Raw genomic sequence first — 127,422 nt, 5'->3', positions numbered from 1 at the left:
TGGTCAAATTGAATTTTGCTGAGGAGGAACACTGAGGTACGTCTTTTTTTATGTCGTCTTACGTTTGAATAACTAAATTAGAATCTCACCAGAATCTCACCAAGGTAAATTTCACCCAAAAATGAAGATTAATTGAACCGAAATGTATAGCCATTGTGTTGAATGCACCCAGCATTATATTCATTGAATTACGTCCAGTTGTGTTCCACAGAAAGACTGAAATTTCATTTTTGGGTGAACTATACCTTTAACTGGGATAAGAGAGACTATTTTAATATTGGCTTTCAAACACACACATAATCTTTACGTATCCTGGACAGAGGAATATGATCAGACTTTACCTTTGATGGTGTCCCCTATGAGCGTCCTAGTAAGGTCTGTAACGGGGCTCCAGGTGTCCCCTTGGTCACTGCTAGACACATAGCAAAGACGTGTCACGTTCTTCCCTGTAATTAACTGGTAAGACTCAGAGGTGTGACCCAGAACAGCGATGAAAAACAAGAAGACGGTGCCCGTAAACTCATCATAAACAGGGCAAGGGTTCATCGAGCGGTAGCCCTCCAGTCGAGCGCTACTCAACACCTCCATGTCTTTCCACTGAGGAGAGAAATAAGATGCTTTTTTTGATTATGAAAAAACATATTCTATACATTAAATAGTTATAACAGTGTTGATATATGTTAGAGCGCATCTTACTTCCACATAGTTTTTATAAAAAGTGCCTTTGCGCATGACCAGCAGATGTGCTTGAGCGTCTGCCGGAGTCAGTCTCTCCTCACAGAAGGCCAAGAAACAGCTGGATCGAGGAATGTAGATCAAAGCAGGCACACGGTACGTAACTCCACTCGGCTCCTTTTGGAAAAGCACGGATCGTGCTGGGAAGTACTGAGACCCCATAGCCTCACATAACTAAAAAGAAAAAATGGTTCAAGTCAGTACCCTTTTTCATTCACCAATTCAAACTCGAATGCAATATGACTAAAAACAAACAGTGAAGTGTCACATGAATAATCACATCACCAATATGCAGAAGCGTTCAGGAGAAGATGTTCAGTGCATGATGGCTTACACTTGCTTTTTTGTGCTTGACAGCTCCTGCTTGCCATCGGATTTTCATAATATGGAAAAGAGCAGCTAGGACATTCTGCTGAATATCTCCTACTGTTTCACTAATGACCTGAAGTTGAACATTCATTCATTTAAACAAAGAAAAACATTCCAACTTTTAAGGAAGTAAAGTTACTTGGTGATAAAGAAAAGTGCAGATGCACACAGAATACATGCAGAAAGTGTAACAGTCAGTGAGGACTATTGTGTTAAAAGAAAGACAGTTGGACAGTGCAACAGAAAGCCTGGTTCACGTCAGCATTTTTACAAAAGGCTTATTCTGGCTTTTAACTCAACTCACAGCTGAAAAGCGAAGCCTGCCAAGCTTTGTAATGGTTCTTTCTTCACAACAGTTTGTTCATCACAAGCCATAGTTATTATGAAATACACAAACACAACATTGCATAGGAACGAGCTGTGATAATTCTTAATATTGCTGTAATAATTCCAGTAAATAAACAGAAAATGACTGTCTCCTATTATGAGGACAAAAACACACTCGTGTCTACAAAATCCACTTTCTGGTGTGGATGAGCACAGACTTTTGAGTAATTGTGTTAAACATTCAATTTCTCAAAAACAAAAACCATTTAGCTAAAAGAAATCAATAAATACTGGAGGACAAAAAGGGTACTTACAGCAAACAGGCAGGATACGCAAGAGCAGTGTCGTGAGATGATGAGGGTTAGATAAGAGGATGTGTGAGATCAAGAGGGTGCAAGTGTGTGAAAATGAGCGTGTTGGCCTGTGACAAGTGCACTATATAGCACAGACTTGTCTATTAGATGGTGATCCATTCAGTGCCATGTTCGCTGTTTGTGCATTGACCTAGAAGTGGGCTTGACTTGTCAGCAGAGTGAAGCAGACAGATTGAAAAATAAAAGCCAATCCAAGATTGCATCTGTACATTTATTCAGCATGGGATGTTTTGTTTTATTTGGGGAGATGGGTTTGTTGGCTATAGGGCCACATTCACAACGCTGCAAAATATGGTTGTCAGTTTCTTGTCACTTTGTCACTTCATTTATATTTATAAGATTGTTCAAAGGTGCTTTACAATAATACAATGAAACGAATTACAAACATAATAACAATAATGTTAAAGTCCCCCTGTGGTGAAAATCAAGTTTTTAATGTTGTTTATATGTCTATGTGGTGTTTTTAATATGCTTTAAGACAAACCATGTGCAAATTCAAGTTAACACCATTGCTGAGTATTTTCTCCTTAAAGGAACACTCCACTTTGTCTGAAAATAGGCTCATTTTCCAACTCCCCTAGAGTTAAACAGTTGAGTTTTACAGTTTCTGAATCCATTCAGCCGATCTCTGGGTCTGGCGGTATCACTCTTAGCATAGCTTAGCATAGTTCATTGAATCTGATTAGATGGTTAGCATCTCGCTCAAAAATGACCAAAGAGTTTCGATATTTTCCTATTTAAAACTTGACTCTTCTGTAGTTATATCGTGTACTTCTTTAGTGCACAATGGACATTTCTTAAAGGTGCCCTATAATGAAAAATTTAATTTATCTTGGCATAGTCAAATAACAAGAGTTCAGTACATGGAAATGACATACAGTGAGTCTCAAACTCCATTGTTTCCTCCTTCTTGTGTAAATCTCATTTGTTTAAAAGACCTCAGAAGAACAGGCGAATCTCAACATAACACCGACTGTTACGTAACAGTCGGGGTGTACACCCCCAATATTTGCATATGCCAGCCCATGTTCCCAACATTATGAAAGGCATTACACAAGGGCAGGCAGTAACGTCTGGATCTGCACAGCTGAATCATCAGACTAGGTAAGCAAGCAAGAACAATAGCAAAAAATGGCAGATGGAGCAATAATAACTGACATGATCCATGATAACATGATATTTTTAGTGATATTTGTAAATTGTCTTTCTAAATGTTTCGTTAGCATGTTGCTAATGTACTGTTAAATGTGGTTAAAGTTACCATCGTTTCTTACTGTATTCACGGAGACAAGAGCCGTCGCTATTTTCATTATTAAACGCTTGCAGTCTGTATAATTCATAAACACAACTTCATTCTTTATAAATCTCTCCAACAGTGTAGCATTAGCCGTTAGCCACGGAGCACTATCAAACTCATTCAGAATCAAATGTAAACAATATAACAGTATACAATACTCACATAATCCGACGCATACATGCCGCATGCATGACGAACACTTTGTAAAGATCCATTTGAGGGTTATATTAGCTGTGTGAACTTTGTTTATGCACTGTTCAAGGCAAGCGCGAGCTCTGTGGGCGTGGAGCACGAGAATTAAAGGGCCAGTAGCCCTGAATCGGCTCATTTATAATGATGCTAAAATGTGTTTTAATATCCCTAAATAGTATACTAAATGCAGTTAAAAAAATGAATTAAAAAAAATCTATGGGATTACAAACAATATCTCTAATGTTTTCAACTATTTTGAGAAATTCCCATTCTAAACTGACGGGGCAACCTTACACCCTTTGACACATAGAAACCACATCAGGGGACACGAAAGTAGTGTCTTAGCAAACCACTACTTAGTTCCTTATTACTTCTTGCATGTTTTATGGTGGATTGTGTTCTTATTTATTTTTACTGTTTACCGTCTGCCGCTGGTTCTGTCGAAAAGCTCCCGTTCTAGGGCAGCGGCGCCGGCCTTTAAGTCCCGCTGCTCGTAGGCGTGTGTTTATTGCTCCAGCTCCTCGCCTCCCGCAAACTCGGTCCTGCTCTGCTTCAATGTGTTAATAATCGCATTGAACATGAGTTCTTCCCGATATCCCTACTGCACCATCCGTTAGTGAAGACCAAGAATAATATGATCTAAAACTGTATACTTTGTTTTGAAAGGCCTCTGCAACCTGCGGAAAACAATATTACAAATATTTAAAGTGTATCTAAACTATTCTTGAGATAGTTCCACTTTAGCACAATCAAATATACTCAAGTATATCTTCAGTATAGCTTTAGTTGGACCTCAGCACTATATCTGGATAACTCAAGTGCATTGAGTCAGAAAATTAGTAGTTTCAGAGCCTAAGTATATCAGTTTAGTATACCAAAAGTACAATTGCAGGTTATTTATATTAAGTACATAAATATGTAAATGTATTTGTAGTATACTTAGCATAAAATAAATGTACATTTTGGTATATTTATTTTTCACTGGTAGTGGTAGTTTTAATACAATTCAATGTTAATGCAATTTATGGTAGTTTGAATACAATTCACCAAAAACAACACTATAAAAAACAGTAAATAGTAAGTAACCATTGCAAAGAGCAAACATATCAAAACAGTATTAGCCTATTTTATAACTACAAAAACACTTTACTCTCTATAACACGCTCTCTCAGCACATCCAGATTTTTGCTGATATCGCTAAACTGTTCAACAGGCAGATCATCACTGGATTCGCCACCGAACACCATGACTGGATTGAGTTGAGTGAAAATATAAAATTTAGTAGTGTCCTCATCAAGACAAGCTATTCTCTTCGGCCTATCACATATTAAATTAGGAACTTTTGTGGCATCAAGTCCACTTCAGGCCTCACACATTGAAGCGAGTCTTCAGAAGGGCTAACTAATTCATATACAAGATAACATTCAAAACAAGAATATTAGGGAGAAATTATACACATATTAAAGCTGCAGTCCGTAACTTTTTTAGGTTAAAAATTATCCAAAATCCATTTTTGAGCAAGTACATAACCAGCCAGTGTTCAAAACTATCTCCTTACCTTAGCCCGATTCACAACAGTGAGCTTGTAATAATGTTTTATAATAAGAGCGGGGTTTCTGCTGGAAATTTGAGCATGCAGCCATTCGTCTTTGTGTCATTACAGCACATCTGTTTACATGAAGAAGGAGTCCCAGGTAGTAGGCTATATCACAAGTGAGGGTGCTGCAGGTGATGGACCATTTGTAGCCTTTTCTCACAGCAGCTTCAATAATTAAACTTATCATTTTGATGGTGGATTTTAATCCAGAAAGGTCCAAATGACAATCATCAGTGACAACTGGAGATTCACCCGTAGTCAAAAGCAAAAGACTTTGGACTGCGGAGTGGCTACAGAAATTGAAATCCACAGGTATGTGGATGACATTTTCTGGTGAAAATTTTTGCTCATACTTCCAAGACTACAATCTATGATTCAGAAGTACAGTATCCACACCATTGTGGTGACTGGCAGCAAACATTAGATTCATCCGCGCTGTGGAGTCATGCCGATGTACAGCTCACGTAAAGATGATGATTCCACATATAACTGCAATTGCTGGTTTTGAACAGAGATGGCGACAAAGAGGGAAAACTTATGGACTTATGAAGAAGAGAAAAAAAGAGAAAGAAAAAAATAAAACAAAAAGGAGGGTTTAAACGCATAGTCTAAATTTAGTTCTGATCGCTTTACGACTTGAAAGTCCTTGTAGTTTCAAAATAAATCATTATGTCAGTCTTGAAATGGCTGATATCGGGTTTCCTTTCAGACCTTTACATTTGTGTATGTAAAACTTACTAAGTAATATAATAAGATTTCACTTAAAAATATGACTCGTGTATATCTTTTTTGCCATAATAAAAAATAACATCTCTATTCTCTGTTAATTTTAATTCCATCAAATAAACATTCAACATCACTCCAAAAGAATTTAACATATACATTAAAAAAGATACAGAAAGATCAGATTTATATTTTTTTAGGAATTGGTGTGTTGGATAAATTCTATGTATTAACTTTGTTGTTAACAGAATCCATTTTCTAATTAATAACCTTAAAATGGTTATTCCAGTAGTTTATTATGGAACATTGCAGGGCAATGAATCAAACATCTACAAAAATATATTACTGCATCTTTAATATCAACAGCAGCAATTGTTACAAGGCGCATGACAGAATGCCCTCGGGAGCTGCCGGTGCAGTGATCTCTGGCTTTTCCATTCTTTGCTCCCTGATCTTCCAGAAGTCTTCCTTTTTCTTTTAACAACCTAACTGTCATCTCAACCTAACTGTCACCTGGTGTTCTGGATCCTCCAGGTCTGATCCCAGATCTGATGTTGACCCGGTGAGAAGGTCTAGGCTGTTCATCATCTCTGGATGTTTCTCCAAGTGATGCTGGAGGGAAAAACGTTGAGCTGAGGGAATCACTTGAAGAATCAGAATCAGAGTTGTGGTCTGATTTTTTTCTTTTCCGTTCTCTGCTTTCTGATCTGCCAGAAGGCTTTCTTTTTCTTTTAATTCCCTGTCTCATCTCATTAGGCAAGGGATAAATATTCATGGAATGAGGGACAAAAGAATAATTTGAAGAATCAGAAAGGTGGTCTGATCTCCTCCTTTTCTGTTCTCTGCTTTCTGATCTGCCAGAAGTGTTTCTTTTTCTTTTTCTTTTAACACCCTGTCTCATGTCCTGACTACCTGAGCTTTGGTCAGCAGGTGTTCTGGATCCTCCAGATCTGATTTCAGATCTGTTGTGGACCCAGTGAGAAGGTCCAGGCTGGTCTTCATCTCATTTTCTAAAAAAATAAAAATGTATATACTTTTTAATCACAAATGCTCGTCTTGCACTGCTCTGAGATGCTCCATGCATTACGTAATCACGTTAGAAAGGTCACGCGTGATGTAGGTGGAAGTACCGCGGTAGGGTTAAAAGCTTTCCATCTCAACTTCAAAATAATCTGACATCGTTGTTTTACCATTTTTTTTGTAAAGGCCATTTGAATTAGTCTTTGCACGTTCACATATAAACACTGGATCGGTACTTCCGCCTACGTCACGCATGACCCTTCGAACGCTGGCACATCGCAGAGCAAGACGAGCATTTGTGGTTAAAAAGTATATAATTTTAATTTTTTTTAGAAAATGTCCGATGGTTTCTCTAGATAAGACTCTTATTCCTCGTCTGGGATCATGTAGAGCTCTTTGAAGCTGCACTGAAACTGACATTTGGACCTTCAACCCGTTGAACCCCAGTGAAGTCCACTATATGGAGAAAAATCCTGGAATGTTTTCCTCAGAAACCTTCATTTCTTTTCCACTGAAGAAAGAAAGACAAGAACATCTTGGATGACATGGAGGAGAGTAAATTATCAGGAAATTTGAATTCTGAAGTGATCTAGTCCTTTAAACTACTTCTCAGGGAAGTAGTAGTGTGATTTGTCAGGAATGTCAGATTTCGTTAAAACACCTGTTAACATCAGTCATCAGAAATGATCTTTATAGGCGGAGGTGTTTTCTTCACCTGGACGAGGAGAAGCACTTCAGTTTTACTCTCTTTTGAATTTGACCTCATTTATGATTGACTTCTGAGGGACAGTCGTGAGTAGTCAGTCTTTCAGAACATACAGAATCAGACATGTCTCTTCAGTGATGTCGAGGTTCCTGTCCCGTTCCTCATACTTCTGTCTTGCCAAATAAAGGCGAAAAAGAATGATGCAATCACTTAAAAAGATTAGTTCAAAAGCATATTCCTTTGCAATCAAAACACGACTGCAGACAATCTAAGCTTCAGTGTGAGACTTGAGTTGATGAACGATTTGTTCTAATTAGAAAGTCTCGCTGAAATCATTGTTGAGTAATTGTTGTTTTACTAGTCATCATCATCGTCATCATCATCAGAATATTTGAGTGTGCAAACTAGAGGTCGACCACTAGTGGATTTTACAGATAAGTTAGGTTGGCCCACGCTGGCTGATAACCGATTAATAAACTAATTGTTTTCATTCAGTATATATTTTAAAAACATAACATGTAAAATAGTGCTGAACTTTAATATAAAAATTTAAAAACAGTACTGAACCAGTGAAAATGTACTGTACTTTTTAAATCTAAATGTTAATATATTAAATAAACATCTACACAAATGCCATAACATTGAAATCAGACACATTATGTATATTGTATGTTTACATGCACAATTTATGAGGTTGTATTTTAGAACACTTGATTATCTCATCAAAATATTTAATACAGCGATGAAAAAAAGACCTGAAATGTAATGCATTTTTTTATGTTTCTGTCAGCTGTATGAGAATATAGTTTGCTTTCTCACGTTACTAGCTTTAAAGGGTCCTTGATTATGATTTCCTGTTAGTATGCAGTGTTGCTCGGGCTCTAGACTTATTCTTTCTACTGGTCACTCTGGTGCAACTAACTTTCTCAGCTGGTTGCACTGACTTACAATTTGGTCGCACTCTTTTTTTGAATCATTGAATCGTTCACTTAATTTTTGAATCAATGAATTGTTCACTTAATTTGTATATGCTGGTTTTGCATTGATGTACAAATTGACAGTGACTAAAAGCTTGATATTTGCAAAATCTGAACATTGTTTCCAACAAGCATAAATTTAAAAGAAAACATTACTAAAATATTTTCATATATAACAAAAATATTATTGCCATGGATGTTATTATTTAAACAAGTATTAAAGTATTATTTCCATGGCGACGTGTCTTGCTTGTCACGTGACACACCGCAGCCACTATAGCGCTGTATTGTAGATATATCGCATTTATTTATTTTTTTACTTTTTTATTCTTCATATATTTACAAACTTGTTGACTATGTCATTAACTGCTGATTCTCCGATTCTCAAATACAAGTTAAAGTGTTTTGTTGTTGAAAAAAACTTTATAATGATCATGATCTATAATGCGTTTTGCGCCGCAGTTCAGAGAATCAGATCTGTCAGATTTACAACATGTCAATTCGTGCACTTCTCCTGAAATACATGAGAGTGAGTGAGCTGGTGATGTGGGAGAAGAATAGAGTAAACTTTATAGTTAACCTACACAATGTATATCTGATATGAATAAAACACCTCGTCAATTGATATTTGAATGGATTGTTTTTGCTGCTTCCACAGACATCAGTGTGTATTTACAAACTATAAATGTATTGTGTTGCTGGTACTTATGTGTATTTAAATGTCTGAAACCTAAAATAAACCTTATGTAACTTGAAAACACTGAATAGTTATGATATATGATATGACAAGTGCTGAGCGCGTCCATCTGGCTCAGCGCCAGCCAAAGCGTGAAAGCACATTTGAATTCAGCAGTTGATCATGTGATGCACTGATCGTTCTAATCACACCGGTGTGATCGTACGCGTCAAAGGGTCAACGGAGGACATGTGCCTTCCAGGTGCCAAAAAAACCCTGAACCAATGCAACCATGTGAAATTTTAACTCGCACATTTTAAAAAAATGATCGCATTTGCAAACATTTTGGCCGCAGTCTTGCTGTTTGATCATAAACAACATCTGCAAAGTTACGAAGCTCAAAGTTCAATGCAAAGGAGATATTTTCTTTTATAGAAATTATGTTTTAAGGACTACAACAAACAGCTGGTAGGGACTACAACGAGCTTCTTCCTGGGTTGGTGACATCACTAACCCCAAAATTTACATAAACCCCGCCCCCGAGAACACACAACAAAGGGGGCGGGGCCATGTTGGGCTGCTTTAGAGAAGAGGAAGAGTTGTTGTAGTAGAGTGTTGTTGACATGCCGTCATTTTACGCCGGACTGCTTCACAAACGAGGGTCAATTCAACACAAAAGATGAACATGACGGCACATGCTAGTGGATGAGTTGAATCAACTCCACAGCAACTACATCAATTTATAACTTTCTATTTACCAAATAATCCTGAAAAAAAAAAAAAAATTGTACACAACTGTTTTCAACATTGAAAATAATTATAAATGTTTCTTGAGCATCAAATCATCATATTCAAATGATTTCTGAAGGATCATGTGACACTGAAGGCTGGAGTAACGATGCTGAAAATTCAGCTTTGATCACAGGAATAAATTATATTTTAAAGTATATTAAAATAGAAAACAGTTATTTTAAATTGTAAAAATATTTCACAATATTGCTGTTTTTGCTGCATTTTGGATCAAATAAATGAAGAATTGGTGAGCAAAAGAGACTTATTTTAAAACATAAAAAAAAAATCTTACTGTTCTAATAATTTTGGCCACCACTGTATACACATATGCAGTGCAATATATATATATATATATATATAAAATCTTTAATATCAACAGCAGCAAATGTTACAAGGCGCGTGACATAACGACCTCGCGACGTCATCAGCAGGCGACAGACACGTGAAAACAGCTCAGGAGCGACGGCAAAACATAACAGGTCTAATAATCGATGTTTGTATGGAGCAAAAGAAAGCAATCTAATGACGACAAACAACAATATAAGAGCAGAACTGATTTAATTCGCTATTTGGGATTCAGGTAATGGTCAAAAGACGATTCGATCAATAGGTAAGCCACCAAAATACAGAGCGAAATCTGACTCCAGTGTACAGGAATATATGTGCTGAACGCTATATAAAGACTACCTTCATGTAAAAAGATTAAATAGTAAGAAATATGATTAATATTAAATATTATTTTAATGGCATCCATGTGCAAGTGCAATGGTGATTAATGTAAATTTGTTGATTAGTGTAATTTAGTAAGAAATGGATCTTCATGCAGGATGATATTCATTTCAGTGTGAAATAAACAGTTCTGCTTTGACAGCTGTTTCTTTCCCTGTCGAAGCCAAGGCAGTTTACAGTTATTTGAATCGATCTGTCATGTTTTTCTCATCCTTCATCCACACTAGTTCAGTTCTGCTTATTTATTTAATTGTGGATATTTTAGATTCCTTTAGTTGTTTTCGGAGAGCATTACATGACTGGTTTCACTTTCACCTTACAAAATATTATGTATGGTTGTTGTGTTTTTTATTTGATTTGATTAATAACATTATATTTGTGTGTGTAGGTCAGGATGTCCCGTGTGTGGGCCGGCGGTCACTCCTCAGCGGTGCTGTGTGCTGCAGTCTCCTGTCAATCCCAGCACATGGTGGCGACCGGAGCAGAAGCGGGAGAACTGACCCTGTGGAACCACGACGGCTCGCCGCTCTCCACGCTGCACCTGAGCGCGGACGATGACGTCACGAGCCTGGCCTTCTCGCCGTCGGCTCCCTGCGTGCTGTACGCCTCTCACGGACGCGCTGTTAGTGTGCTGGACTGCAGGAACCTGAAGACGCCGGTGGCTGAGCTGACAGACGTGGCCGAGGAGGAGATCAACTGTCTGTCCGTGAACGAGACCGGCCGTGATCTCGCTGCGGCCGACGACTCCGGAGCCGTGACGCTCATTGATCTACAGCTGGAGAAAGTCGTCAGGACGCTGCGCAAACACGACAATATCTGCTCGTCCGTGACCTTCCGACCTCACAGGCCTCAGAGTCTGGTGTCTGCAGGACTCGACATGCAGGTACGACACTGAAGGCTTTCGCATCATGTGATGAGTAGTGATGTGTGTTTCTGAATGTCAACAGAAAAACTTGTCTAGTTCCAAACCTTTGACACAGGTCGGGACCCCTGATCTGTATAAATGACTGGAGTATAGTGATTATAGTCTATAAAGTTAAAAATCAGAATATTTTTCTTACAAAAACCCATCGTTTCGCTTAAGAAGGCCTTTATTAACCTCTGGAGCTATATGGATTACTTTTATGATGCATGGATGTGCTTTTTTGGGCTTCAAAATCTCAACCCCCTTTCACTGCCATTATAAAGCTGGGAAGAGCCAGAATATTTTTTAAATATAATATAAACTCTGATTTTTTGAGTCAGTTTGATTTGCATCTCTCATGCTGCAGGTTTTGCTGTGGAACCTGCCGAAGCCGCGTCCGCTCTGGAGCTGCAGTCTGCAGGACACGCAGGAGGAAGATGCTCGTCAGATGTTCAACCCTCCTCTCGCACACTGCGTGGGTGTGGCGTCCTGCGGGAACGTGTTAGCCTGCGCGGCCGAGGACGGCTGCGTCCATCTGCTGCGGGTGTCTGACGACGGCAGGCTTCGGGAGCGAGAGACGCTCCAGGCTCACAATCAGGGAGCATCACAGGCTCACTTCATCAATTTCCTCTCACACCCGTACTGGCTGGCCACCGGAGGGAATGACGGCCTCGTGGCTCTCTGGGACCTCAGTCAACATCCACTGGTGGAAAATGGCAGGAAGGCTAAAGGCCACAAGAAGAGAACTAAAGCCAGAGCCAAGACAAGTGACAAAAACCAGAAACGACAGGAAGAGGAGGCCGGCAGTGCTTCCTCTAGTTCAGAGACACATGGAAACATCGGGCCCAGACAGTGTTTTCAGCACGGAGAGAAGGTGAACTGGGTGTGTCCGGCTGTGCTGGAGGGAAAGCCCAGTCTGCTGGTGACGGACCAGAGTTCCTGCCCATCTGTGTATTCACTGGATCAACTATAATATACGTCTGAATCGGCCTGTAAAATCCTTTACATATATTAAAGTTATGTAAACTTAAGCAAGATCTGCAGCTTAAATGATGCTTTTCTCAGGCATTTATTGTTCCACTTTTGATCTGATTTGGGAATTTTTCAGGGATTCACATTGTGATCAAGTGGCTGCTTTTCTCCTGCTTGTGTGACACAGTTTTGTTTGAACTGGTGACACTTCAAATTTGGTCAGCTCTGTTAGAGGTTATTCTTACTCAGTTAAAATATGCATGGCCTTATGAAAGTAAGACTTCACAACAACTAACGTTTGTAATTCCTTAACAAGAGACCCACCTCTGTTAACCATTATAAAAGTTATGGTCATTGATAAATAATTAACACTTGCCTTGCATAGCTCCAGGTGTGAACACACAGTTGCATGTGCGGCTCGCGCTCGAGTCTGAAACAGGCACAAGATCTCAGACGTCAGCAGGTATTTATAGGCTGCTGTCACTTTAAAGATGCCATAGAACGTTTTTTTACAAGATGTAATATAAGTCTAAGGTGTCCCCTGAATGTGTCTGTGAAGTTTCAGCTCAAAATACCCCATAGATTTTTTTTTAATTCATTTTTAACTGCCTATTTTGGGGCATCATTAAATATGAGCCGATTTATGCTGCTGACCCTTTAATTCTCGTGCTCTCCGCCCACGGAGCTCGTGCTTGCCTTAAACAGTGCATAAACAAAGTTTACACAGCTAATATAACCCTCAAATGGATCTTTACAAAGTGTTCGTCATGCATGCGTGCATGCGTCGGATTATGTGAGTATTGTATACTGTTATATTGTTTACATTTGATTCTGGATGAGTTTGATAGTGCTCTGTGGCTAAAGCTAACATTACACACTGTTGGAGAGATTTATAAAGAATGAAGTTGTGTTTATGAATTATACAGACTGCAAGTGTTTAAAAATGAAAATAGCGACGGCTCTTGTCTCCGTGAATACAGTAAGAAACGATGGTAACTTTAACCACATTTAACAGTACATTAGCAACATGCTAACGAAACATTTAGAAAGACAATTTACAAATATCACTAAAAATATCATGATATTGTGGATCATGTCAGTTATTATTATTGCTCCATCTGCCATTTTTCGCTATTGTTCTTCTTGCTTGCTTACCTAGTCTGATGATTCAGCTGTGCACAGATCCAGACGTTAATACTGGCTGCCCTTGCCCTTGTCTAATGCCTTGATCATGGGCTGGCATATGCAAATATTGGGGGCATCTTCAACATGTTTGCCATTAATTTTGAGATTGATCAATTGAGTTAGGAGAAAAATGCTTTTCTTTTATAAGACAAGTCAATTTTGCCACAGTTTATGGCGCGTTTAATTAATTTCTTTGGTATTTGCAAACGGTGGCAGTAATGCTGCAGTCCAGGGGCTGAGGAGACCAGAGGCTGTTTTTAATGTTTGGAGCAGAGGCTTAATGGTTTACTATGAAAATAAATCACTGTGTTAAGAGAAGTCACAGCAGAGACTTATTGTTTACACCTGGTATCTTTAAAAGTTTACTGTTGTAGATTATGATTGCTGTAATTGGTTTATGAGGAAATGTGATCAGAGTTGACATTATGTTTTATGTATCTTCCCAAACTAAGAGTTTATGCACAGAATATGCATATTTCCCTAATATATAGTCAGGGAAAACAACAGTATGACCACATTCACGGTATTCATAAAAGAGTAGGCAAAAAGTACCCGGATGACCTGCTTCCGGCAAGATTCTGAAGTGTGCATGTGATGGACACATTACTATCCAATCGCTGTGTCCGAAATCACATACTGTATGGTAGGTACTACATTTGAGTATGTTCTGTAAGGTATGAATGTAATCTGGATGTACTGCATTTGCCATGTTGTCATTGTCATGTGACCTACCAGCATCAGTCTTTTTTTTTTTCCACATTCATTCATAAATCCTCTCCCGTAGCCTCATGGGATATTAAAGTGTCTGTCGTATGCTCACTTTAAGTAGGTCATCCAGGTACTTTTTTCCTACTCTTATATTATTGCTGAGAATTGGACATACTACTCTTTTGGTGTACTTTTTCCACAAACTATATAGTATTAAAGTATCTGATTTGTGATGCACAGCATGAGAATGACAGTCAAGTGATGCAACTGATGCCATAGGACACGTGATGATGATAACAGGATAACATGATAAATATAGTATATCTGGATTACAGTTAGATCTAAACGATCTCTACATCAGATATATCAGATCTGACGACATTGACAGAAGACATTTGTTTTGTCTGGTGTCCAAAACTGAGAGTTTGCCTGAGAAAGCCAGAGAAGAGCAGAAGCAGGAGACAGAGTGCTGATAATAAAAGAGTTTATTGCATTATCTTAGCATCTTTACATATGTCTGTCTAGATGTTAGACTTCATCTGACCTCTACAAATCCAGTACTGTGTTGTTATACCAAGGGAAAAACGATGGAAAATTACTGCTTCACAACCTCGTCCTGTGACATTAAAAACATTACCTCTTACTCAAGAAGACAAACAACCCTTCAAACCCACAATCATATGATTAAACAACAATAGCAAGGAAAATAAGTAATATAAAATATGAAAATATAAAGTGACAAATTAATAAATGATGTAAATCAAATGATAATGACTAAATTATTAAACAAGTCAAATGACAACTACACGAATGACTAATGATTATAAATGATTGTAAAAATTAAAATGTACAAAAAAAAGAAATTAAAGCACAACACAGATGTATAGTTGCTCTCTTAAAGTAACACACATGTCGGTATTGAGAATCCTTAGATTCTTCTGCCTGCACTGTAAAGGTTTACTCAATGTGTTCAATGAAGACATGCGTATTATTATTATTTGTGTGTAATTCATGCACACTGTTTGTATATTACAGTGACTTAGATGATTTTTAACTGTATATTTACATTTTTAATGTCTTTTTGTGTGCATGTTGGAGGACCTTTTGCCCCAAATCCTATCAAATTTGTACATTTCTAAAAGATAAAATATTATCTTTGAAAGTTTTTTATTTTACATTTTTTTAAACTACAGAATATGTCTTTATTTCAGTGCTGAAACACACACGCATGCATTTAATCAGTTTTTTTGAAAAGGTTTTAAAACAGGTTTAACCATTTTTTACGGCATAACATAACATTTAGGAATTTCCCATTTATGAACAGATAGTTACTGCCAAAATGAAAATTCTGTCATCAACTCACATTCATGTTGCTCTAAATACATTTTTAGGCAGAACTAGTTTGTCATCAACATCTCTTTTGCCTGAGGAAACTGATCACGCCCTCACAGTATCTCTCTCCCCAGCATCTCACCAGTCTTTTGACTGTTTCATCCTCAGCATTTCATCCAGTTTCATCCATCAGTATTTTTATTTTCCTTGTGTGTATCCTCTTCTGTTTTTCTGATAAAATCCTGGACTTGGGAAGATTTTTCAGAATGCAAGATTTTCAAATAACTTTAACTTACTGTTCCTTGTGCATAATGCACTGTATAAGAACATGTAAAGTAAGTGATGTATGAGAAGAGTGTGCAGGTGCTGTATAGCCTGGCACAAGTAAAGAGTTGAGTTCAATCAAGCAATCCTTGTCTGGCTTTTCACAAATACTAGAACAAAGCTGTTGCATGGCGTTAGAAGATTTGAAATATAGCATATGAATACATTTACGTTACTTTTTTCAACTGCAGACAGCATCCACTTTCATTGTACAGAAAAGAGCAACTAGTAGGTACATTCTGCTAGAGAGGTCCTTTTGCATTTTGAAGAAAACAATCATGTGTTTTCCTAGAGACACTGGGGTTGGTAGCTGATGTCAGAATTTTCATTTTTAGCTGAACTATTCCTTTAAGAATGGGGCCAAAAACAAACAAACAAAGTAAATATGACTATTTACCATAAAATGAAGCACAAAGTACAGTAAAAAAAAAAAGTTATAGGTATACATTTGTGCCAATGCATTATTCTTACAGTAACAAAAGAGAAAAAACATAAGGAAACTTAAAGGAATCAAGGAAACATCAATAGAAGATCACAATAATCATATATATCATAAGCATGATTCTAGATAAACACAAACCTAGAATCAATTAAAGATGCTGTAGTGAAGATTCTTCCACATCAGGTCCTTCAGTGGGTGTCTAAATTAAACAAATAACTCTTGTTAGTTCCTTAAATCTTGCTGTGTAAGAGCTACTTGTCAGTAAGAGAAGGATCAGTAATGTTAATTAGGGCTGTCAACATTAACGCATGCAGTTAGTTTCGAAAACCTTAACATGTTAAAATAATTTAAAGCAATAATCTGTCAATGGGGTAAACAAAATAATCTTATTTCAAACCAAAAACAAGATTATTTTGCTTGCCCCAGCAGCAGATTATTTTGCTTGTTTTATGCAAAAACTCACTTAATTTTGACTTATTCTTTCTGAAAACAAGACTCATAATTTTTTACTTGTCAAGAAAATGCTTCTTGATTTATTTCTTTTAAGAAATTTTAGATATTTGGTTATTTCTAAGTAAGAAAAGCATTTTTTGCAGTGACTGCTTTTGTAGTGTATGTGGTCAAATGAGTTCAAACTGCCACAAAACACCAACTCTCCACCTACTGACCTAACGCCTAAACATTATGGGAAGCGCTCTAGCCAGATGAGATTTAAACTTTGTCGGCTGAAGACCCAAGTTGAGTTTGAAGATGAAAAACATACCAAGCACAATGTTCTCTCACCATTACTTATTTCTAACACACACACACAGCTTTCAAGGAAACGTCAAGGGTCAATGAGAAGATAGTAATTGTTGCTCTGTCTCTTGTTTTCACTAGTTCTTTCTTTTCTGGGCTGAAGGCCATATCCAGATCATATGGAGGACCTGCAACTAGACACGACCACAACGCATCCCTCAAATGTCAGCTAGGTTGTCAACTACACCGTCCTTTGTGAAGACCTCATCAACTCGACAGCCAGTGGCACAGATCCCCAACAAACCGTCCCATACCGGCTTGATGAATACACTCTTCAACCAGATAGAACTGGATTAAATATTTTGACTGTTGCAATCCAAAACGGACTTATGACCTGTAACACTGCCTGAATCATAATCAAGCACTGTTCGCTGTTGGCCAGAAGAGAACTGGCCCCAGACTAAGCCTGGTTTCTCCCAAGGTTCTTTTTTCTCTCTATTTTGTCACCTGTTGGAGTTTGGGTTCCTCGCTGCTGTCACCTCTGGCTTGCTTAGTTGGGGACACTTGATATTCGACAATGTTTTTGATTTGCCTGCACTGACACCACTGTATGTGAACTAAACTGAGCTGGACAATGACATCACTGTTTCTTCCAGAGCTGCTGTATAGATAAATTAAATAAATGAATAACTATTGATTGTTTCAATGGTATTAATCAATACTGAATTTACTTAGGATGGATACTGACACCATTTTCTTTAAGAGCTGCTGTGCAGCCAAAATTATTTGCCAGTTATCACTGTAAAGCTGCTTTGACACAATCTGCATTGAAAAATGCTATATAAATAAAGGTGATTTGACTTGGTCTATGTAGTCACAAGGTACAGTGGTGTGAAAAAGTGCTTGCCCCCTTCCTGATTTTTTATTTTTTTGCATGTTTGTCACACTTTAATGTTTCAGATCATCAAACTAATTTAAATATGAATCAAACATAACACAAGTAAACACAACGTGCAGTTTTTAAATTATGTTTTTTTTTTATGAAGGGATGACAAAATCCAAACCCACATGGCCCTGTGTGAAAAAACAACATCCAAAGAACTGCAGGCCTCACTTGCCTCAGTTAAGGTCAGTGTTCATGACTCCACCATTAGAAAGAGATGGGGCAAAAATGACCTGCATGGCACCAGAATTTATCATTTTCACAAAACTTTCATGTCCCTCAGAATAATTTGGTGTATGAGTATCTCAACATGCAATATATCAGAAGAAAGAACTAAAAGTACTGCAATTACATTCCCTTTCCCTTGTAATAGACTTAATACAGTATACATTACTATATTAATATAATAACATTCAGAATGTACAAACCCGATTTTTAAAAAAGTTGGGACACTGTAAAAATTGTGAATAAAAAATAAATGTAATAATTTTCAAATCTCATAAACTTATATTTTATTCATAATAGAATATAGATAACATATCAGATGTTGAAAGTGAGACATTTTGAAAGGCTGGAAAACCATACTGTGATCTTCGGGCCCTTAGACGGCACTGCATCACATACAGGAATGCTACTGTAATGGAAATCACAACATGGGCTCAGGAATACTTCCAGAAAACATTGTTGGTGAACACAATCCACCGTGCCATTCACCGTTGCCGGCTAAAACTCTATAGGTCAAAAAAGAAGCCATATCTAAACATGATCCAGAAGCGCAGGCGTTTTCTCTGGGCCAAGGATCATTTAAAATGGACTGTGGCAAAGTGGAAAACTGTTCTGTGGTCAGACGAATCAAAATTTGAAGTTCTTTTTGGAAAACTGGGACGCCATGTCATCCGGACTAAAGAGGACAAGGACAACCCAAGTTGTTATCAGCGCTCAGTTCAGAAGCCTGCATCTCTGATGGTATGGGGTTGCATGAGTGCGTGTGGCATGGGCAGCTTACACATCTGGAAAGGCACCATCAATGCTGAAAGGTATATCCAAGTTCCTCAGTCCCCAGACGTTTGCAGACTGTTATAAAAAGAAGAGGGGATGCCACACAGAGGTAAACATGGCCTTGTCCCAACTTTTTTGAGATGTGTTGATGCCATGAAATTTAAAAACTTATTTTTCCCTTAAAATGATACATTTTCTCAGTTTAAACATTTGATATGTCATCTATGTTGTATTCTGAATAAAATATTGAAATTTGAAACTTCCACATCATTGCATTCTGTTTTTTTTTTTCACAATTTGTACAGTGTCCCAACTTTTTTGGAATCGGGTTTGTATAACAAATATATCATCAGCATGCACTTATATATTACTTATACTTACTTATATAAGCTTGTTTCCACCACTGAATAAAAAATAAAAAATGTTTTTATTTTCTTAGAATTGCAAGGTGTAAACTCACAATTGCAAAAAATAAAATAATAATAATAATAATAATAATAATAATAAATAAAGAATTGTGAAATAAAAAGTTGCAAATACCTTTTTATTTTATTCCTTAGTTATTACATGGCTTTCTAAAACTGCTAGGTTATTTGTGCAGTTTATCTGTCTGACATTTCTGAATAGTATAATGACAGTAAGTAACTCTTATCTGATTGCTGTCTGTTGAGTCATAATAATTCCTATTGCATGTATCACTCTGAAATCTCTACAAGTACAGTAATAAAATACATTTAATCTCAAATGTTTCATTTCCATTGATTTATTTGGCAAGAATTCTTGTATTGTGATGTGATGGTGTGATAATGATCAGTGATATCACTTGTAAAGGGATAGCTCACCCAAAAAATGTGAATTCTGTCAGTTACTCTTCCTCATGCCATCCCAAAACTGTATGACTTGCTTCTGTGAAACACAAACGATATTGTGAAGAATTCTGAGGTGCAAACAGCATTGTAAAAAAAACACTGTGACGTGTCCAACATGATACTTTATATGCTGTATTTAAAATGTTTTATTGTATTATATTACATTTAAATCAATAACATAAAATAATAGAGTGAGAGAAAGAGCTTATGATTTATATCTACAATCTGAATTTGTCTTATCACATCTTCTACGAGGTTTAAATCATCAACATCATGTTTCACCCCACTGAGATATATTTAGTTCCCACTTATAGTACAGTTGAACCCATAATGTACTACAAGTGGTAACTAAATACATTTTTTAATACAGAAATAGCATATTAAAAGCACATTTTAGTTCATATTTCATGGTGTCTCAAAATGGCACAGTTCTTAATTATCTTAAAAAGTACTAAAGAAACATTTTTAGTATATCAAGTGCAAAATTAGTGCGTGAAAATAGAGCACTTTTAATATGTTTTTACTCCAAACGCACTTCATAACGACAGTTGAGCATCCTTCTGTGAGATGATGTGGCTTCTTACACAGAATAAGGCAGTCGTGTGTTTATTAGTCATGTTTATTCAATCAAAGCATTTCAATCTTCTGTTACTTCAGCTACAGCGATATGACACGTGTTATCTTCTTCTGCGGCAGGGCATATTTGGAGTTTCTGTATGAGACCGCCCTCCCATAGAGAAGCATATACTACTGATCACAGAGCCATACAGCTCTGACAAGCTGCACATGAAATAATCACAGCCTTTGCCAAATCACGTGCGGTATAATCGCGATAAATCGTGCAGTAATTATACAAAAAAAGAGATTATTTAAAAAAAATAATGCAATATTATGTTGATGGACTGCAGAATGCAAGCACAGTCTTAATTTTTGGTGAAGTGGTTAGAGGAAGAAAAAAAAATCGCAAGGCACAGTCAGACTGAAGAGGCAGCAGCAATGCAGCAAAACTGTCATAAATGTCACAAAAAAAGAGAAAAGCAGAGAAAAGAAGAAAACCAAATAAAGAGAAAAAACAGCAAGATAAAGGTATGTTTCATGTAAACTAAACTAAATTCACGTAAATTAAACTAGGTTATGTTGCGAGCTAACATTAGCTGGCTAGTTAATTAACATAGCCTCGGTAACATAGCTTTGTCAGAAGAAGTCTCGGAGTCAAATGCAAGTTCACAATGTTTATTTAGAAGAGATAGAGAGAGGGTCAGGCAAAGCACAAAAGTCACAGTTCAGAAGAGAGTCCACCTGCGGCGTCCAGCGAAGTAATCCACTCTGGTCGGTGACCGGAGAGAAATCCTCTCACAATAGATGACTGAAGATATAATCCACAAAGAAAAGTGAGAGATCACTGGAACCCGGAGGAAACTGGATCTCGCCTAAAGACAAAGCGCACCAGCTTCACCGGGAAAACAGGGCAGGGTCACTCGAGAGCAATTTCACGCACAAACACAGGCGTGTGAACTCCGGACAAAGACAATCCTCCAGATGCCGACGGCTGAACCTGAGAACACGACTAAGAAAATATAAGTGACTGGACAAGACAACGACTGTGACAAACCAAGACAATGAGCGCGCAACGAGGGACAGGACAGCGTGCTACATAAAGAGAAATAACTAATGAGACACAACAGGTGAACACTTACCGAAACGAGTGGGAGGGGCCAGTGCACACGCGAGGGACCGCCACCAACAGGTAAGAAAATAAACATACACACACACACGCAACATCAATCACCCAGGAGTCGTGACAGTAGCCCTCCCCCCAGGACCAGCACCAGACGGGCTCGAAGAAGACTCACCCTGTCGCCGACGGAAGTCCTCGATCAGACCAGGATCCAGTATATGCCGGGCCGGAACCCAGCACCTCTCCTCCGGACCGTAACCCTCCCAGTCCACTAGATACTGAAAACCTCTGCCCCTGCGATGAGAATCTAGCAATCTCCTAACTGTATAGGCAGGAGCACCATCCACTAGACGAGGAGCGGGGGGGTGGGGGCAGAGACGGAGGAATTATTAGGGGCAAAAATCACAGGTTTAACCCTGGATACATGAAAAACAGGGTGAACCCGACCAAGAGTAAGAGGTAACTTAAGCTTTACCGTTACCGGATTGATGACCTTAGATATACTGTATGGCCCAATGAAACGAGGAGCCAGCTTACGAGAAGGCTCACGGAGAGGCAAATCCTTGGTGGAAAGCCATACCTTTTGTCCACACACATAATGGGGTGGAGGTCGCCGGTGACGGTCAGCCGCAGCTTTGGTTCGTCTGGAGTTCTGTAATAAAAGGGATTTAGCTCTCCGCCAAGTGCGTCTGCACCTGCGCACGAAAGCTAAAGCAGACGGAACCGCTGCATCGGGCTCCTGTGATGGGAAAAGGGGAGGTTGATAACTGATAGATAATTCAAATGGAGACAAATTAGTAGACGCGACGGGGAGAGAATTATGAGAATACTCGACCCACGGAAGCTGTTGGCACCAAGAGTTCGGATATTGTGACGACAGACAGCGAAGCATTCGACCAAGATCCTGATTAGCCCGTTCGCATTGCCCATTGGTCTGAGGATGATAACCAGAAGACAAGCTGGCTGTAGTGCCGATCTGTCTACAAAACTCCTGCCAAAAACGAGAGATGAACTGAGGACCCCTATCTGACACCACATCAGTCGGAATACCGTGTAACCGAAAGACGTGATTAATCAAAACCTGAGCCATCTCCTTGGCAGAAGGAAGTTTAGGTAGGGGAATAAAATGAACCGCTTTGGAGAAACGATCCACCACAGTCAATACAACAGTGTTACCATTAGACGCCGGTAAGCCGGTGACAAAATCAAGGGCTATATGAGACCAGGGGCGGGAGGGCACGGGCAAAGATTTAAGCAGACCAGCGGGAGGTTGATTGGAAGCTTTGTTACGAGCACAGACTGAACAGGCTAATACAAACTGTCTGACGTCCGTAGCCATGGAAGGCCACCAGAAATGTTGACGGATGGCAGCCAATGTTCTCCAAATTCCCGGATGGCCGACAAACCTGGTTTCATGACCCCACCGGATGACATCAGAACGTAAACACTCAGGAACCCATAGACGACCCGCCGGACACCCCTCCGGAACCTCCCCCTCTCGGCCGGTCTCTCTCACCCGCTGCTCGATTCCCCATACGAGGGCACCGACCACTCTCCCCTCCGGGAGAATGGTTTCAGTCCGCTCAGAGTCAGAACCTTCGAACAGACGGGAGAGAGCGTCAGGTTTAGTGTTTTTAGAACCTGGCCGGTACGAGAGGGTGAAGTTAAAACGGTCGAAGAAAAGTGCCCAGCGAGCCTGTCTAGATGTTAACCTTCTGGCTGAACGGACATATTCCAAATTCTTATGATCCGTCCAGACCAGAAAGGGCTCCGAGGTTCCCTCCAACCAGTGACGCCACTCACCCAACGCGAGTCTAACCGCCAGCAGCTCCCGATTACCTATGTCATAATTTCGTTCCGCTGGGTTTAACCGGTGAGAGAAAAAAGCGCATGGATGCACTTTCCCGTCAATGGAAGATCGCTGAGATAAAACGGCGCCAACCCCGACATCAGATGCGTCCACTTCCACTATGAATTGCTTATCCGGATTAGGAATAGAAAGAACAGGCGCAGAGATGAAACGGGACTTTAATTCATCAAAGGCTACCTGAGCTTCATTATTCCAACGGAAACACACTTTAGAAGAAGTGAGAGCGGTAAGAGGTTTAGCGATCTGACCAAAGTTTCTGATGAAACGCCGGTAAAAATTGGCGAAACCCAGAAATCGCTGAAGCTCCTTACGAGTGTCGGGCACTGGCCATTCGGCGACCACTTTAACTTTAGCGGGATCGGGACGAATTTCTCCCTCGGCTATAACGAAACCCAGAAACGAAACTGACTCCTTGTGGAACTCGCACTTCTCCGCCTTAACAAAGAGCTGATTCTCCAAAAGCCGTTGTAAAACCTGGCGAACATGCTGGGTGTGTATCTGCATAGAGGGAGAAAAGATGAGAATGTCATCGAGATACACAAAGACAAACTTGTTAATCATGTCCCCCAGCACTTCGTTGACCATGGTTTGGAAGACAGCCGGTGCGTTACAAAGGCCGAACGGTAAAACGCAGTATTCCCAGTGCCCTGAAGGTGTATTAAAAGCTGTCTTCCACTCATCGCCCTCTTTGATGCGTACCAAGTGATAAGCGTTACGCAGATCCAACTTGGTGAACACGTGCGCTCCCTGTAATAACTCGAACGCTGACGACATTAATGGCAAGGGGTACTTATTCTTAACAGTAATGTCATTCAGCCCTCTATAGTCAATGCACGGACGAAGGGACCCGTCTTTCTTTTTGACAAAGAAAAGTCCAGCACCAGCTGGAGACGAGGAGCGGCGAATGAGACCGGCATTTAAAGCTTCATTGATATATTTATCCATAGCCTCTCTTTCTGGTTTAGAAAGGGAAAATATACGACCCTTAGGCGGAGAAGTACCTGAGAGAAGTTTGATTTCACAATCATATGACCGGTGAGGAGGTAGGGAAGTAGCCCGGGCCTTACTGAACACCTGATACAGATCGGAGTACTCCGTCGGAACCCCTGAGAGATCGGCCGCCGGAACCTGAGAAGAACAAACAACAGGAGAAGGAGCAGGACCAAGACATGAAACATGACACGAAGACTTCCAAGACAACACAACACCGTTCTGCCAATCAACGTGAGGATTATGTTTGGTCAACCAGTCATGCCCTAAAATGACTGGCGATTGTGAATCTTCTAATAAATAAAATTCAATCTCCTCACGATGATTGCCAGAGACAAACAAACTCACAGGGGGTGTGCGATGTGTGATAACAGCCATATGCTGACCCTTTAAGGTCCAGGCGGAGAGAGAGGAAGACAAAGGGATAAAAGGAACATCCCACGATGAGGCCAAAGTGGCATCTAGAAAGCTTGCCTCTGCACCAGAGTCCAGCAACGCCTGTGAGTGAAAAGATGTCATTTTATAGTTCAAAATTACAGGTAGTGTAGTGCAGCTTACGGGAGATTTTAATGACGACACGCCCACCGAAACTCCCGAAGTCATCGGCGGGCAGTACCTTTTACTGGACACGCAGCAGCGATGTGCCCCGCCTTACCGCAATACAGGCATAATCCAGAAGACAAACGACGCTGCTTCTCAGTGGCGGTAAGTCGAAGCTTGCCCAGCTGCATGGGTTCCTCCGTTTGGAGTGGTGATGACGTGATGGATTCTTCCGACTCAGAGACGGCGAGATGACGAAACGATCGGCGGAGGTCTCGTTGACGGTGGCAGGTCTCGATCCTCAACGCCAGGTCGATCGCTGTCTCGAGAGAAGTGGGAAGGTCCCGTGCAGCAACTTCGTCCTGTATAGCAGGATTGAGACCCTCGAGAAACTGAGCCCGAAGTGCCGCGTCATTCCAGCCGCTTGAAATGGCTAGCGTCTTGAACGCGATGGCGTAGTCTGTGACGGAAGAAGTTCGTTGCTGCAGCCTTACCAGCTCGGCGGCTGCCATGTCCCCGCGAAGTGATCGATCAAACAGGCTCAGCATCTCTGCCTCGAGAGCCTCAAACGACATCGTGCACGGAGCTTTAGCCCCCCATGCGGCCATTCCCCACTGTCTCGCCCTTCCGGTGAGTAGTGTCAAAACGTATGCCACCCTAGTTGTTGAAGCGGCGAAACGCCGAGGCTGGAGAGCGAAAATAAGGGAGCACTGCTGCAGAAAGTCCCGACAGGTGTTAGGGTCGCCATCGAAAGTCGGAGGTGTCGCCGCGTGTGGCTCGCGGTCTGCGGATGCAGTCTCAGAGGAAGCGGGAGAGAAATGCTCACCGAGCGGAGAAACAACCTGGTCTACCCGGGTACTGAGCTCCGTAAATTGTTCCGACAGGAGACGAAAGTCTCTGGCAGCTGCATTCAACATTGACGAATGCTGTTCAATTGCTGCTCCCTGCTGATGAAGTGCGGCCTGCACAGAATCCGAACCCTCCGAACTTGCTGACTCCATCTCTGGCGCGCTCATTCTGTCAGAAGAAGTCTCGGAGTCAAATGCAAGTTCACAATGTTTATTTAGAAGAGATAGAGAGAGGGTCAGGCAAAGCACAACAGTCACAGTTCAGAAGAGAGTCCACCCGCGGCGTCCAGCGAAGTAATCCACTCTGGTCGGTGACCGGAGAGAAATCCTCTCACGATAGATGACTGAAGATATAATCCACAAAGAAAAGTGAGAGATCACCGGAACCCGGAGGAAACTGGATCTCGCCTAAAGACAAAGCGCACCAGTGTAAGGCTTGATTTTCCTGCTAAACAAAAATTGAGATCAAGCATCCTGCAATAAAGCAATAAAGCGTATCTGGAGAGAAGATCTTAAAAGAATAGCAAGGGGCAACGCCTTGCCCCCACTCCAAAAGGACAACGCCTCCCCCCACCACAAACACACACACACACACACAAACTCTCCTTCCCCCTGACTGGAAGTTATTCAACATGTTTAATGTAACTTGTGTATTTATTGTTTTTCCCTTTTCATGTTTGGTATCATTTAAATTGTCTCAGTGCGATTGGTAAAACGGTCTCAATTTCACAGCAGTCACTAGTATCATGAAGAAGATTGAAAACTAAGGAAAATTCTGTCCTCTTTTGGGTGGTGCCTTTTGTGAAAACCCACTCCTCTCCCCCAAAACAGGTGTTGGTGTAGTAAATATTTACAACCCTTTTGTTCTGGTCTGGTATAAAAGGTAAAGACCAAAGCAGTCATGTGGGACCTTCTGTAACCAGAACCCCCATACAGAGATGGGTGAATGTCTGAAGACATTCACGCATCACTGTGTGTATATATGCATTTCTTTGAGTAATCAATGTTATGCATTTAACATTTCTGAATTGGCTTCTAATTGTCTAATTGTAATGTAATTGGCATGATCCATTTTTACTTGACAAATAAAATGTTATATTTGATTAACTCCGGATTCTTCTGAAATCATTATGACCGGTAGATTATTGGAGTCCATATTTCCGCAAATCTGCGTCAGGATAGATTAAAACTAAAGGCTCAATGAAAGGAGCATGTTGCACATCATGGGACCTTTTTGATTTTTGTTTATCAACTGGCTTAGCAAGTTGCAGTATCGTGACTAAGAAAACTGTGTTTTTGTATGAACAAGCATGTGGCGGTTCGACTCAAATGCATTAGTAAACTCTGCACCCTCTGACTAAGACCAGAACTGGCGAGTTTGTGATCGTGAAAAGAACTAAAACGGCCGAAGTGACTTTTCTAAGTGATATGGGTCCGTAATGAAAGAATAATTGAAAATAAGAGATACTCAGAATAATCAAATATCTAAATTAATACATAACAAATGATTAATTTCTAATTGGTGACACAACCCTTAGAATAAGAATAATTTGAAATTGGAGTCAGATTAAACGAGTGAAATTAAGTGAACTTCACAGAGACACTGAACAGGCATACACGCGTTAACCTTCGCCGTCCTGTGGGAAACCGTCATTGGGCCCATTAGGCGGGCCTTACACCAGCTTCACCGGGAAAACAGGGCAGGGTCACTCGAGAGCAATTTCACGCACAAACACAGGCGTGTGAACTCCGGACAAAGACAATCCTCCAGATGCCGATGGCTGAACCTGAGAACACGACTAAGAAAATATAAGTGACTGGACAAGACAACGACTGTGACAAACCAAGACAATGAGCGCGCAACGAGGGACAGGACAGCGTGCTACATAAAGAGAAACAACTAATGAGACACAACAGGTGAACACTTACCGAAACGAGTGGGAGGGGCCAGTGCACACGCGAGGGACCGCCACCAACAGGTAAGAAAATAAACATACACACACACACGCAACATCAATCACCCAGGAGTCGTGACAAGCTTCTAGTTTTAGGAAAGTTAATGTTTCATTAAACATCCGTAAATAGCTTTGGCATCTTAATATATTATACAGGGATGTGATATTATGTCTGAAATTGTGAAACAGCCTTAAACAATTACTAAATAAACTACAAAATTTATATTTTGTAATACATTTATTTCACGCACGGATTGCTTCTTAAGTGAATGATATTGAATCAAAATTCATTTAGAGCTTGTGATGATTTAATGTAAGTGAATTAAAGGATTAGTTCACTTTCAAATAAAATTTTCCTGATAATTTACTCACCCCCATGTCATCCAAGATGGGTAACACTTTAGAATAATGGTCCGTCAGTAATAAGTAACTATGCAGTAAGTAATGCAGGACTAATGAGTAGTACTACATTCAATCATATTCTGTAATTATTGATTAGCTAAAGGAACTATCACCTAAATTTGAAATGGATCTTTACAAAATGGATCTTTACAAAGTGTTCGTCATGCATCATATCAGATCATGTGAGTATGGTATTTATTTGGATGTTTACATTTGATTCTGAATGAGTTTGATAGTGCTCCGTGGCTAAAGCTAACATTACACACTGTTGGAGAGATTTATAAAGAATGAAGTTGTGTTTATGAATTATACAGACTGCAAGTGTTTAATAATGAAAATAGCGACGGCTCTTGTCTCCGTGAATACAGTAAGAAACGATGGTAACTTTAACCACATTTAACAGTACATTAGCAACATGCTAACGAAACATTTAGAAAGACAATTTACAAATATCAGTAAAAATATCATGCTATCATGGATTATGTCAGTTATTATTGCTCCATCTGCCATTTTTCGCTGTTGTTCTTGCTTGCTTACCTAGTCTGATGATTCAGCTGTGCACCGATCCAGACGATAATACTGGCTTGTGTAATGCCTTGAACATGAGCTGGCATATGCAAATATTGGGGGCGTACATATTAATGATCCCGACTGTTACGTAACAGTCAGTATTATGTTGAGATTCACCTGTTCTTCGGAGGTCTTTTAAACAAATGAGATTTACATAAGAAGGAGGAAACAATGGAGTTTGAGACTCACTGTATGTCATTTACATGTACTGAACTCTTGTTATTTAACTATGCCAAGATAAATTCAATTTTCGATTCTAGGGCACCTTTAAATGAAGTCACCAGTAAATTGTATGATCCTACAGTAAATGTTGTATTGTCTTATATATGTTTTATTTTACCAGTTGTGGAATCCAACCAATCCTCCATCTGAGGTAACTTAGTTAGCCTACTTTTGAGTATTGAGTATTTCCATTTTATGCAGCTTTACACATTTATTAATAGTAAATTAATAATTAATAAATTTAAAGGATTAGTCCACTTTTAAATAAACTTTTCCTGATAATTTACTCTCCTCCATGTCATCTAAGATGTTCATGTCTTTCTTTCTTCAGTGGAAAAGAAATGAAGGTTTTTGATGAAAACATTCCAGGATTTTTCTCCATATAGTGGACTTCAATGGGGTTCAACGGGTTGAAGGTCCAAATGTCAGTTTCAGTGCAGCTTCAAAGAGCTCTACATGATCCCAGACGAGGAATAAGAGTCTTATCTAGAGAAACCATTGGTCATTTTCGAAAAAAATACAACCGTTTATGATTTATAAACACAAAATATCACCTTGAATGTACTTCCCGTTTCCGCATTCTTCAAAACGCTTACGCTGAATGTTCTACGCTTTCCCTATTCTACTTACGCGGCACCAGTTTCATTTTTTTTTTTCCGTTAGTAGAATAGGAAAGGGAATTCTATTTAGAATTGCATCTCTGTTTAATAAAAAAATTTGATTTTTAATTTTCAGAATCATGCTGCATCATAACCTCATGTGATGCAACAGGTTGAGAAGGAGGTCAACTCATTAATACTCTTTAAATTCATCTTTAAAAAGCAGAAATCTAATATTAGAATACAACTACATGTTTAGGTAGCAACATGTTTGTTTTTTAACTTTTTAACTTTTTAACTATGGCAACATCCTCAAATCAAAGTTTTATTAAATGATAAACACATTTCAACCTGTTTAAGTAAAGCAATGAGTCAATATTATGTATTCTAAATACATTATTTTTTTATTTTTTTTAGAATGCACATTAGATTCCCTTTCCCTTAAAACTAGATTCACCTTTATATGTGTTTAATAACACTAAATTGAGAGATCACCATCCAAAACATTCTTGAGTTTTCTTTAACCTGAGGACAGGGTTTGTTGACCTGTTCAATTCTGCATGCACCACATATACAGATTCTTACACAATGCATCTTTAATTTGGCCAAAATTACAGAGGTAATCATCTCCAAGCAGAGATTCTGTTGAATGAAGAGTTTGTGCCACACAATTCATTTATGTTGTTCATTGACCTTTTTCATGTACTTACATAGACGAGAGGTTAGAAAGTACCCTCATTTGTACAACTCTAGTGTCTCAGTGCGATTGGTAAAACGGTCTCAATTTCACAGCAGTCACTAGTATCATGAAGAAGATTGAAAACTAAGGAAAATTCTGTCCTCTTTTGGGTGGTGCCTTTTGTGAAAACCCACTCCTCTCCCCCAAAACAGGTGTTGGTGTAGTAAATATTTACAACCCTTTTGTTCTGGTCTGGTATAAAAGGTAAAGACCAAAGCAGTCATGTGGGACCTTCTGTAACCAGAACCCCCATACAGAGATGGGTGAATGTCTGAAGACATTCACGCATCACTGTGTGTATATATGCATTTCTTTGAGTAATCAATGTTATGCATTTAACATTTCTGAATTGGCTTCTAATTGTCTAATTGTAATGTAATTGGCATGATCCATTTTTACTTGACAAATAAAATGTTATATTTGATTAACTCCGGATTCTTCTGAAATCATTATGACCGGTAGATTATTGGAGTCCATATTTCCGCAAATCTGCGTCAGGATAGATTAAAACTAAAGGCTCAATGAAAGGAGCATGTTGCACATCATGGACCTTTTGATTTTTGTTTATCAACTGGCTTAGCAAGTTGCAGTATCGTGACTAAGAAAACTGTGTTTTTGTATGAACAAGCATGTGGCGGTTCGACTCAAATGCATTAGTAAACTCTGCACCCTCTGACTAAGACCAGAACTGGCGAGTTTGTGATCGTGAAAAGAACTAAAACGGCCGAAGTGACTTTTCTAAGTGATATGGGTCCGTAATGAAAGAATAATTGAAAATAAGAGATACTCAGAATAATCAAATATCTAAATTAATACATAACAAATGATTAATTTCTAATTGGTGACACAACCCTTAGAATAAGAATAATTTGAAATTGGAGTCAGATTAAACGAGTGAAATTAAGTGAACTTCACAGAGACACTGAACAGGCATACACGCGTTAACCTTCGCCGTCCTGTGGGAAACCGTCATTGGGCCCATTAGGCGGGCCTTACACCAGCTTCACCGGGAAAACAGGGCAGGGTCACTCGAGAGCAATTTCACGCACAAACACAGGCGTGTGAACTCCGGACAAAGACAATCCTCCAGATGCCGATGGCTGAACCTGAGAACACGACTAAGAAAATATAAGTGACTGGACAAGACAACGACTGTGACAAACCAAGACAATGAGCGCGCAACGAGGGACAGGACAGCGTGCTACATAAAGAGAAACAACTAATGAGACACAACAGGTGAACACTTACCGAAACGAGTGGGAGGGGCCAGTGCACACGCGAGGGACCGCCACCAACAGGTAAGAAAATAAACATACACACACACACGCAACATCAATCACCCAGGAGTCGTGACAAGCTTCTAGTTTTAGGAAAGTTAATGTTTCATTAAACATCCGTAAATAGCTTTGGCATCTTAATATATTATACAGGGATGTGATATTATGTCTGAAATTGTGAAACAGCCTTAAACAATTACTAAATAAACTACAAAAATTTATATTTTTGTAATACATTTATTTCACGCACGGATTGCTTCTTAAGTGAATGATATTGAATCAAAATTCATTTAGAGCTTGTGATGATTTAATGTAAGTGAATTAAAGGATTAGTTCACTTTCAAATAAAATTTTCCTGATAATTTACTCACCCCCATGTCATCCAAGATGGGTAACACTTTAGAATAATGGTCCGTCAGTAATAAGTAACTATGCAGTAAGTAATGCAGGACTAATGAGTAGTACTACATTCAATCATATTCTGTAATTATTGATTAGCTAAAGGAACTATCACCTAAATTTGAAAATGGATCTTTACAAAATGGATCTTTACAAAGTGTTCGTCATGCATCATATCAGATCATGTGAGTATGGTATTTATTTGGATGTTTACATTTGATTCTGAATGAGTTTGATAGTGCTCCGTGGCTAAAGCTAACATTACACACTGTTGGAGAGATTTATAAAGAATGAAGTTGTGTTTATGAATTATACAGACTGCAAGTGTTTAATAATGAAAATAGCGACGGCTCTTGTCTCCGTGAATACAGTAAGAAACGATGGTAACTTTAACCACATTTAACAGTACATTAGCAACATGCTAACGAAACATTTAGAAAGACAATTTACAAATATCAGTAAAAATATCATGCTATCATGGATTATGTCAGTTATTATTGCTCCATCTGCCATTTTTCGCTGTTGTTCTTGCTTGCTTACCTAGTCTGATGATTCAGCTGTGCACAGATCCAGACGTTAATACTGGCTGCCCTTGTGTAATGCCTTGAACATGAGCTGGCATATGCAAATATTGGGGGCGTACATATTAATGATCCCGACTGTTACGTAACAGTCAGTATTATGTTGAGATTCACCTGTTCTTCGGAGGTCTTTTAAACAAATGAGATTTACATAAGAAGGAGGAAACAATGGAGTTTGAGACTCACTGTATGTCATTTACATGTACTGAACTCTTGTTATTTAACTATGCCAAGATAAATTCAATTTTCGATTCTAGGGCACCTTTAAATGAAGTCACCAGTAAATTGTATGATCCTACAGTAAATGTTGTATTGTCTTATATATGTTTTATTTTACCAGTTGTGGAATCCAACCAATCCTCCATCTGAGGTAACTTAGTTAGCCTACTTTTGAGTATTGAGTATTTCCATTTTATGCAGCTTTACACATTTATTAATAGTAAATTAATAATTAATAAATTTAAAGGATTAGTCCACTTTTAAATAAACTTTTCCTGATAATTTACTCTCCTCCATGTCATCTAAGATGTTCATGTCTTTCTTTCTTCAGTGGAAAAGAAATGAAGGTTTTTGATGAAAAACATTCCAGGATTTTTCTCCATATAGTGGACTTCAATGGGGTTCAACGGGTTGAAGGTCCAAATGTCAGTTTCAGTGCAGCTTCAAAGAGCTCTACATGATCCCAGACGAGGAATAAGAGTCTTATCTAGAGAAACCATTGGTCATTTTCGAAAAAAATACAACCGTTTATGATTTATAAACACAAAATATCACCTTGAATGTACTTCCCGTTTCCGCATTCTTCAAAACGCTTACGCTGAATGTTCTACGCTTTCCCTATTCTACTTACGCGGCACCAGTTTCATTTTTTTTTTCCGTTAGTAGAATAGGAAAGGGAATTCTATTTAGAATTGCATCTCTGTTTAATAAAAAAATTTGATTTTTAATTTTCAGAATCATGCTGCATCATAACCTCATGTGATGCAACAGGTTGAGAAGGAGGTCAACTCATTAATACTCTTTAAATTCATCTTTAAAAAGCAGAAATCTAATATTAGAATACAACTACATGTTTAGGTAGCAACATGTTTGTTTTTTTAACTTTTTAACTTTTTAACTATGGCAACATCCTCAAATCAAAGTTTTATTAAATGATAAACACATTTCAACCTGTTTAAGTAAAGCAATGAGTCAATATTATGTATTCTAAATACATTATTTTTTTATTTTTTTTAGAATGCACATTAGATTCCCTTTCCCTTAAAACTAGATTCACCTTTATATGTGTTTAATAACACTAAATTGAGAGATCACCATCCAAAACATTCTTGAGTTTTCTTTAACCTGAGGACAGGGTTTGTTGACCTGTTCAATTCTGCATGCACCACATATACAGATTCTTACACAATGCATCTTTAATTTGGCCAAAATTACAGAGGTAATCATCTCCAAGCAGAGATTCTGTTGAATGAAGAGTTTGTGCCACACAATTCATTTATGTTGTTCATTGACCTTTTTCATGTACTTACATAGACGAGAGGTTAGAAAGTACCCTCATTTGTACAACTCTAGCATGAAAGAATACAAAGATGTTTATGTGCTGTAACTCGAGGTGAGAGATTGCTCAAAGCATGGGTCAAACGCCTGTGTACTCGTATGTGTCAAATGAAATATACTTTCCAAGGTGTGTCTGTGTGTTCAACTGTGCGCATACATTAGCGTACACGTAAAAAACGAAGTACACCCAGGGCTTTACTGGAATATGGGAACTGTTTAACCACTTATTAAACTGAAGCCTTTGGAGCAGCAGCATGAAAAACAAGTTGTCATACGCCATCTTTAATATCATTCACACAGCCTCACTTGCCTCAAAACCGGTTCTAGAAGAGCCCTGGAGTGAAAACTGAAAACACTAGGACAAGGAAAAGCATATATCATGCATTATACATTGATTCTGCATACAATGTGCTGTGTTTGGACATGATGTACACCACTGCTCTGGTACAACAATAAAGGACAAAAGTCTGCTCCACATCACAAGTTCATGATAATTGAGTTTGAGATCTTCAGAGTCTGGCTAGGCTCTTCTCCAGAGCGTCGATGTCAGCGTCTCCATCTTCAGCTTTGCTTCCTCGGGCACTGCACTCGATGAACTCCACGTGACCGGGCAGCTGGGAGAACTCGAAGTCTTTGCCTCTCTTACCCAGATACACCGAGCCTCCGACGGGCCCATCCTGAGCGGAGAGCGCCGCGGATCGGGTCAATCTCAGAGTGTTCCTGTGGAGAACAGACAATCAGGACATGAACAGAAACACATCTGACATCAACTGTTTCACAGCGAAATCTTGAGCCCCATTCACTGCCATTATGAAGAGCCAGAATATTCTAAATATAACTCTTACTGTTTGCCTGAAAGAAGATAGTCATATACAGTGGGTACGGAAAGTATTCAGATCCCCTTAAATTTTTCACTCTTTGTTATATTGCAGCCATTTGCTAAAATCATTTAAGTTCATTTTTTTTCCTCATTAATGTACACACAAGCACCCCATATTGACAGAAAAACACAGAATTGTTGACATTTTTGCAGATTTATTAGAAATATGTATATGTATATGTATATGTATATGTATATGTATATATATATACACACACATATTTTATATATTTCTTCAAATGATTGCAACCAATTAGAATGGTCAAAAATGTATCAAAGAACAGTCAAGTAAGGTAAGGAAGTCTATCAAGCACCATATGAAAGCGGAACTTCCTTTTCTGACACATGCTCACAGGAGCACATGGTGTGAGAAGAAGAAGGTAAGATTATTTGCTTTAGTAATCTTATTTAAAATGACAAACTACATAAAAAAATATATGTTTGTGTAAGAAGGTGTAGAAAAGCCTTTTGTCAGGTTTTATGAAGTTTTTTTTTATTTTGCATGATCAGAAATTCAGTTTTTTATTTTCGTTTCCTCAGGGCAACATTGTATAAGGGGTACTTTTCAAGGATGTCTTTGCTGACAATGTGTTTGGATGTTATCACATATTATCACATGTATTAGTGCACAATATAAGCTCTAAATATATTGTGTATATAATATAAAACAGAATTGATGACATATTTGCAGATTTATTAGAAATATGTATATGTATATATATGTATATGTATATATATATATACACACACACACACACACACATATTTTATATATTTCTTCAAATGATTGCAACCAATTAGAATGGTCAAAAATGTATCAAAGAACAGTCAAGTAAGGTAAGGAAGTCTATCAAGCACCATATGAAAGCAGAACTTCCTTTTCTGACACATGCTCACAGGAGCACATGGTGTGAGAAGAAGGTAAGATTATTTGCTTTAGTAATCTTATTTAAAATGACAAACTACATAAAAAATATATGTTTGTGTATGAAGGTGTAGAGAAGCCTTTTGTCAGGTTTTATGAAGTTTTTTTTTATTTTGCATGATCAGAAATTCAGTTTTTTATTTTCGTTTCCTCAGGGCAACATTGTATAAGGGGTACTTTTCAAGGATGTCTTTGCTGACAATGTGTTTGGATGTTATCACATATTATCACATGTATTAGTGCACAATATAAGCTCTAAATATATTGTGTATATAATATAATGTGTGCAGAACACAATGCCACTGAAAGTTCTCTTACAGAAAAGAACAGATTTTACTCTTTTATATGTTTTTGTCAGACTGAAAGTCTTTGTGGTCAGCTGCTGTTTTCTCATTTACAGAGGAAGTTCAACATTAGCAGAACCTTCCTGTTCAGATTGACTGAGTGCATAAACAAATTATTTCCTGCAGCATGGAAAGAACCATCTGAACATAATGGAACAAACAGGTATATATTTCAATTACACATCGTCTTTAATGAAAGTGCCTTTAGCTTTTCCTCTTGAATTACATCACAGTATGTCACAGGACAATTTCAAATGAATGTGAAGATAATTTGCATCTCAAAACCATATTAATCTGAAGCATTTATCTTTTTATATTTTTATTATCTTTAAATCAACAAAATAACATCCATACAAACAAACAGGGAAGGGAAGGGAAGGGAAGCAACAGACATATCAATAATTTTATAATTTAAAAAAAAAAAAAAAAAAAAAAAACTTTATAAGTATACAGGGTCTGAATTTTGGTGCGGGTATTGCACATAATTGTACTCATTCTCGCAGGTTTTTCAGGAAATTACTGCAAATGTTTATTAGTACATTAATCAACACAGATTATCACATCAAATCAGTAATTTGAAAACTTTCTTGTGAGAAGTTTCTCTATTCTCTATCTCAAAATAAGCAAATAGCTTCTGTCCTCAAAAGACATCACTATAAATGTGAGCTGCGCACTGCGATACAACACTCTCTCGTGAGAGACTGTTTCTTTGCGCTTAACCAACAATTCACACACAATCTGCCTATATAGAGTTTGCCCATTCAAAATTGATTTTTTTTTTTTTACTTAAATGGTCAAATACACACAAAAGAAAATGCATGAAGTGACCAGGGGTCCATTCTTCATAGGTTGCTTAATTTATCTGAGATGTTTTGACAGATGCCAGATCTTCTAATCGTGATATCTGATCTCTGGCTGATTTGGTTGATTAAAATATCTGGATTAATTTGTCTGAGATTATTGCACATTCTTGTGTTAATTGGAATGAGCATATATATATCTTAATATATATCTTAATACTCAAAACCATGATCAGCAATGCAGCGATTGGCAGGTGGCAAGTCAAGCAACGTAATGGCATCATATTAAAAGCAAAGCATCACACACCTGATGAAAAAATGAATGGACCTTTATCCACCTTATTATTCAGTTAAGAGCAATTTGTAAGGCCATTTGTAATTTTAATGTGTCTGGCTTCCAGGGTTATTCGCTTCCGGTTATTTTTAGCTTTACAAAACAGCTTGTTTCCTTATGCTGCTTGATATTGCAACCTGGTATTTCTTAACATACCATTTTAACCCTCTGGGGTCTGAGGATTTTTGGGGCTCTGGAGAAGTTTTGACATGCCCTGACATTTGTGCTTTTTTCAGTTGTTCATAAACATGTTAATGACAAAAGTGTCATTACACTGTATTCAGCACAAACTAGGCTACAATAATATGTGAGGAACATGTATGTATGTTGTGAATGGGAGACTCAGGCAGGGGATCCAAGTGCAGCGTTTATTGAATGCAAACGTGGTCGTACAGGCAGGGTAAATCAGGAGCAAACAGGTACAGCAGAGAGTAGACAGAATCGTAATCCAGGTACAGGCAGAGGTCGGGACTGGCAGATATCACTCACAGGTCGGTACACAAAGCAAGGGTCAGGACAGGCAGCAATGGGTCAATAAACAGGGAACAGGCAGGAACAGTAACAGGGAACAGGCAGGAACAGTAACAAGGAACAGGCAGACAGGGAATACAGGAAAACGCTCAGAATTGCAACAACAGTTAAACAAGACTTCGCGACCAGATGGTGTGAATGAGAGTCCTTTTATAGTGCAGGTAACAAGCTGCAGCTGGGTGTGGTGATTAGTGAGGAGTGTGTGCATGGCTGTGTGGCGACAGGTGATTGGTGTGGAGTGAACATGTGACTGACAGGGAGAATTGTGGGAAGTGTAGTCCGGGGAGTGACAGGAACAGACGGTGATCGTTACATAACGCCCCCCTCCCGGAAGGCGCGTCCTCGCGGCGTAGATGACACCAATAGGGAGGGGGGGTGGGTGCATTGGAGCTCTAGTAGCGGACAGGAACGGAGTCTCCAATGCAGGTTCCAGGGCTGCCATGGCGGGTCAGGTGCCACGGGCAGCCATGGTGAGTCCGGAGTGTCAGAAGGCCACGGGGGATCAGGTGGCTTGGGTAACCTCGGCAGGTCAGGTGACTTGAGCAACCACGGCAGGTCAGGTGGGTCAGGTGGCTCGGGCAGCCACAGCAGGTCAGGTGGTCTGGGTAACCACGGCAGGTCAGGTGGTTTGGGTAACCACGGTAGGTCAGGTGGTTTGGGTAACCACGGTAGGTCAGGTGGTTTGGGTAACCACGGCAGGTTAGGGTCCATAAACGGCCATAATTGTTCAAAGGCCAATGACGGCAGTGGCCAGGCAGGGTGCCCACCCACAAGCTCCCCACCTGCAAGCTCCCCACCCTCAGGTATACTGCCCCCCCCAAAAAGTTCTTGGGGATTTCAACGGGGTCTGTTGCGGCCTCGTGGGCAAGGAGTTCGGGTGGTTCCGGCAGGGCCAGGCGTTCGGGTGGTGCCGGCAGGGCGAGACGCCTGGGTGGCGCTGGCAGAGCAAGGAGTTCGGGTGGCGTTGGCAGGGCTAGGAGCTTGGATGGCGCCGGCAGGGCCAGGAGCTTGGGTGGTGCTGGCAGGGCAAGGAGTTCAGGTGGTGCTGGCAAGGCAGGGAATTCAGGTGGCGCCGGCAGAGCGAGAAGCGCAGGTGGCGCCGGCAGGGCAGGAAGCGCAGGTGGCGCTGGCAGGGCAGGAAGCGCAGGTGGCGTAGGAGATACCTCTGGAGTGGTCTCCAGACCCCCAGCGGTCTCTTGAAAGGCTTCTGAGCCTAGCTGAGTGGAAGAAGCCTTCTTCCTCCTCCTCCTCCTCTTCCGAGGGTGAGGCGACGATTCACCGGTTGGAGCGGGTTCAGGAGCAGACTCACTGGCTGAGGTGGGTTCTGGAGCGGACTCAATGGCTGGATCGCCCCCTACATCCTTAAGCAACGAAGGGGCGGCCATCTTGCCCGTGGGCACTGGCAAAGTAGCCATCTTGTCCATCGCGTCCAGGGCGCTTGAGTGTATTGCAACCGGCAAATTTGAGTGCGTAGCATCTGGCAGGCTTGAGATCGAAGCGGCCGGCGGGCTTGAGAGCGAAGCGGCCGGCGGGCTTGAGAGCGAAGCGCCCGCCGGGCTTGAGTGCGAAGCGACCGCCGGGCTTGAGTGCGAAGCGACCGCCGGGCTTGAGTGCGAAGCGGCCGGCTGACTTGAGTGCGAAGCGGCCGGCGGAGGCTTAGGAATGCCAGCCGCTCGTGCTGAAATCAGCGGTGGATCATTCACACTGGAACGCAACCCTCTCCGTTCCCGGACTGATCTAGAGACGTGACGTGACTCTGGGCGATCAGCGGCAACGTGACTTTGCTCTGGGCGATCAGCGGCGACGTGACGTTGCTCTGGGCGATCAGCGAAGGCATGACGTTGCTCTGGGCGATCAGCGAAGGCGTGACGTTGCTCTGGGCGATCAGCGAAGGCGTGACGTTGCTCTGGGCGATCAGCGAAGGCGTGACGTTGCTCTGGACGATCAACGGAGGCGGTGACTGGTAACGTAGTAACCGCCATCTTGTGAGTACTCTCCTGAGCGGCAGCCATTACGTGACACAGCGAACTGTCGTGTTCCTCCGCGACACCCATAGTAAAGGAGGATCCACTCAGTTGCAAAGCCTGTTCAATATACTGTTCTAAAGTCCCATCGCGATCATGTAACGGCATGATGGCACTGAGCGGGCCTGATAGTCCACCGCGGAAGAATATCATGAGACACTCCTCGGTAAAGCAGGTCAAATGCGCCAGTTCAATAAAGTCTGTTACATAATCCTCAATGCATCTATCTCCTTGACGGAGACCGATCAACTGGGCGGATGGATTCATGGTGGTAACGACAGGAACACTCACGAAAGCTGCTGGATCTGTGTGGGCGAAGTCTTCAGTTGTGAATGGGAGACTCAGGCAGGGGATCCAAGTGCAGCGTTTATTGAATGCAAACGTGGTCGTACAGGCAGGGTAAATCAGGAGCAAACAGGTACAGCAGAGAGTAGACAGAATCGTAATCCAGGTACAGGCAGAGGTCGGGACTGGCAGATATCACTCACAGGTCGGTACACAAAGCAAGGGTCAGGACAGGCAGCAATGGGTCAATAAACAGGGAACAGGCAGGAACAGTAACAGGGAACAGGCAGGAACAGTAACAAGGAACAGGCAGACAGGGAATACAGGAAAACGCTCAGAATTGCAACAACAGTTAAACAAGACTTCGCGACCAGATGGTGTGAATGAGAGTCCTTTTATAGTGCAGGTAACAAGCTGCAGCTGGGTGTGGTGATTAGTGAGGAGTGTGTGCATGGCTGTGTGGCGACAGGTGATTGGTGTGGAGTGAACATGTGACTGACAGGGAGAATTGTGGGAAGTGTAGTCCGGGGAGTGACAGGAACAGACGGTGATCGTTACAATGTACATGTTTGTGTTTTTGAAGGAATAACGTTTATGCGTGGTTATTAGGGGTGTCACAAGATCTTGCGAGACTAAATTGTGACGAGATTTCTCGTCGAGGCGAAAAGCAGTCTCGTGATAGTGTGAGGGTGAAATTAGGATATAATATGCCACCGCTACATTTACATTATGCCTCCACTGTCATTTTGCTTTTTATAGACATAAAACAACTATTTAATTCAGTTGGATAACGGTCGCCAGCGCTCCCTATTCACAGAGTACGTGCGATCGCGAAAATGAAAGTAAACGCGAGCACGCATTCAAACGCGATTTCAATACCCCGCATTTGAAAGCGGCTCCCTGATGAATACAAATATCTCCTAATATGAAAGCTATGCTAGGCTGGGCTGTGTAGTTGTAAGCATCTCTCAGCTCTGTATCATGCTTAAAGAAAAATTTGGTCTCTATTTGCACTTTGAATATTGAGAGAGTGCTTTGATTATGGTTGCACTTATTGTTTGCACTTAATAAGACTAAAAGAAAACTTATGTATTTTTATGGTAACACTTTACAATAAGGTTTCATTAGTTAACATTAGTTAACTTTACATGAACTAAGGAAGAACAATACTTCTACACTATTTTAGTTAATGTTAATTTCAACATTTACTAATACATTGTTAAAATCAAAAGTTGTATTTGTTAACATTACTTAATGCACTATCATGAACTAACCATGAATGACTATTTTTATGTTTAACTAACATTAACAAAGATTAAAAAAATACTGTAGCAAAGATATTGCTCATTGTTGATGTTGGTTAATACATTAATGTTAATAAATGAGACCTTATTGAAAAGTTTTACCATTTTTATTTATACTCTTTTTATTTCTACAAACAATTTGTGGAAAGGAGTTCAGTTAGGACAGGGATGGGCAACTTCAGTCCTGGAGGGCCACTGCCCAGCAGAGTTTAGCTCCAACCCTAATCAAACACACCTGAACCAGCTAATCAAGGTCTTTAGGATTAGTAGAAAGTTGTAGGCAAGTGAGTTTTTATCAGGGATGGAGATAAACTCTGCAGGACACTGGCCCTCCAGGACCGGAGTTGCCCATCCCTGAGTTAGGAGGTCAAAAGTTGTAGAAGCTTATAAATCATGTACAGTAAGGTCTGAAGAGACTTGTATGAAGTTATACAGGAGAGAAGCCAGTCAGTTGAGTTTGCGGCAAAACGTTTTACAGTGCTTGAATATTGTTGTCTTTTACTGCATATGATAATTCATACTCAGAAAGTAGAACTGAAATTACATTAATTACAAGATGATTAGTTAAAACATTTCAAATGCACCTGCAGAATATTTTTCTAATTATCTTTGAGGATTTCTTTAAAATAGTGTGTAAAAATCTCGTCTCGTGAACTCAATCTCGTGTCTCGTCTCGTGAGCTACCTGTCTTGTCACACCCCTAGTGGTTATTGAAAAAACAAAAAAACTTAAGTCACTGAAATAAGGCCAAAAAAAATATATTAAATCTGTGTTCACAAGACTTCTGGGTATTGGAGGTTGTAGACTAGAGTTTTTGCTTCAAAATGATGTAAAAATTATCCTGCCTACTCGTTCATATAAAACAATATATTGATTTAAATTTTGTAAGACACTTTTTGTCAAGAAACACAGTATGTGTGGAGGCGTGAATCTTCATTAATAATGGTGTTATTTGCACCTGAGAAGACAAAGAACCACATAATGAGCCCTTTTTAGGCTATGTGAAAAAACCCTCTGTGATCATGCTGATGACAGGATTAATGTCCACTCGTGAAAAAAAAAACATGATTTTTGTGATCTCAGGCATGCACGTATTATTGCAGATCATGTGAAGAAAATTTTGTATAGGCCCTTGGTAAATAGTACCAGTCAAAAGATTGGAAGCATTACTAAAGTTTTTAAAAGTCTCTAACCAAATAATGGTTTTCTATTTTAATATACTTTAAAATATAATGTATTTCTGTGATGCAAAGCGTCTGAACATTCCTACCTCTATGGCATTTCATATAGGCTACTATATTTGTTATATTATATAGCCTAAATGTTAATGTGCAGTTGACAAACTATACATCATTAAAAAGATCTAAGACTCAAGCTTCACATTTTGACTCTTAAAATCTTATATTGACCGTAATTCCTTAATATGCTTAAAAGCATACACATTTAGAGAAATATTGATGGATTCTCATATGTTTGTCAATTTTCTATACAGAAGAGTAATATTTATTCTATATTTATTGTCATCACTATGAGCGCTGGATACTATTTTCAATTCATACTTGCAGCCAAAGGGCGCTCTGTGCACATTTAGTCCACAAATTAATCTAAAGAAGAACAGGCCATGTGACATTCCAGGAACTAACAGAGGCTTCCAGAGATCGCTATAATCATGGCTATAACATGCAGATAGACACTTTTTAAGACAATAAATACATGTTTGTGACAATGTATACATGTATTGCCTCAGAATTTGTGTCTGAATAGCGCTCGTTCGGTGGGCGTGGCCGAATTAGCGGATAATGAGCTGAATCACGGGCGTCTCACATGTCTCTTTTTTCATACAGATTACATAAAAAGAGAATATTTGTTTTTGATTTGACTTACAATTTAAAAGTGTAAGCCAAGTGACAACAACAACAAAAAAGTTATGAGACATAAATGAAATGTGTACTGTTTGTTATTTCCTTTATTTCATGATTTCTAGTATTTGTACTGGCTTTACATTTTTATTTCAATGTTGTAATTAGCAATTAGTTTAATTTTACCTGTGAAGCAGATTTGTATCGTGACAGTATTAAATAAAGTTTCTTAAGGGTCAAGAACATTTTTCTAATGGCACAGCAGACAGCATTTTCTTACTAAATTATCTGCATCTCCGGTGCTGCATCAAGCCACTCCCATAATAGCTGTTCAAATTAATACACGGCTTAGACCAACTAACTGTACATCATGTGTGTAAGAATCCAAAAAAATTATTAGGTAATTATTCCCTCACAAATAAACCTGGCTGTGTCTATATTATGATGACTAACGTTCATCTGGGAGATCACAGGGATATGTCAATATTTGATCTGTTAAAGCCACAATATGTAATTTTTGCCACTAGAGGTCACTTATTCAGTCACTTATCCTTGATTTTGCGGAAACATGGGATGTGTTGTCTTCACGTCTACAGCTGGTGGGGAAAAAAACGGGACCTGGTCAGAAATCATGTTCATGGAGCAGCTTTTAAAGAAAATGGTGTCATTGTCCAGCTTAATTAAATTCAGTATTGATTCATATTCAATTCTATATCAGCACTGGAGAAAACAGTGATGTTATCATCCAGCTCATTTCAATTCGCATACAATGGTGTCAATGCAGGCAGATCAAAATATTGTTGAATATCAAGTGTCCCCAATTAAGCAAGCCAAAGTAGTATGAAGAAGAGTAGGGCCGAGTGATGTTGGAGCAGAATGAGGCCGCTGGAGTGATTGCTAATGAGACGAGCGCGATACACGTCTTGAGAGCAGCAGAACTTCCGCTTCTTCCGGTCAAGTGTATGTGGGGTAAAGCAGTGCTGTTTATCATATTAGATACATTTGTGTGTTAAAAGTTGTTATAATACTACTCTGCATTCACTCGGCGGCTGCTATGAGACACTTGCTGACACTGCAGTAAGCTAGATCGATATTAGGCATGGAAAAACATGGTACTGGTGGTAAATCAATTAAACGAGATTTAAACAAGAAGCTATATAACATGATTAGTTTTCTGTTGATGAATGAATCCAAACAGTTCCTCACCTGTCTAATAAAACATAATATATTAAAGCGTCTTTGGTGTTTCCATGGTTTCTACAAAATTAAACCAGAAACGGAGGGTAACGCAGGTATGATATCATTGACGGTCTGTGTCCTGGTTCAAATTGCTTATTCATCTGGATTTAAACATTCTTGGAAACATTTGGGATAATGTAAGTACACAGTGTAGACAACAAAATATATAACACTGTTCTAGTGGTTTTTGGATATTTTAATCCATAAATCCTACTGTACATATTGTGCCTTTAACTGGTTGCATATGTTAGATTTATTGATTGACTCAGGCGGAGAAAAGCTGCTGCTATCAAACATTGTTTACTTAATCAACTGAGTCAGTGTAATGGTGAAGGGATAGATCACATAGGCCAATTGATGGAAGGTTTGCGAAGAAATTTCATGCTCCCTTGTAAAAGTTTTTTTGTATTTTTAAAATTCAAAAATACAGTAGTTTATTTTGATACATGGTGTGGTTGCTGTATTTTGTAGTTTATTTTGACACACTTAAAATTAAGGTATTTGGTATTTTATTATTAAAGGTGTCATGAACTGTTTATTGTTTTATAATGTTTCCTGGGGTGCACTTATAATGTTAGTATGCTTTTTACATCCAAAATGGTCATAATTTATAAATAAAAGGCATTTTACTACCCTGATTTTATCCTCTGATTTGAACGCTCTGTTTTGAGGGGCGTGTCTAGTGTGAGACTTCAGCGTAAATGCCCACTGCTGTGATTGGCTGACATCTTTGCATATGAAATAGCCAAGTATTATTCTATTCTCTCTTTTAGCGCGTTTTTACTATTACAGCTCTCAAGGTTAACTAATCGTGAAAAGTGCTGCATTAAATTTAGATCGTAGCATTAAATTTACATTGTGGCATGAAAGGTTGCAGAGATGAACATTGTGTGGCCGATCACAGACATGTTGTTGAGCTCATGAAAGCACTGATCTCATCATTGAAACTCAATTTCTGTACACTAACAAATGCTTTCATCTTCACTAACAGTGCAAAGGCGATATCACTAAGAGATTCATTGAATAAAATGGTAGATTTGCACGTCAGTCACGATAAACTCGCGAATACGAGTGGAAAATATTTCTCCTTCTCTTCTCTGCGGTGTCTCCTCCTAGCAGCAACAATTGCAGCCATGTCGCAAAGTGGGTTAAGACATGCTATTTTTGGGCCTTAAATAATGGTGCAAATACCAGTAAATTGATGAGTGCAAATAATAGTAAATCATGTTGCGTGATTCATTTAAATACTCTCCTCCCATAAATTTTATGTCTGAAAGGGAAACTCCTACAAATGCATATGCAATAAGTTCAGCCACAAAACAACAACTCAGTCCACGCCTTTTCAGCGCTGATTTTGCACTGCGTGTCTTTAGTAAATCCCGACAGTAGTTTTTTAACGCCAAAAGAGGGTTTGCGCTGGCGCAAGCTATTAGTAAATCAGGAGCAACTATATTATTGCATTAGCAATCACTCATACTAATAACAAAAACTTTTTTTTTTTTTCAGTCAGAGGCACATATGCTTTGTATGTATTATTTAACATACAGTACAAAAACTTTATTCTGTCCCAGATGCATGTTGCATACGCAAACAAATCTATGCGGACAGCTAAGAGGATTCAGAAAAGTTCAGACACAGGAGTAAAGTTCAGGCTTTCCTCTTTTCTTTTTTTTTTAAGCAATTAAGCAAATGCTCTCTTCAGCATAGAATGTAAAGGAAACAGAGAGAAGAGATTTCTTGTACAACCGCATAAAGAGAATCTGGAACACTGCGGTTATTTCTTGATTAACAATGAACCTAAGAGTCAGATGATTTGATCCAACCCCTTTATCAATGTTCTTTTTACACCAAACAGCCATAAGATGGTGCTAAGATATAACAAACAAATGTGTGCCATGACAAACATCATTTTATATTTTAGTAACTAAATTATTACTGTTTATCACTTTGTGAAGTTCCTGAACGTAATTTAGGGAGGAGCGAGCCCATCTAATCTTTCAATCAACAGGCAGAGTAAATAAGCAGCTGCTTGCCTCTCTTCAGTCTCAGCTGTTCCAGCATCCAGTAGTGCCATACTGAACAATGTCCGACACCACCATCTCCCTTCAGATGACGAACTTTCCCCGAGACACCAACGGTCACACATAAGATCAGATCTCATAGATCCAAACATGGATGCTCCTTCTGAGTGCTCATACAGACCACGCTCCGAATGACCACTCTCTCCTCCACCCTCAAGATCGCTCGTTTAACTGCGCCTCATCCATCTTCTTCACAGACTTCATCTCTTCATTCTACCGCCACTAATACACCGATTCCATCTTTTTCAAATGGTCCACCAACAGCCTACGTCAAGTCCTCTCCAGCTCTGGAATTAATTTCTTCCGCAGATCATCAAAAGCTCAACTCTTCAATCTTTATTTCCAGTTCCAGCATGCCAACAAACACTTCAACATCTCATAAAAGCAAGACGCAAAAGTTTCTCTTCCGACCCGGTGCCCTGAACAAACATTTACAGCACGCTAATACACAGGCCGCTGCCGCCGCACGCACTTCCTCGTCCGCCGTTTTTCCACCCGGCCAACAACAGCGGCCACAAAAACAGTCCCGCTGCTTTTCCAGCTCTTCCCATATGCAGTTCCACTCCCCAGGCAAGAACCAACTATCCAAACTTACTCCTGCCTCCCGTACTGTACTTCCCTCTATGGATGGTGAAATGAAGCCTCTTGAAGCTTTTCTCTTATTGCTTCGGGAAAAGATTCGAAGCATCAGGAGTGTCGAAAACAATTTAAAAAAAATGTGGAAGCAAAGAAACGTTTGAATATGATTTATTCAACAGTTTGTATGTAAATATGAAGGATAAATGATCAAGTTCTTTGGCGTAGGCACCATCCATAGTACAATACGGAGGGTAGCAGACATTTGCAGATCCTGCCTTAAGATGAAGGCAGGGGCGGAGCCTACCCCAAGAGAACTGAGAATGTAAAGAAAATACGCACCAGTTTAAGGATTCTTTGAATGCATTCATAAATATTACCAAAGAGAAAGAAATAATGAATACACAGACATTGATAAATGTTAAATCATTAACAGGAAGAATCATTATGCAATAGCTTTTCTTTTTGCCATAGCTTTAAGGATGTAAAGAATGCCGCATAGGCCGTAACATTGCCACGTTAGGTCGAGCACGAAAGCCAAATAGGCTGACAGCGTATAAACATGCCATGTAGGTCATGTTTGATGGGCCATAATAGGCCATAGTGAGGGTAAGACAGAGTGGATGAATGAGATGCCCTGATAAGCTGAATAAAGCAAGCCATATCGATGTAAATAGTAGGAATAGAAATTGCTGCCATTACTAGGAGTTTGTCTTAATAGTATACTTACCACAGAATATTTAAATACAGGATTTTATGATATGCTGTAACCTTACCTAATGCTTGTTATAAACATAGCCTTGGTAATCCTAGATTAAACACAAAAGAATACCAGTGATGTGAATCGTGATTTGATGCTAATGGTCAGAAGATGAAGAGAAGTCTGTGATACTAGAAGACTGCATATGAGGACCATGGTCCATAGAGATAGCGTTCGCTTGACCCCGAGTGAGTATAGGGAAATCATAACGAGTGATATTGAATCATATGAAAACACCACCACCAGTAGTTTGCATTAGTAATGTACTAGTATTAAATTATGACAAATAAATGGCATACATAATTAATAAGCATTGACTGATAAGGATATGGTGTGAGAGGCTATGTTAATCTGATTAACACGGAAAGACCACGTACCTTGAAAAGTCAATATAGGCCAATTTGTGAAGACCTTGGAGTTACATAAAACAGACTTACCTGGTGGCCATGACAGGTTTAATTATATGAAGAGCTAAGACAGGCCATTGTGTAGAACCACAATATCCCATTTGATGCAAATTGAAAACCATTTAATGTGAGGTAATAAGCCATTTGATGTGATGGCAACAGTATGCCCAATGACTACGATTTGCCCTATGGCAACAATAGCCATGTAGTATTAAAGTCAGGATAAGCTATTTAAAGCAAGGCAAGGATAGGCATTTAATGTGATGAGACTATAGACCATTTAATGTTATGGCAACGATGTGCCCGATGGCAACGATATGCCCTGTAAAGCTGAGAGTCATGATAGCCCCTTTTATGTGATGGCAACTATAAACCATTAATGTTATGGCAACACTATGCCATGTAAAGCTTGTAAAGTTATGATGGCCATCTAATGTGAATGCAGCGAGAGGCCATTTAATGCAAAGCAATGATAGGCAATTTGATGAGATGTCAACAGTATGCCCAATAGCTACGATATGCCTATAATACTAAGAGTCATGATAAGCTATCTAAAACAAAGGCAACGATAGGCAATTTGGCGTGATAGTGTGATATATTCCATGTAATGCAAAAGTCATGGGGGCCATTCCAAGCAAAGCAACAATATGCCATGTTACGCGAAAACCATGATTAGCTGTTATATGTGAAGGCCACGAAAGGCCCATTATGAATACCGATGAAAGGTCACGTTAAGCCAATGATATAAAGGTACGTATTTGTGAAGACCAAAGCTGATGATAAAGTAGAAAACGATGACACCACCATTAGTAGCTAGCAAGCAATAATCAACGTAACTTGATTATTACTATGAGTGAATGATGAGCATTTGAGTTATTTTAAGTAAATAATGAAAAGGTATATATATTTTCTAAAGGAAAGACTCATTCAATATGCTTGAGCGTGACTCCCACTCACGGCTAGATAGAACTAAGCAGACAGAACTTTGTCTAACTATCAGAACCTGCTAAGAGACCCCCCAAAGAAATTAACCAGATCAGCATGACATAAGTACAAGAATACATAATGCATGGCGCAGATAAAGATTGAGAAACCTTGTCGTACAATGCCCTTGCAAAAGGGAAGTGCTTTACTTGATAATGCTCTACTAGCTAACCTTAGCTGGCTGAACCTGGCTGAAGCTTGCAAACCTTTGCAAAAGTATAACACCACGAGCATTGTTCTCCAATACCTTAGTAAAGAGATAAGAGTTACTCAGAAGTGCCCTGCACAGAAGAAGGGGCACAATGAGCACAAGTGAAATGTTTATGACCAGGCAGGTGCAGAGTAGCCTACTGAGCACAGTAACTCTGATGTTCAATGTGTAGTAGGCAGCATAATATATCACTTTAGAATATTTATCGCAATGTGTGCATCCATAATAGTCATGGCGCAAGAATAGCAGAGTTTAAACCGAAGTTGCACATGTTTAGGTCCTGTCAGTTTACACACTATTTTCTGTGCGCACACGTGAATGACGAATTGCTTTCACTTCGCATCTATTTCTGCTTGGATGGACACGTACATGCAGATTTATGTCAAAATGTCCTTGTACACACAGTGCATATGTTTAGGTAACATGAAGAAGAAAACTGATGTGTATCGTTATAGGAGATCCACGCATTCGATCTTAAAGTTACAGCAGGCTTGCCGCTGTCTGTGTCATGCACGACCAACAAAGTAAGAAGAAATAACTTTGCAGCTTTAGAGACGATATGTAAAATTAAACCACTTGCTCCGTGTAATATTTTCATTGTACACTTTATGTAAATTGCGTACATACATTATCCTAAATGTTACCAAGATTTGTAAATTCAGAGAAAGTCACAAATTTAAAATAATGCCCGTCCACTGTTGCCCTTCAATGACGTAATAACTGCAATTCTGCATTATCCCTGGATTCTTCTTGTACTGCATAGTAACAAGTCCCTTTAAGACAAGTCATTTCACTCGGCGGCCATTTTTGAAATGCCTCTCGGGCATGCAAGTGCAACTCCTATCTCTTTGGGGAAACACTAAATTCTCCAAATGCGCATGCGCAGACCTAAATGCGCGTCTCGTGCCTCATTTCGGAATCACGCGTCTGACTGTTTCTTCATCGCGATGACTTTACCGTTCGGCGACTGGCTCTTATATAGAAGGCGGGACATATTCCGCCATATTGCGCGTTGCACTTTCTCCCATTCAAAACAATACGATTGACGCGTCTTGTGATATTCTATAGTCTTTGATAGTAACTGTAGAAACAGATATTGATGTAGCCGATATAGCTGTGTGATGTCTAGTGGCACGCCATTTCATCCAACACTATGGAACATGGCAAGCAAACTTGGAATAAAAGGAAAATTAGAGCGAGGATCAACATCAGCATGGCATTTACGAAATTCGACAGCTTTGCAACCAAACTTCGACTTGATAGATGCCGCTCTAGCACATTAATAGACAGGTGAGCAAAAGTGCACAAGACGAATTAATGTTATGTAGCTCAACACGATGGAATGTTACAATATCACACTGTTGATCTAGCTTACAGTCAACAGACTAATATAATAGCAGTCTACAGCTTTTTAACGCTCAAATGCAGTTAAATGTTAGTGTAACGTCAGATCAAGAGAAACAGCGATGCGTTACCTCAATTTTAATTCATAAAATAAACTGACCTGTATGAGTAGTATTTAAGCACTTGCAAGTATTTCGGTAGAATGAATTGACTCATTCCTATTCCTGGAAGTCCAGGCTGGGACTCGCGTTTGGCACTGAAATCGGTCTCTCATTGGCAATCGCGCCCGTGATTCCACGCCGAGATTTTGCCTTTAGCACAGGTAAATTAAATTAATTTAATACAGTGAAGACTATGCAGTGTTAATTTATATTTTATTTATTTATTTCCTGGATCTGAATACTTACCTGAAATATGTAAAACACTATTTATTGCATTTAAATCACCCCAATCGTTCTAGAATTATTACTTTCCGAAAAGGATTATTCAAATAATCTGTTGAATTTGTCAATATCACAATATATAGTCACAGAAAGATAACGCAATATCTTGGGAATGAAATCGACTGTCCCTTTCCTGCAAAAAAGAAAATCTGGTGCACGTGCACAAAACTGAGCATATAGGATGTAGACAGAGATTAAAACTGAAGAAATGTGAACACGTACAGGCAGGCACGTGCACAGGTAGGGCTCAACCTGTGCAGATCACATGCCCTTTTTGTCCTTACACTCCGAAGTGCCCTTTTTTTGGAGGTGTTTTATTTTATTTATTCATTTTCTTCAATAAATCAATGCTATTGGTCACCCTTTAAGCATGTCTGACTGATTTACAAATATATTTAGCCTAATAAAAGGTATTAAAAAGAGCTTGTGACAAAATCGTTTTGGTTCCGCTCAAAATGTCAGTCAAACCTCTTAACTCCGCCCCCTGAGTGCCGCGAACTGAAGTTCCACAGCAGAGCAGCTGAACATCTTGCAACGGTAAATAAATATCTTGTTGTTTGAATAATTAGGCTACAAGTCGTTGTCTTTACGAAAGAAACACTAGTATGTCTATAAAGTTTCATATTTTATGCATTTGAGGCCTGAGACCGGCGGCTGAGAGAGAGAGAGAGGGGCTAGCATTTGCCATCTAAGTTAGTCATAGCCAATAGCATACAAATAGCCTTAAATAGCCTGTGCATACAGTAGTATTACATCTTTTATAAATTGAGATTTTGGCCAACGTATTTTACAACCGGAAAAACTGAGCGCTCATAACCTATTGATGATGACGTAGCCTAATGTGATGATGTTTTTGCACATTGCACATTTCCACACATATAACTGCATTTGACTTTGACACAAAGTGAGTGATCCTCGTCAGCTAGGTAAAATATATTTCTAAGAAATTTCTTATTTGATTTATGATGGCTATCTGCTGATACACTTAATTCATTAACATTTAATCATATTATATATGGTCACACAGTATGGTTAATGTTTACGATGTTAAGTATTTGCTATATATATATATATATATATGTATATATATAATCTATATAACTGTCATTAATAGTGAATAAATATAAAGCTTTTGATACTATTATTTTGTGTTGTTTATTGGGGTTGGGGGGGGTGCCCTTTTTTAGTTTCGGCACATGCCCCTCAAAAGGTCTGTGCACGGCCCTGCGTACAGGTATTTTAACGAGAATAAAACATATTTCTAAAGCAGTATGCAAACGACATAGCCTTATTACCACACAGAACATAATTAATAATATTTCTGCATCTAAGGAAGGAAGTCACTCGACACTAGATGCACCATACCTGAGTTACAAAGCATGTCGTTTTTTCTGCGGTTAGACAGCGAGTCCAACTATGCTTTCATGCGAATCATTAACACCATATTATGAATGTAACAATGCGAACGAGCACTAGCAGTTTCGTCTCAAACAAATGCGTGCGACTGCACTGTACAGCTCTGCTGATGTAATAGAGCAAAAGAGTGTGATTATACACCCAACGACATCAAAATGCATAAAACGATGAAAATACTTATCACTGAGATGAGGTGGCTGTTGTAGTGATGGCGAGAGAATAGTGAAGATTGTTTGAGGCCCTTTGATGATATTGCTGAAACGAAATTCGAAAATAGAAATCCGCGAGTGGACCTGCACACTTCTGAAATTTGAAATGGTGAATACGATCACTCTCATTGCGCGACCGCTTCAATGAACATTCAAAATGATAGGCTAACCTGAACTTAAATGACGCTGTAGCATTATATCCCATCTAAAATGAACATTTTCACATTGTAGTACATTGGACTACCGCTAACATTGTCTGTGTGAATATTTAGATAATCACAATTATAGGCCTGTACATGCATCGTGAGGAATGTCAGCGTCATCAACTGCGAACTGAACGCCGGTGATGGTATCTGCGAACACAATAGTGGGTGTGAACAGGACTTATATACTCAGGTGACGTGTAATGATTGGTTAGATAATGAGCAATGACGTGCATTAGAGTCTTCCGGGTAGAACTTCCGCTAAAGCTCCCATTTCCATACTAATGTGTCGCAATAAATTAAATATAACAATTATAATAACAGAGTTGTTTGATGCAAGTAAATTGTGCTCTAATTATTTGATGGTTTTATACTGTTTTTTTTATGGCAGAATATACAATCACGTAATATAGGCTATAGGTTTTTATATATATAAAATGTTAGTAAATGGACTTTAAATTCCATACACCTGTAGAGTAGTGGTCTGGGTTCAAACATTCCGAAACACACAACATTCATGTGACTGGAAAGAAAGTTGAGACGTTTTTCATTTATCACCACTCCTCTGAAAACATATGCACTCCGGCACGAAGCTTCATGAGAATTGCGCTGTGTACTTTATACGTGATTTGAAGCTTCAGTTTCATATGTAACATTACTAATTCCTTCTGGTTTTTCAGTTCTTTTCAATGTTTTTCATGATAATCCATGCACCAGGATGCCCTCACAGATGGTTACTTTTCTCTCACCCCCAAACTAACCTGCTCAGAAAGCGGATCCTAGCGTGAGGCTGCCTCCGCTAGTGGTCCCTCACCCTACCTCCCACTCTAATTTACCTCATTCCTCTCCTCCCTTCTGTTCCCCAATTTCTTCTAACATTCTTCTCGACACAGATCCTAGCATGAGGTTGCCTCCGCAAATGATCTCAACACTACTTTTGCCCACCAACCCACCCCTTTCTCTTGCTTCAGCCATCTTGGTCACCAGTCAGTAATGGAGCCCTCTGCCCAGCATCCATCTTTTCCAACACTTAACACTTCAGGTCCGATCCGCTTGCCAGCTCATTCTCTCACCACAGCAGTCCCTCTTCCAGCTCCTCCCAACGCAGTCACCATGGAACAACTTCCATTCTCAACCCATAACCGTTCCCTAATTCCATCAGGTGCAGACATTGATCTTCCTCCTTCGGAGCAGTCATTTTTATATCTACCTCAAGCTTTGCAGCTAAGTGTGCAGTCTCTCTCTTCTCCAATCATTATTTCCCTGTTAGCTAGTGAAATGGACACCAACCAGACAAACATTTCCAACCAGTTCTTTCTTTCAGGCCTGACAGAAAATTTCAGCCGCAGTCCAGAAAGTATACCTGACTCCAGCTTGATCTGCAATTACTTATAATCCGCAACAGCTGGACCCGATATAGTGGAAGCCCTCATCAAAAAGAATTAGATTCCGGATTTATGATTGGCCCCTTTTGATTCTCCACCTTTCTAATCATTCTGCATAAGCCCAAATGGAGTAGCCAAATTAGATGAATTCTCCACCACCATAACATAGACCAAGCAATCATTCTCATAAACCACCCTGTTCAACCTGTATCCTATAGTAGTAGCAGCCTATCTATGGGGTTCCGAAATGTTAAATGCCCCTTAGAATTTCCGCCTGTCACCAGTTCGTCATCATAGATGAATATATCCCAGGTCACCAAAATAAAATCACAGATGCTTTATCTTGTTATTCAAATTTAGAACATTTGCTCTGGAAGCACACTCCAATCCAACTCCAGTTCCTCCTGATTCAGAACTCACATTTGTCTGGTCCATTCCCTCAAGACATCTTCATACCACATCCACAAATACCATACTGCAAGCTGTTTCTCCCAGAACACTCCAAACCTACCGGACAGCTCGGAGTTCACAACATGGCTTTTCCCAGCGTTTTCCCTCCTCTCAATATCCTCCTTCATCTCTTACCTCCATTATACCAATTCAATTCAGCCAGGAACAAAGTCTACCTCAGTGGCATACATTGCTTTACAAGCTCATCCGTGGCCAACAGTGCCCCGACTTTTCAAATCCCCAAATATTCCTCCCCGTCAAAGGTTTACAAAAACCAATCCCCCTCAGCCAAACACCAGACAACCTTTAACCATCCATTTTTCTTCTCATCTTTCTGCATAGGTGCAGTCACCACAGCAGCCCAGAGGGGCCTATCCGAACACCAAATTAAAATGACCCGTCGATGGTTGTTGCACGCTTTTAAAACAACATTTGTTCAATCGGATCTGCATCACAAACCCAATTGGGCAAATTAACTCGTTAAGTGAAGTTCCTAAACGTAATTTAGGGAGGAGCGAGCCCATCTAATCTTCCAATCAACAGCCAGAGTATATAAGCAGCTGCTTACCTCTCTTCAGTCTCAGCTGTTCCAGCATCCCTCCACCTCCCCAAACTCCGCCTTCATCTCAGGTACCTTGCCCTATGTAATCATATCCTATATTTATTCACTGTGGGGGGGTATATCAGAGCTCGAGTTGAAGCTTCTTCATCAAGCCCCTCCTCAGAGGACAGCAAGCCAAATTAGCTAACCTGATACCCTAAAATGGGCAAACTAACTCATTAAATAAAAATAATAATAATTTACGTAATTTATGTGCGTGTTTTATTATTGGATAAAAAATTTAGTGCATAAGTTTTTTATGCACATTTTTAGAATTTATGTGCATCTTTTGTCACGGAGTCAGTTCCCACCACCATCACTCAACACACATCGTCACCGGATCTCCACACTCGGCCCACTCGTTCACAATCACCAGAGTACTGATCAGCGGCACTTGCACCTCATCACACCAGCACTATAAGAACACTCACTTCCCTCACCTCTGTGTCTGGTCTTGTTTATACATACCTGAGCTCCTTACCTCTCATCCGATGTCTCCATGTTCCCACTCCTTTGTCAAGTCTTGTCTTCCCACGTTGAAACTCCTGCAAAAGAGAAAGGACTCTGTTATTGCTCAGCTAAGTGACTATACTCTACGTGCTCATATTTGCAAACTACTCACCAGTGTTGTTCCTGTGTTCATGCCTCTGTCTCTGAATAAACCACGTGTTGAATACTTAACCTCTTGTTCCCGTCTGTTGTCTGACATCTTTGCATTTCTATCAATTTTTTTTGATGTCCTAAAATGTGCATAAAAATAGGTGGATAGAAAAATGGCTTGTGTGGCAAGTATTTGCTGAGTTTCAGAAAGAAGTTCACGGAGACTGAGACAGTAGAAAGCTCACCCTGTTGTTTTTTTCCCTTTATTTTACAAAAGCACACAGTTTTGTTGTTATTGTGAGTGCACACAAATAAAAGTAGCCTTTACAGTTTCGAATGATATTACTCTTATCTGCATGACCAAAAATGGAGTGTTTTAAGTTATTTCCGCTGGTATCCGGAAAAAAATGTAAAGTGTGTTTCTTCTGTTCATTGTGTGTTTGGTTGTTCAGTTCTACGTGTCTTTGTACTCTGAGAAGTGATTTTGAGTTTGTTCATCATTAAAAGTTCATTGTATGTAATTAGATCTAGCTCTTTATTTTGTATCGTTTGCAACCAACATGTGACAAAAGATCAGCACCAAGCCTATTTCATTGCCCAGAACCAAGTCTGTGTCATTACCCAGCACCAAATCTATGTCATTTTCAGTACTCCCACACAGCCTCCCTCTCCCGCCTCCTCTACCCAAGCCTGCCAGTTCTTCGGTCCTGCCTCTGCTGACTCCCTTCAGTCCATTGGCTCATTTAATGGCTCTGTTAAGCGACCTGAATCCACTTTGAATCTTCTGGTAACCAGCTTCGCCTTTGCAAGAGGATCCTCTTGCTCCGCCTCCAGCCATTGTGCCCATTACTCCATCTCAGCTTATTGACTTGTTGGCTCCACCTTGGCTCTTCCCTCACTTGTCTCCACCTTGGACCATCGTCCTTACGGCTCCACCGGGCTCCACTGCGCTCCCTCTTCCCTCCAGCTCCACCTTGGTCAAATGTCGCTCTGATTGCACCACAGTTCCCATCAGTTCCGCTTCAGTCCTCTGGCACCCTGGCTCCACCTAAATCTATGTGTGTGCCAGTTATTCACTAATTACGTTCACCTGTGCAGCAAATTAGCTCAAACAAATATGATAATTAATCATAACTAGTTATAATTCATTTTAAATATTTGGATCAGTTAATAAAATTAACTTAATGTGATAAAAATTAATATGACAATCAATCAACCTGTTTGGCCAGCAAACACTCAGTATTGATTGTCTATCAATTTTTCAAGACAGAGAAATAACGCATTCTCAGCACGTAGCTGTGATCAAATTATCAGGGACATTGGGTTTATAAGCAGGTCAGAATCAACTTGCAAGAGTGTGCACACAAGTTTTATTTAACTAAATCACAACCATGTAACTAAACTAACAAACACATAACATACACGCAAATCACACACGTACATAGGTAAAAATGAGCAAAGATAGAGTTGGATTGGAAGTGGGACAGGAGATGGAGCTATGGGGAAAAAGTCAAAAACAATCTGGAACAGACCATCAGTTTTCTCAGTAATAAAGCACCTTTACTAACAAAGTTGGTTCACAAATTAGTGTTCAAAAGTACAATACTTGCAAAATGCCTTTAAGGTCGAGTAGCATTGGATTTGCAGGCTGAGGAGAAATCCTTGATGATTCGGTCTGAAGTTGTAGTCAGTATCTTCTGGTTGGGTTGCAGAAGAGGCCTGCAGCAAAGGGGGTCTCTTCAGTCGTCCAAGAAGCAAGAGAGAGAGAGGGAGGGGCATTGTGCCCTGGCTTTTAACCTCTGGTCAAAGTCACACCTCTTAGGGTTGACCTGACCAATGAAAATGTTGTATTTCCGGGCGACAACATTCCTCCTGTCTGGGCTTTTATGACCAAGCAAAATAAACTGGCTGAGTTGTTGAAGAAGAACTATTAAAAAATTTTGTAATACTGATGTGTTGCACAGGTATCAACATATCGCATACACAAGCATTTAAATCTTCTCGACACGAATCCATAGACACTAAACATGGCATAATTGAAGTTACCTTAAATGTATCATCAAACATGTGAATACAATACTGAGTACAATACAACAAACAGTAACAATGGATACCATTTCCTGGGGATTTGTATGTTCATTTATAGAACAGTCTGTCTATAAATTAATGCAGGGAAGTCTGTTTTCTGTGGGAAAGATGCAGGAAAGATGCAGGTTTTCTGTGTGCCTCTTTGTCTCTGATCTTCCATGTGGCAACTCACATTCTTTGGCGCAATAAAACTTGTAACTGAGAACTTCTCGAAGGATGGGGGACAGACCCCAGAGTGAGTTTTAAACAATTATTGGTTAACTATAAGAAATAATTGTGTTTGATTTGTCTCAGTCGTTACACCTGTTCCTTGTTTACCCCTGTGTATTTAAGTCCTTGGTTTTCTTTTTTCAGTTGTCCATTCTATGTCATGTATTGTGGTTGTTTACGTTCTATAGTTTTCTTAGTGTTTTCAGTTCTGTTAATAAATTCTATACTGCTGTGAATATATCTTTTTTTCTCATCTTTATTGCAACCAAGTGTGACAGTAACACCCCCTGAGGGGGGCACCAACACTGATCTTGTGTAACCTCAAATGTGCAGTTGTGCCCCTGAGTTAAGCTTATTAATATTTGATTCTTCTGAGGCCGAATTTTAAACAGTTTCTTGTCCTCAAGCTTTTAATTGTATGACCCCTAATTAGCATAAACCCTCAGGATGTACTGACTCGGTATGCTATATCTTTTCTAACCAATCCGACTTTCTGATTTTCATAGACTTTGATTGAGAAGAAATTTGTGAGATCATACTGTATCTCTGGATCAGAAAATCTTGTGTGGTCACATTATTTCACACTGGAATAACTGGCCACAAGAACATGTGGGTTTAATTAGAGTTAATTACAATTAAAATGGTAAATCTCTAGTCAAAATCAGAAACACATGTTAAAACAGCTGTCTGTCTTGGCTGAAAACTTGTGATCAGATCAATCATGATTAATGTCATTAACAGGTGTAAACACAGAGCAAAGAGAAGGATATGAAAGAGAGAAGGACGAGATGAAGAAGGTCTGCAAAGAAACAGATGATTCAGTTCAGGTGAGTGTTCAGAGAAAACTGGAGAGCACTGAATTCTTACATTTAGTATAAAATCACATTTAAGAAATCCAATAATATCTTTATGATCTGCAGTTAAACAGTGTTTTGACAGAATGCATGGAAAACAAGGCTTTGATTATTTGCAACTATACGTTTGCCAATGACTTTCCTCATCTATATTTATTATGAATAAAATGTAAAAAAAAAAAAAAATCAAATTATATGACAGTTCTGTTTAAATCAGCAATGAAAACACTGGATAAAATAAATGTTGTACTCTTTTGTTTAATTAACAGAGGGATGGTGGAACAGTAGCAGCAGATCAACACCTACAGCAGGAAGAGAATGAACCAGAAAAAATAAAGAATCTATTTCAGAGACTTCATCTTGATGGCAGGCGCCACAATAAACTGAGAGCTGCAGATGTTCTTCAGATAACTCCACATTCATTACAGTCCCATGAATCTTGTGCTGAGGAGGAGCTGGTTCACACTTTCCTACAAAAACTACTGATGATGGACTACAGAGCAAGATACATTAATGTTAAAGATACCAATGAACAGAATCTGATACAACAAAGAGATACTGTCTCGTCTGAAGATGAGGATGATTTTTTTGATTATGTTTCCTCTGTGTCAAACAAAGGAACAAGCCAATCGGACCATATTCACCCGATGGATGTCCAGATGGCTGTGTTTCATTGTGCTGATGGTTTCCTGAAGCAGCTGATGGTCACTAAACTGTCCCAGTGTCAGTACGCTCTGCCTCTGCTTGTTCCTGATCCAGACAAACAACAGATTGAGTTTCCTCTCTGGACATTCAGACAAATCAACAAGAGCTGGAAGATGAGAAACAATGACAATGAGATCATCAGTCAAACCCAGTCAGTCTACAAGGCACAAACTCCAATGGTGTTTTTCTTCAGGTTTGGCTCTGTGTCCTCATCCAAGTCTCAGCTGATGAACAGCCTGATCAATAAGAAACACGACACGTTCTTCCACAGGAACTGCCCAGGCAGCAGCAGAACCAGAATCCTAATGGATGGAGTGGTGGAGATCGCCTGGTTCTGCCCCTCTGGGAAAACAACGGATAAATTCACTGACTGTGTTGCTTTCTGTAATCTACACGGTGATGCAGGAGACCATGAGAAACAGCTGCAGATCCTCACTGAAATGAGCTCAGTCAATGTTGTTCTTCTGCCACGAATGGACAGGAATGACAGACATGCAAGAATAATACAAAACCTGTTCAAAAACAGAAAGCCACTTATTTGTCTTTTTACAGAGGATGAATATACTGTAACTGAGATGAAGAAAGACAAATTCAAAATAGGTTTGAAAGACAGAAATCAGTCAGATGTATCTGAAGAACTCAGAAGAACTATAAACGATTGTCTCTCAAAATCATCTTCCTCTTTCAGACTTGAAGATGTGTCCAAACTCTCAGACATCAGAGTAGATGAGGATAATGAAGACTGCAAGAGAGGAAGAGAAGCAGCAGAACAGATTAAGAGTTTACTGAAGAAGAAAAATCTGAAAGAAATTAAAGAGTTTCTGCCTCATCAGGGAAAACTGTGGCATCAGTGGAGTCAGAAGAACAAAGAACTACATCGACCTCAAGTAGATGAGATAGTAAGGGAAATAAGTAGAATACAAACAGAGATGAAGAAAATCCGCGAACAGCAGCATGAATCTGACATCAGTGAGTTCATGAAGCTCTTTAATTATCAACTGTTCTCACAGACTGAACATGAAAAGATGTTTTTCCTCAAATGGCTCCAAGTCTTGTTGGATGAATACACCTCAACTGACCTTTCTGCTCTACATCATAAGTATGATGAAAAGTGGTCAACAGTAGTAAAACTGAAAAAGAACCTGGCCGAAAAACCTGAAAGACTCAAAGCTGAACAAGCAGAACTTGAGAGAATATCTAAGGAACTTGAAGCTGCAACCTTTGGTCTGGAGCACATCATGAGGGAGGTTGGTCAGATCTATGAATCATGTTCATCTGTGAAGAAGAACAAGAAAGACCTGCAGTTTGAATTCTCTTCTCTCCCGAGTCTTGCAGCAGAGATGATGATCTCTGGATTTCCACTGGAGCTGATGGATGGAGATGCTGCTCATGTTCCAGTGATCTGGATCTCTGCTGTTCTAGATGAACTCATCCAGAAACTGGGAGACCAGAGAGTCTTTGTGCTGTCAGTTTTAGGGGTTCAGAGCTCTGGGAAATCCACCATGCTGAATGCCATGTTTGGACTGCAGTTTGCCGTCAGTGCTGGCAGGTGCACCAGAGGAGCTTTCATGCAGCTGGTCAAAGTATCAAACGAGATGAAAACACAGATGATCTTTGACTATATTCTGGTTGTTGATACTGAGGGTCTTCGTGCTCTAGAACTGGCTGGAAGATCAACAAGACATCATGACAATGAACTGGCCACATTTGTTGAAGGACTTGGAAATCTAACCTTGATCAACATCTTTGGAGAAAACCCTTCTGAGATGCAGGACATTCTTCAGATTGTTGTTCAGGCCTTCCTGAGGATGAAGAAGGTCAGACTGAATCCCAGCTGTGTGTTTGTGCATCAGAACGTTTCAGACATCACAGCTGGAGAGAGAAACATGGAGGGCAGGAGACGACTGCAGGAGAAACTGGATGAGATGACAAAACTCGCTGCTAAAGAGGAAGTCTATGATGCAGAATGTTTCAGTGATGTCATTAGATTTGATGTTCAGAATGATGTGAAGTATTTCGCTCAGCTCTGGGAGGGCAGCCCACCAATGGCTCCACCAAACCCAAACTACTGTGACAATATTCAAGAACTAAAGAAATCTATTATGTCTCATGCCTCAAAATCAGATGGAATGACTCTGAAACATATAAAAGATCGTGTTAAAGATCTCTGGGAGGCTTTACTGAATGAACGATTCGTCTTCAGCTTCAGAAATTCTCTGGAGATTTCAGCTTACAGGAAACTGGAGACCCAATACAGCAAGTGGTCCTGGAGTCTTCGCAGTGCCATGATGGAAACTGAGAACAAACTACACAACAAAATAGAGAATGAAACAATTCATGAGGTTGAGGAAACTGATCTTCAAAGAGAACTGAAGACGACAAGTGAAGAAGTGAAAAAATCAATGTCTGAATTCTTTGAGAAAGACAGTGATAAAGATACACTGATTCAATGGAAAACATCTTTTGAAATTAAAATCAAAGAGCTTCAGGAGAACATTGTGAGAGAAACAAAGAGGAAATTAAATGAGTTTCTTCAGCAGCAAGACCTGAAGAAAAAGATTGATGCTCAGAGGACACAACATGAAAACACTCTCTATGAAAAGAGCAAAGAACTTGCCTTAAAACTCAAAGACAACAGAAATGATGAAGAAACACTGAAGAAAGAGTTTGATAAGTTCTGGGAACAGACTGTGACGAAGATCATCACAGACACTCCTCCAATCAAAGACATTGATGTAATGAGAGATGTGAGAGGGATCCTCAATGACGTCTATGGAAGTGTTCCTGTAGACCACTGGAAGAGCAAAGATATTTTCACTGTGCAAAGTTATTCAGATTATGTACAGGTTAAAACAAATAGTGTTGTAAATCAAGTTAAAGGGATGCTTGGTTATGGTCCTCTATATAAAGAGGATGAAGCCCAAATCAGATCATTAGTCACAGATGTTGTTCAGCAGACAGACAGAATGATTCAGTCATTTAACATTTCAAAGATGGGCTACAACAAAAGCTTCATTCAACAACTCACAGGTTACATCAAGACAAGGGTAACACAACATCAGGAAGGACGAGTGAATATGTATGTATTCAAGAATGAATTCTTCATGGATTTGGTTCGTTCTGTCTGTAAGAGAGCAAACAAGATTATTACTGACCAACACAGACTGTTCAGAGACGCCAATGATCCTGAAATATATGTTAAGAAGAAGAGAGAAGAGTACTATAGTATTTTCCAGAAGTACTGTCATGGAGCAACATCAACTGCTATTTATGGGGAGATCATCTGTCAGAAACTGAAAGAGCCTGTTGAGCAGAGTGTCTACATGGAGATTGCCAGAGGTTTAGCAGATGAAATTAGATCAAACTGTCCATCACTGAATGGAAACAGATCAAATCTGGAGAAACACATCCTGAAGACACTGGCAGAAGAGGAGGATTTTGACAAATACATGAACTACATTAAAACTCCCAGAGATCACTTCAAGAGATTCATCAGAGATGAAGTCAGTCGGTACATCACTGAGAAGTTCAGTGTCAGTGTTTTACCCAAGATGAAGGAGAACATTGAACTCCTGCAGCAGAAGATCATGAAAGCAGCACATGAATCCACTGATAATGTTCAAGTGAAGCAAGGAGATGTTGGTTTGTGGTTGAAGAGTTTCACACAGCAGCTCTCAGATGAGCTGATCTTCTCTGAAAAAGACCTCAATGGAGTCAAACATGATGATGTTGATGATTTCAAACTCCTAGAAGATGTGATAAGACAAGAGCTTCCTGCTATAATGTCTGCCATCAGATGTAGATTCAACACAAAGACATTTCCAGTAAAGCTGCACAATAAGTTCAGGCCAGATGAACTTCTGATTGATCACTTCTGTCAGTGCTGTTGGAATCAGTGTCCATTCTGTGGAGCCATCTGCACTAACACCATAGAAAACCATGATGAAGATCACAGTGTTCCTTTCCACAGAGTGGATGGACTCTATGGAGGGTATTACTATCAAACAGAGAATCTCAGTGCAGATTTTTGTACAACTTTAGTGACAACTGGTAAAAGTTTTCTTGTGTCAGATGAGTGGTTCCCATTCAATGATTATAGAAGAGCAGGAGGAGTTTATGCTGACTGGAGCATCACCCCTGACCTCTCTGAGCTGCCCTACTGGAAGTGGTTTGTGTGCAGATTCCAGAAAGATCTGGAAACACATTATAATCAAACATTCCAGGGTCATGGTGAGATTCCAGAGGAATGGAGAAAGCACAGAAAAGAAGATGCTATTCAGAGTTTGGAACACTTTTAATAATTATCTGACATAAGAACAAATAAGGCATAACCCTTGTTTTAAACCACTTATTGGCAGAACAATCTAAAATATAAACAGTTGCCCTCTACATAAATAGTCTCTAAAGCAGCGTCTGAAATCGGACACTTGTTCACACATTTTATTGTCTTATTTTTAGAGCTGCTTTACACTTGTTTGAATTTTGTTGCATCATTGATCATTACCTGGTGGATTGAACATAGAGCACTCTAGAAGTGATAGTGAACAGTTCAAACAGAGTAAATATGCTTTCCATTGGGGCGATTGAAATCTTGGTTTGCGTCAGTGTCACGTGAACAAACACAGCATACACAGTGTGCTCCGGTCCTGAGACACTACAGCACAGAGTGGATCACATCTGTGAGTCAGTGTGGACCACAAAACATATTTGACCCATTTTTCAAACTACAAAAGCTTCACCTTTACTAAAAATCATCACTGTTTATTTCTGTAGTAAGAATTTCATAAAATGAGGCTATCACAAGCTGTCAAATGCATTTTTTTGTGATGTAAAAAAAATGCTACTGGCTTTGATATGCCCTGTTCTGACTTCCTGTTTCAGTCAGAAATGAGTAAAAGCTTTGAGTAAAACTGTGCTTAGCCACTTCACAGTAATTTTAAGTGGAAAAAACAGCAAAGCATTTTATTGATTGAGCAAAAATATTAAGCAAGGCAAGTTAAATTACATAGCACATTTTTTACACAATGGTAAAAAAAATAAGTGCTTTACATAGATAAGGAGTTAAAATAATCAAAATAATTGTAACATATACATAAGAAATAAAAATATCATGCCTGGGAAATAAAAATAATAATCATATTTAACTAAAGTCTGACTGAATTAATCTCTAACTGCCCGAATCACTAAGTTGGACATCAAGAGGAAAAAATAAAAATAAAAAATGGATGAAAAAAAAAAAAGAATTAATAGTTAGTATAAAGATTATACACAGATCAAATAAATGAATCAGTTATTAAACATTTAAGCATCTGTTATCGAATACCTAAACCATTATCTGCATCGATAACAAATATATCATCAGCATGCACTTACAGTTGTGTTCAAAATAATAGCAGTCCAACATCACTAACCAGATCAATCATTGTTTTTGATAGAAATTATATTTCTACATGGCAAATATTTTACTAATAGATGTAGTAGAGTAATAGAAAACCAACAGACACAACAGTCATGACATGCATGCTGCTGATTATGTGTAATTGAATCATTAATTGAAATGGGCGTTCAAAATAATAGCAGTGTGGAGTTCAATTAGAGATTAATCAATTTCAATTAATCCTGTGAAAAAAACTGATGTCAAACAAATGGTCCTTATTTTTTTACATTTTTGAGAATACAATACACAAAGCACACACACCCATCTTCGTTAATCTAATTTTGACTGTTAAATTTTTTTTTAATTTGACAATTAAAAATTAAATACAATTAAAAATTGTAATGAAAACTAGTCTACAATTAAGAAATTTAAAATACTTAATTTATTATTCCAATATCCAAATATGATACTAAGGGTTTCTATTTGTAGCGTGCTGTCTTTGAATTATAAACAAGACAAACATTCACTGAATAAAGGTTAGCCAATACAAACATATTTATTGAAAACAGTTGACAATGAATAGAAAGGACCAATAAGAGCAAACGAATCGAGTATTCAAGAATATCAAGAAGTTAGTCATATAACGAGGGGTTATATGTTAACTAAAGCGTCCGTCATTTACCGAATCTTAAAAACACGGGTGGATAATCAAAAATCTTTTCTGACAAAAAAAAAATAACACAAGCAAGAACAAATTTTAAACCAAACACGGCAATTTTCATTTTACCTCTGTGTGCGCGCGCGCGTTTGTGTTTATGAGAGAGGGCTCGTGCAGCATTGAGACAAAGGTCATGTTAAATGCATAAGTAACTAATGTGCTAGTTTTCGTAGGCTATGTAACATAATTAGTTACTTTAGTTAGTATTAACACAATAACGCAACACATGTAGGCTATACGTTTCTGAACAATGAGAATAAATAAATAAACGCCTGTTTCTCCAGACTCGCGCTTGTCAGTCAGTCACAAATCAAAACATTTTCATAATCAGCTATTTCAATTTTATTTAGATTTGTTGTTCAACATTACTTGTGCATTTTATACCCGTTTACCTTAAGGAGTTAACAGTGCGTGAGTGTGCTGTCCTCGCTTGAGAATTCAGTCACTGAGACGGCGGGAGTGGAAGGAGGGATTGAGCGGGATTTTGTGTTGCTGTCGAGATTTGCAGTGTCTTTTTATTGATAGGCCGTACGCATTTGTCAATCATCCCCGTTTGCTATTTGGGGAAATTAACCCAGCGCTGATTGGTCGAACTCCCCTGATAGCACACGTACATCTCTGAGACGTCTATTTGATGTGTGTGTTTACGTCTGGAAGAGTGTTTGCTCATCTGGAATACGTCTATAGGACGTTTCCTGTCAGATGTCAAATAGACGTTTAGAAGATGTCTTTAAGATGTTTATGATTTAGAATGTATGTAAAACTAACATCTTAAAGACGTCTGTTAGATGTTTGTAAACAGCAGATGCTTTCCAGATGAAGTGATCTTTAACAGAGGTCTTCCAGATGTACGTGTGCTATCTGGGTCTTTTGCTGGATTTGAGTACTAGGCAGGGCTCTCAAGTTTTGGAGACAGGCAAGGGTGACACCCCCTTCTAGGGATCATGGATCAGTTTGAGTACATCAAAATACTTGAAGAGGTCATGTTGCCTTATGCCGAAGAGGAAATGCCCTTAAAATGGGTGTTTCAACAAGACAACGACCCCAAACACACCAGTAAACGAGCAGCATCTTGGTTCCAGACCAACAAGATTAACGTTATGGAGTGGCCAGCCCAATCCCCAGACCTTAATCCAATAGAAAACTTGTGGGGTGACATCAAAAATGCTGTTTCTGAGGCAAAACCAAGAAATGCAGAGGAATTGTGGTGTGTAGTGCAATCGTCCTGGGCTGGAATACCTGTTCACAGATGCCAGAAGTTGGTTGACTCCATGCAACACAGATGTGAAGCAGTTCTCAGAAATGGTTATACAACTAAATATTAGTTCAGTGATTCACAAGAACGCAAAAAATTAAGCATTTTTCAGTTTATACAGTAAATATGTGACTTTGTAAAGAAAAAGGCAGACACTGCTATTTTTTTGAACAGCCTAATATTCCTTTTCCTTCACCTTCTGAAAAGTAATAACAAATTTGATAATTTTTTTGATTTAGAATATAATGTGCAGTGTTCCCAATGCATTTGCGTGTATTGAAATAAAGGTTATTATATGGATTTTGAGCTTTACTTACTTTTTTAAACACACTGCTATTATTTTGAACATAACTGTATTTACTTATAAAGTATACTACTTACTTATATAAGCTTGTTTCCACCACTGAATAAAATAAAAAAGGTATTTTTTTTCTTAAAATAGCAAGACGTAAACTCACAATTGCAAAAAATAAAATAATAATAATAATAATAATAAATAAAGAATTGTGAGATAAAAAGTTGCAAATACCTTTTTATTTTATTCCATGATGGAAAAATTTTTCCTTTATTACATGGCTTTCTGAAACTCTGCTTGGTTAATTGTGCAGTTTATCTTTCTGACATTTCTGAATAATAACTACAGTAAGTAACTCTTATCTGATTGCTGTCTGTTGAGTCATAATAATTCCTATTGCATGTATCACTCTGAAATCTCTACAAGTACAGTAATAAAATACATTTAATCTCAAATGTTTCACTTCCCTTGATTTATTTGCTTTATATGCTGTATTTAAAATGTTTTATTTTATTATAACATTTAAATCAACAACATAAAATAATAGAGTGAGAAAAGGAGCTTATGATTTATATCTACATCCCGAATTTGTCTTATCACATCTTCTACGTTTAAATCATCAACATCATCATGTTTCACCCCACTGAGGTATATTTAGTTCCCACTTATAGTACAGTTGAACTCATAATGTACTACAAGTGGTAACTAAATACATTTTTTTAAATACAGAGATATTAAAGTACACACTAAATCAAAATTGACCTTATTTACTTTGCATATTACTAGTCTTGTGGTGAACAATTAATCCATGCAAGATAAAACACAGAAAAAAAATCGTCGTGGTAATCTTTTATCAAAATCTGAAAAGTTACTTCCGGTCTGGAATGGCATTCCTTCTCGGATAACGTCAGTTTGACGGCTTGGGTTGAAAACATGTAAACCACTCCCCTCCAGCCGTTAGTCTGCTATGAGCGAGAGATGGAGAGGAGGAGCGCTAAAGTAAAACTCTGCCCTCTATTCAATATTCCGTTTCACTTGGAAATACGTCACAACACTGGAGAAAAGTTATTTGCAACTTTCGGTTCACGTGGACTTTAAAAGCACATATTTCATGGTGTCTCAAAATAGCACAGTTGAGTACACTTAGATGTTCTTAATATTATCTTAAGAAGAACTAAAGAAGAATTTTTAGTAGTACAAAATTAGTGTGCGAAAATAGAGCACTTAAATGTTTTTACTACCTGCACGCAATCACCTCATCAGTAAACCCACACATAAAAGACACTCGCACACAGTCACTCACCGTCCGATCTCGTTCGCAACAAGGACTATTCTGGAATGCTTACCTTAAGGACTTCCATTGTTACTTACCTGTCTCCAGCGATCCCAAGTTACCTCATGTCTCCTTTGGGTGTGTGAGTGTTACCTGTCTCCAGCTTCTCAACTGCTCTAGCGATCTTCACCGATATCCACCCTGCAATTCACAAAAGGACAGTATCATTATTCATTCATCTATCACTCTGAATTACTGCACCATTACTTACCTGTGTTCGACTATACCTTGCTTGTGTCAATAAATACCTGAACTGTGATCTTCTGTCTCCGAGCCATCTGTACTGTAACAGTATTGTCTTATACATGTTTTATTTTACCAGTTGTGGAATCCAACGTAGTTGGAAAGCCTACTTTGAGTATTTCCATTTTATGCATTTTATCCATTTTATTTTTCTCCATATAGTGGACTTCACTGGGGTTCAACGGGTTGAAGGTCCAAATGTCAGTTTCAGTGCAGCTTCAAAGAGCTCTACATGATCCCAGACGAGGAATAAGAGTCTTATCTAGAGAAACAATCTGACATTTTCGAAAAAAATAAAACACAAAAATATCACCTTGAACGTACTTCCAGTTTCCGCACTCTTCAAAAAGCTTACGCTGTATGTCCTACACCTTTCCTATTCTACTTACTTACAGCTTTTAGGAGCATTGCCGCCACCTACTAGACTGGAGTGTGGATCAGAAGATTGGCAGATTGCTAAAATAAAAATTAAAAAAAAAAAAAAAAAAAACGATATTCTCTATTAGTCCTGTCTCCTTCAGATATTTAATAAGATGTTGGGATATTTCCCATGCTTTATCCCCAAGGAGATTATCTACTGTGAACTTGAGTTTAACTTTTATCTACAACTTCTGCTAATTTCTTCCTCTCCACCACATATCCCCTACACTCGATCAGCACATATTGTACTGTCTCTGCACCATTACATCTTGTGCATTGTCCCGTTGGGTGTTTACCTATTTTGTAAAGTGAATAATTAAGCCCTGTATGTCCTATTCTTAGACGGGTAATGACTGTCTCTGTCTTTCGGCTCCTGCCCAACTTTTTCCTCAAACCAACATTTTTTTGTATATTATAGAGATGTCTACCAGTTTCATTTAACTCCTAATATTCTTGCCATTTATTTTGCATTTGTTCTTTAATGAATGCTTTACCTTCAGCTTTACTTAATGGGATTTGCATGTCAACTGACCTTACTTTGAGCACTTGTTTTGCCATTAAATCTACATCTTCATTTCCCTCTACCCCTACATGAGCAGGAACCCAAATAAAGCAGACAGTCAATCCCTTTTGGAACATTCTATACAGATATTGATGAATATTATATATCAAATCTAGCCTACATGACGTCACAGATTTGATACTGGTGAGTGCGGCCCAACTGTCTGATGCAATGACTACCTTGCCTTCATTGTTTTCTTCTACCTATTGTAACGCTATCAGAATGGCTATAAGTTCAACTGTCTACACAGAGAGATGATCTGGGGTTCTTTTCTTCATGCTTATTTTGTTAGCTGGGATGTACATGGCAGCTCCTGTTCTCTGGGTCTTTAGATCCATCAGTAAACACAATGAGCTTATCTGTATAATATTGCTCTATGTATCTTTCTGCTATTCTTCCTGTGTTTGTTTGTTTGCATTCCCTTTTAATTTGTTGTTGTATATTTAAGTCAATTAATGGATCTATAAATAACCATGGAGTAGGACAATATTTTATGTTGCACAGGCCAATGCTTTCTGCTTTAGCATCCCCCACCTATCCAAAATGTAAACAGTTGCTTTCATTGTGTTCCCAACATTCCCCTAAGATAGCTTTAGTTGGGTGAGAACAATAGTGTCCCTGAAGATTAACCCAGTATGTTAACATTATTTTTGTTCTTCTTATCCTTAATGGTTGTTCCCCCATTTCCACTTGTATAGCAGCTACTGGGGATGTCTTAAATGCTCCACTACACGTCCTTAATGCTTGTGCCTGTTCCATATCTATTTTTTTAGATGACACTTTGCTGCTGACATATACGCTATACATCCATAATCCATTGTAGATCTCATCAAAACCTGATATATCTTTAGCAGTGAAGTTGTAGTGGCTCCCCAGTCCCTTCCTGACAAACATCTCAAAAAGTTATTGTTTTTTTTGCATTTGTTTTTGACCTTATCAGTGTGCTGTTTCCAAGTCAGCTTCTCATCAAACCATATTCCCAAAAATCTTACAACCTTGACCTGCTCTAGTATTTGGTCATATAATTTTAATGACCCTTCCTTATGCTTCCTTAAAAAAAACATATCACCTTTGTCTTTGCAACAGACACTTTAAAACCCCATTTATTTGCCCACTGTTCCACCTCATTAATTTCTGCCTGCATTTTGTTCTGTATGAATTTCAAATTTCGTCCTCTTATCCATAGAGCCCCATCATCTGCGTATAAAGACTTCCCAATATTTTTTTCAACCTTTTCAAATATATCATTAATCATGATATTAAATAGCACTGGGCTATACACACTGCCTTGTGGTGTACCATTTTCAACTTTATACATTTTTGAATATTCTGTGCCCACCCTGACTTCTATTGCCCGGTCAAATAAAAAGTCCAATACCCAGTTGTATAGTCTACCACCAACACCTAACTTATTTAATTTAATAAGTAGCCCTTCCTTCCACAACATATCATATGCTTTTTCAATATCACAGAAAACAGCTACCACTACCTCCCCATTGTCTGAGCTTTTTTAATTTCAGACTCCAGGCATAAACAAGAGTCCATTGTATTTCTCCCTTTACGAACCCCACTTTGATATGGTGAATATAAATTTCTGCTTTCTAAAAAGAATGTTAATCTATCGGTCACCATACGTTCCATGGTTTTCCCTAACTGTGATGTAAGTGCTATTGGCCTATAACTTGAAGGGTCTGATGGATCTTTCCCAGGTTTTACTATTGGTATTATTATTGATTGTTTCCATGCTTTTGGTATTTTGCCTGCTTCCCATATCTTATTAAACAATCTTAAAACTACATTAAGTGCAATATTTTCCAAGTGTGCTAACATACTGTAACAGATACTGTCCTTCCCCGGAGATGACTGCCGTGTCTTTGATATAGCCCTTTTTAACTCAAATAAACTAAATGGTGCATCTAAATCATCTGTTATTGTGCTCTTTTGTATATTAATCCCTGGATTCAGAGCAAGAGTGTTGTTTCTGCACTGTCTGGCTCTGATCGATAAATTATCTGAGCTATGTACTTTAATTAATGCTTCTGCTAACATTTCTACTTTATCTACATTACTAACTGCTGTTTTATTGCCACTTATTAATACTGGCATTATATAGTTCCTTCTGATTCCACTCATCTTTCTAATCATTCCCCATATCTCAGTCAATGATGTCTCTCTTCCAATCTTAGTACAGTATTCCTGCCAATATTTACGTTTTGTTATTCTTATTGTCTTTCGAACTATAGCCTGAGATCTTTTATAATGGATTAATGTCTCTAGTGAATGATGTTTTTTTAACTGCCTGAATGCCCTGTTTCTTCTTTTAATAGCATAGTTACAATTTACATCCCATAATGGTACATTCCTTTTCTCTCTGCTCCCTGTACTCCTTGGTATTGTTTCCTCTGCTGTCTTTATAAAAATTTCCACCATTTTTTTATTAAATTCATCCACATCTGACAAATCCTCTATGTCTAAACTCTCACATTTATTTTTACATAATATTTGAAATGTTTCCCAGTTTGCTCTATCTAATTTCCATCTCGGTATTCTTGGGTCTTCCTCATGATAAACGTCTATTCCAATCTTGGCTATTATAGGATAGTGATCACTACCTACTGATGTTTTATTTAGCACCTCCCATCTGACGATACCTGCTATTTCCTGCGATACTAATGTTAAGTCAATTACACTTTCTGTATTTTGACCACTGTTATATCTGGTGCCACTTCCACCATTCATACATACTAATACCTTTTCTACAATAAATTCTTCTATAATTAATCCATTAGCGTCTGTCTTTTTACTTCCCCATAGTGCACTATGTGCATTAAAATCACCGCACCATATCACTTTATCCCATGTCTGCCCACCCACAGTATTTATCTATAGTTAATCTATTACAAGGGTTATAATAATTAATTATTGTTATCTCACCTTTCCCCGTCCAGATTTTTACTGCTATTACTGCATGCTCTTTTTCTATCCTCACCTGACTAAACCTTGTCCCATTCAACACAAATGTTGCTACCCCACCACCTTTTCCATTCACCCTATCATTTCTGATTGCTGTGTACCCCTGTTTCACAAAGTCCCACTGTGGTTTTAGCCATGTCTCCTGTATGCATATAATATTGGGTTTATCTTGTATGTTTGAAAGATATTTTTTTTAAATTCTTGTCCATTAGAAATTAGACTCCTTGCATTCCATTGCAGTATAGTTAAGATCATGAAGAGCCACCACCCCATGATAGTGCTTGTGTGCTTGTTATTCCTCCATTTAATATTTCTTCTACCTCCTCCCATACTAACCCCTTAATTCCTAAGTACTTTTCTGCTGCTTTAACTATTATTTTGATTTTTTCTGTTCTCTTTTCTGTTTGTGCAGAGCAGTTTATCACCTCAACCATGAATAGAACAAACTCATTTCTCCCTACTATCAGAGTATCTTCTTTGATTTTGCCACATCCCTCACATGGTCTTGACTTGCTACTCTCTGCACTTACCTGTTTAGTGATTTTCTTGTCTGGTTGCCCACCTACTCTCTTTACTGCTCTCAGCGTATGTGATCCCGTCAGATGATTTAATTCGTTGTACCTCTACAGCTCTCTTACTGGCCTTACACCCTCTGTTTGCAGAGCTGTGCTCCCCTCCACAGTTACAACATTTTAGCTTAGCTCCATCCGCACACTTCCCATACTCATGTTCACCAGCGCACCTTCCACATCTTTGCTTTTACACACAGCTGCTACATGTCCATATTTTTGACATTTAAAGCACCTCAAAGGCGGTGGATTATAAGGTCTGACCTCATAGCACATATATCCTATATATACTTTAGATGGCATTGCTTCCTTGGAACGGATAAGCTGTCACATTACGGATAAGCTGTCACATTTTTCACCATTACGTGATGTTTTCAATCATTTTGCCTCTGCTACCGATGCTCCTTCCACATTATCCTTTACTTGTTCATCTGACATATTTGTGGGTATTCCCAAAATTACTCCTCGAACTTTACTATTCTTGATCAATGATCCTTGCACTCGCTTACCCTCAATCTTATTAAGACGAATCGCCTTCCCTTGTTCTTCAACATCCCTGCAAAAAATCATCAGTGCTCCATTCCTCAATATTCTTGCACCTATCACATTTCCAACCAATTTGTTTATGGCTTTGGTTAAACTAACCGGGTTCCACTCACCAAATGATGCTCCCTCCTGAATCACATTTTGTACTCCTCGTTTTTACTTGCTGTTGTGGCTAGAATTTGTTCATTATCGGTTTCTTCTGAATAAGAATTTATATTTTTCTGATTTCGTTTTTTTACGTTTTCTATTGCTATTTGCCTTTTCCACAGTTTTCCATACTTCATTTCTCCCGCCACCTACTTCCATTCCTAATTCACTTCCTGATCCGTCACTTCCCTCTGCCATCCTCTGTCCATTCACAGTCCAGTCGTTCCTACTCCGCAGTTGCTGAGAACAGCCATCGTTTTCCACCCGTCGCTTCTCAGCCAGGTGCAGGGAATCCGTGAACAGCAGGAGGGTAATGAGGAAGTGAGTGCAGGTAGGGAGAATGATGGGAGATGGAGTCATATATTTATTGTCCAACATTCCCAATTTTTCTGATGCATGTCCTTAATTTAATTCCATATGTTGGTAATAATTCAGTGTTTATAAGCCTTTTAAAGAATTTGAACCCAAACTGACTGAGTTTCTAGAGAGCAAATGTTTGAGAAAAAAGTGGAAGACTTAAACACAAAGTGTGTAAAATAAACTGTAAAAAGGATTTGATGATCAGTAGTGATAGTATTTTATTCTGTGTTGTCATCATTCAGGTTGGATTTCAGCTTTAATGTACGTTTGTTTTTTAACAAAGCAGCTGATATTGCCATAGAAATTAGTGGACTGACACTCGCTTTCACCCCAAAATGGTGGAAGCATATGTGGTGGTTACAAAAATAAAAACATTTTTTGACATTGAATATGTTTTTTTAATAATGTATTTTACATTATATATATTATTTTTGTCTGACGATCGATCACTGATCATTTGATTACTTTTGCCTTGAAAGCGTTCACCTGAGGGGGGAGGGGGGCGCGCTGCTCAAATAATACACAGACTGATGTGAAGCAGCAGCAGCTCCGTGTGTCGTGTGATTAATAGGGATGTAACGATATCAAAATCTCACGGTACGATACAATTTCGATATTGACCTCACGGTACGATATTTATTGCGATATTGTGGAAAAGCTCACGGTATTGTTAAATAGCTCACGATAGTGTTTGTGATGATAATAGCGAAAAAATACTGACATTTATTCTGCTTTTGCCAGTCAACAGGCAATTTATTGTTGTATTTATGGATCCATGACAACATAAAACGCTGATCACATAGTGCTTTTAAAGTGCAAGTTGTAGTCAGGAACATCAATATTCTGTATAGTAATATTTGGTTGCATAACTGATTCTTCTGTGCAATGTTCAAGTTAAGAAGCAACTAGAACAATTGTAAACAATAGGGAATTCCCTTTAAGTGCAAATAAAGATCAAGTTAAGTCAGGTTTAAATGTGCAAGGCAAATAAAAGCAACCTTTTAAAACTGGTATTTAGAAACATAACTCAAAACTTAAATAATAGTCAGTCAAAAAGCCTTTTAAAAAAACACTGACCTATCATTTAGCTTATGTTCACGTTTTTCATCAGAAATATCAAAATATATCAAAATATAGAAAAAAAAAACAGTAAAAAAAATCCTTAAACAGTCTGGCAAAAAGCCTTCTGAAAAACACTGAACTATCCTTTAGCTAATGTTCAAGTTTTTCTTTAGAAAGATCAAAAGATCTACATTGCAAGGGAGAAGAAGAGACCTCTGGGCATTTACAATATCCCCTGCTGTTGAAAATACCCTTTCACTGGGCACCGAGGTAGCGGGTATGGTAGGTCTTTGCTAATGAAGACAGAATAGGATACCGCCCTGCATTGTCTCTCCACCACTTAAGAGGGCAAGCAGACAGAGAAACTAATGCTTCTTTGCAGTAAGAGTCAATTTCTGCCTGAATTCCACCTGTGACTTGATTACTGCTAAAAGAAGAGCCAAGGAGGTCCTCAAGGGCATGCTTCTTAAGAGGAGGCACAAAGCTCGCACTGCTGTCGTCCAGATCTGCTGGATGTGGGCTCCTGGGCAGCACATCTTGGTCCTGGTTCATAAATGATAAAAAGACATTATATTAGCATTTTGTTACATTTTATTGTATTTCTCTCAATTTTCTATATGGCACAGCGTTAACATTTTTTACCTGTTGTTGCATCTGTGATGCTTTTCTTTCAAAGACGTCCTCTCTCTCTCCACTGCCTAGATGTTGCAAGGTCCGAAAGCATGGATCAAAAGCACTGCTCTCCTGCATAAACTTTTCATCCTCTCCTTGGTATCTGTCAGTAAGATCCTTCAGAATGGCTACCTTCATCAGAGCAATGGCATTTGAGTCGTGATTATCTGTGGCCATGCTGTCTTGAATCATTTGTTTTAGTGGTGAAATGAGAGATATTGTTGGTTGCAACTCATCACAGAGAACAGTTGTGGCCTTTTTTATTGGTAAAAGAATCTTCACAAGATCCTCTGCATTTGCAATGTCAGATGCGTCCAAAGTGTCAATTTCACGTGACTTGTGTCTCAGTTCATCACTCAGTAGGGCTGCAGCAACAGCTTGTTGCTGTTCAAGGTAGCGCTCCACCATGTCCAGAGAGCTATTCCATCTTGTCACTACATCAATAATGAGTTTATGTACAGGGAGATTGAGTAGTTTTTGTTTGGTGGTCAGCACGGCTGTGGCTGTAGAACTGCGGTGAAAAAAACTAGCTACACGTCTGACTCTACCAAGGAGGCGGCTCACTGCGTTGACCTTTAAACCTGCTTGGGAGGCCAGGTTTAGTGTGTGCGCAAAGCACCGTATGTGAGGGGACAGTTCGGCTTCCTTTACTGCTACTCGCATGTTGCTTGCGTTGTCAGTAACAACAGCGATCCTTGTTCCAATCTTGTCCAGCCCCCACTCTTTGATTGCAGATTTAAGGACTTCGGCTATGTTTACGCCAGTGTGTGATTCGCTAAGCTGTCTAGTTTGTAAAACGTAACTCTGCATTTCCCATTCACTCGTCAAAACATGTGCCGTAATAGTGATGTAACTGTGAGTCGCTCTGGAAGTCCACCCATCAGTGGTAATAGCAATGCACTCAGACTGTTTAAGGTTCAACATGACACGTTCTTTTGTCTCACGGTAAAGAGCAGGGAACACAGTTTGACTAAAATGAGCCCACGACGGCATTTGATACTTCGGCTCAAGCTTGGCCACTAACCTTTTAAATCCTTTGCCATCTACTGCAGAAAAGGGACGTAAATCACACGCTATGTATTCCGCGATGTACCTCGTGATTTCTTGAGCCCTTGCGCTGTTGTGTGGCATAGTTGTTGAAAATGCCTTTTTGACCGGACAGGACTTTCTTTGTGAGAGAATCTGCAAACTTTTCGGGATGATGGGTCGTCAGATGACTTTGCATGTTGCTTGTGTTTCCTGTGTTGTATCGCAGCTTACTGTGGCAGTGCTTGCACATAGTCCATTGTCTGTCCACCACCTTCTCTCCTTTTGCGTTTTTTGACACGGCGAAACCAAAATGTTTCCAGACATCTGATTTAAAAGCTGCAGGGGCTGGCACAATCTCATCTTCGGTTTTGTTGTTTTCATCCTTACAAGTATCGCTGTCGGCCATGCTGGCTTGCTGTGAGCTTGTGTGGACAGTGTGCAGCGTGCAATCCTATTGGCTTAACAACGGTTGTTGTGACGACACAGCGCAAAGGATCATGGTCTATGTAGTTAACAATGATTTGTTCCGCGGGACTGTTTATCACGTAATCCAATCTTGGTTTTGATCCGGATCAAACCTTTAGTTTGGGTTTTTCAGAACTTTTTTGTAGGATTTGGATCACTTTGATCCAAAAAAACAGGATTATCCTGATCCCAACAGGGGGTAGGATTTCAAGGTGGATTCCAGGAGGAAAATGTAGTAAAACTTTAAAACTAGTCAAAAAATACAACATTTTTTATCATGTAATATACATACACATTTTTATCTTGCTCTTGATTAGTTTAACTGTTAAAGTAATAAATTAAATGCAGACATTAGTCTACATATTTAACCTTTTGGTAACCTACTCTAAAGTAAAAAAGAAATTTTGGTGCCATAAAACAATCCCTAAACAGCTTTAAATATCCAACAAAAATATATTTAATTCAAAACCCATATTCTTTCTATCAACATGTCCCTTTAGGGCCTCCGTAGAGCACTGGAAATCCAGATTTGGTGATCCTGAAAAGTTCCTATCCGGATCAGATTGATCCAATCCGATGTTGCTTTAAAAAATTGGCTCCAAAAGTAAGATGGATTACGTGATCACGGATCGCAAAAAACAGATTACTAAATCCGGATCAATTTTATCCGGATTAAACCTTTTGAAAAACCGGGCCCAGGAGTGCTGCAGGATTCCAGCCAGCTAAGGACATTACTCAGGGTTGCCAACTCTCACGCATCTGGCGTGACACTCACGCTTTCAGCATCAATCTCACGCTCTCAGAAATGTCACGCCAAAATCCATTTTTCTCCCCTCTCAATCCGTTACTTTCTGACCACAGCGTATTAATGACAGAGAGGAGTTTAAGGCCCACAGCTGTTACATCTCCCTACAACGTTCTCACTGCAGTATTCTCTGATCGTTGATTGGCTGAAAACCTTGCACCTGATACGTCAGTTGTGTGTGAGAAGTTCAGAGAGAGTTCGGAGTCGGAGTGTGAAAGTTTGGAAGACAATCAAGGTAAGCAAATAATAAAATGGTGAGCCTTGTCACTACAGACGTAGCCTTGCCTAATCAGTCTGTGTGCCGAGACTAAGTTACAGACTTCAACTATAGTTGCAAATGTTGTCTGACGTGCGTTATGATGTGGGCTAGCTAAATTGCTCAATAAAAATAGTCTCATGTAGGGTCCGAAATTAACACCCGCCAAGCGCCAAATGGGGTAGATTTTCCGTTTGGCGAGCAAATCTCAAAAGGTTATCCGCCACACTGGTGGGTTAATGTTCATACCAAAATATGAAATTTTCAGCGCACACGAGCAGAGAGAGAGAGAGAGAGATAGAGAGAGAGAGAGAGAGAGCGAGCGAGCCCCGGCCGCGCGCGCGCACTCAATATACAGAGCGGCCAAAGCGTCAAGCTTCCCCGTACTTTTTGACAAGCGTCTTTGACAAAGCGGCCAGAGCTTCTTTGCAGCTCAAGTCGGCGGCTGTGTGCACGTACAGTTAACGCTCTATTTGTTGAGGGCGCTGAGGAAAAAGGATATGTGAAGCTCCTGCCACTGGAAGAAGCGGTCGCCGCCCATTTGTGGCCGCGCACCCATCAAAGCCGCGCAGAACGTCTTCAGCACTCCCGGATCGTGCACACTCCGCCGCTGGACAGGCTGCTTCTGCTTTACACACCATGGCCGTTATTTTCTCGAGAAAAGGAGTTTTCTCATAGCGTTTGCAACGTAACACTCGTTCCCTTATCTCTCAGGGAACCGAGGTTACGTAAGTAACCGAGTACGTTATATACGTTTTGTTATATAACAACCGATATGACAACTTTAGCACATTTATCAGCTATACATTCATTCAGTGTTTTCCATTAATGACCCTCTGCTGCCGCCACCGTTTCATAATGAACTGAAAATTTAAAACATACTACGTTTGCCAATGAACTAAAATCGAAACTGTGATATGGCTTTGTGCCTTTATAAACCAGCAAAAGACAGTGATTAAGTATATACAGTCTGTCTGTGCTGCATGTTTTAAAGAGAAGTGAGCGCATTTGCGCACGCGATCAGCTGGTGATCAAAATAAAAGCTCAAGGATATATCTTTTAAAAAGAAATGAGTACAAAAGTATTGTAAAAAAAAATGTTTGAACCCTTTTTAATGTCCAGGTACAAGTCAATGCTGTTTCTTTGTTCAGTTTGCACACTGTACATGGGTTGAAGCTCTTAATTTTGAGTTTCCAGAGTGCACAGATTGATGCATTTAACCTTAAAATGTACAACATTTTCTTCCGGGGGGGCATTCCCCCGGACCCCCCTAGCGGAGGTACATCCAACAAAGTTTTACAAATTACAGTGTCAAATAATGTACATTTTCTGAACAAGCATACGACAACAAAAGCTCCTTTCGTGTCAGTAAAGCTATTAATAGAAAATTGAAATGTCTTTGGACAAATATAGATTTGGGCTAAGCCCCGAATGTTTACAATGTCTGGCTCCGCCCCTGTCAGGTAACAAAACTGACAAAAAATAAAATAAATTATTTCACATTTCATCATTTCCAATGATACCAAGTAAACATGGACTGACATTGATTTTTAAAATTAGGGTTACCAAACATTTTCTCCACGCACACACGCAAACTGAAATTTTTACAAAGTCTCACTCCAGCCAAAGTCCCAAAGTTGGCAACCCTGCATTACTTCTATACACTTTACACACATCTAGAGACTGAGTAACTCATGGATCATTTAGAGGACTTGAAGCTTGAGGTGACAGGAGCATTATATGCTCTCTCAAAAGAGAATCTTCTTGAACTGTGCGAGTTTCTAAGAATTGAGTGTGAATATGCCATCAACCAAAGTCGTTCATTTCTTATTTCTGTGATTGTGAGACACATTGAGAGAGAAGAATTAGAGGAGCTAGAAGATGCTGGTATGTCAGAGCTTTTGTGTCTAAGAGATAAAATCAGTGAAATTAAGAGTGCTAATGGAAAAAGTGATTCAGAAAAACACACAGCACAGACGTCTAGTGACTTTAGAGTGAGTGACTTTAGATCCAGTAGCAGAAACAACAGAGCAGGAAAAGCTGCAAAAAGAAATTGACACGTTACAATTAGCTCTGCAAAAGTTAATCGAGCAAAAACAGGGTGCAGCAAATCGCACATACCAAAACACTAGCACACTACAAAACACAAACATACCACAAAGCCTTCACACGTTACAAAGTTCAAACATACAGCAAGACACATGCACCTACCCACATCCAGTGCCATCCCGACCAGTCATGTTTCCCTGGAACAGAGAGTTCAAAATATCAGGACAGATCGGTGAGCATGGACAAAAAGACAAACTCACCTTTTCAAGTTTGGCTCATCAAATTGAGCATGGACTGAGCAGGGGGTTTTCAGAGCTTGAAATTGTGGATGCAGTAATAAGAGCAATAGCACCAGGCATGCAGCTGCGTAGCTACCTGGAGGGAAAACCAAACTTAACCCTCTGGAGTCTGAGGCTGATTTGGGGCTTGGAGAAGTTTTGACATGCCCTGACATTTGTGCTTTTTTCAGTTGTTCATAAACATATTAATGACAAAAGTGTCATTACACTGTATTCAGCACAAACTAGGCTACAATAATATGTGAGGAACATGTACGTACATGTTTGTATTTTTGAAGGAATAATGTTTATGCGTGGTTATTGAAAAAACAAAAAACTTAAGTCACTGAAATAAGGCCAAAAAAAGTATATTAAATCTGTGTTCATAAGACTTCTGGGTATTGGAGGTTGTAGACTAGAGTTTTTGCTTCAGAATTATGTAAAATTATGCTGCCTACTCCTTCATATAAAACAATAGAGAGATTTAAATTTTCTAAGACACTTTTGGTCAAGAAACACAGTATGCATGGAGGCGTGAATCCTCATGTATAATGGGTGATTCTCACCTGAGAAGACAAAAGAATTGAATAATAATGACCTGAAATGACTTGCATATTAATGAGGCCTTTCAGTCAGGTAGGCTGTGAAAAAAACCCTCTGTGATCATGCTGATAACAGGATTAAAGTCCACTCAGGACAAAAAAAAACATGATTTTTGTGATCTCATGCATGCACGTATTATTGCACATGATATGAAGAAAATTTTGTATAGGCCTATGTTAAATTACACTACTAGTCAAAAGATTGAACACATTGCCATTATAATGTTTTTAAAAGAAGTCTCAAGTCTCTAACCAAATAATGGTTTTCTATTTTAATATACTTTAAAATATAATGTATTTCTGTGATGCAACGCGTCTGAACATTCCTACCTCTAGGGCATTTCATATAGGCTACTATATTTGTTATATTATAGAGCCTAAATGTTGATGTGCAGTTGACAAACTATACATCATTAAAAAGATCTAAGACTCAAGCTTCACATTTTGACTCTTAAAATCTTATATTGACCATAATTTCTTAATATGCTTAAAAGCATACACATTTGGAGAAATATTGATGGATTCTCATATGTTTATATCAATTTTCTATACAGAGGAGTAATATTTATTATTCTATATTTATTGTTATCATTATGAGCGCTGGATGCTGTGTTTTTAATTCATACTCAAAGCCGGAGGGCGCTCTGCCCCTTTTGTCCACAAATGCCTCAGTAAAAGAAGAGGCATATCATATGACAATCAAGGAACTAACAGAGGCAAGAGATCGCTAAATATGGCTATTCAAAACACTTTTGAAGACAATAAATACACGATTGAGATGACGAATGCATGTATTGACTGAATTTGCGTCTGAATAGTGCTGACTCCGTGGGGTGGCCGCATTAGCGGATAATGAGCTGAATCACTGACTTCTGACATGGCTCTCTTTTCATACAGATTACATAAACACAGAAGGTTTGTTTTCGATTTGACTTATATGTTTTAAAACCTGACATCTTAACGTTTTTTTAGACATAAGTGTAATTTTTTTGTCATTAGTATTCACTAAGTTACAGTTCATTTTCTAAGAACTATCAGATTGGACTTCGTTCAGAGGGAGACGAGAGATCACGCATCATGTTAGTTTTCTTTATTTTACAAAAAGCACAACATTTTGTTTTTACTCTGAGTGTACACAAATGAAAGAAGATATTCCACAGATTAAAATGGTGTATAACTCTTAATTGTATGTGCAACATTGACGGAGTATTTTGAGTCTCTTTCACACTGATAAGAAAAAAACCACGGTGGTATCGCCGGCGATACCCTCAGACCTCAGAGTGTTAACTCTGCCCATTCTTAGACGCATTCTACGAGCACATTATCAAGAAAAAGGGGCAACTGAATTGTACAAGCAGCTTACCTCAGAAGTACAGAACAGCAAAGAGACCCCACAAAGTTTCCTCGTCCAGTGTCTTGATTTGAGGCAAAAGATCCTGTTTGCATCTCAGGAAGCGGAATCCAGTTTGAAATATGACCCGATCCTTGTCCAGAGCATGTTTCTCCACACTGTTTTAACTGGCCTGCAAAATGAAAGTATTAGAAGTGACCTGCAACCTTACTTGACAAGAACTGATGTGAGTGATGAACTTCTCTTAGACAAGGTCAATGCTGCATGCGCAAATGAAACAGAGCGTCAAAACAAGAAGAAGCTTCTATCCCAACAGCACATCAAAGTGAATCCAGTACAGGCTAATGAAGTTGCTGTCGAAAAGAAAGGAAAGACACAGTGTCACAAAAACATAGAGAAACATGAACCTGACATTTTGAGTGAGTTAAAAGAAATGCGGTCCGACATGGCATTGTTGAAGGATCTCAGTGTGGAGGTGTCTCAAATTTCAAGAATCCATACGACAGCCTCAGATCATGTCCACGCAGTGTTCCACCCATGTGAGGGAGCAAACCAGCATGCAACCACCTCCATCTCTGTACCCGCCTCCAAGTTATCTGCAGCCCTACGACAGGAGAAGGGGAGCATTCCAACGGCAACAGTGGTTCCCTGCACAACGCTACCATCCTCCTTCAACTCGTGTGAGGAAATGTCTGGCCTGTCAGCAAAGTGGATTGGATGTGTACTGCACTCATTGTTATAGATGTGGCAGCAGCGACCATTTCCTGGCTGGTTGCAGAGCGCGAGGGCCAATGATGTACAGAGACCAGTCGTTAAACGGGACAGGGTCACCACCGCGGGACAGGGAGTGACCAGCTATACAATAAAGTCCCCACAAAGCTGTGCACATTGTGGCATCACAGATCCTGACCTCATATTGCGACAATGTGCCGTCTGTAAGCAGACATTGTATTGCTCCAAAGCCTGTCAAGCTAATCACTGGACAAAACACAAAGAACAATGCGATCAGTACTCTAATGTAAATATAAATGCTGCAATGCCTAAAAGGAAACTGAAAGCATACGGGTCTACCTGTACATCTTTTGTAGGGAAGCAGTGTCTGGTACAGTGTTACATCCAAGGCCAGCTTGTTGATGCATTATGGCAGTGGTTCTCAACCACATTCCTGGAGGCCCACCAACACTGCACATTTTGTATGTCTCCTTTGTCTGACACACCTATTTTAGATCTTTGAGTCACTACTAATGAGCTGATAACCCTAATCAGGTGTGTTTAATTAAGGAGACATGCAAACTGTGCAGGGTTGGTGGGCCTCCAGGAATGTGGTTGAGAAACCCTGCATTATGGGATACAGGATCTCAGGTGTGTATAGTGGATGAGCAGTGGAAAAATGAGCACTTACCAAATATCAGACTGAGAAATGTTGCAGAGATAATTGATGCGCCTGAGGGACTCCGTCTTGTGGCAGCAAATGGACAGGACATTCCTTATACGGGATGGATGGAAGTGACTTTTGGTTTGGCATCAAATGAATTGACAACAAAAGAACTTGTCATACCTGTGTTGGTCATGAGGGGCAGACAGCTTTGTCATCCTATTATCGGATACAACGTGATTGAGCAAATGATGAACAACAAGGAATTAACTCAGCCAGTTACCCCTGAATCTCTAAGAACTGTTCTTCCTAGTGTGGAAAGAGGAAAAAGTCCAAGCTTTTATTGAGCGAGTTCATGCTGAAACGCCATGTGAATATTTAGTCAAAACAACAAAGGAAAATGTTCATGTGCCCAAACACACATCTGTACAAGTTGAATGCAGAGTGCAGTCACATCGACCAAAGGAAGAGGAGACATTGCTCATTTTTGAGCCTGATGTTAACCCTCAGTGGGCAGAGGGGTTGGAGTTCTGTGAGACAATTGTGACCCTGCGGCAACATACTTCGCCACACATAATTGTCAGTGTTCAGAACCCTACGGATCATGACTTACTGTTAGCAGGCAAGATGATCATAGGCACACTGCAACCAGTACAGGCCGTTTATCCAACTGCTGCTTTTGAAGGACCTTGTTTAACTTCTGTGAGTGTCAACCAAATAAAAAATGAAACCAGCCATACCTCCGATATTGAATGGGTTCCGCCGGTTGACTTGAGCCATCTCAGTGAGCCTGAAAGACAAATTGTTCAACAAATGTTAAAACAGGAAGCAGCTTCATTCTCCAAATCTGGGACTGACATAGGTTGCATAGAAAAGCTGCAGCTAGCCATTTCACTGAAAGACACTACTCCCGTTGCACGCACCTACCAGTCAGTGTCTAAACCCCTCTATCAAGAAATGAAAAACTACCTGCATGATCTCATTGCACAAGGATGGGTGCAGAAATCAAACTCACCATATGCCTCACCTGTTGTATGCGTTCGAAAAAAAGATGGCAGCTTACGTCTGTGTATCGATTACAGACAGTTAAACCGTAAAACTCATCCTGATAGACAACCCATCCCTCGTGTACAAGACATTATGGACAGTTTGGGAGGGAGCTCCTGGTTTTCACTTCTTGACCAAGGAAAAGCGTATCATCAGGGCTTCATGGCCAAGGAGAGTCGACCATTAACAGCCTTTGTAACACCATGGGGCTTGTATGAGTGGATCCGGATACCTTTCAGCCTGATGAATGCTCCTTCGGCTTTTCAGCGCTGTATGGAGGAGTGCCTGGATGAGCTAAGGGATAGCATCTGCGTTCCCTATCTGGATGACACGTTATTTTTCAGTAACACCTTTGAAAATCATGTAGAGGATGTGAGAAAAGTCTTGCAAAGATTGAGGCAGTATGGAATAAAGTTAAAGCCTAGTAAATGTGAATTATTTAAGCGTGAAGTGCGGTACCTTGGGAGGATTGTGTCTGCAGAAGGGAGTAAGATGGATCCGGCTGATACAGCTGCTGTGACAGACCTGAAAGAGAAGAGACCTGGTACGGTTGGGCAACTGAGAGCAGTCATGGGCCTGTTGAGCTACTATCGACAGTATATAAAAGATTTCTCCAGAATCGCAGGACCCTTGTATGACCTACTGAAACAAACTGAGACAAACAAAGAGGAGTGCAAAGAGACAAAGAACCAGCAGTGGAAAGGAAAGAAAAGGGGAGTGCCTTCTCAGACGCCAATTGTGTGGACGGACAAGCATCAAGAGATACTGGAGGGACTGATAGACTGTCTGGTTGAGCCTCCTGTTCTTGCATTTCCTGACTACTCACAGCCGTTCGTACTTCATACTGACGCATCAAATCAGGGACTTGGAGCTGTTTTGTATCAAAAACAAGACGGAAAGCTTAGGGTCATCGCGTATGGGTCCCGAACATTGACACCTGCGGAAAAGAAGTACCACCTCCACTCAGGAAAACTGGAGTTCCTGGCCTTAAAATGGGCTGTCACCGAAAAGTTTAAGGATCATTTGTACTATGCACCCACATTCACCGTGTTTAGTGATAATAATCCGCTCACCTATGTCTTGACCAGTGCAAAGTTAAATGCAACAGGGTGTAGATGGGTGGCAGAACTTGTGGATTTTGATTTTAACATCAAATACAGGCCCGGCAAGGAAAATGTGGATGCAGACAGCCTATCCAGAATGCCCCTGGACATTGAGACAATAATGAAAGTGTGCACAGAAGAATTACCATCTGACTGTGTTGAAGCGACCATCCAAGCAGTAGAGGCACCGCATTCCAACCTCTCTTGGACTGCCATGATTTCTTTTGATGACACCCCGACATCTGAGCACGTATGTGAACCATTGCCTGTGGATGAGATCAGACAAGCACAGCGAAATGATGCCCACATTGGACCCGTATTACAGTTTAAGTTGGCCAACAAAAAGCCAACGGGACATCTGTTTAAGACCTTGAGTGCACAAAGTAAATGTTTACTGCGCAGTTGGGATAAACTTGTCTTAGGAGACGATGGCATCTTCCGTAGAAAGACGAATACCCGAACACAGCTGATCTTACCTGCGAAGTATAAGCAACATGTGCTGAGAGAATTACATGACAACATGGGTCATCAAGGCCTTGATTGGACAATGTCATTAATCAGAGAAAGGTTTTATTGGCCATGAATGAATTATGATGTTGATCATTATGTGACCAAAAGTTGTGCTTGCTTGAAACAAAAGAAACCGTGTAAAGAGACCAGAGCACCTCTGCAAAGCATTGTCACTACTCACCCGTTCGAGCTTGTTTCCATTGATTTTTTACATTGGGATAAATGTAAAGGAGGGTATGAATACATCTTAATCGTAGTTGACCACTTCACATGATTCGCACAAGCTTACGCAACTACCTCAAAATCAGCTAAAACTGTTGTTGACAAGTTGTTTAATGACTACGCTCTAAAGTTTGGTTTCCCGCAAAGAATTCATCATGACCAAGGAGCAGAGTTTGAAAACCAGCTGGTTGCTCAGTTAAAGAAGAGTTGTGGAGTTGCTGGATCAAGGACCACACCGTATCACCCCCAAGGAAATGGGCAGGTTGAACGTTTCAACTGAACTTTACTCCAGATGTTGAAAATGTTGACCGAAAAACAGAAAACCAACTGGAAAGAGTCCCTAAACAAACTTACCTTTGCATACAACAGCACACAATGTGAAGTTACAGGATTTTCACCATTTTATTTACTGTTCGGAAGGTCCCCAAGGTTACCTGTAGATCTGCTGTTTGGCTTGACCTCTGAAACAGGAACTGCCGACTATAAAGAGCATGTAAAGAGATGGAGGCAAGAAATGCAAGAAGCTTTTGAAATTACCAGACAGACAGCGAAGAAGTCAGCAGAAAGGAATAAGAAGAATTATGATGGGAAGGTGAGGAGTTCCATATTGTGCCCTGGAGATCGTGTCCTAGTGCGAAACTTGACACCAAGAGGTGGGACTGGGAAGCTCCGCAACCACTGGGAAGATCTTGGACACACAGTAGTACGTCAAGTAGGAGAAGGGAGTCCAATTTACAAAGTGAAACAGGAACAAGGAAAGGGAAGATCTCGTGTTCTTCACCGTAATCTCTTACTGTCTTGCGATTACCTACCTTTGGAGGTTGAACTCAGGAAGGAGTCAAAGACGAAGAAGACAGTGAACGAACAAAGGTTAGCCGATGAAAATGAGTCTAGTCCAGAAGAAGGGGAGGATGAAGACTATTACTGTTACTTACCTGCTGTGCAGCATCAGCAACCTGGGGAAGAAAACAGCGAATTAGATAACCCATACTTACCTGTTGTCCAGCCCAGCGAACCTGAAAAGGAAAAAAGAGAAGTTAACCTAGAGATGACGAATGCTGATGAAACAACAGCCCAAACAGAACATGAAGACTCACCTCAACAGGAAGGAGATGCAATAAATGAGGAACAACCTGTAGAACAATCTGATGATGTAGCAGATGCTCCTGCAGCCCCAGATGAAAGTAACAGTGAAGGAGAACAGGGGTACAGATGGCCTAGGAGAGAGAGGAGACCACCGAAAACATTCACCTATGATTACCTGGGTACCCCTGCATGTTATAGTGCACAGCATCCAAACACAATGTCATTTCACCCCACACCATATGAAATGCAGAACCTTATACCATGGACTTACCTAGTGTCACAGTATCAGCCAGTATATCTATATGCATACTGAAAAGATTTGAAATAGAGTTGAAAAAAAGGGGTTCAAAGTTAAAACAAGACAAAAGACTGTAATGTCCAGTATATACCTTTATTGAAGAGTTGTAAATACAGTTAACCTGCAGTGCATACATAAATTACAATTTGAATTTGCATTATACAGCGCCACCTTAAAAAAGAAATATATATATATATTAGGGCTGTCAAAATAACGTGTTAATTTTGATTAATTAATCTGAGAAAAAATAATGCGTTAAAAAAAATAACGCAGATTAATCCATTCCGTATTGACCTTTGAACCTGGAGCCGTTCTAGCCACCATTCGACTGTAAAATGAATACGAGACGAGAACGCACTGGCGCTGCCTGGATCATTGACTGGAACATTTACTTATAAAAAACGGCCTGATGGAAGTGTTGATAAAAATAAAGTCGTCTGCAGCAAGGAATTTGCATATCACCGGAGTCGTCCACTCTAAAGTAGGCTACCACATCAATGCAAAGCATCCAGGAGTTAACATTAATCCGGAGCTACGACCTAGCACGTCGTTAAAGTAGATATTTCATGCTTTCTATAGAAATATTTCTCATGTCTCTGAGGCAAGCAGCCTATACGCTGAGTTTCGATTCATTAGTGTAAGACGCGTTCCAGTTCACGCGCCAGTGATCGCGCCCCCGCGCCTCCATGTCATGATTATATTTTCTGCTATATTTGCTTCTTATTTATTACATCCAGGTAATTGGTTGATGAAACATTGATTAAAATTAAGATACAATTTTTACAAAACGAAATTCACTTTAAAGAAAGGCTTTCTACCAAACATAACTTCATGAAGTGGTCAAAATCATGTCTGACACACTCCATGTCTCCCGATATATTCACTTTTAATAATCAAATAGATGAATTTAAAACATAACATAGGACATTTCAACATAAATATGAAACTACATTTTCTTTAATGGCTAACACGTAGCTTATAGTACAGTACAGAGAAATTTCATGTGTGAATTACCAATTCAAATGTGAACAAAAATAAAAACAATTAAATGTGTTATTAAAATTAAAAGATGAAAATTAAAATGACGGGTAATAATGGATTATGACGGATTTTTTACGAACCTGTCCATCAAAATGACGGACAAAGTTAAAGTCTAACGCAACCTCTGGTGTTACGGCACACATCATCAAATCTTCTTCCTGAAGCACTTTTGAATTTATTTCCTTAGCATATTAGGTCAGATTGTCAATTATAACGAAACAGAGTAATGTCGGGACGACATTTATTTTCGAAGGGGAGAGTGTGGTGGTTACAAAAATAAAAAAATATTTGACATTGAATATGTTTTTTTAATAATGTATTTTACATTATATATATTATTTTTGTCTGACGATCGATCACTGATCATTTGATTACTTTTGCCTTGAAAGCGTTCACCTGAGGGGGGAGGGGGGCGCGCTGCTCAAATAATACACAGACTGATGTGAAGCAGCAGCAGCTCCGTGTGTCGTGTGATTAATATACATTTATTTCTCCCCTCATCAGGTATGAGTTATATAAAACAGTAAGAAAATGTTCTTAACACATGAGAGTCATGACAAATGTATATGATATTGTTTAAAGTGATAAATATCTCATGTTTAATAAGTATAAAAGTTTGTTCCAGATTTCCTTTTGATTAGTTTGAGCTAGTCATGTAGTTCATGCTAACGATGGGGACCATGCGGTCTGACAGATAGCATGACGGTACAGTTGTTAATGTTATATGTGGGTTTTTTTTGGATGAATGATGCAACAGTTTAGCTTGATAAAATGCATTTGTACTAAAAATGTTTCTCAAAGGATAATTGTCAGGGTTGTGTCAGATGTTTAATACAGCAGAATATTATATATTTGTATATGTTATAAATGAATATATTATATTATGTTATGTTATATTATTATAGATTATATTATATTATACTATGTCTTTCATTGTGGCTACAGAAATATATGAGAAAAATGTATATAATTAACTCTGTTTTATAAGTGATGCTGTCACTCACTGGACTATAAAAAAAAAATACTTGAACTGTTTTAAATGTTTATAAAAATAATACACAGACTGATGTGAAGCAGCAGCAGCAGCAGCTCCGTGTGTCGTGTGATTAATATACATTTATTTCTCCCCTCATCAGCCGGTGAGGGTGCTACACATAGGGCTGCTGGTGCTGGTGTTGCAGTGAAATGTTCTATGGCTTTCACTTCTTTTCAATATACGAGTCATTCTACGAAACATTTGATCAGATGCATAAGGCACAAAAAATGTCCCAAAGTCTGTTTCCAAAGCTTAAAGTTATTAATTCAAGTGTTCTTTTTAACATGATATACGATCAAATGTTTTTTGGTTTTTTTTGAAGATTAGCATACTATTTTTAATCATTTTTCATTGGTACATAGCCAATTTCACATGTCCGTGTTAACCAACATGACACTTGCATCTAAAATACCACCAAATAAGTTATATATTTTTTTCAAACATATACTATTTTCAGGATTATATGTGTGTCCCTGTTTAAACAAAATATATTTATTCACAATAAACCTTATTTTTTTGTAAATATTTTATGATTTGTGCATGTCCCTCAGTTTGACTTACCACCCCGTCACACTAACTTGTTTTATCTTTAAATAATACTCTATTCCTTTAAATGACATCACAAAGCCTAAGTGACATCATTTGAGCCTTATAGCCACCAAGAACAAAAGCAGGCAACTATGTGCAATTTTTTTACATTGTTTATTTGTTGCTTTTTCATGTTAGGCAGGGCCCGTCAAGCTTAAACTTACCACCCCGTCACGCAAAATAGATAGGGAAAACTGTTTTTTATTTTTACATTATTAATACAAAGATAATTATATTTCAGATTGAATGCATGTATGCTAGGTGAGAAACTTGACCACATGGGAGATTTGTGGACATTTTGGGATGAAATTTACGTGACGGGGTGGTAAATTTCATCCCAAAATGTCCCCTGATAAAAATCAGATTCTGGGAGGTAAAACTTTTTTTTTTTTGGCAGGGTTCCCTTGGTAAAATGTGCATTCCAAGGGCTAAATATGTTATTTGGGCTCGCTTCAACCCGTGGACATGAAAAACAACCTGCGGCAACAGTGTAAAAGTAGCATAGCCCAATTTCGCAGGAAAAACGCAGACTTGGCAACACTGTTTGGTTCATTAATTCACTCACTCACTCACACACTTTTTACTCAGTTTGAAGGTCTCCCCAGTTTTTAAAGTTTAAAACCAGCAGATCTTATAGAGAAACACTTCGTCCATACCACCCCGTCACATTTACCACCCCGTCACAGGGTCATTTTGTTAAAGGTTTATGGAAAGAAAATGAAACATTACATAAATTAATGTTGAATGATGTTCTTGTTGTGTGGACTGATCAGATAAATGTAACTTTATTTGTATTTTTTAAGTAAATTCATTTTTTCAGTACAAACAATGAGGCCATTGAAAGGTCAAATTCATGTTTCATGATTAAAAATCTAAAAATAAAAATATCGTATTAAATTACAGACTTTCTATTGATGGTTTCCAAAAAAGGGACATTTTTCTATCAGGAAAACATTCGATTTTAAAAATCTATTTCTTGTTTTACTACTCCAATGGCATACATATTGTCCGTGACGAGGTGGTACAAGAATGGCTTCCTTGTCTGAATAAACAGGATAATATTAATAAAGATTTTGTGCCTGAGGTGGGAAAAGATGTTTTTTGGAGGATTAACATCTCTTTCAATTTGTAGGTTTGTTTAAAAAAATGTTTGTTCATAATGAAAATTTTGAAAAATGCAAAGTGGAAATGGCACCCGTTTCGTAGAATGATTTATACGTTCTTTGATCACATCATTACGGCATGGCACAAGCCAATGGGATGGCTTGCTCAACCTTCACATAGTCTGGTTCAGTGTTCACTGTAAAGGCCCTGATATACTCACGGCAAAGTTTTCTTTTGTTCTTCCCCTAAGGGTAAAGAAAATTTCACAATAAGTGAGCAGTGATACACTGTTAGCAAACATCCAGACGTCGTCCACACTAGAGGTCTTCACGGGTCCAAAAATTCATACCCGAACCCGAAGAGACCCGTAAATGTGCTACACGGAACCGACCCGGCCCGACTATTATTTTGAAAGTTGGACCCGAACCCGTGCAGAACCGAGAAATGCCATAAATGTACTACCTGGACCCGTCTAAGCTGGACCCGAACCCGACTGGACCCGTCTGGACCCGATCGGCACATAGGTCTATTCCACAGCAAATTGCTATTAATAAGTCAATAAACAAGTTGCGAAAATAAAACGTGTTGTCTTACCTAATATTAGGCTATAGCTTTTTCCCTTGTACCTGACTGTGATGCACTTGCCAAGAAAGTTCATCCGTTATTCCTCTCTTGCTGATTGAAATGCTTAATACACTCATCCAGCTTTAAAAGTTCACTTGTTGTCACGATGACAAATGCGACTTTGCAGTTTTGCATTATTTCGTTGTATCTCGAGACTCGAGTCAACTCGCATAATAAAATAACTTTGACTGTTTGCCCTTTTGAACTATAATAATGATTGCTTGTTCAGTGACATGGCCGCTGACGTTAGCATTGCTTATTTGCGGTCATTTCTGTGCTTTCTGAGCCGAGTCTGACCAAAACTTTAGATATAACAAGACGGCATAATGTTATTATAAAAACAGGAGAAAGAAAGTGCGCTTGCATGAGACATGCGCGTTAGCTGGAGCAACCTGAAACAAGCTTTAAGCGTCACAGAAAACATTCGTGTGATAGTTCATATTTTGTTAATGATTTGAAATAGGCTATGTTATTTAAATGCGAATGTCCAAGGCTACAAGCAGTTCTTGAGATTTGAAGTTTGTTTGCATTACTGTTGCACACGATAGGAATAGTAAAACTCGATGATCACCGTTCGCTTGCATTAACTCCGCCCGCTCTGCTTCTGATGGCTGGGGTCACTCGTGTTTTTTCACCTTATTTCCCGGCTCATACTTTTCAAGTTACAAAACACGCACAGCGCTGACTGACTCCCATCACGGCCGGGTGATCTCCGAATCAAATCGGCTCGGGTATACACACAATGTTAATCAGACCCGGGAACCGAAGTAATAGATTAGGACCCGACCCGGACCCGGCTGACCATTTAAAATATAGTCCCGAACCCGTACGGGTCCCAGGTCGGGTCCCGGGTCCTCGGGTCTCGGGTCTTCTTTGTAGACCTCTAGTCCACTGCTGAAAGTGACGTTCAGATGAATATGTAAATATGTGACCCGTCACGGAAACCAGGGACACAAGTCGGCAGCACAACTCTCGAGCAAAATGAGAAAGAAGCATTTTTTTTCAAAATTGGTGATTTTCATTTTTTTGCAGAATCTGTTAGTTGAGATCATGAAGAAGCCTTTCCGTGTTTGAGATAGCAGTATTGGTATATTTAAAAGCGTACATTTTGAGGTTGAAATCGGCTTGTTTTTCGGAGATTCTAGCACGCAGTAGGGGCGTGTCATTGTCTGTGTGTATTTCCATACTGGGAAGCGTGGCTACTTACTATGCAGCACTCTGGCCGGCTCTAGCTGATATCAAAATTCAATGAAGAACCGTGGCCGTTACACCGAAAATGTTTTGAAGTACTTCTTCGACAAGCCGGATGCTTATGAACAAGCGCTCACTGATTCTGAAGATGATCTGAGCGACGATGAAAGCGGCATAATAAGACATTACCTCTCTGGAGTCGGGTAACGCGCCGGCGCATTTTGCAGGATTTTTTTCACATTGCAGCAAAGCAGACTTAAAATACTCTGTCATTTTTTATCATAGAGACATAAGTAATATATCAATTTAAACTATAGAATGTCTTCTTTTATTTGTGTACACTCAGAGTAAAAACAAAATGTTGTGCTTTTTGAAAAATAAAGAAAACTAACATGATGCGTGATCTCTCGTCTCCCTCTGAACAAAGTCCAATCTGATAGTTCTCAGAAAATGAACTGTAACTTATTGAATACTAATCACAGAAAAATTAAACTTATGTCTAAAAAAACGTTAAGATGTCAGGTTTTAAATCATGTAAGTCAAATCGAAAACAAACCTTCTGTGTTTATATAATCTGTATGAAAAGAGAGCCATGTCAGAAGTCTGTGATTCAGCTCATTATCCGCTAATGCGGCCACGCCCACGGAGTCAGCGCTATTCAGACGCAAATTCAGTCAATACATGCAGACATCGTTTCAATCGTGTATTTATTTTCTTGAAAAGTGTTTTGAATAGCCATAGTTAGCGATCTCTGGCCTCTGTTAGTTCAGTTAGTTCCTGGATTGCCTATTCTTCTTTAGCATTGGCATTTGTGGACTAAAACTGTACAGAGCGCCCTCCGGCTGCAAGTATGATTTGAAAACACCAGCGCTCATAGTGATAAAAAATATTGAAGAAATATTACTTCTCTGTATAGAAAATTGACAAACATATGAGAATCCTTCAATATTTCTCCAAATGTACATGCTTTTAAGCTAAAAGCCTATATGAAATACCATAGAGGTAACATTGTTCAGACACTTTGCATCACATAAATACATTAGGCTATATTTTAAAGTATATAATACCATTATTTTAAATTGTAATTATATTTTACAGTATTGCTGTTTTTTTCTGTATGTTTGATATACACCATCACAGAGGGTTTTTTCACAGCCTACCTGACTGAAAGGCCTCATTATTATGCAAGTCATTTCAGGTCATTATTATGTGATTCTTTTGTGTTCTCAGGTGAGATAAAACTCACATATTTCAGCATCTAAATCATTTTTGATAAAAGTCAAAAAAGATAAATTACTGACATTTACAATGCACATTATCCTTTATTATTAATAGTATGCGGTCCATGCAGCTTTACAGGGGGTATGGTTTATCTAAATGAGATGTAAATGAGCCCTATTGTCACTCCCAGCAGGTGAGAACAGGCGAGAACTGCAACTTTAGAGGCGTTTTTCTCCCTATAGAGCTTTCTTGAGTGCCTACCTTCAAATGGCCACAACTTCTCCAAATATTATCAGATTTCCATGTGTTACACATCGTTGGAAAGCTTGGAGACTACACTTTCAGAATCTGTGAATAACTCAAAATGCCCCAGAACCGACTTGTGTCCCTACTTTCCGTGACTGGTCACATATGTGCTGAAGTGTGAACATTCAGATGCCGCTGAACCACAGAGAGCAGTTGCCATGTTTAGGTATGAAACAGACTTTTCAGCAGTAGACTATCATTATTTCTGTTACAATAATTCAAATGATAAAATAAGTACTGGGATAAAAGTGTATAGTTTGGATATAAACACTGATGGTAGTGATCAAAATAGAGTAAATCACTTCCAAAAAACTTCTCTTTAAATCAAGACTGAATCCATTACAATATTATGCCACTAGGTGGCGAGAAGCGACTGAAAAAATGTACTTGAAATTAAATAATTCATTCAAGAGATTTGTTTAAAAGTACTGATTCATTCAGTAATATAACATGTGAAGACTTTATTAGTGAGTCATTGAAAAAAAAATCATTTGAATTAAATATTTTTTAATTCACTGCAGCAACTAACATTTTGTCAGAGCATCTAGTAAATTATGGTATTTTGTTGTCTATTCAGAATTGTGGGAGAATTGCATCTCTGTTTAATAAAAAATTGCGATTTTTAATTTTCAGGATCATGCTGCATCTAAACCTCATGTGATGCAACAGGTTGAGGAGGGGGAGGTCAACTCATTGATACTCTTTACATTCTTCTTTAAAAAGCAGAATTCTAATATTAGAATACAACATGTTATTTTAACTCCAATGTCTACATGGCAACATTCTTGAAACAAAAAGTTATATAAAATGATAAACACATTTCAACCTGTTTACGTAAAGCGATGAGTCAATATTATGTACTCTAAATACATTATCAATTTTTTTTTTTTTTAGAATGCACATTAGATTCCCTTTCCCTTAAAACTAGATTCACCTTTAAACGTGTTTAATAACATTAAATTGAGAGATCACCATCCAAAACATTCCTGAGTTTTCTTTAACCTGAGGACAGGGTTTGTTGACCTGCTCAATTCTGCATGCACCACATATACAGATTCTTACACAATGTATCTTTAATTTGGCCAAAATTACAGAGGTAATCATCTCCAAGCAGAGATTCTGTTGAATGAAGAGTTTGTGCCACACAATTCATTTATGTTGTTCATTGACCTTTTTCATGTGCCTAGATTGACGAGAGATTGTGTGAAGAGGTTAGAAAGTTCCCTAATTTGTACAACTCTAGCATGAAAGAATACAAAGAAGTTTATATGTGCTGTAACTCGAGGTGAGAGATTGCTCAAAGCATGCGTCAAACGCCTGTGTACTCGTACTAGTCAAATGAAATATACTTTCCAAGGCATGTCTGTGTGTTCTACTGTGCGCATACATTAGTGTACACGTAAAAAAAAACAAAGTATACCCAGGGCTTTACTGGAATATGGGAACTGTTTAACCACTTATTAAATTGAAGCCTTTGGAGCAGCAGCATGAAAAACAAGTTGTCATAAGCCATCTTTAATATCATTCACATCCTCACTTGCCTCTAGCAAATCAAAACACAACTCAGCTGAATAAAAAGTAAAATCTCGACCAGTTCTAGAAGAGCTCTGGAGTGAAAACTGAAAACACTATGACAAGGAAAAGCATGTATCATGCATTATACATTGATTCTGCTCGAACACAATGTGCTGTATCTGTTTGGACATGATGTACACCGCTGCACCGGTACAACAATAATGGACAAAAGTCTGCTCCACATCACAAGTTCATGATAATCGAGTTTGAGATCTTCAGAGTTTGGCCAGGCTCTTCTCCAGAGCGTCGATGTCAGCGTCTCCATCTTCAGCTTTGCTTCCTCGGGCACTGCACTCGATGAACTCCACGCGACCCGGCAGCTGGGAGAACTCGAAGTCTTTGCCTCTCTTACCCAGATACACCGAGCCACCGACGGGCCCGTCCTGAGCGGAGAGCGCCGCGGATCGAGTCAATCTCAGAGTGTTCCTGTGGAGAACAGACAATCAGGACATGAACAGAAACACATCTGACATCAACTGTTTCACAGTGAAATCTTGAGCCCCATTCACTGCCATTATGAAGAGCCAGAATTTTTTAAATAAGGTGCCCTAGAATCAAAAATTGAATTTACCTCGGCGTAGTTGAATAACAAGAGTTCAGTACATGGAAATGACATACAGTGAGTCTCAAACTCCATTGTTTCCTCCTCCTTATATAAATCTCATTTGTTTAAAAGACCTCTGAAGAACAGGCGAATCTCAACATAACAGCTGAATCATCAGACTAGGTAAGCAAGCAAGAACAACAGCGAAAAATGGCAGATGGAGCGATAATAACTGACATGATCCATGATAACATGATATTTTTAGTGATATTTGTAAACTGTCTTTCTAAATGTTTTGTTAGCATGTTGCTAATGTACTGTTAAATGAGGTTAAAGTTACCATCGTTTCTTACTGTATTCACGGAGACAAGAGAGCCGTCGCTATTTTCATTTTTAAACACTTGCAGTCTGTATAATTCATAAACACAACTTCATTCTTTATAAATCTCTCCAACAGTGTGTAATGTTAGCTTTAGCCCCGTTAGCCACAGCATAGGCTACTATCAAAACTCATTCAGAATCAAATGTAAACATCCAAATAACAGGGATGCAAACACATCAGGGGTGAAAAAGGTGAGAAAGATGCGAGACATCCCATACCCCCCCCCCAAAAAACAAACAAACAAACTATATTTATATTATAGCTATATTTAATATTCATATTGACTTATGAGTTGAGTATGTGCGCTAAAGCTGCGCAGATTACATAAACTTCGCTAGCATACTGAGTGAACATAATTTGTGAAACGTAACCTGCCAAATTTCCTAGCGTATTGATTTGACATCGTTACCCTCCAGTTGGCTTATACCCACATTTTACAGGTCTTCATTTCAAACCCTGTCAGTATGAAATTGCACAGAACATCTTGTGTGTGTAAAAGCCAACTGTTACATTACGTTATGACAATATAGTATAGTAGAATTCAACTAAAGTTATATTCGTTGGCAAAATGGCAATGTTATTAGTGTTATACAAATTGTATTTGTACTCAACTGTGCTATTTTGAGACACGCCATGAAATATGAACTAAAATGTGCTTTTAATATACTATCTCTGCATTTAAAAAATATATTTAGTTATCACTTGTAGTACACTATGGGTTCAAATGTACTATAAGTGGCATCTAAATACACTTTTTAAATACAAATACATTCAGGGAAAAAGGGTTCTAGGGCACCTTTAAATATAAGTCTTATTGTGTTTGCCTGAAAAAAGATCATATACACCTAGGATGGCTTGAGTATGAGTAAATCATGGGATCATGTTCATTTTTGGGTGAACTATGCTTTTAAGCACCCTAACATTTAACACGATTATACTCACAACTCCTTCTCCAACTGCTGCTGAATTAATTTGGCTGATTTTGCCATAGAGACATCTGCAGAAAAAAAAAAAAAAAAAACAGAAAAAGATAAACATGTACTCCAGACATCTGAAATCTACACTATTCATATATTTTTTTGAAAACTGAAATGCATTTTAATGGATCACTATGCAAATATGTATTAAAGAAAATATATTTTTTTTCTTTAATCGTTAGTGATTCTGATCTCTGAACACCACTATCTGAAGATATTAAACAAGCCCGTGTCTTTGTAAAATCAGAGCTAGTGATGTTCTGTGTTTTCTCTTTGGTGTGTTTATTTCATAGGCCGGGATACACTGCATGTTAAAGCATCTTGGCTTGGATTTACTGTCGAATGCTGAATTCACCAATCACCTTGTTTGTTGCAGGCGACCACGAGTGCTGGGGCATTTTTAGCCACAATGCTGTCTGTGAGGATGGAGTAGAGAAACTCGGCCACATCTCTGACGTCCTTCTGGAAGACGCTGCTGTCCACCACAAACACTACGGCTCTGCAACACAACATGGACATGGATTATCCCTTACATGAAGTGCCGGAACAGGGAGGGTGTGAAGACATCCGCAGTCTCTCGTCCACCGTCTTACAAGAGAGACGAACAGAAACATGACCAAACGCTGACTGTTTTCCATATAGATAAAGCTGGACCGTTATCATGTGAATGTTCCCGCATTGCTTCAAAAGTTTCTTTGGGTGTGAACAGGCCTTAAAGGGATAGTTTACCCAAACTATCCTTAAAACATCACGTCAGAATTTACTCTTTTGATCGATTTCGTCTGCCGGAAGCCAGTTATCATAGTTTATAAAGTAATAAATATGGATATTTGTCTTACAAAACGCATCGCTCTGCTTCAGAAGGCCTTTATTAACCCCCTGGAGCCATATGGATTATTTTTATGATGGATGGATGTGCTTTTTTGGGCTTCAAAATCTCAACCCCCATTCACTTCTATTATAAAGCTTGGAAGAGTCAGGATATTTATTAATATAACTCTATTTGTGTTCGTCTGAAAGAAGATAGTCATATACACCTAGGATGGCTTGAGGGTGAGTAAATCAAGGGATAATTTTCATTTTTGGGTGAACTGTCCCTTTAACACCCTCATCTTCATCTTCATCACTCACCGAGCCACGGCCTTGTACTTCTCCACAATCTGAACTCTTAAACTTTCATGACCAGGAACATCAATAAGAGTCCAACTGCTGCCCTGCAATATCAAAAACACTGTTAAACCATTGAACGTTCAGTCTTATTTCAGCTTTAATGACATCAAATGCACAGAGTGATGTATTACATCTTATTAACTTACTCGGTCACTCTTGCTCTTGTATGTGGCGCTGCTCTCCGTGATGGACGTCTGAGTTCTGACAAACTTCCCTAGTAACAACTGGAGAAACACTGATGTTTGTGTTGTGGAAGAGTAAGAAAGTATACAATCCTTTGCTGAAAACGGAGCCGGTGTTACTCACTCGAGAGAACAGGAGAGTTTTCCCGGAGTCACACAGTCCCAGCAGCAGCACGGCATTCCTCGCCTTACTGGAGCCCCAAAAATTCCCAAAGAAAACTGAAATGTCAGAGGAAAGTAATAACATGGAAGCAGCCTGGATTGTGGATGTGAAGTTCTCTGAACCGTGTCATCAGGTACCAGAGGTCAAGCCACCAAAACAACTAGTTATCTGGTTTTTATACCTTCATAGAGATGAATACATCAGGATCAATGCTTACGTCATCCACCGTTACCTGCTTACCGACTGACAGCATCATCAGCTCTGGAAGTCTATATTTGTTTTTATACTATATGTTGGAAATTACTATTGTGATGTTCATTGTTTGTAAAGTGACTGGCACTTAAAGTGATTTCTGAGAAACGCTGAGCAACAAAACAAACTTGGAGCCAATCAGCAGTAAGGGGCGTGTCCACTCATGAGGGGGGAGGTTCCATGTGTTGCATAGCGTGTTTATAGGCTTGTTCGACTTGATGCAGCGCTACACAGACCGATCGGCGGCTGACTTGAAGCAGTGCATGCCAGTAAGAAATTTTGTCTGACTTGAGACAGCGTTGACGGCATGTGTTCGACAGCCGATGTCGAATACACCTGATGGCTGCGCTCCACTCCGCTTTTAGACATGCACTCGCGAACTTCCCTAAGCACTTCCCCTCTGGGAATCCCTGCCGCCATTTTGAAGTGCGTTCCACTTCGTAGACAGACCCTCATCCCCTCGATTTTGACCAAGGGAGCGAGTCTACTCTGATGTACACTTCAAGCAGCTCTATATCCCACAATTCAACTTGATTGTGATGTCACAGCAGATCTCGCTTAAGTGTATGATATATTAAATATTTGAGAATTAAATCACATAATAGTGTATAATGTATTACGTTGAGATTAATTCGCATAATACTTGTAGCTACCTTATGTTCACAGTAAAAGTTTATAATATTGATCTCTTTTTTGATTGTGTAATTTTATTTTTCTCCAACCGCTCATACACCTACAGGATTTTATACATTTTCTCTAACAACTTATATGCATATAGAATGGTGATTTAAACAAATAAGTAAAAATGGGGTTTAAATAATAAATCAGATCCATAGTGAATTCCAAGTGATCTTAGGTCTTAGTGCGTTTCATTTAAACCTTATGTACGAGTTCTGCCAGTAGTGGGCACTCATGCAACGTAAGCAATGACACACATCCCAGTCCACGAGATGGAGGGAAGTTAGTGAGTGAAGGGCATTACAATTTGAGCTGCGTCCGAAAACTGGAAAATGCTGCCTTCGGAGGACACATTCCAAGGTAGGCATCAAGGCATTTCCGAATCCAAAGTTAGCTTCACTTCCTGTGTCATTACCTTCCTCAGATCAATTTTTGAAGGCAGCATAGATGTATCCTTAGCTGCCTTTGATATCCCACAATCCTGTGCTTTCCATTCTGTGACAGTTGAGCTAAAAAAATAAAGATGGTTTCCGGAAGTTGTGTTTGCTGGCCAGTTTGTGAGTAAATGTACGTTTTTGACCAACATTGTCCACTTTTGAGGTCATTTCTAGCGAGAAATTACTACAGTAGTAATTAAATATGTGTTTAGTTCTCACCAAAGCTCGCGCTATTTTGCGGTAGATCATTAAACTGTTACGCTGCCTCAGAAATCTGTCCGAAATCAGTTTCATGAGGTGCCTTCATGCACAAACATGGCCTTACAAGTCATTGCCTGATAGGGCAGCAAGTCAGCTACCTAGGATGCAGCCTTGGAGTGGACCGCAGCCTGTTAAATTGGGGGCGGAGCTATCAAGAGAGGGGTGTGATCTTTTTGGATGGGGGGCGTGTTTGTTTAGCTGATTTTAAAATTTCAACAGCTTTTCTCAGTAATCGCTTACTACACCTTTAATTTAAAAAAAAGCATCATCAGCCCTGACCCGCCCACTGACATCATCATCATCATCATCACTGCACTAATATAACATCACCTTCCACAGGATCATCTTAACAAACTGCCTGTTTTGGTGTGTTTTCCCACTGACTGAAGATAGTGAGATCAGATCAAACCATCTGTTGTGAAACTGAAAATATCTCCTGGTTTATTGTTATTTGATCTTAAATCCAATAATTTTGTGAAACATCTAATGTGCTTGTGCAAAAGAATAAATACTAGTAATACTTCTACTACTAATTATAATGTTTCAGTTGTCTTTCCAGTCTTCACTGAGGCCATATAAAGCTGCTGTTTCTTACCGACAGTGAGAATCACGAGCAATAAAGCCACAAATATCCCGATGAGAAAAACCGCCTCTTCCTTCTGGATCTCCTTAATGAAAGTCTCCAGAAACGGCTCCGAGGAGAAATCCTCTAAATCTAAATGGATCTTCTCGTCCATGTCTGTCTGCACATGGGAAGCGAACACAAGACAGCGGAAGTGAATGACACGTGTACTAACTTTAGCGAAATAGCGCTTTCTACTATGGCGACGGCTTTCCTCATGAATATTAATAAATATGCGCTGCCATGACTGGCCCGGAGTGTTACGGATATTAGTTAATATTAATGAGCTGATCCTTTACCATAGTAGGTTCGTTCATCAGCTGACCATATAAGTTTTAGCATTAAATGTGTCATAATAATTTGTCATTTACAAAACAGTTAAATGATGATTTCTATATTGTATTGCCTCATGTGTTATTTTAATTTAGTGTCTATTAAACTGTCGTTGTTATTATTATTATTATTATTATTGTTAGTTTGACGTGACGAATGTTACTTTTCTCAGCGCTGACCGGGATTAGCCAATCACAGTGTTTGAAATGATTCATTGATGGTTCCTTTCAGTCATTTAATTTAGGTGTTTTCATTTGCCTGTCTGGCACCAACTCTTTCATGTGTTTGATTTCAATGTGAGTACATGATTTTATAAATACACAAACGCTGTGAGATTTGAATATGACTCTGGAGAAGCGGATCCTCTGAGCTGCCGAGCGCCGCTTGCTGACAGAGCCGCGCACGAGCCGCGCGTGTCCGGGAGAAACAGCCGCTCTGCAGTCGTGTCGTGTTGTTGTTGTGAGAGCTGAAGATGGCGGCGTCGATGTGTCAGTACTGGAGGCGCTTCGACTTGCAGCAGCTGCAGGTCAGTGGATCTCTGTCTCATGTTCATGTGTTCATGTGTGTCCGGCTGCTGGACCGACTGATCGGTCACTAATCATCGATCATCGGCTCGGGTGTAAACATCCTCAAAAGTGTCACTTAAAGAAACATAAACACATCAACCTTCCTTTAATGCTGAACATTGTTTTTTACAGTACGAGTCATCTGGTTTAAAGATGTCAGATCTCAATAATTTACCAGATTAATAACCAATAACTTAGTTCTTCTGTGCTGAAAGAGACTAACTATAATTTTGTCATATTTAAATGCAGTTTCACTCCTAAAACTTTGATGTGTGTATGTAGTTGTTCCTCTTAGAATGATTAAAGAACCTTTTATTCAAATTGTGATTGGATTACATATGGATATGGTATGAAAATCATAGGCAGTTGTGTGTTTTAGAGCTGTATGCAGTGTTGGGGTAACGCAGTACAAGTAACGTGAGTTACTATAAGTTACTTTTTCAGTAACTAGTAAAGTAACTCATTACTTTTACATTTACAACACACATATGAGTTACTTTTTCAAATAAGTAACCCAAGTTACTTTGTTTTCCATTTATTGACTGACAGCTGTGTGTGAACATGATGTTATTGTAGTTCTAGACTTAAAGGGTTAGTTCACCCAAAAATGAAAATAATGTCATTTATTACTCACCCTCATGTCGTTCCACACCCGTAAGACCTTCATTCATGTTCAGAACACAAATTAAGATATTTTTGATGAAATCCGATGGCTCACTGAGGCCTGCATAGCCAGCAATGACATTTCCTCTCTCAAGATCCATTAATGTACTAAAAACATATTTAAATCAGTTCATGTGAGTACAGTGGTTCAATATTAATATTATAAAGTGACGAGAATATTTTTGGTGCGCCAAAAAAAACAAAATAACAACTTATTTAGTGATGGCCGATTTCAAAACACTGCTTCAGGAAGCTTCGGAGCGTTATGAATCTTTTGTGTCGAATCATGATTCGGATCGCGTGTCAAACCGCCAAACGGCTGAAATCACGTGACTTTGGCACTCCAAACCGCTGATTCGACACGCTGATTCATAGCGCTCTGAAGCTTCCTGAAGCAGTGTTTTGAAATTGGCCATCACTAAATAAGTCGTCATTTAGTTTTTTTGGCGCTCCAAAAATATTCTCGTCACTTTATAATATTAATATTGAACCACTGTACTCACATGAACTGATTTAAATATGTTTTTAGTACATTAATGGATCTTGAGAGAGGAAATGTCATTGCTGGCTATGGAGGCCTCACTGAACCATTGGATTTCATCAAAAATATCTTAATTTGTGTTCTGAAGATGAATGAAGGTTTTACGGGTGTGGAACGACATGAGGGAGAGTAATTAATGACAGAATTTTCATTTTTGGGTGAACTAACCCTTTAATGTGAGCATGATTTACTCATCTCACTTGCACAAAAACAGATTCAGTGTTCCTCAGAATGAATAAAAACAGTGAAATGCAGTAAATGTGAGAGCAGTGGCATCAGCTGATGTGATTGTGAAGCGCTGTGTTGACTGGGTCTGTGTGTGTTTCAGAGAGAGCTGGACGGCACCGCTACGCTCCTGGCCAGCCGACAGGACGACAGTGAGCAGTCCAGGAAAAAACTCATCGAGCAGAGCCGCGAGTTCAAGAAGAACACGCCAGAGGTTTGCATCAGATGCATTCATTCAGGTGTCTGTCGCGAGCCCTCTTTCATTAGGCCATGATGCTGACAGAGACTAAATTAAAGGATTATTCACAAACCTTTCCATTTACCGTCTAGTCAACAACTAGGATCCGTGCAATCCGCTGATCAAGCACTTAGTTTATAATCAGAATATAGTCACTCAAAGACCTCTTGTAGTCAATCATTTTATCCCTTAAAACTCATCTTTGATCACCAAATGTAGGGATTCATTAGACAATTGGTAATTTAGAGGTCAGCAAAGGGATTGAAATCACGTCCATATATTGTCATGACAGGCTTAGTGCTCAGCCAACAGGAAGATGGACATCTTGGGCTATCTGTGCGCTTCTTATTGAAGTGTTTGGTACTGAAGCTTCTTCTTCCTGACTAAATCCCAGTCTTTGTGTTCTTCATGTGTATCTGATGCAGGATCTGAGGAAGCTGGTGTCTCCGCTGCTGAAGAGCTTCCAGGCTGAGGTGAGCGTCTGGATCTCATTCGTGAAATGTCACGCTTCTGAACCATAAAACAAGCCTGTATGAACGTGTATGAGGTGCACTCGGGTGCTGTCGGTGCTGTCATTCTGTGTGGATGATATTTTCTCATCTTTGTCTCTTTTAGATCGATGCGTTGAGTAAGAGGAGTAAAGAGTCGGAGACGGCCTTTCTGAACGTCTACAAACGGCTGATTGATGTGCCGGGTACGTCTGATTAAAACATCAAAATCCTCAAATATTTCTCTTCATATTGCAATAATAGCAGGTAGTAATAATAAAGATACTCAGAATCAGTGAGTATCGTATGTTTATGCGGAGCAGTTGATTTTGATCTGCTGTTGATGATTATGACGGCATGTACTGTGTGTACGCTGTTTATATTGTATTGTAATATGATGCAGATGGCTGTTAGAGTGCATGTTTTATCTGTCTGAATGAGCAGCCGGTGACAGGAAAGCATAGACATTTCAAAATAAGAGTCCTGGTTTATTTCAGGTTTGTTTATATAAGTAGAAGGCCCACGTTATGGATTAAATCTTTCTTCATCTGGTCATCATAAGTATTTTAGTTACACAATAAACTGTATCTGGCATGTAATTCAACAAACTCTAGTATTTTATCTTGTTACATGAGGAAAAAACTAAAAACTGTGTGTGTGTAGATCCGGTGCCGGTGTTGGAGCTGTCGCAGCAGCTGCATCAGAAGGTTCAGAGGATGCATGACATAGACACGGAGAACCAGAAGCTGCGCGAGACGCTCGAGGAATACAACAAAGAGTTTGCTGAGGTCAAGAACCAAGGTGAGACACAGAGCATGGTGATCGCTTTCATTCGCAAGAGAAGTTATTGTTTTTCATGAGATTTTATGAGTACTTCACACTTCATCTTGACAAAATGTATTTTTAAACCTAGTGATTTTATGTTTAATATTTATTCAAAAGCGAAACTGAGGAAATGGCTAATATTTGCACAAATAAATGCTCCTCTGCCGCCATCTGCTGGTTATAGTCTTAATTAATGTCTTTTTTTTTTTTTTTATTAAATATAAGTGTTTTCTATCAAATGTTGGATTTTCTACATCTTGAAACATTCAGTTTTACAAATGGGGACAATCTCAGAAGGATGAACAAATAATGTTTGTGGTCATCACATTAAAATAACATTTGAAGTGCTGGAAAAATGTTGTGTGTCTAATTACAGACACAGCGTTTCTTATCCCAACGTTTCAGTTAGCTTCGTCTTTATTGCAATCAATAAAACTGGTTTATTGGCAAATTAGGCAAGTGTGATAACTGCAGTAAAATATAAATACAGCATTAAAAAGTCAACCATTGATGGTTTTGAGTCGATGTACAGCGACTCAAACAGTTCACCGGAAATGCCCAGAAATTTTAAACTCGTCATGAAACTGAAGTTTTCCTGGTAATTTCTTCCCTATTGTGACGTATATCAGAGTGAAACGGCTTCTGGAACAAGAACAAATGTAGGGAGGGGCTTGATTTTGTCTGTGGGGAATTGATTGGATGGTTGTATGGTTGTGGTTTGCTATTGGTGGATCTCATGTGAGTGACAGGTTGCCCCGCCCTCGTCATCAGAGAAGAGAAGAGATGCTGCAAGAGGGAGGAGAAGATATTCTGATTCAAGATTACGAGGAACATAAATTTAAAACCAATAAATCATTTAGAATAAACACTGCAATATGACAAATACATGACAAATACAAGAATTGTCTATTTTGATTTTTATGATGATTTTAAGAATAAAAATATCTAAAGGAAACATTTACTAAACAAATTAAGCCAACTAATATAATTCATACTCTTGTTTTCTATTCCCAAAATTAAAAAAAAAAAGTAAAAATGCATTAAAGTTACAGCGCTATCATTACTGTCTAAATATGTTAAGCTGTGTGTCGGTCTCTGTTGAACTGCAGTGTATGAGGGCTGCGGGACACAAGCATCACTTCCTGTACTGTAAACGCAGAAGTGACAGTACTGTCTACACAAACACAGTGTTTGGACTGCGTTTTCTTTTTCGACTGGTTACGCAGTCACATGATCATCACACCAGAGCCATGAAGTAACACTGCGACAGTTCACATTCACAACGGCCTCGGTCTGGCTGAGAATCAGACGTGATCAGAGGAGTGTGTGTGTGTGTGTATGTGTCCTGAGAGCTTGAATAGTGCGGTTAATATTTGCCGTGTGTTTTCAGAGGTCACCATTAAAACACTGAAGGAGAAGATCAGAGAATATGAGCAGAGCGTGAGGAACCAGGCGGAGAATCTGGCCCTGGAGAAACAGCAACAGATCCATAAAGACTACACAGAGAAAGAGAGGTCAGTTCCCATCATGCTCCATCTGATCGAGTGTGAGGCGGTCTGTACTTCACACAGCGCTTTACTGTCATCAGAGCAGTCACACACTCCAACAACAGCCATGAAATGATCTGTTATCTCTGTTCTGCCACTCAGCAGTTTGTCCACATCATGAACTACTTATTAAAGTCTTTATTTAAATATTTAACTCTAGCTCTGATCAAACTCAGTCAAACCCTCCTCTCATTAGCTGTGTTTCCATCCAAAGTTGTGAATTTAACTTGTGCACAAAATATGACATAAAACACTGAATAAAGCAGCGTTTCCATCCCATGTGTTCAAGAGAACCAAATTGTCACTTGAGAAATTGGTGCAAAATATCAGTAGTGTCTCTTTATTCCTCCATCATAAATGAATTACTCTCAGAGCGTCAGATGAAACACAAACGCTGTCATGTGATCTTGCGTTCGGATGCTGGTGTTTGGGAACTCAATTGTGTGAATTAAACCAAATCATTCTGATGACTGACTTTCAGAACCACCAAACCAACATTTGAGATGCTGTGATGCGATTGGTCCACTGGTTAGTCCAGTCATCCAATCAAAGCCTCCGATGAGGAAAAGCCACATGAGTTTATTGTTGCGCATCGAGGAATTTATTCAGTAAATGTGTTTCAGTCGTAGTTTATGTCTTCATATCGGATAAAAAAAATGTACCTGCCTCAACTCTGGTTGTGTTCTAACAGGAAGTTCCAGGAGTCACATGAGTCTCTGGTGTCTAAACTACAGGAAGCTGAACTCAAAGCCCAAAGTCTGCAGACAGGTACTGCAGTCACTCAGTGTCTCTGTGTGTGAGCGCGCTGGTGATTATTAATATTATATGTTATATAGATCATTATATGATGTATTTGTGTGTCTCTGCAGCACTTGAGCGAACTCAGACGGAGCTTTTTGATCTGAAGGCCAAATATGACGAAGAGTCGACTGCAAAGTAAGTGTGTTCTTAAAACAGTGAAGATCAGCTGTTGGAGACACTGTTCACAGAGGAATCAGATCCTCAGCATATATTAGCAGATGTTTCAGAGCGTGTGCTACATTAAAACAGACACATTAAAGCACATGTTGCAATAGAGAGGTAATGCTGGTTGTGTTTGTCTCCCAGGGCTGATGAGATTGACATGGTGATGACGGATCTGGAGCGAGCCAATCAGGTACAGCCGTTGTGACAGACATGCATGTTTTTCCTCGTTCTGGTGATACGTGTATTGAAGATGATTCATACATTCGTCTCTGAGAGCAGCTGGTGGAGTTGTTAACCCAGCTGATGGTGTTTTCCTGCAGAGAGCAGACGCTGCTGAGAGGGAAGCTGAAGCTCTGAGAGAGCAGCTCCGATCAGCACAGGCGCCGACACGCATGGACACGACGACATACACGGTACCAGAATACACCACTCCTCAACATGCTTCCTTGACATTAGAGGGATAGTTCACCCAAAAATTAAAATTTGATGTTTATCTGCTTACCCCCAGCGCATCCAAGATGTAGGTGTCTTTGTTTCTTCAGTCGAACGCAAATGATGATTTTTAACTGCAACCGCTGCCGTCTGTCAGTCTTATAATGGGAGTGAATGGGAACACAATCAATAAGAGTCAAAAAACATGCACAGACAAATCCAAATTAAACCCTGCGGCTCGTGACGACACTTTGGTGTGCTAAAACATGAAACGATCGGTTTGTGCAAGAAACTGAACAGTATTTATATTATTTTTACCTCTAATACACCACTATGTCCAACTCCGTTCAGCACTCGTTTACTGAGGTCTGATCGCGCTCTGACAGCGGCAGTGATGTCTCGCGCATATACTTCAATGAGTGTCAGACATCACTTCCGCTGTCAGAGATCAGACCTCACTAAACGAATGCTGAACGCAGTTGGACATAGTGGTGTTTCAGAGGTAAAAAATGATAAAAACACTGTTCGGTTTCTCGCACAAACCGATCGTTTCGTGTCTTCGGACATCAATGTGTCGTCACGAGCCGCGGGGTTTAATTTGGATTTGTCTGTCGTGTTTTTTTGACTCTTATAGACGAAGTTCCCATTGACATGCATTATACGACTGACAGACGGCAACGGTTGGAGTTAAAAATCATCATTTGTGTTCAAGAAACAAAGTCACCTACATCTTGGATGCTCTGGGGGTAAGCAGATAAACATCAATTTTTCATTTTTGGGTGAACTATCCCTTTAAATTTTACTTAAAAAAATGTGCATTAACCCTGAACTCATACTCGCCTAACTAATACAAGTAAAAGTTTCTCAAGCTTATTGAAGACAGTCGGTTAAAAAATAAGAACAAACAAGCTAATTATAAACATAGGAGTGGGATTATTAATTACAGTAGAACGAATAAACGGTTTATTGACACTAACAGTAGTATTCAAGTTAGGAATACTACGGAAAGAAAATATTGAGTCAGTGTTGGTCACGTTCACCTCATTCATTCATGTGTGTGTGTGTGTGTGTGTGTGTGTGTGTGTTCAGCAGGACGAGTGTGCGGAGCTGGTGCCGCGCTCCAGTCTGGAGGCGGAGCTCAGTGCGAAGGAGCGTGAGATGCTGCAGCTGGTGGAGGATGTTCAGAGGCTGCAGGCCAGCCTGTCCTCGCTCCGAGAGAGATCCGACACACACAGCAGCCGACTGCAGCAGCAGCTCCAGGACAAGACCACTGCGCTCCAGGTGCACAAACACACTCAAACACTCTCTATACACTGTTCCTGACATTCACACACACACAGAAGTGTCACTGTAAGCTGCGTTACAATTCTGAAGACATATAAAGACGTGTGACCAGTTCTGCAAGGATCAGTTTAAGGCAGTGGTTTCCAGAGGTCATGCTGGGCTAACACAGATCATGATCAACAAGAACAATTAAAACTGTCAGAAATGTTGCTGTTGTTTCCGGATAAACTCCTGGACGTCACTTATTGGCGAGCCACTATGCGTCAGATGGTCTGATCGTTCACTTCAGCAGCCGTGTGTGTGATTGAGCTCCAGTGCTGCACTTTTCATCACGGTCTGTTCATTCTTTCAGAAACTGGAGGAGAAGCTGCAGACGCAGGCAGACTATGAGGAGGTGAAGAAAGAGCTGAGGTGAGAGTCCGTCGCTCCTGACGGCCTTTGAAGAACTCACACTTGACCTTGACAAACATTATTGGCCATTTTAATCAATTTATCTGCTCCAGTTTTTGATGTGTAAACCTCAGTTAAAGACATATCTGCACAACTGTCGGTCGGTGGAGCAGCGTGTCATGTGGTGTTTTCAGCGTTTCATTAGGACCCACTACAAAAACTAACATCATGTTTTGTCACTATATATACAGTACCAGTCAAAAGTTTGGACACATCACTATTTTTAATGTTTTTGAAAGAAGTCTCTTTTGCTCATCAAGCCTGAATTTATTTGATCAAAAATACAGTAAAAACAGTAATATTGTGAAATGTAAATCAGTTGTTTTCTATGTGAATATATAGTAAACTATAATTTATTCCTGTGATCAAAGCTGAATTTTCAGCATCATTACTCCAGTCTTCAGTGTCACATGATCCTTCAGAAATCATTCTAATATGATGATTTATTACCAATGTTTAATGTTTATACTGCTAAATATTTTTTCATGACCTGTGATGCTTTTTTCAGGATTCTTTGATGAATAAAAAGTTAAAAAGAGCAGCATTTATTCAAAATATAAATCTTTTGTAACAATATACACTATCGTTTACATTTTTTTTTTTTTTTTCTTGCTTTTTTTTTAAAGGAATACTTTTATTCAGCACGGATATGTTAGATTGATTAAAAAAAGTGATAGTAAAGACATTAATTATTAGAAAAGATTTTATATTTTTAATAAATGTTGTTCTCACAGGTTATAAAAAATATTAAGCAGCACGACTGTTTCCAAGATTGATAATAAATCATCATATTAGAATGATTTCTGAAGGATTATGTGACACTGAAGACTGGAGTAATGATGCTGAAAATTCAGATTTGATCACAGAAATAAATTACATGAACATTACGTTCAAATATTTAATCTGAAGTAAGTCTGTCAGAAAGACCAGATCTGATTGGTTCCTGGACGCCTCTTACTGATTGGCTCTGATTGTTATTGACAGCATCCTGAAGTCGATGGAGTTTGGGCCGTGTGACAGCGCCACAGCGCAGGTAAGCAGCAGGCTTTGGTGTGTTATCAGTGTGTTGTTGAAGGTGTTGATGTGAAGGTCTGTCACAGGATTCCTGTAAGCCGCTGGAGGTGTTGCTGCTGGAGAAGAACCGCGGCCTGCAGTCTGAGAACGCGTCTCTGCGCATCGCTAACACTGAGCTGAGCGGTGAGTCTGGAAACACACTGTTTTCAGTCAAAAAGAGCAAATACCAGGATATACAGAGTATATCTAGTAGTTATATCCGTTCAGCATTATATAAAAGCCATCATTTATAGCATTTAATGGCCCTAAACAGTAAATAATTAGTTTTTATGCATGGGAAAGTCAACATGCTGTACAAGACTGAAGCGTTCAAACTGTTAGGGTTAATAGTTCATTGAAAAGGTTAGACAATGGTTTTGGCTGATGATACGGGAGAACTGAAGCATTGAAGATGGACCAGAAGTTTTGAAAACTAAATATTCAAAGGTTAAAGTCTTGTGAAGGTTGATCTTCTTGGCTAAAGGCGTGTGTGTGTGTGTGTGTGTGTGTGTGTGTGTGTGTGTGTGTGTGTGTGTGTGTGTGTGTGTGTGTGTGTGTGTGTGTGTGTGTGTGTGTGTGTAGGCCGGTATGCGTCTCTACAGATGGAGTTCTCTGCAGCAGTGAAGACCAGTGCTGATCAGAAAGATCTCATCCTCAAACTGGAGCAGGATCTCAGCACCATCCAGACGATGTCCCGGCCCGACGCTGAGGTCAGACAGCAGCACACCAGCTTCAGATTGATCACAGATCAATTAGACACAATATATTCACACTGAGTATTTAATGGCAGCCACAGGAAGTAGGGGAAAACATTAGCAGTATGCTCAGGAAGTACATGTTGGATTATTTATGACATGCTAAACAGTCTATATTAGATGCAGAAATTAACACAGCCCTAAAAAATACTGGTGAATAAAACAATTTATGACATTAAATGTGGAAATGGTATATACACTACTGTTCAAAAGTTTGGGGTCGGAAAGATTTATTTATTTTTATACTTTTAATGATCGGGGATGCATTAAACTGATCATAAGTGATAGTGAAGAAAATCATCAAAGAATCCAGGGGGAAAAAATGTATCAGTGTTTCCACACACAAAAAAAAAAGATCAATTAGCATCGCCCACCTGTAGGCCATAGATAGGTGCGTAAGAAAAAAGACAGGTGTAGTCAAAATACGAAAAAAACAAGGAAAAATCCTTGTTTTTTTCCACAAAAACAAAATGGAGCAGCACATCACTGATAATAATCATAAATGTTTCTTGAGCAGCAAATCATCATATTAGAATGATTTCTGAAGGATCATGTGACACTGAAGACTGGAGTAATGATGCTGAAAATTCAGCTTTGATCACAGGAATAAATTACACTTTACTATATATTCACATAGAAAACAGCTGATTTACATTATAATAATATTTCACAATTTTTACAGTGTTTTTATCAAATAAATGCAGCACTGGTGAGCAGAAGAGACTTCTTTCAAAAAAAATCTTACAGACCCACTTCGAAAATGTTATATTCATTTTCGAAGTGTCTATTTACACTAAGTGCTAATAGCGTCCCTTGTTGGCAAACACTCTTTACACTAGCTCCACCCACCAGTGTCTGGTTGGGCCATTGAATTAACCGTCCTCACACGGCGCAAGCCATTGAAATAAATGGGTCTCATAGTGCAGTGGTGCCGTTGTCGCGTCCTGTGTGAAAAGGGCTTTACGCTGCATTGCCGCCAACACTTGACAGAGGGCGTGTCTGAAGCTTGTGCTGGCGCGACCATCATAGCGACAACAGCCAATCACATTACTGTCCGGTGTTGCATGAATGCAGTTGGCTAGCGACTGCTCTAGGGTATTTGCATAAGGCGATCTGATTGGCTGACGCCTGCGTTGGCCCTTGAAAAGTTGAGAAATTTTCAACTTGTGCTGCAAGCGATGCACCTGAACCCACAATTCAGTTTGAATGGGTGATGTCATGCTCTGCCAAAGTAAATGAGAAGTGTTAGCGCCGACGCCCCGTGTGAGTGCAGCGTACGCTCACAAACCTGGCTTTTAATGCAATCGACGCGGGTTCGAATCCACCTTTTGCTGAGCTCACATTTGTGATGTTCTAAAAGTGGAAACGAATGAGTGTTTAATAATATCAAAAGTGTTTATTGGTTAGGATTAGATGAAGGTGTAGGGAGGGTTTTTATTGTCCCAATAAGGCAGCATCCATTTAATAATTTTAATAAATGTAATCATTTACACTCTATGATATCATTGCATCCTGTTAATGTACAAAAATACTGAGGTGCAAATAGTATCTGCCAATATAAAGTATAGATAGCAACTAATTACTGTTTACTCTTATTGCAAAGAACTGATACTTTTACATGGTGTAAAAATAATCTATCGCTATTTTCATCTAGCGTAAATAACATATCGTTATATGCTATAAAATATGCTATTTTTATAGCCACTGCCTTTAACCCTTAAATGCATGACTGTTTCGCCAATCATTCTTACATATTCGGGTCTTTATCGACCCGGATCAATATCTAACACGGAAGGATCTCTACCTGTCGCGATAATATAAAACTCCTCTGATAGAGTAACAATTACAGAAGAATTAAATAAATCATATTTTGTTACCTTTTGGAGCTTGAAAGGGCTCATTTTGAGCAGATGTTTTATGCCATCATCACTGTCCTCGTCAGAGCTCATTTCCAAGTAAATTCAGCAAATAATGGGCTAGTTTTATGTTTGAGGTCACGAATATGAGCCCATTCGCGATCTCAAACGTATTCTCAAAACTATATAATTTTCAACATCTTCAAAATCAATATTTCGATCGCTAACAGCTTCACCAGATCCATCCAGTAACAGTTACAGTCATATTTGATTGCGTTCAGTACTCGCTCTGCAGTAAATCGCTGAGCCATTTCATGTTTTGCTTATTCTTTCGTTTTCTGTCTGAATGAGTCGTCACTTCAGCATTGTGTATCAGACATTGCCACCTTGTGGAATAAAGGTGAATCACACTTATTCCGTCATCTAAGATTCAATTATTGTTGTGCAGAAAAAATACATGTACACTGATACACACCTCGGGTCGTTAGCGACCCCATACAATTTTTACAAAAAATGAATACAAAAATAGGCATTCTTTTATAATTTTATGATTTTTTTCTTGTTATATTCTTTATAATGAATTGATTGAGGAATACCAAGAAGGTTGATGACTAACTTTAAAAAATGAACGAGGAGGAGGGTAGTGAATGACGTCCCGGGTCACTAAAGACCCGAGGTATGCATTTAAGGGTTAACTGTTGCCAAGAGCATGACAGAGTTCCTGTTGAAGTCTTAATTGGCGAGCAGGTGTTTTCTGGACACTGAAGAGCCAGTAGTAAGTTATAACGATGATTTTGGTCCGTGTTTTGACGCTGCACCACGCCGGTCTTACACGCTGAGGGTGATTCTTGATCGTCTGTTGTTGTTGTTAGAGGTTTAGAGAGGCAGAGGAAGAAGAAAAGCTCACAGATATGACAGGTGCTCAGCCATTAAATCTGAACTGGCAGCTAAACTCATCCAAATGACAGGTTTACACACAAGTATAAAAGCGTCTTGATGCGTGTCACATGGTAATCATTTGTGAAAGTGATGGATTGTTGTTTTTGTGGTCTAGGGTGCGGACAGCAGCGCGGTGATCGTCCCTGAGCCCATTAAAGAGGCCACAGCTCTGTTCTCAGGTAAACATGAACACAGACTGTTACTTTACACATCATCTACTCCGTATTGACTTGATGGTTTAACTGCTTCTGTTGTACTCCTCATTTGTAAATCCCTTTGGATGAAGCGTCTGTTAAATGATGTAATGTGAGTGACTGTCGGCTGAGCAGATCATGAGATGTTCATTCCGCTGTTGTTTATGTGTTGAGGTGCGGGCGGCTCTCCTCATACGGATCTTCCTCAGGGTCAGATGGACTCTCTGCTGTCCATCATCTCCAGTCAGAGGGAGAGATTTCGCCTGCGTAACCAGGAGCTGGAGGCCGTGAGTACACATCACGTGACTTTAACTGGTTCCTGTCGCTCAGAGGAAGAGGCTGACCGTTGTTGTTGTTGTGCGTCAGGCGAACAGCTCCCTACAGCAGACCTTACAGGCTCTTCAGAGCGAGCTGGACAGTCTGCGGGCCGACAACATCAAGCTGTACGAGAAGATCAAGTTCCTGCAGAGCTACCCTACCAAAGTAAGTCCCGACACTGTAGGGCTGTTAATCCAATTAAATCCCAATTAACAACATCCATCTTTGCGCTGCAGAAGTGGCACAGAAGCTGCATCTGAAGTGGCATTTAGGTAGGCCTATCTTTACACTGGCTGTGTAATTGCAGCTCAAAGGTGGCATGAATGCATTTACACTGTAATTACAACTGGTGGCGGCCAGTCACGGTCTTAATTAGAGAGTCATTGAATCATTCATTCAACCGATTCCTTCAAACGACTGATTCATTCAGACATGAAGCAAGTGACTGTTTATGAATGGATCATTGAATCATTGACTCAACCGATTCATTCAGAAACAGGGAAACACCGCAGAGACGCACAGCGGTTCAGCTATGGTTTAGTTTAAAAATACTTTCATTGGCAAAAACAGTCAATATGTGTGTGTGTGTGTGTGTGTGTGTGTGTGTGTGTGTGTGTGTGTGTGTGTGTTAGGCTGGAGACAGTGATGATACAGTGATGCGTTACTCGTCTCAGTATGAGGAGAGACTTGATCCCTTCGCTTCCTTCAGCAAAAAGGTGAGAACGTGAACAGTTTTTGAAGTGTTTGTTTTTGTTGATTCAACTTTGATACTACTTTAATGTGATTTACTCCTTTAGGAGCGTCAAAGGAGATATCAGAGCCTCAGCCCGTGGGACAAAGCCACGCTCAGTCTGGTGTGTATCCAGCGTCTCACACACACACACACACACATGAATCTTTCACACTCATGATCCGGTGTGTTTTCAGTGCCTCGCAGTCAGTGCTGCTCCACAGAAACATCTCAATCATCTCTGCAAGCGCTGCCAGTTTCAGTCGCTTATAACCTGCATCTGAAAACACAACATACATCTTCTAAATTTGTAAAGAAAATAGTTTATGAATTGCGAATAATTTATGTAGATTTATAGTTTATAAAAAGAGGAGCTTTAGAGTCACTGTGAAATCAAAATGTATGCTCATTTTTTTAATGGAAAATTGCAGTGTTTCATAATGAAGGATTTATTCGTGCACATAAGTTATTTTAATTAATGTGTCCTCGTATTCTTTAATCAGTAGCCCCTCCCCTCCAGCAGCCTGTCACTCACATGACATCACATCGCTTTATTAGCATATGATCATGATACAACGGTCCAATCAGTTCTCACTGGACAGAATCAAGTCCCGCCTATGTCCCTGTGTCACTTGGATATACGCCACAATGGAGTCTTTTCACATTTCCAGGGTTCTCAGCAGCAGTAGTCATCAAACTTACAAAAAATCAAACTATAGCATTATAAAAATACATCAAATTTAAAAAAATTTAGAATATATCAAATTTACTGCACTGTAAACCTGAATAAGTTAAAGTAAACAGAACTAGCAGATTTTTATTTTGTACTCATACATTTTAATTGTTCTTAAATATTTGAGTAAACTAATTCACACATTTAAATTAAAATTATCATGTTACCTCAATGTAAAGATTTTTATTAGTGTAAACCTAGCTAGCTATAACAAGCTAATTCAGAAAATGCTAACTTGATCATTTGCTAACATGTTAACAATAGCAAGGTATAGCATTTGCTGAATGAGTGCAGCAATATAAAGCGTTTAACACACTTGCTCTCAAACCAAGCTCATGCACCACTGTCACCATGACTCTCCAAAAACCCTCATTAACAGAAACTCTTCTAAATTAGCATAACAAAACATTATCTCCCACTTAACATTAATCTTACACAAAAAAAATTATATAACACTCAATTTTAGCTTTAAAGGTCTTTGCACACTGAGTCTGAAATTCTCACACGTTAAAAAATAACTGCCCCAAAACCTTCATCTGTCATAAAAAAAAATTCAGATCGGGTTCAATTTTATGCATTTTTCACATCCTTGGCAAGCATTTTAGAGGTGACTTGACCATTCAGAGCCACCGTACAAGCAAACGCCAAAATCCAGAACGGCGTCTGACAAGTTGATCACTTCGTCTCGCAGCACAAAGTACTGTATGACAAACAAAGTGCAGAATATATATATATATAATATATATTGGTGGTCTTCTTTTTAATAATGTGGCTCCAGTATCGCTAGCAAAGCATCAAACTGAGCCACTGTCATCCTGAAGTAAACTCTGAATCGCTCGGGATAATCCCGCAGCTCCTTGATGAGGAGGTTGAACTCTCCTTCCTCTCTATGCAATCTCAGGATTGGATCTCAGATCCAATATTTCCTTTCTTTTTCTCTTTTTAAGAAGAGGGAGGAGAATAAAATCATCCTCACTGCTTGAAGACTCCATTACTCCATATTGTTTTGAGGATTTTTCCCAACAGATTAATTAATAAGCATCGGACTCAGTGTGCAAGGTTTCTGTGCGTGACGAATTTCTAGGATGTTGAATACACAAAACGCACATGAAAATTACACTCAGTGTGTAAAGACCTTTACTCTCCTTTTCAGGTGTCATGGGTGAAGCATGCTGGGAAATAGAAGTCCCAGCCCAGTTTCAGTTAAACTTAAGTTTGTCTAAAATAAGATGAAATGAGTTCAGTTTACTTAAAATATATCAGTTCTGTGAACTCGAAAGACAAAGAAAGTGCTAAATACTCATAAAAGTTCATTAACTGAACTAATTTGTTTAATTTAAGTTTGTCCTACTCAAACCAATTAATTATTTTGATCATTAGGATTTACAGTGTGTATTTGTGACGTCGATATCTGTGGAAACGCATCATCACCGACTGAAAAGGGTTCATAGGAAAGAAAAAAATGAGCAACTATCAAAAGAAAAGATGGTTTAACCTTTTGAAAGCATAGAAATGGTGACAGCCACAAATATTACTATTGTAATTATTCTATTAAAACACTGAGAGCTGAAGATGACAGAATCTGATGTTCGGTCATTTCCCCTGCTGTGCTGATGCTGTGCTGATGCTGTGCTGATGCTGTGCTGATGTCGGGTGTTTGTTTCAGGGTCGTGTGATCCTGTCCAATAAGACGGCCAGAACTGTGGCGTTCTTCTACACGCTGCTGCTGCACTGCCTCGTCTTCCTGGTGCGTCACGTGACCCTCTGTTTAACTGTCCATTACTGCTCATGTTGAGCTCTTCTGAAGTCTTATATGTGTGTGTGTGTGTGTGTGTGTGTGTGTGATCAGGTGCTGTATAAAGCCGCCTGGAGCGAGAGCATCGGCCGGGACTGTGCTGCGTTTTGTGCGAAGAAGTGAGTGTTTCCAGCCAGTGTGGGATTTGATGTAATGAGCCTGTGATTCTGAGGCTCTGTGTGTGTTTGATGCATGTGTCTCTGATCCACACACTCTCCCTGCTTCCTCCCGCAGGTACTCGGACCACCTGCACCGCTTCCATGAGAACGGAGAGACGTGGCAGTAGCTGCTTCTGTCCACTAGAGAGCGCTCTTCACATTTATGACATGTAGATTATCATTGAACTATTGGGACCAGGGTAGATTGGGAATATACCGGATTAAACATTATTACATTGACAGGAGGTTTGATGGTGTTACTTTATCACAGGTCACTTTCTCTGTTTCGCTTGAATGACAAAAAAACAATCAATCTGTAGTGTTGCTCTGGCACATGATTCTAACGCCTTGACTAACATCAGTGCTAATGGTTCATTTAATCTTGTGACAGATCATGAAAATACTTCAAATCATCTGTATCCCTTCATCTTAGATCTTCAGCTAATGGGACTTTAGATACCATCTCTTCCAGTTAAATTAAAGCTTTCAGGGAATGAATGTGTGGTTGTTTATTATGAGATTCAGATTTTAATAAACTTCTGAAAGATGTCTCTTCTGCTTGATTTGATCAAAGATACAGTAAACCCAGTAAAATACAGTGTAAATCAGCTGTTTTCTATGTGAATATACAGTAAAGTGTAATTTATATCCAGTGATTCAAAGCTGAATTTTCAGCATCATTACTCCAGTCTTCAGTGTCACATGATCCTTCAGAAATCATTCTGATATGATGATTTGCTGCTCAATTATTATTACTTGGTTATTAATAACGGTTCATGTTATTATCAATGTTAAAAACTTTTTGCTGCTTAATATTTTTGTGAATCTATGATAAATGATTTTGATGAATAGAAAGTTCAAAAGAACAGCATTTAGTAACAATATAAATGTCTTTTTGGTCAATTTAATGTGTCAAATTATTAATTTCGTTCATTAAAAAAGGAAAAAACCCTGTAGTTGACCCCAGAACTTTAGAACAGTAGTTTACATGAACCAGTTATTAGCAGGTCCAGATCTGCAGATGTTTCCAGATGTTCTGCACTGATTCGGAGGAACATCCGTGGAGCAGCTTTAGATATACATGAAGTGAAGCAACGTCACCATCAGATGATCATAATCATGAAAGAGTAACTTCCTGAATCCTGTTTTCAGCTTGAACGCTGAAAAACACACAAAACCAGTGTTGGGAAAGTTCCTTTTAAAAGTAATGCAGTATAATATTGCGTTACCCCCTAAAAGAGGAAATAATTGCATTACTTAGTTACTTTTTATGAAAAATAATGCGTTATGTTACTTTTGCATTACTTTTTCTCATCTGGGCTGGGCTTGCTTTTTTTTAATAACATCAAAAAAGCTTTATTTTTGTCAAATGTTAAGGCTTTTTCACACCAAAAGTGAAATGAATAATCTTCAGGCTGAAGGAAATGCATATTTACTCCTGTACAGCAGAGGGCGCCGCTCAAACAAACCACAAACCTTTCAGCTGTGCTGACAGCTCTCCTGTCCTCATGTTGAGAGAAATAGGCCCTGTCCCAAACGGCACCCTAAACCCTCACGGTCTTCCTCTGAGTCCGCACTTTCATGACGTAATGCCGCTTTGACTGCTGGGTAAAGTCCTCTGCGTAGCTCACAGTCTTGCGGGCTCAGCAGAAGTGCGCATCGAGGGTGCAGGAGTCTCAAGGGGGCACTCACGAGCACCCTTCTTTAAGCTTAAATGACGAATGGGACACCCTACGGTCTTGTGGACTTAACGGACATGCACACACTGGCCATTGTAAGTCCACAAGACGGAAAGTGCACATGAAGTTTGTCATTTGGGACAGGGCCATAAAGGTCAGAGGTGTGTGTCGCTGTGTGAACATGATGTTATTATAGTTCTAGACTGAATGTGAACATTTACTCATCTCACTTGAACAAAAACATTCAGTATTCCTTTATAATAAAAATCAGTGAAATGCAATCTCAGAATTTTATGCAAACCTGCAATAATTAACTATATTAAATCACATAAATATACTTTATGTATTTAATCTCACTTTATTAACTCACTTTATTACTAACAACCAGAAATGACTTTAGATTAGATTTAGAAATGAGAGTGTTGAACTTCCTTCTCCTGTACATAGACAGTAAAAGAAATGGACACAGCGACCCCATTGGAACTCAATTGAGACAAGTGAAGCCCATTTTTAGCGATTTTTAGCACTTCCGTTTCTGACGCGCAGACTCAAACTAAGCTTGATGACGTCAGCAACCTGTCTGACAGATGTAAATCTTCTAGTAGCTGTGCGTGCAAACTGCCATCGTTAATCTTGCAGAGACGGCGAGCTTGAGCGGGGAGTTCTTTGGCGTGAGTAAGCAGGAGTAAGTATTCTGATTAATTATTTTGTATAGTATTTTAAAATGTAATGCCAGTACGCCATATTAAGTTAATGCATACTATTGCCTGCGAGCTTCTCCTCCTGTCTGTACGGTAATTTCTCTACTGTGCGACAGAGAGTCGAGTGGTTATGACGCAATCGTTAGCCTATTTTTACAAAAACTGTTTCTACGGGGCCATAATGTAACATAGAAGGTAATGGAGCCCTTTATACATTGTCGTGTATCTTTAGAAATAAATAATGGACAAATGGAGTCTTTAAACGCCTCAGATGTAAAGTTATTCACTGTCAAAGTGACGCCAAAATGAATGGGAGTCAATGGGGATGCTAACGCAAGTGAAGTTCTGCTACAAGATGGCGGCACGCGGCCGACTTCAACTTCCGGTCGACTTCCTTGGGCACTGCTCCTGTATCTATTCTTCTTTGGTCCAGAATCACAGCACAGCTGAAGGGTTTGTTTGAGCTGCGCCCTCTACTGTACAGGAGTAAATATGCATTTCCTTCAGCCTGTGGCTGATTCATTTCACTTTTAGTGTGAGAGTCTTAACATTTGACAAAAACAGAACCTTTTTTGTTGTTATTAGAAAACAGACAAGCCCAGCCCAGATGAGAAAAAGTAACGCAAAAGTAATGTAATGCATTACTTTCATAAAAAGTAACTAAGTAACACAATTAGTTACTTTTTTACGGAGTAATGCAATATTGTAAAAGTAACTTTCCCAACACTGATTATAACATTGATATAAGTGATCTCTCAGATTTAAACCTTCCTATATTGTATTTACATAAAGCGTTCACAGGCAGATTTGCTTTATGTATTTCCCCGGCGCTGAAATCAGGCACAGATAAATGTCAGGAAACATGATGTCAATATCCATGGATCACTGGATCTTTGGTAAGTTGTAAGGAACACTATATCAAGTCCAACCTTTAGTTCAAAATGTTTACGCTGTATGTCCTACGCCTTCCCTATTCAACTTACGGAACGAACGCGGCACCAGTTTCGTTTCATTTCATTTCGTTTCGTTTCGTTTCGTCCCGTAAGTAGAATAGGGAAGGTGTAGGACATACAGCGTAAGCTTTTTGAAGAATACAGAAAGCGGAAGTACGTTCAAGGCGATATTTTGTGTTTATAAAGCATATACGTTTACATTTTTTTTTTTCAAAAATGTCCAATGGTTTCTCTAGATAAGACTCTTATTCCTCGTCTGGAATCGTTTAAAGCTCTTTGAAGCTGCACTGAAACTGTAATTTGGACCTTCAACCCGTTGAACCCCAGTGAAGTCCACTATATGGAGAAAAATCCTGGAATGATTTCCTCAAAAACCTTCATTTCTTTTCCACTGAAGAAAGAAAGACATGAACATCTTGGATGACATGGAGGAGAGTAAATTATCAGGAAAAGTTTATTTGAAAGTGAACTAATCCTTTAACCAGATAATCGTTTGTTTTACTCACATTTTTGCAGTTTCCCCTATTAAATCGAGTCAAGCAGCAGCTCTTTTGCCACTCAGTCCGGCAGAGAGAGCATGTTCCGGTGGGAAAGTGATGTCAATGCATAGCCGCTATTGTGGTATTCCACTATATTTCTCACTGACACGCCTCCAACTCATAAAGATCAGGGCACAAAGAAAATCCCAAGCTTCGCACTCATATTCATGTCTTTGTGGTGGCGTTCATGTGCGCACCTGCACCATAACATCATGTCATTTGTCTCTGTGATGATTGGTTGATCAGGGTGGCTGTCCTCCTCTGCTATGTAGTTTTTCTCAACACTCTGACCACTGAAAGTCAAATACTCAATGGTGTTTTTATAAATCGATTCGTTTTCAGCTCAAAGTTTTGGGTAGGCAGTGCCGCCGCTGTAGTTTTATAGCTGGAAGCAGATGTTGAAGGCTCATTTTGTAATGAATAATTAGTAAGACAGAAAAGAGTCTCCTCCATCCATCAGTGTGAATAATTCATTCATCTGTCAGTGCAAACCCTCCTCTGTCAGTGCATGTGTGTGTGTGTGTGTGTGTGTGTGTGCAGACCAGCGGCATCTGAACATGCAATGCTTTCAACACACACATGGTCTGGATGCTGCTTACAGTTTATTTGTGTTGTTTGTGTTTACTTGACAGACTGAAGGAGGCATGGCAGTGATTCTCATGGTGCAGCGTCCTGGTTTCATCTGACCTCTGCTCTCCGTCAGCATCTCTGCATGTTTCAGAGCGAGTGTCGCTGTAGCAACTGAGCAGCATCATCTGATTTCCTGTGACAGAGCTCTCAGCCCATGTGACCAGACTCAGCCAATCAGAGTGTCAGAGACTCTACAGCTGCAGATTATCAGTCTGAGTGATTAATCTGAGCAGTTTTGTATCTGTTTGTGACTCCCTGAACCTGCAGCATGTTTGATGTGAAATATTAACTCCAAAACCATGAGACTGAGGTGGATCCGTGGGATCAGATGATAATGTGTAATAACTGTGGCATTTACATGCTACTTAGAAGATTATGTCAGAAAAACATGGTGTTAAAGGATTAGTTCACTTCAGAATTAAAATTTCCTGATAATTTACTCACCTCCATGTCATCCAAGATGTTCGTGTCTTTCTTTCTTCAGTGGAAAAGAAATGAAGGAAAACATTCCAGGATTTTTCTCCATATAGTGGACTTCACTGGGGTTCAACGGGTTGAAGGTCCAAATGTCAGTTTCAGTGCAGCTTCAAAGAGCTCTACATGATCCCAGACGAGGAATAAGAGTCTTATCTAGAGAAACCATCGGCCATTTTCTAAAAAAATAAAAAATTATATACTTTTTAACCACAAATGCTCATCTTGCACTGCTCTGTGATGCGCCACGCATTACGCAATCATGTTGGAAAGGTCACGCGTTTTCCTCAAAAACCTTCATTTCTTTTCCACTGAAGAAAGAAAGACATGAACATCTTGGATGACATGGAGTAAATTATCAGGAAATTTTAAATCTGAAGTGAACTAATCCTTTAATGAGGACACAAACTCCAGTGCATAATGCTGAGCTGATCACAACCACAGATTGTAACTTCAACTCTGTGTGTTTAAACTAACATGCGTGATGATGAATCTCTCAGACGCTCTATTGTTCTCTGTTCAAATCCATCCTCGGATTGAATCTGATTTCTCTGGCTGCGCTGGCGTTTGTCCTCCATCACGTGGAAGAGATGGTTCAGAAGAGTTTGACGTGTCTGGTTCAGCGAATGAACACATTTCACATGAGAATGAGAGCAGTAACAGCGAGACTCTGTTTTCATTCATCTTCAGTCGACACAGAGTACGATGAGTGTTTGAGACGCTGAGTACATTCCCATGAAATCCTGTCGTATGATGAGAATAGCACGTGTGTCTTTATGAACATGTGGATACTCTCTCCTCCCACAGTCGTAATGTCAGCATCCTTGTGTTCACAGACACTCAAAGGCAGACTGTAATATAATATTTGTGTGTGCGCTCTTGAGCATGTGTGTGTGAACGCCTCAGAACAGCTCCTACCGTTTGTTTGGGATCCTTCTGTGGTTTGATCAGTTCTCCATTTACATAGCGAACACCAAAAGCACTGAGATCCCTTGCAGCGGGTTCCCTTTTTTGATTATTTCTGATCTGGGTTTGGTTCATTTTAAATGTATTTTATGGGAAACACCCTTAAAGAGGAAGTATTATGCCCCTTTCACAAGATGTAATATAAGTCTCTGGTGTCTCCAGAATGTGTCTGTGAAGTTTCAGCTCAAAATCCCCCACAGATCATTTATTATAGCTTGTCAAATTTGGGTGTGAGCAAAAACACGCTGTTTTTGTGTGTGTCCCTTTAAATGCAAATGAGCTGCTGCTCCAGAAAAGGGCGGAGCTTTAACAGCTCAACAACAACAAAGCTGGAGAATCTCACGCAGCCAAAATGAGGATTGTCAGTAACGGTGTTCAGCCTTACATTGTTCAAACCGGAGTCGACACTGATGGAGAGACTCAGGAAGAAGTTACAACTTTTAGACGTTTCTGAATGGTTAGTGGATAAATTTATGTAGTTGCTGTGGAGTTGATTCAACTCATCCACTAGCATGTGCCGTCATGTTCATCTTTTGTGTTGAATTGACCCTCGTTTGTGAAGCAGTCCGGCGTAAAATGACGGCATGACAACAACACTCTACTACAACAACTCTTCCTCTTCTCTAAAGCAGCCCAACATGGCCCTTTGTTGTGTGTTCTCGGGGGCGGGGTTTATGTAAATTTTAGGGTTTGTGATGTCACTAACCCAGGAAAAAGCTCATTGTAGTCCCTACCTGCCGTTTGTTGTAGTCCTTAAAAAGCGATTTCTGTAAAAGAAAATATCTCCTTTGCATTGATCTTTGAGTGTCATGACTTTTCA

General features: G+C 39.4%; 4 protein-coding genes across 9 annotated transcripts; 3 read left to right on the top strand and 1 right to left on the bottom strand.

Annotated features, from left to right (window-relative positions):
• Positions 1–10,198: 10,198 nt before the first annotated feature.
• wdr53 (WD repeat domain 53) lies at positions 10,199–12,471 on the top strand. Of its 3 annotated transcripts, none has more exons than XM_048161190.1 (3): positions 10,199–10,264; positions 10,903–11,397; positions 11,786–12,471. In XM_048161190.1, exons 2-3 carry the CDS (start codon positions 10,909–10,911, stop codon positions 12,389–12,391), a joined length of 1,095 nt encoding a protein of 364 aa, XP_048017147.1. In that variant the 5' UTR covers positions 10,199–10,264; positions 10,903–10,908; the 3' UTR covers positions 12,392–12,471. The 3 variants fall into 3 exon arrangements, with proteins under 3 accessions (XP_048017147.1, XP_048017145.1, XP_048017146.1); XM_048161188.1 differs by having other exon boundaries at positions 10,206–10,395; XM_048161189.1 differs by having other exon boundaries at positions 10,211–10,365.
• A 22,004-nt stretch (positions 12,472–34,475) lies between these two features.
• srprb (SRP receptor subunit beta) lies at positions 34,476–103,764 on the bottom strand. Of its 2 annotated transcripts, none has more exons than XM_048161201.1 (7): positions 103,545–103,764; positions 101,283–101,377; positions 101,123–101,200; positions 100,938–101,020; positions 100,169–100,305; positions 99,772–99,826; positions 34,476–34,877 (listed from the first exon to the last, which is right to left on the bottom strand). In XM_048161201.1, the coding sequence occupies exons 1-7, from the start codon at positions 103,684–103,686 to the stop codon at positions 34,667–34,669; spliced, it is 801 nt and encodes a 266-aa protein (XP_048017158.1). In that variant the 5' UTR covers positions 103,687–103,764; the 3' UTR covers positions 34,476–34,666. The 2 variants fall into 2 exon arrangements, with proteins under 2 accessions (XP_048017158.1, XP_048017157.1); XM_048161200.1 differs by lacking the exon at positions 34,476–34,877 and adding an exon at positions 97,828–98,329 and having other exon boundaries at positions 103,545–103,760.
• Positions 35,361–65,993, top strand: LOC125248997 (interferon-induced very large GTPase 1-like). Of its 2 annotated transcripts, none has more exons than XM_048161168.1 (4): positions 35,361–35,417; positions 36,363–36,469; positions 59,392–59,477; positions 59,774–65,993. In XM_048161168.1, the coding sequence occupies exons 2-4, from the start codon at positions 36,457–36,459 to the stop codon at positions 64,505–64,507; spliced, it is 4,833 nt and encodes a 1,610-aa protein (XP_048017125.1). In that variant the 5' UTR covers positions 35,361–35,417; positions 36,363–36,456; the 3' UTR covers positions 64,508–65,993. The 2 variants fall into 2 exon arrangements, with proteins under 2 accessions (XP_048017125.1, XP_048017126.1); XM_048161169.1 differs by lacking the exon at positions 35,361–35,417 and adding an exon at positions 35,911–35,958.
• A 391-nt stretch (positions 103,765–104,155) lies between the features above and the next one.
• Positions 104,156–121,209, top strand: cux1b (cut-like homeobox 1b). 2 transcript variants are annotated; one of them, XM_048161172.1, is made up of 23 exons: positions 104,156–104,430; positions 106,003–106,113; positions 106,563–106,610; positions 106,753–106,831; positions 107,289–107,426; positions 108,841–108,964; positions 109,689–109,765; positions 109,867–109,933; positions 110,105–110,153; positions 110,284–110,376; positions 111,488–111,676; positions 112,032–112,090; positions 113,114–113,162; positions 113,230–113,326; positions 113,765–113,892; positions 116,848–116,911; positions 117,101–117,213; positions 117,293–117,409; positions 117,877–117,960; positions 118,042–118,098; positions 120,374–120,454; positions 120,557–120,621; positions 120,737–121,209. In XM_048161172.1, exons 1-23 carry the CDS (start codon positions 104,377–104,379, stop codon positions 120,786–120,788), a joined length of 1,995 nt encoding a protein of 664 aa, XP_048017129.1. In that variant the 5' UTR covers positions 104,156–104,376; the 3' UTR covers positions 120,789–121,209. The 2 variants fall into 2 exon arrangements, with proteins under 2 accessions (XP_048017129.1, XP_048017128.1); XM_048161171.1 differs by having other exon boundaries at positions 104,157–104,430; positions 111,485–111,676.
• The last annotated feature ends 6,213 nt before the right edge of the window (positions 121,210–127,422 follow it).

Source organism: Megalobrama amblycephala, linkage group LG16 (assembly GCF_018812025.1).
Source record: "Megalobrama amblycephala isolate DHTTF-2021 linkage group LG16, ASM1881202v1, whole genome shotgun sequence".
Taxonomy (NCBI): Eukaryota; Metazoa; Chordata; class Actinopteri; order Cypriniformes; family Xenocyprididae; genus Megalobrama; species Megalobrama amblycephala.
The sequence above is the reverse complement of the archived record's forward strand: the minus strand, read 5'-3'. Positions and strand labels throughout refer to the sequence as shown.

Coding starts and splice junctions, on each gene's coding strand:
- wdr53 (XM_048161190.1), top strand. CDS start 10,909: ATGTCCCGTGTGTGGGCCGGCGGTCACTCCTCAGCGGTGCTGTGTGCT. Junction 11,398..11,785: donor CTGCAGGACTCGACATGCAG/GTACGACACTGA, acceptor CTCATGCTGCAG/GTTTTGCTGTGGAACCTGCC.
- LOC125248997 (XM_048161168.1), top strand. Junction 59,478..59,773: donor AAACAGATGATTCAGTTCAG/GTGAGTGTTCAG, acceptor TTTAATTAACAG/AGGGATGGTGGAACAGTAGC.
- srprb (XM_048161201.1), bottom strand. CDS start 103,686: ATGGACGAGAAGATCCATTTAGATTTAGAGGATTTCTCCTCGGAGCCG. Junction 101,021..101,122: donor ACAAGAGCAAGAGTGACCGA/GTAAGTTAATAA, acceptor TTGATATTGCAG/GGCAGCAGTTGGACTCTTAT. Junction 100,306..100,937: donor AAGTACAAGGCCGTGGCTCG/GTGAGTGATGAA, acceptor GTTGTGTTGCAG/AGCCGTAGTGTTTGTGGTGG.
- cux1b (XM_048161171.1), top strand. CDS start 104,377: ATGGCGGCGTCGATGTGTCAGTACTGGAGGCGCTTCGACTTGCAGCAG. Junction 104,431..106,002: donor TCGACTTGCAGCAGCTGCAG/GTCAGTGGATCT, acceptor TGTGTGTTTCAG/AGAGAGCTGGACGGCACCGC. Junction 106,832..107,288: donor ACGGCTGATTGATGTGCCGG/GTACGTCTGATT, acceptor GTGTGTGTGTAG/ATCCGGTGCCGGTGTTGGAG.